Raw genomic sequence first — 140,160 nt, forward strand, 5'->3', positions numbered from 1 at the left:
CAGTTTGTGTTTGCGCTTGGCACATGGTCTTGGTCGAAGCATACTCTTTGCCAGCGGTCGTCCATCTCGCGTCTCCTCCCACCCCCGCTGTAAGAACTTCCCCCGTCTTTGAGTAAAATGCCTTCTGCTTGGCTGGACCAAGCCCACTCTGCAGTCAGCCTGGTCCTGTCTGGAGTGTCCTCCCCGCCTCTGAGTCATTGAACTCAGGGAGGAAGGGCGTCAGAGCTGCTATCTGCCGGCGTCTCCTCTGGGTCCTGGGCATGGGGCTGGGGCTCCAGGCGCCTCGTCTGCCCAGCTCAGGGTCTGGAAGCCCGAGACGTGAGGCTCAACTGTCAGCAGGGCAGATTCACAGCTCTCCCGGAGCAGGCACTGCACGCCACTGAGCCTCGCTCCTGTGAGCCTGCTCACGCTGCGCTGAGACCCAGCGACCGGAAGTGATGGCTGCTGTCGTTGTTGGAATTCAGGGAGGAGTCGGTCTTGCTCAGCAAACATCCACAGTTAACAGGCATTGCGGACACACGTGAGAGGAAGCCTTCATTCGAGCCATGTCTGTAACAGTCTCCATCATAACCTGATGAAATTGTCTTTTTAATTTCAGTATGTTGTTTCATGTTGAAGGAAAGAAGTACAAGCTGAGCTGTTTATGTACCTCCCAGAAGGTTCACCCAAGTGTGAACAGCAGCTCCCAGGCCGTTTGTGCTGGGGATGGGGGAGCTGAACTCGGGGACAGCCCACGGGTGATGGAGCCCCCAGACCCGGCCCAGAGGGGCCCTGTCTGGCTGGCTTCGTCAGCCTGGGCTTCAGCCCCAAGGTGGAGGAGGGAGCAGGCCTGGGGCTGTGGCCAGATGTGTGCTTGTCTGATGGACGGCAGCTGACCAGCCCTGCCAGGAGCATGGCGGCCAAGGTGCCCATAGGGCACCGCCGTCCTGTGTGCTGACTCACAGGCCTGCGCACACACACACACACTCACTCTCTGCAGCCCTTGTCACGGAGCACACACACACACACACACACACACACACACTCTCTGCAGCCCTTGTCACGGAGCACACACACACACACAAACACACACACACACACACACACTCTCTGCAGCCCTTGTCACGGAGTTTTCTTCCCCTTTGCTGCACAGACTTGCATGCGTCCTGACACTGGCTCTCTCCTGCCGCTAGGCTCAGCCCCGGTGGGTGTTTCTTGTAACACCTCTGGTTTCATTGACGTCTAACCTCCCACCCCCTCCCATACCTGCCTCTCCCTTTGGAGGTAACTGCCTTCTGACCCCTGGGGCCGTGCCCTGTACAGAGCTTTGTGGCAGGCGTGTAGGTTTCTCAAAGGTGTGATTGTTATTGCTTTAGAAGTTCTTGTAAGAGGCGTCATGCTTTTGGACACACAGCGCACTTCATTTCACGGTGCCTAGACTCACCTGCCCAGTGACCCGTGTGTCTTTGTGTCCCGCTCCGGGATGCCCTCGTGGGACTCCACCACCCCAGTGATGGACATCTGGGTTTCGCCACTGTGAACATTCGCGTGAAGTTTGTTGATGTGCTGGTGCCGGAGTTTCTTCTGGATGTCCAGCTGTGGTCATTAGGGGTCATCCAAAACGTGAAGCCTTGAAATCAAGGGATACTGACAGACTCCTCCAGTTCCTGTTGGCTTTGGAGCAGCTTTTTCCTCCCTGTTTAGAATTTTGTGTTTACCTGACGGCAAAAGCTGCTCTCTTATGCTGCTGGGACGTCTGCGCGCGGTCTCAGGGAGAAGTGGGAGAGCTGACCGGAGGACGCGGGCTCCCCGCCCCAGCTCTGCGCTCAGCTGCCTGGTCTGTGCTGTCCAGTGGCAGCGTCCGGCCCGCGGCCAGCTGTCTAGCGCTTGTCACGTTGCCGTCTCGGTTTAAGCAGTGTGGGCCCTCTCAGAGCGTGAGCACGAGGCCATTATTGACAGAGGGCGCTGTTAGAGCAGGTGGCGCCCGGGGAGAGCACGACACCCCTTCTCGGGCTGCGAGAGCAGCTCCTGGTCACCAGGACGGAAAACAAAACAGGAACCCAGGGTTGTGTGTGTGCGGGTCTTTGAGTATGGTTGTGTGTGTGTAGGTCTGTGCGTGTGGTTGTGTGTGCAGGTCTGTGTGTGGTTGTGTGTGCATGTCTGTGTGTGGTTGTGTGTGCAGGTCTGTGTGTGGTTGTATATGCAGTTCTGTATATAGTTGTGTGTTTGAGTCTGTGTGTGGTTGTGTGTGTATGGTCTGAGTGTAGTATGTGTGTGGGTCTCTGTGTGAGGTTGTGTGTGTATTGGTCTGTGTGTGGTTGTGTGTGTGCAGGTCTGTGAGTATGGTTGTGTGTACGAGTCTGTGCATGTGGTTGTGTGTGCAGGTCTGTGAGTGTGGTGTGTGTGTGGGTCTGTGTGTGGTTGTGTGTGTGGGGGGGTCTGTGTGTGGTTGTGTGTGGGGGGGGGTCTGTGTGTGGTTGTGTATGGGTCTGTGTGTGGCTGTGTATTTGCAGGTCTGTGCATGTGGTTTTGTGTTCAAGTCTCTGTGTGGTTGTGTGTGTAGTTCTGTGCATGTGGTTGTGTGTGTGCAGGTCTCTGTGTGGTTGTGTGTGCAGGTCTGTGTGTGGTAGTGGGTCTCTGTGTGGTTGTGTGTGCAGTCTGTGGTTGTGTGTGTGCAGGTCTGTGTGGTTGTGTGTGCAGGTCTGTGTGTGGTTGTGTGTGTGCGGGTCTGTGTGTGGTTGTATGTGCAGATCTGTGTGTGGTTGTGGGTCTTTGTGTGGTTGTGTGTGGAGGTCTGTGTGTGGTTGTATGTGCAGGTCTGTGTGTGGTTGTGTGTGTGGGCCTGTGTATGTGGTTGTGTGTGCGGGTCTGGGTGTGGTTGTGTGTGTGCAGGTCTGTGTGTGCAGGTCTGTGTGTGGTTGTGTGTGCGGGTCTGTGCATGTGGTTGTGTGTGCAGGTCTGTGTGTGGTTGTGTGTGTGTGTCTGTGTGTGTGCCAGGCATGTGCATGGGGCAGCCATATGAGATCTGGACAGGCAGCCTGCCCAGTCAGAGCAAGTGCGGGCGGGGGTGGGGTGGGGGTCAGGCCGACAGTCTGGGGGTTAGAGACAGGAGGTCTGTCCCAGTCAAGTTGAAGAGCCAGGCATGGTGTGAGCACAGACCGTCCTGGGCCAGAGCGGACCGGCCCGCCTGCAGTGGGCTCTTGCCTGTGGGGCGCGGGGAGAAGGGCCTGGTCGATGGCCCCGGGGGCGCTGACAGAAGCCCGGACCCCCTCTGTGTGGCTGATGGAAAGGCCCTGCGGACAGCTGATCGGGCGGCAGGGGGACGCTCAACCGGGTCTGGGTGAGGCCATCTGTTTCTTCCTATTTCGCCCAAGTCGGAGCCTCAGGGAAGGAAGCCCTCGGCCCCAAACATGTGCTCTGTTGCTGCTAGAAATGCTAGGCTGTGGTTCCCAGAGAAGTAGCTTTCACGCGGAGGGTTTCTGGCTTTAACCCGTCCTCCGCTGTCCCATAAGCTGATTGTACGTGTATTTGCGCGGCTTACTTCTGAGGGCCTGGGACCTGGAGTAGGGTGATGTTTGGGGCAGAGAGCAAAGATCTAGGCTGCAAGGCCTCGCCCCTGCCACATGGGCTCTGGGCCTCTGCCTGGCCCACCCTGTGTTTGGATCCGGGTTCACTTGCCTTGCGCACATTTCTGGGCAACATGAGGCCCCCCACCTGCAGTGGGTTCCAACCCCAGAAAGGTCGGTCACCTTGCCAACAACTTCACGTTTCCCAACAGTTGAGGGGCCGGTGGCTCGGGCTCTAATTTGACATAAATCCAGGTGCTGTTTCCTAACCCGTGTGTGTGAAGGCACTTGTGTGTGTTGCCGACGGGTGTTACTGGTGAGAGTTCTGCTTCTGCAGCTTTGAGCAGGGTTCTGACATCTCTGTGCCCACTAGGCTGGGTGCCAACATAGAGACAGCCCTGCTGCCAGCTGGGTCGTGTCCAGTCCATGCCCTTTGGTCCCCTTGTCTCTCCTTCACCCATCTTGGTGGCTATAACATAAACCCACTTTAATGATGTTGGTTATCATTCTTCCTGAATGATAACTTGAATGACCACTTGAATCCATATCACCCATCCTACAGTGCAGCCCAGTATAAAAATTACATCACAAGCCCCCCCTCCAGAAAGAAGGGTGAGCCTGCGGTTCTGGGTGCCCACCCTGATCGAGACATCACTGCCCTGCTGGGCTGGGAGTGATACATCCTGTGTCCCCGCTCCCCCATGACGTTCATCCTCGCCTATGCTCACACACTGCCCTGTCCCCTCTCTGTGAAGCGTTTCACGTGGGGATGTACCTGGCTCACTCACGGTGTGGACAGACCTTTGGTGTGGACCTCAAGACACACTCAGACTGCCCTGGCCCCTAACACACAGTCAATTAAATGATGACCCAGCAAGTGGACAGGTGTGCTCACGGAGGCAAAGACCACGCCTCCCTGATCTGCACCTCACAGCCCCTGGGCTTCTGGAAAACAGTGGACGGGAGGGCTCCCAGGTCCCCAAGACCCCCCCGCAGGCCCAGGGACCCACCAGGAGTCTTAGGACGCAGCCCAGAGTGGAGCCCAGCTCAGACCATGCAGCAGTGTCCTGCAGGGATGTGGCTGGCTCTGCAGGGCCGGGAGACCCAGGAGGAGGCTCCCTACACATTCTCTCTTCTGTGCAGGCCACATGGAGTGCGCTCCCCTGGCCGTGGAAGCGCAGCTGTGTGTGTGGTGTCTCTGCTGGGGAGCTGGGGGGGGGGGTTCATCTAAGGCTCAGAGCTCAGGGCTTTTATTGGGGCTACTCATGTGGGCACCCCCTGCCCAAAAAATACCAGCCTCAGAAGGAAGCAGATGCTTGCCATAAATCACACCGTTTGTACAAACAGTCTCAGCCAGCCCATGAGCAGGACCTGTTCACTCTGAGAGAGTTTCAAAAGCTGGGTTCCCAGGGGCCAGTCTAGGGCGAACCTGGTGGGTAGGCCCCTGTGCTGACAGTGGCTCAGTTCCTGCCCACAGAGGTGCTCCTGACCAAGGAGGCCCCAGGTCAGGAGACCCAGGGCAGACCCCGGAGAGGACCCACACTCGCCTGTCCTGGGCCTGGCGCAGCTTCAGTGTCGGTGAGATCTTGGGCTGACGGGGACAGTCTGGAAGTTGGGCCAGTGGCCAGAAAAAGGAAGAGTGGAGGACACCATGTCCCTAAGAGGACTGGAGGTCAGGAGGGAGGGGAGGTCTAGAAGCCTGGAAGCAAACCATGCCTCTCTGTGTGTGTGTGCACGTGTGTGCGTGTATGTGCATGTGTGTGCACACACGTGTGTGTGTGTGTGCATCAGGAGGGAAGGGAGGTCTGGATGCCTGGAAGCCAACCACACCTCTGTGTGTGTGCACGTGTGTGTGTGCACCTGTATGTGTGTGCATGTGTGTGCACCTATGTGTGCACACGTGTGTGTGTGTGCATCGGGCGGGAGGGGAGGTCTGGATGCCTGGAAGCAAACCATGCCTCTGTGTGTGTGCACATGTGTATGTGTGTGCATGTGTGCACATGTGTGTGTGCACGTGTGTGCGCACGTGTGTGCATTAGGAGGGAGGGGAGGTCTGGATGCCTGGAGGGGAGGTCTGGATGCCTGGAAGCAAACCATGCCTCTGTGTGTGTGTGCACATGTGTGTGTGTGTGTGCGTCCACATGTGTGCATCCACGTGTGTGTGTGCACGTGTGTGTGTGTGCGTCCGTGTGTGTGTGTGCACTTGCAGTGCCGCAGTCCTGGTGAGAGCAGAGGGGCGCCCGTCCTGGACACCGTGCTGTGGTCGTAAGGGCAGCAGGGCAGGCGGGCTCAGGAGAGGGAGCCCATGACCTCAGGGAACTGGATGCCGTCACCCTGTCCCTTCAAGCTGGAGGGTGACTTTATTTTCCACAAGATTCCTGTTCAGTATTTATTTGTGTGCGGCTCACACCCCAGACAGTTATCATCCTAACTCGGGGAGGCAGTGACGTGGTGGAGGCCCGTGAGTAGGCGGCTGGGGCCCTTGCTCTGGTCAGCCCGGAGGTGCAACCTCGGGAGATCCCTTGGTATCTCTGGGCTTCGGTCTTTCCATCTGCAAAGTGAGAGGGTCCTTTCTAACAGCTCTAAGTGGATGGACTGATGGAACCTATTTAGGAATGGATCAGACGGGGGCCTAAGAAGCAGTGTCCCTCGAACGCGGCTGAGATGTCAGTGGGGAGGTGTGACTCTCAGTGAGATGAGCTCACTGCAATTCCACTGCGCTTGGTGTTCATTCTCCTTGGTGGGATATCCTCTTACTGAGAAGTTAGTTTAACAATTAAAAGCCAAAAACACTCTGTGGAGTTTCTAATGTCTGTGACCCCAGGTTCCACCTCTGGATGCCCCACCCACCCCTGTCCCCTCCCCTCCCTCCTCCTCCTTCCCCTCTCCCTCCTCCCTCCTTCCTTCCCCTCCCCCCCTCCCTCCCCTCTCCCTCCTCCCTCCTTCCTTCCCCTCCCCCCCTCCCTCCCCTCTCTCTCCTCCCTCCTCCTTCCCCTCTCCCTCCTCCCTCCTTTCTTCCCCTCCTTCCTTCCCCTCCTCCCTCCCTCCTCCTCCTTCCCCTCTCCCTCCTCCCTCCTTCCTTCCCCTCCCCCCCTCCCCTCTCCCTCCTCCCTCCTCCTTCCCCTCTCCCTCCTCCCTCCTCCCTCCCCTTCTCCTCCCCCCTCCCCCCCCCCCCCCCCCGAGTCTGCCGCTCCAGGGCCCACCCTTCTTGTTAGATGTGGATCCTGGGAAGCACCTTCTTAACTTCTTCCAAATATAAAGATGTAAAAGGTGAAAAGAAAGAATAGGCATATAACAGAGGCCCACTTTCTAAGTACTGAGAAAAAGCAAAAACTCAGCATAAATGGCAGTGTAGGAGGGAGCTCTGAGGCCACGTCTGCATGTGATCTCATGAGGCACCTGACCTCTGTGGCCTCCCAGCTCCTGGGAAGAGCCCTTAGCATCTCCAGGCAGAGGCTCAGCACTGGCGCCGTGTTTGGGCCAGACTGTCCACCTGTGGAGCGAGCATCCGTCATTTCTCCAGACCTTTTCCCCACCCGGAGTCCCCGCCAGCGGCTCAGATATCTCACACTAACGGGAAGCATCCGTCTTCAGTCTCTTTCAGAGGAGAAGAGCACGTCGATGGAGCCAGTTCAACGCGTGAGTTCCACTCCTTGTGAGCGTCGTGGTCCACAGGCTGGGAGAGACTTCCTGCACTTGGACACAGCCTGACCTGTGGCTTGGAGGTGGTCCTTCTATTGACCTCGCACCCTTGAGATCTAAGGTTGTGCTGTCAGTAATGCACTGTGTCTGTGTGTGTGCATGAGTCTGCGTGTGCACACACACGTGCTCTGTCAGAAGAGGACACACAGGGTTGAGCTCTTTTGAGGCGCTTATAGATTGACGTACTGGGTAATGAGCCGGGCAGCCAGGTGAGACCGTAACAGACAACACTGTATAGAAGAAACACAGTCTGCATTGCCCAGGAGCAGAGGGAGGTCCGCTTGCGTTGTCTGCAAGTGTTAGGTTCACTTCATGTTTGTGTCAGAAGAAACGTTCAACTCGGGTGTGGGTGACAGAGGCAGCCAGACCAGGCTCGATTCCCTAGGATGAATCGAGAGAACAACTATAGGATCAGACAGACGTGCTTTTCTCTGGTGGGTGCAGGTTTTCCGCGGGGTAATGCACGATTAATCAACACTTGTCCAAGAAGCAGGCATCCTTCCTGTCATTAAAGCCGCAGCTACATATTCACTCGGACAAGAAATGGGGCCAGCTCACTGCCTTTCCATCTGAGCTTGAAGTCAGGGCCTGTGTCTCAAGTCCAAAGTCTGGTTTAGCCCTCCCTGCATTCTTTGTCTTGTACTAATGACTGCATCGTCTGGGCACATTTGTTGTGCTCAGAATCAGATGGCAAACAATAGGCTTGTACAAATAAACGCCGCTGTGGAGCCATGGATGAGCCCCCAGAGTGAAGTCTGATGGAGTGTGTGATGTGGGCATCGAGAAACGCTCCACGGTTCCACTCCCCGAGGGCCTGCCCAGCCCCGTGTGTACCTGCCCAGGAACAGCAGTTATGGAGGCTGGCTGGCTGGGATCCCAAAGTGTGCATTTTGAAACCCCTCGTGTTTATTTGGGGCATCATGATTTTCACCTTGTACACATATCTGGAGCACTTCATATGCCCACACATCCCAGACTCTCAATCACAGCTTTGTAATTTTTAAAAGGAGGCAAACTCCACAGGAAAGAGAAGCATGTAAATACGTACCAATGCTTATGAAGTCATTATTATCTGTATGTAAAAAGGATGTGCATTGGAAAGGGAAAAATGGCTCAATGAATGTTTTAAGTAATCCATGTACCAAACTGCATTTCGAAACTGCATGTTCCCCAAAGCACACACTGAGTTGAAATGCCAAGTCTTCTCTTCAGATACCATTGTTTTTGTTCATGTATCATAGGCACCTTCTGTTCATCTGCTTACAAAATCCAGCATTTCAGGGTTTGGGCTTTTGAAAAAAAAGAGAGAGAGAGAGAAGAGAAAAGAAAGAAAGAGAAGAAAGAGACAAATCTGAGTGTTTGTCACTAATTCCTGCCAATCCACTGAGCATCTGAAGAATTCAAGTATTTTAAAATAATATGCATTTTCTAAATACTAGAATGTACCTTTTATTTAAAACCAGTGGACTGGGTTGAATTGAATATTTGGGCTTACTATTTAGCTCTTCAAATAGAGGAAGTGTCACGAAGAGGTTGAAACACAGAAATGTTTACTGTGTAATTGAGATGTGTGAGGCCTAACAGTTATCACCATACACAGTGTGCACAGTATCCAGAAACACACATGTGCTTTCGTTTGTCCAAACCAGAATTCATGTCCACAATATCCGGAAACGCACACACGTGCTTTCGTTTGTCCAAACCAGAATCCATGTCCACAATATCCACCAGAAACACACGTGCTTTCGTTTGTCCAAACCAGAATCCATGTCCACAATATCCACCAGAAACACACGTGCTTTCGTTTGTCCAAACCAGAATCCATGTCCACAATATCCACCAGAAACACACGTGCTTTCATTTGTCCAAACCAGAATCCATGTAAACTGCAGCTTCCTTGTTGACACAGTGTGTGTACCTCGTTCCCATGGTCTCAAGCTCCAGTTGCTGAAGGACCATGGCTTTTCCTTAAAGTGCTCAGCCCTCGAGGAACCTGTAGCCTTCAGGACACCCTGAGTGCCTTACGCGGCTGTGAACACCAGTGCCGGCAGTCAGGAAGGAAGGCGTGCCGGGAGTGGGTTTGGAGGTGTTGGACATTAATCTACACTGACCATCACTGCGTCACTGACCTTAAGATGGACTGTATGTTTTAACACAGTAATGGATTTATGTTCAGGCTCAGGAAAATCAAGCTGTACATATAGGTATCAAATCGTATATTTGTTTACTATGTATTTTTTAAAAGCTTTATTGTAAATTTATGCAAACACGAATGAGGACTTGTTTTCTCATGGCGATGCGCCAGGCGGTGTTTGTGTTCCCTGAAGCAATTCCTTAATAACCACACTCTAAACACGTGATACTCTGTTCAGTGCTAAACAGTATCCAGAGGCCTAAAATAGGTTTGTATGGTGATCAGCTACAGAATTTTACACATATTTTTGTATTGTGATTCCTATGATATATACCAGAGAATTTTTACTTATTTGTAAATTATTGTACAGTTTTTAATAAAGATTGTTTTAAATCTTAGAATATCGAAGTCCTCCATATCACAAAGTATTAAAGTCTGGACTTAGCGGCTGCAGTAGCCACTTCTGTGTTCAGCGTCCTCTCTCTGAATGCTCGTGCGTCTGCCCACACCAGAAAGGAGAGCTGTGCCTTCTGCGCATTGGGAAGGGAGATCCAGGCGTGTCACGTACAGCCTCGCCCTAAGTCATGGTTGGGGGGGGGCGCTCATCTGGAGGACAGGCTCTGAGGTCACCTGAGGTCAGCCACAGGGGAGGCCTGCTCCTCGGCTGTTTGTCAAATGAGAAGCAAGGGAGAAGTCAAGTCCCTGAGAACGGTGAATTTCTGCGAGTAAATAAGAACATGTTTCAGTAGCAGTGACCCCACACAGGTGAGCACAGGCTGTTGGATCTCTTTGGAAAGTGGGAACCCGAGGTGGGGCTGGGACGAGGGGCAGGAAGTGTTGACTGGACTCTGCAGGGCTCTTATGCCTCCTGCTGTCCCAGCTTATGCTTTGAAATTCCAGCTGCGGCTGTTCTAACAGAAGCAAAGGCTGGGGTGTCTTTTCCTTAGAAACCAGTCCCCCGTGGGGCTTGATGGAGTGAGAGCACTGTCCCGGGAGGCTGGGCGGGCTGGGCGTCCTCCTGCCAGGCCCCACCCAAACTCGGAACTTGCTTTTTAAAACATAAGTGTTTACCTCTTTGGCTGCGTTGTGTTGCGGCACAGGGGCCTGGTTGCTCTGCAGCACATGGGGTCTCAGCTCCCCTACCAGGGACGGAACCGTGTCCCCCGCCTTGCAAGGCAGATTCGCAACCACCGGAGCACCAGAGAAATGCCCGGAGTCTGTTTTTACGGGCAGTCAGGATCAGCTTCCGTCGTGGCATCATCCCCACCTCCCCCGCACCCCACCACCACCCCTGCTCTGCCCTTTCAACTCGCCAAACGTTTGAGTCAGAGCCTCCTTGCCTGACTTGGGATCGTCCACAGGGCCTGGAAATGTAGCTGAAGTTTCGAAAAACTGTTTTTTTTATTTCCCGTGCCTCTTCTCCTTCGGTCCTTCTGCAGGTTGAAAGGGAGGTCAGAACCCCGTTGCGAAGCGGCTTTGCTTGGGCAGAAAGCGCGCCCTCAGCCCAGACCCGGCGCTTTCAGCACCCGCCGCGTGGACAGCACCGGCTCCGCGGGGGCGCCCGGCAAGGCTTGGGGCTGGGGGTCGGGGGTGGAGGGCGAGCAGGGGGGGAAGGCGCGAGGGGAGCGCCGGGCCCGGGTCCGCCCCGTCTATGCGCAGCGCTCAGGCCCCGCCACTAGAGGCTCCGGGACCGGCCCGCCCCTCGCCCGCTCCCGCAATGGCAGTGGTGCGGCCACAGGAGCCCACAGGGGCTCTGCCCGCCTGCATGGGGGCGCCGGACACGGGCAGCCCCCGGGCCCGCCCCAGGCTCGGCGGAGTCTTGCTTTGCGTGGAGGACGCCTTTGAGAACAAGACCCTGTCGCTGGACGCGCTGGGAGGCAGCCACCGGGGTCCGAGAGGCGGAGGGCCCTACAGCGGGCCAAGCGGCTACCCGGGGAGTCCCAGCGAGCCAGGTGGAGACGGCCTGGGGGCCGCGGCGAGTCTCCAAGAGGGGCCCAGCGCGGCCCAGGCCCACGGCCCACAGCAGGTAGTGGCCGCGGTGCGGGGGCTGCAGGCGGCGGGGCCGGTGAGCAGGGGACGCGGGCTCTGCCCTTGAGGCGCAGCGCATTTACCCCAGAGGCCACCCCGGGCGCCATCCAGGGGCCCGTCCTCTTCGGAGAGGCTCCAGCCCCACCCTGGGGACGGGAGCGCTGGCCGCGGGGCCTCTTCCTCCCGACGGCCGAGCTAAGCCTGGACCTCCCCATCCTCCGCCCCCTCCCCAGCCCGCACCCCCGAGGTCGGGGCTCCCCTGCTCTGCTTGTCCTGGGTTCGCACAGCTCTTTCTCTGTGTCTCCTGGTCTCTTTCTGTCCCCTCTGTGTCCCTGCAGCCCCCTTCCTGTCCTCAAGTCTCGCGGGGCTGGCCCTGGACAGTCCGGCCCCAGGGTCTGGCGCTCCCAGCCCCGCCCTGGCAAATCCTCGAAGGAGCCGACCTTTGGCCCGAAACATCTTTCAGGACGGAGTCCAGCTCCCTGAGATCCTCAGCCTGGACTTGGGACTAGACGCGGTCCCCGCGGCCCTGGGCGCCCTGGGTCATCAGGGGGCTGGTGGCGGGCCTCCGGCTGGCCAGGGGCGAGGCGGGGCCTGGCAGCTCATTACCGGACCCCTCTCCCTGTCCACCCCGGGCGGGGGCGTGGCGGGGAACTTGGCCCACACACTGGCCAGGACCGGTGGCAACCGTCTTTCCACCCCCACTCCACTCCGCCTGCAAGAGTTCGCCTGCCGCCTCCGCCGGGGCTGGTCAGCGGCCTCAGCGCGGGCCTAGCGGGAGTCGGCGGCAGCCTCTCGGGGCCGGGGCGGGGCGGGGCTTGAGAACCCGGGAGCAGCTGCGGGCCGGGGGCGGGGCCGGGGGCGGGGCCGAGGGCGGGGCCGGCAACCACGCTGCGCGGCCCGGCGCGCTCGCACTTGGACGCCCGCCGCCCCCGCGTGCACACCCGGGCTCCGCGGGCTCCCCCGCGAGGCCTAGCTGGTGCATCCCCCGCCGGGGACCCCCAGGCCCGTCCCGCCCCGCCCCGCCCGAGCCAGCGGAGACGGCGGCGCCGGCGGGAGAAGCAGAATGTCCTTCCAGGGCAAGAAGAGCACCCCCCGGATCACGGTGAGCCCCTCTGCCCGCTCCCGGCCAGCCCGGCGCCTCCCGCCCCCGCTCCGGGCGGGGCCTGGCCTCCGGGCCCCGGGAGGACCTTCCGGGCCCCGCGCCGGGTCCCCTTCCCTCGGCGTCCGAGCCCCCCCGCCCCCGCCCCCGCCTCACCTTGCGCCCGGTCCCGGCGCTGCCACCTCCTGCGCAGCTGCTTCCCGCGCAGCCGGGGGGCCCGCGAGCACCGCGCTGGACACCCTCAGGGAGCCGGCTCCGCTGAGACCCCCTCTGCGCCCGGGGAGGGCTCGGGCCTGGGGATGGGTGGGGGCGGGGAGACCCGCTTCCTAAAGCGCAGATGCGCCTCCCCCCCGCAACCCCGCGGGGCCTCTCTCGAAGCTCCGCTCGGAGTTGGCGGGCAGCGCGGCCCTTTGTTGACAAGGCTGGTCCAGCCGCCGGCCTCGGGTGCAGAGATGCCGTTCCCGCGCAGCCCGCCCCTCGGCCGCCCCCTGTGCCGCCCCCGCCGCACCGGGAGCTCTTTGTCCCAGACAAAGCAGCTGAGGCCGGCGCTCAGCCCCAGTCCCGGGAGCCCCCGGAGCCCCTGGCCGCCTGGAGCCCTGCTTGGAGCTGGAGTTTGGAGGCCCCCGGCCCCGGGTGGTAGTAGGGAGAGTGCTCCCTCGTCACTGAGCGAGCACCCAGGCAGCTCGGCTCCCTGGAGAAGACCCTCTAACACCACACGCCCCAGGTTGGGGAAGTCCGACTGTCCACCCAGGGCTGCCAGGAAACAAAGCCGCCCCTCCAGGCAGCCGGGAGCCCAGCGCAGGGAGGGAGAGGGGGAGGGCGAGAGGGAGGGAAGTGCCTGGGGGCCCGGGGGCAGCCTGCCCCTGGGAGCCTGTGGATTGAGCCCTAGCTCTGCGCTTGGCTTCAGGGGAGGGTGCGGTGGGGTTGCCAGTTCACATCCTGAGACACTCAGGGAGGAAGGAGGGGGTCCTGCCTCAGGACTGGCCCAGATTCTGACCTGGTGCAGGAAGCCCACCGGGGCTGGACAGGGTGCGGAGGGTGGCGCCGCCTCTGGGAGGGTCAGAGGCCAGATGGCCAGGTCAGGAGACTGTCAGCCCGGTCCTGAGGGCTTGCTGCATTCCCCTCTTGGCTCCAAACCTGGGAAGGTGCCCAAGTCTGAAAACTGGGGGTTGAGTGGGGACTCAGATCACCGTCTTCCTGCCCAAAGCCTTCCCCTTCCTCTGCTTGGGCGTGTTTGAGTGGAGTGGGGACCCTGCAGGAGGAGGTAGCCAGGCTCTGCCGCTGGCTCGGGAGCTGGGTGAGGTGGGTCCTTGCAATATGACCGGTCAGGGCCAGGCCTGGGGCCCAGGGGGCTGGGCAGTGAGCCCCTGAGGACCCAGCAGGGAGAGGCCCTGGCAGCTGGGGCCGGTCCACGGCGTAGACCAGAGCTGGCGGCGGGGCACCCAGTAGGTATTCTCAGCTGTGAGGCCCTCACTGTTTCTGGTGCTGCTCCCCAGTCCAGCAGGAGAGCCATCTAGGTGACTCGGGGAGGAACGGGTGCGGCAGTTCCAGTAAAGTTGAGCTATGGGCGTTGAAATGTGAATTTCATATAATTTTTATGAGTCTCAATATAGTCCTCTTATGATGTCTTTCAGCCAACATGAGATGCATAGGGCTGGGCAGACTGTACAGCTGGGGATCACGTCTGGCCTGTGGCTTGTCAGCCACCCTTCTGTAGACTGTGGGGCGGAGGTTCTACTTTGAGTCAATAGAAATCTGAGAATTCATCCCAAACTGTTAGAGGTTAATAAGAATAGAGTGATGCGCTCTGGCTCATAAGCCGTGAATTATTTATCCCCTCAGCAGCCTGAGAGAGCTGCTAAGTGCCCTGCACACTTCCGTCCTGGCTTCAGGCTGACGCTGGATTTAGAACCAGAGCTCCCAGCTAGAGTCCCAGCCTGGCCTCTGGGTGGGCACCCAGGAGCCCCAGGCCGGGGCCAGACCCCCGTGAAAGAGCTGTGGTTCCGGCTGCCCGAGCTCCAGGGAGTGTGAGGCTCAAGTTCGTGGGGCAGGTGCCGCAGGGCTGGGTCCTCACCCGTCATCCTGCTCTCAGCCACTGCCTTCCTTTCTGTGTTTCTCGCCATTTTGCTCCACTGAGGCCTGGCCGTCACCCCGCACCCTCCACAGCCCGTGACCAGCCCTCCATCTCCCCTCCGTCCCAACCGTCAGAAGTGGACCGATCGCGGCCTAGCTCCGTGCCGTGGGGTGCCCCTAACAGCCGCACTTCCTGACAATGTTCACCTCCTTGGGGCGACCAGAGCCGCGAGCACCCCAGTGTCTTCCTGGCCTGCACCCCCATAGCCACTATGTCATCAGCTCCTGCCCCCTGACTCTCAGCCTCTCTGGAGTCCCTCTCTTATCCACCCCATAATCCCAGCCAGGGGCCCCCCGCATCTCATCCAGACACACGGACACCACTGCAACCATGACCTGTGTCTGTCCTTGAACATGAGGACCACTTTCTACCCAGGCCACTGTGATCTCTCTGTAGGCACTTAGACACAGCTTTAGGCGCCAGTGGTGGCCCGCTGACCCCCCAGGCCCAGCACGTCCCACCCTAGCCTGCCACCCCCCATCCTGTATCAGCCAGGCTCTTCTCTGCCCTGGGCCTTTTCGCAGGCTGCTCGCTGGCCTTGGGCCTGAGTCACGGCCATATCAGCTCCTCAAAGCGGCCCTTCTCGGTTCCTGCAGCAGCCTGACAGGTCCCTCTGTGTGCTTACGAGTGTCACCGCCTGTGACGGCTGCGTGTGTGACATCTGTCTCCACTCACTGGGATGCGGCCCTCCCACGGGAAGGCCCTGCCTGCCGAGGCCTGCTCTAACCCCCGCCTCCCGGCACCGTCACAGGCCGCAGAGATTCTGAAAGGAGCTTGGCCCGGCTCTCAGCTGGAGCCACCTCTGCGGGTGGACAGGGAGGCCCGGCCTTCCAGGCCCACAGGGTCAAGCGAGACGTGGCCCGCCTCCCCCTCGGCATGGGCTTTAGAAATTGGGCAACGCACGTGCCGGCGTGCCCGTGGTCAAATGCGCGGCTACGCGATGGCTTGGCCATGGTGACATGGGAAGCTGGCTGGCCGTTTGCCTCATGTCTTCGGTGAGGCCAGACCGCCTGACTGTGGGTGTGGGTCACGTGCAGGGACTGTGGGCAGCCGCCTCCGAGGGCCACTGCCACGGGGTGGGGTGGCCACCCTGCAGGCTCTGTGCTGGTCTCACACGCACAGACTGTGTCCAAAGGACACATACAGACACGTGTTCCATCGTGACTTCAGAGGGAAGCTGGTGCTCAGCGTTCCGCTGGGTCACTCGCTTTGGAGCAAGCTTGCCCCTGTTTATTTGTTTGTTTCGGACAGAGTGACCGCCTCCTGATCAGAGGGGGGAAGATCGTGAATGATGACCAGTCCTTTCACGCTGACCTGTATGTGGAGGATGGCCTGATAAAGTGAGTTTCTGCCTCTTCGCGGTCACCTGTGTACACCTTGCTCACACGCTGCCCGGAAGCTTGCTTCTGGGTGAGATCTGCGTGTTTCTTTCTCTCCCACAACCTCGTTCCCTGGAAACAACTCCAGCCCCTCTCGTGCCTTCAGGGAGGCCTTGGAGAGCAGGACGAGGCTTCCCATTTGTCTGTTATCACAGCTTCAGTACCTGTGGGCTCACAGTAGGTGCTTAATAAATGCTTATTGACAACACCTTTTCGTTTCTCTGCTCATGTCTGTGAGGCAGCTCCAGCCTCTGGTCAGCAAGGCACCTGGACACCTCAGTGACCAGCTCAGGGTGGGGTCCTCCGTGCTGGCTGTCCGGAGCCCCTGGGGCTGGCTTGTTCCCCAGCAGCGTCAGGGGCGGGTCCAGTTAGGCCTTGGCTGTATCGCCCTTCGCTTCCAGGACGGGAGCCCAAGGGCAGGCATCCCAGCTCCGTAGCCTTGCCAGGGGCCCCATTCACATTCGCTCAGGGGTCTTCCTAACCAACAGATCTCTGTTGCTTTCAGGCAAATTGGAGAAAACCTCATTGTCCCTGGGGGCATCAGAACTATTGATGCCCATGGCCTGCTGGTCCTGCCAGGTGGAGTCGACGTCCACACACGGCTGCTGATGCCCGTCCTGGGCATGACCCCCGCCGACGACTTCTGTCAGGGGACCAAGGCCGCCCTGGCGGGGGGCACAACCATGATATGTGAGTGTCGTCCATGGGGGCGGGGGGTGGTCTGTCCCAACTCTGGGCCTCTGGCGGGTTTGCGTATCACAGCAAGCACTTTCCCTGGTGGAGTTTTCTCAGGCTGTTCCTCTTTCTTTTTTTTTTTAAATGTAATTTATTTATTTATTTTTTGAAGGATAATTGCTTTACAGAATTTTGCTGTTTTCTGTCAAACCTCTACATGAACAGGCCGCAGCTCCTCTCTACTGCACTCACTCTGAGAGGTGCTGAGTGGCTGTGCCCGGCCCCGTTCCTCAGCCTGAGTGTGCCGCTTCGGCCAGCGCTGAGTGCTCCTGGGGTTTCCACGGGAATGTGCCCATAGCTGATTATTTCCTGGGAAGCCAGCAGCTGGCCAAGGTCCTGGTTTGGAAAACCCAAGTGCCTTGGACAAGTTCATTGCCTGAAATGTCAGACACATTTGCTCCTGAACCTCACTATTTCTGAGGCTTGGTTTGCAGAAACTTGTGTCCAGAAGAGCTAAAGATGGTGGAGGCGGTGTTTTACAGAAAGGATGACAAAAATACTGTTATCCGATCAACAACCCCCAGAGGCCCCATACAGGCGCAAGCACCGTTCTGATGTGCCTCAGCTCCGTGCGTGGCAGAGAAGCCCAGTCCACAGCTTGTGAGGGTTTCACTTCCCACCATGAACTTGCTTGTGGTCAGTTCAGGAGCCCAGACAGGAAGCCAGCGTTTAGCCCCTCTCCTTCCCTGACACCCATCAGCTCCACAGCACTGAGGGCAGGGGCCTCCGCTTGGGCTGGACCTGGTCCAACCCCGGCTGCACCGCGGCCTGGCGGTGACCTCAGGCAGCTCATGGTTAAACGTCATGCTTCCCTGCACAGTCGGGCTGGAGGCAGGGGGTGGGAGGGTGGAGTGAGAGGGGCACCTTGGTTGCCAGGCTGCATGTGAGCACACGGCAGCTGCTGCCACTGCCTCCCGGGAAGGGCTGCACCGGGTACTCGGGCCAACTTCACAGGCCCCAGCCCGGTGTGGCTTAGTGAGCTACAAAGTGGCCAAACCCAGCAGTGGGCCGCCCCCGGGTCTGACGAGGGAGCGCTCTTGTTTCAGGCCCTTGGTCCTGCTGGCCACAGGGGGCCCGAGCCGAGTGGGATGCCCTCCTGGCTGCATCTCCTGCTGGTGCTGAGGCGTCCGACAGGCTGTGAGGATGGAGGTGCTGCAGGCATGGGCTGGCCTCCGCGGGGCTGCAGCCTTGAGCGCCTGCAGGACGGCGTCCTGGGCGTGTGACGGAACCCTCGTGAGGGGTGTGCAGGGAGGCATGACGTCTACCTGTAAACCCCGGGTGGGCGTGCCTTCCCACTGGCTGCCCCTCCCAGCTCTTTCCCCGCGCCTGGCAGAGATTGTGCGTGGGGTGTGGGCCGTGGCCGCGGGGCTGCTGGCGGGGCTGCTGGCGGGGCCAGGGGGACAGTGCAGTGTCCCTGTGCTTGCCCTGGTTCTCCAGGGTGGGAGGGGACCCTCCACGGTGTGCGTGGTCGGGGAGGTGCGAGGGAAGCCAGCCCCACTCGCTGCTGTGGGCAGGCTCACAGGTTCAGCACTGTGGACAGCACGCCACCCCACCCCGCCTGCCAGGCGCACCTCACTCGGGCCAGGCTCTTCAGGGGGCGTCTGCTGGGGAACGAGGTCCTCTCTGCTCAGGGAGAGGCTGGGGACAAGGGGCAGGACGGACGGGCAGTTCCCAGCAGCCCCAGCCCCACATAAGGCTCGAGGTCTCTCCTCTGCTTTTCTCAAACACGCCTCCTGGTCTCCTGGGAGCGTGAAGCCACTGTCCCTTGGAGACCCATGCGGTTCCGGCGGCCAGAGTGGGGGACTCAGCTGAGCACGCTGTCCCCGCAGTGGATCACGTGTTCCCCGAGGCGGGGGTGAGCCTGCTGGCGGCCTACGAGCAGTGGCGGGAGCGAGCGGACGGCGGGGCCTGCTGTGACTACTCCCTGCACGTGGACATCCCCCGCTGGCATGAGAGCACCAGGGAGGAGCTGGAGGCCCTGGTCAGGGACAAGGGTGAGCAGCAGGCCGGCCGGGCGGAGGGGCGGCTGCGGGGCCTGCGCTTCTGGGGTCGGGTGGACGCTGCATCTGTCCGACTCCAGGGCAGGTGGCCGGGCGTGGGGTAAGTTGGACAAGAGCCGTTCGAAGGTCTGCTGGGCCGAGAGGTCAAGCTGTGCCCGCACCTGCGGGTCAAATCCCGGGGCTGACTCTTCACAAGCGGACACAGGGTCACAGCTGTCAGCACGGTCCCCTTGTGTCTTGGGCCTGGAGGAAGGAAAAGCATGATAAGCCTTCTTAGCCCTGAAGACCCTCTAGAAGGAGGTGCCTTAAAGCCCACTGTCCTCTATTGTTGCCTCAGCAGAAACAGGACGGCTTATAATCAGGCTTAAATGTTCTTTTAAATCAGAAGTCTTGAAGCTAAGACCACATCAAAGTTTATAGTGGATTTGCAGGAAAGTCAGGTGGACATTGTAACTGACCTCTGGTGATCAGCGGTGAGTGTGGTCTCAGCTCACAGCCGGGAGTGGAAGGGTCGGGTCAGAGGGGCCGGCAGGGATGGGACCTGGGAAGGGGGTGCAGGCGTCAGAGTCCGGGCCAGGCCGGGAGGCTACTGGTCTCCCAGCCTGGGAAGCGGTGCGCCTGCTCCACTGCACATGTGACGGGGGCAGGGAGGTTCCCTCCAGAGTGATGGACATCAGGCCCATGACCTTTGGCACGTAGGAGCCCTCACCCGGGGGCAGGCGGGGGCCTCAACCAGGGAGCAGCTCTGCCTCCTGGGTCCTTCCCGATCTGGCCTGGGGGCCTGCAGCCTGGCGGCTCAGAGCAGAGGTGCAGACCCAGAACCTGCAGCCATCACCCCACCCCTGAGCTGCCGGGCAGGGGGCAGTGATGGGGGGCCGCTAGTGAGGGGGAGTGATGGGGCAGGGGGTTAGGGGCAGTGGGGGTTAGTGATGGGGTGGGGGGGTGTTAGGGGCAGTGAGGGTTAGTGATGGGGTGGAGGGGTGTTAGAGGCAGTGGGGGGTGAGTGGTGGATTGAGGGTGAGGTGTTAGGGGCAGTGGGGGTTAGTGATGGGGTGGAGAGGTGTTAGGGGTCATGGGGGTGAGTGATGGGGTGCAGGTGGGCTGTTAGGGGCCGTGGGGGGTTAGTGATGGGGTGGGTTGTTAGGGGCCGTGGAGGTGAGTGATGGATGGGGTGGGATGTTAGGGGCTGTGGGGGTGAGTGATGGATAGGGCCGGGTGTTATGGGCAGTGAGGATTAGTGATGGCGTGGTGGGGTGTTAGGGGCCGTGGGGGTTAGTGATGGATGAGGGTGGGTGTTAGGGGCCGTGGGGGTGAGTGATGGATGCGGTGGGGTATTAGGGGCTGTTGGAGGGTAGTGATAGTGGGTTTGGGGTGCATTAGTGAAGGGTGTGTGGGTTCTCACCTGCTTTGCTGCTAGGGAACAGTTGGTTCCTGACCTCAGATTCGAGGAGCTGGATGGGCTTGGATGTCTCCGCCCCAGTCTAGGCTGGTCTGGAGTATGTGGGGCTGATGCCAAAGGTCTGCCAGGCCAGCTGGTGAGGCCCTTGGGAGAGGCCACCCTCACCTGGCACCCCAAGTGCCAGGGAGGTTCCTGGCATCTGACCTCTCCTGCTTCCCCCCAGGTGTGAACTCCTTCCTGGTCTTCATGGCGTACAAGGACAAGCACCAGTGCACAGACGGCCAGGTAGAGCCCAGAGCCAGGGTCGGGGTGGGCAGGCAGGCTCCGCGGGCGCTGGGGGCGGGGCTTCTGCCCCACGTGGTGCTGCAGGGGGTGGGGCAGGCTCAGCGGGTGCTGGGGGGCGTGGCCTCAGCCCCACGTGGTCCGCCTGCGTCTCCCCAGATGTATGAGATCTTCAGTGTCATCCGGGACCTGGGGGCCGTGGCCCAAGTGCATGCGGAGAACGGGGACATCGTGGACGAGGTGGGGTTGGTGGGGTGACCCTGACTGGCCTTGCAAGCGCAGAGCCATAGACCCCGGGGGAGGGGGCCTGTAACCTGGCCCGGGTGATAGCTAGCCCAGGGCAAAGGTCAGGCAGGAGGGTGCTGGGAGCCTGCGGGCTCTTGGCCACAGCAGGCTTTCCCTCATCCTCACGTGTCTGACCTTAAATTCTCCAAAACCGAGGTGTTGCTTCCTGGGGTGGGAGGGGGCGCAGAGGCGGGTTCCCGTGCTCTCTGGCCCAAGACTGGGCCCTATAGCGCTGTCCCTTCTGCCCATGGGCGCACCTGTGGAGTCCCTGGCCTGGTCCTCTGTCGAGGCTGCTGCCTGGGGAGGCCCTGGCCCTTCTGCCCACGCCCCACCTTCCCCGCAAGCCCAGGCCTCTGCCCCCACTGTTGCCCACCAGCCTCAGTGCCCACAGGGGCCGGGCAGTGGAAGGGGGCACAGAGGAGCTTCCTGGCCACCTGGGAGTCTGGGGGGGGCGGGTCACACACAGCCCCCGCCCTGATGTTCCAGACCCGCAGAGAAGCTTCCTGGGACCCACTGGCCTCTCCGGCTCCCAAGCTCACCAGAGGCGGGGACACTCAGGAGGGGCGTGTGGGGTTCCGGGCAGTGCGTGCTGTGTGTCTCCAGGTCAGGGGGTGGGCTCTGGGCCAGGAGGAGGCACATCCCTAGTGCAGGAGGGTGGGAGGTGTGTGCTGGGGGAGGGGCTTGTTCCGATCCCCTCCTCCCCGCCCGTTCTCCACCCCGAGTTCCTCCACACCAGCGGTGCTGTGCTCATACCTGGGGGTGAACCAGCCTGAGACGGCCCACCCCTGGCTGTGCAGAGCCCCCAAGCCCGCCCCATGCGTGCACACCCCAGCCGTGAATGCCCCCGTGCCTGCACACCCCTTGCACACACCCACCGGGGAAGCAGCAGTAGGGGGGCCGGGGGGCCTTGTCCTTCTCACTGAGGAGGCCTGAGACCCTGGGCGCATCCAGCCCTCCGCAGCCCTGGGGCTCCCGCATCCGTAATTCGGGGAGCTGGAGTCACCCCCTTCAGAGTGCAACCCCTCTACTCCCCCCTGGAGGTCCCCGCTGCGGAGAGCTGGGGTCACAGGGGCCCAGGGGGCCTGTCCTCCCCGAGCACCCCCACCCCACGCCTGGCCATGGGGCAGAGTGTGCCTCCAGGTTGGGGCCAGGAGGTAGGTGATTCTGGGGTCTCAGGATCAGGCGTTCTGGGCCGTGGACGCACCCCGCAAGGGCCTCAGGGCCCTGCACTGCTCCCAGGCTGAAACAAGCTGTGTGTTCAGGAGCAGAAGCGGCTGCTGGAACTCGGTATCACCGGCCCCGAGGGCCACGTGCTCAGCCACCCCGAGGAGGTAGGTGTGAGCCTGTGGGGTGCCCCGATGGGCCTTCATCAGGGGTAGGCTGGGCCCCCATCTGGGCAGGACTGTGACCCCACTGTCCTCGCCTGGGGGCGAGTCAGGGCTCCCAGCCCCCTGCCTGTGGGCCACGCTGAGGCCTGCACGCGAGCCTCAGAGGGTAGGTGGTCTGCTCCGGCATGGCGCGGGCCAGCACAGATTTGGGGCTGGAGCCCCAGGCTGGGGTCCTGGCCCATGGGTACTCCTCTGGGCTGGGCATCATGGGTGGCCCGGGGCATCGCGGGCTCACTGCGGTCAGGAGCCCCAGCCTCGCGCAGCCTGAGCAGCCTGTCTGCAGGTGGAGGCTGAGGCCGTGTACCGTGCCGTCACCATCGCCAGGCAGGCCAGCTGCCCCCTGTATGTCACCAAGGTCATGAGCAAGGCCGCGGCCGACGTGATCGCCCGGGCCAAGCAGCGAGGTGGGTGCTGGCTGGTGCGGGGAGGGGCTTGGGGGTCCACAGCCCCCTGGAGTGGCACAGGGCGGCCCCATGGGGACTCAGGAAGCCTGCCGGCCTCCTCAGGGGGCTTCTCGTGTGAGGGGTGCGGGTGTGGCCTGTGGGGGCAGCCTGAGCCTCCCTAGTGTCCAGACAGCAGTGGGGCCTGGCAAGGGGCCTTGAATCACATGTGGGGCTAAGGGCCCTGTTTGCATAGAAGTGCGTGTCAGAGCCATACTGTGTGTGTCTCTGAGTGTGTGGGGTGTGTGTGTGTGTGTGGTGTGGTGTGTAACCTTGCACCTTCGGGTCATGTGAAGAGCCTCGCCCAGCTGGCCCCCGGGCCGAGCTGCTGCTCCCTGGACACCTCCCGGGTGGGGGCGGGCGTAGGTCTGGGGCCAGGCCACGGAGGAGGTAGGTCCGTGGCGGGCGGGGTGGCTGGTGTGTCTGTGCCCCGGAGGGGTGAGGCAGGGGCAGAGCGGCAGGAGAAGCGTAGGAGGCCCGGGCGGGCCAGGTGCCCCGGGTAGGGGAGCATTCCTCATAGTCAGAAAATTGAGGGGCAGCGTGGTGGGAGGCCTGGCCCAGCCCTTGGCGTCGGGGAGGCGGGTCCCGCGGCCGCGGTGCGGCTCACACCTCGCCACAGGGGTGGTGGTGTTCGGGGAGCCCATTACCGCCGGCCTGGGCGCGGACGGCTCGCACTGCTGGAGCAAGAACTGGGCCAAGGCTGCCGCCTTCGTCACGTCGCCCCCCATCAGCCCAGACCCCAGCACCGCGGACCACCTCGCCACCCTGCTGTCCAGGTAGAGAGCCCCTGGTCCTGCGGCCCCCCGCTGCGGGGCTCTTCCCCACCCTGCCGTCCAGGCAGGAGTCTCGGGACCCCTGTCCAGGGAGCCCGCGCCCACCTCCTGGCCCTACCCTGGAGGCGTACTCCGCCCCATGGCCAGGCGTGGGGTAGGGGTGCTCGGGGAGGACAGCCCCCTGGGCCCCTGTGACCCCGGCTCTCCGCAGCGGGGACCTCCAGGTGACTGGCAGCGCCCACTGCACCTTCACCACCGCCCAGAAGGCCGTCGGCAGGGACAACTTCACTCTCATCCCCGAGGGCACCAACGGCGTGGAGGAGCGCATGGCCGTGGTCTGGGAGAAGTGTGTGGTGGGTGAGACGAAGGGCCGCGGGGTCCCCCATGGAGGAGCTGGCAGGACCACAAAGGGAGGCCCCTGGATGAGCAAAGTCTCCGCATGGAGCAGAGCTTGGGGCAGGCAGGCTGCAGGCTGTCCCCCCGAGCCCGGTCACCCTGGGGTCCGCAGACATTCTGCCCTGGTCCCCCAGAGGAGACTCCATGTCGTCAGGCCCCGCCCTGGTCCTGATACACTGGCCTCGGGCACAGGGGGTCCCGACACCACAGCGTCTCCCCAGTAGGACTGAGGTTCCCCCAGATGTCTGTCTCACCTAGGGCCTCCGCACCTGCGCCCCCAGCCCTGGCCCTGAGCCCTCCCCCTGGGCCGAGGCCCTGACCCCAGGCTCCTGGCCACCGCCAGGGGCCAATCACGTCCTCTGGGGACAGATGTCATTGTGGAAACATCAGCATTCACTTGCCCACAAAGCGGGCGTGGAGACGGGCTCAGTGCCCGGGGAAGACCAGACCTGCAGGCCTGACTGAGGCACACTGCCAGCCTGGAGGGCAGCCGTGTCCACACGGGAGCCTGGAGACCAGACCCTGCCTGTTGCCGGGGAGGGGTGCCCCTGACCCTGCCTTCTGGCTTCTCAGGCCTCAGGGCAGATGGACGAGAATGAGTTCGTTGCGGTGACCAGTACGAACGCGGCCAAAATCTTCAACTTTTACCCGAGGAAGGGGCGGGTGGCCGTGGGCTCTGACGCCGACCTGGTCATATGGAACCCCCGGGCCACGAGAATCATCTCTGCCAAGAGCCACAGCCTGGTGAGAGAAGCCGGTCCCACATGGGGGCCAGCTCAGGGTCTGGGGGGATCCCTGCGGCCATCCTGGACATCCTGGGATGGGCAGGGCTGGCGGGGGCTGGGGACCCTGTCTGTGGGGAGAGCTCACCCACTCTGTGCCCTTGGGAGACATGCCCAAGAAGCCAGGGGTGCAGACACAGCTGCCCCCCCCCCGAAACCCGAACCCAGGCTGAGTGGACGCTTCCCGCCGGGGCCCTGGCCCTGGAGACTCTGAGCAGTGCTAAGGCCTCCTGAGGGCTCAGAGGGCCGCTGTCCCCCCAGAACGTGGAGTACAACATCTTTGAGGGCTTGGAGTGCCGAGGAGCCCCCAGCATGGTCATCAGTCAGGGCCGGGTTGTGCTGGAGGACGGGGCCCTGTGCGTCACCCCCGGGACCGGCCGCTTCATCCCGCGCAAGACCTTCCCTGACTTCGTCTACAAGAGGATAAAGGCCCGGAACCGGGTGAGCCTGAGCCGGGCGGGTGGGCGGGCGGGGCTCTCAGGCCTCGCAGTCAGCCTGCCCTTGGCCGCCCTGCTGTTGGAAAGGCATGGTGGCCTCACCGGTCCAGGCGGGTCCTCACCCGCGTTCGTGACCAGGCCGCCCACGTCACTGCAGAGTGTGGGCGTGAGGGCAAGGAAACCCCGAGTGGCCGCCCCTGGGGGCATGGCCACCAAGCCTAGCAGAGGTCGCCCAGCATTTCCCTGGAGCAGACCTGCCCTTCAGTGAATTCAGGAAGGAGAGCGGGACGCTCAGACGGCGTCCGTGAGCCCTCATCCCTCACTGGAGCTTGGTCAGCAGCCCGCTGCGTCTGGCAGGCGTGCAGGTGTTTGTCCAGGCCCTGCACACAACTGCAAGTGGTTCACGCGTGCACACGTGTGCACACAGGGCCAGCTGCACACGCATGCGTGGTCACTACACACACGGGTTGGCTTTACCGCAGCCCCGTTCCTACTTGGCTAGGATGACATCGTCTGAACTTGTATTTGGAGGGACAGCCCCCGGGCAGGGCTGGGACTGGCACTGGCTCCTCCCCAGGGCGGGAGTGGAGGCCACCCTGACCTGCCAGCACTCCTGTCTCAGGCTGCCCGCACCCCCGCTCCCCCAGACCTGCCCTGGGCATGCCGCCTGCCTCGGGGGAGGGAGGTGTGTGTCCACACACACGGGTGGACACCGGGGGTGGGGGGCCCTGCCCTCGAGCCTGGGGCCGGCTCAGTGTCCCTCACACCCAGCCCTTCGGCCCCCAGCTGGCGGAGATCCACGGCGTGCCCCGAGGCCTCTATGACGGGCCGGTCCACGAGGTGATGGCGCCCACCAAGCCGGGGGCCGCGGCCCAGGCCCGCGCGTCCTGCCCTGGGAAGATCTCTGTGCCCCCCTTCCGCAACCTGCACCAGTCGGGGTTCAGCCTGTCTGGTGAGTGGGGCCTGGGCTGCTGGGTCTCCTTGGCACCTGGGCCCCGAGGGCCGTGTCCAGCCCCCAGCCCTGGCATCTCACGTGAGGTGCACAAGGAACGGCGCTGGGGGTCTCAGGGGTTCACCTGTAGCTGCCAGCTCAAGCCTCTGCTTTCAGGGTCTGGGGTGTGGATTTGCAGGGAGGCGCTGAGCCAAGCTCTCCCTAGAGACAGAGCCAGGCCTCCCTGCCCCACTGGGGGCCGACCCAGCCCCTGACGTCCAGTCCCTGCCGGCCTCCGGGATCCAGCCTCGTCCTGAAGGCTGGGGCCAGCCCTCTCTCATCCCAGGGCCCGTGCAGGGCGAGACCCAGAGGAGGGACGCTGGGGCTGGCCTGGCCTGTGCCCCTCTACACAGGCTTCCTGGACAGCCAGCCTTGACCTGCAGGCTCCGGCCGCAGACACACCTGGCCTCACCAGCCTGCTCGTCTGAGGCCTCGGTGGGGGCGCACCTGCCCGAGGGAGCCGCCAGGGCGGGGAGCGTGGGGTCTGCAGCCCTGGCCCCTGGGGTGTGGCGTTGAGTCTGCCCGTCCCCCAGCGCGGCCTCCACCCCGCCCTCCCGCAGGCTCGCAGGCCGACGACCACATCGCGCGGCGCACGGCCCAGAAGATCATGGCGCCCCCTGGCGGCCGCTCCCACATCACGTCGCTGTCCTAGGTGCTGCCGCGGGCGGCCGGCCCCCTTCTTGTTCCCTTCCTTCCTTGAACCCACTCTGAAAGGTGCTTGGCCTTCCCTTCCCCTCCCCAGCACCTCTCCCCTTTGATTCCCACGGCCGATTACAGGGAGCCCCCGCGGGAGAGGCTGAATGGGTGAGGTCTCACTGCCAGGGCGGGCAGAGGGGCTGGGCATGCTGGCGGGGGCAGCTCAGGAGCCCCAAACCCGGGGGCCTCGGAAGACGGGGACCTCTGGAGACGCCCAGGACGGAAGGTGGAGGGCATGGTGCCCTCGTGTCCAACTCGGCTGCCGTCCCAGCCCCGCCCTAGCTGCTGTTACTTCAGGGGCCTGCAGGGATGCTGTGCGGGCAGCTGTACTTCTCAGACTTCCCAGGGACCAGACCCCCACGCCGTCCGTAGAGCCCTTCCTCCTCCAGGGGCCCCAGGGGCCCGGAGCTGAGTGCTTCCTTCTCCTACGACGTGTGTTCCCAGTAGTTGATTAGAGAAGCCATCCTATGTGCCGAGGGCACTGTAGTCAGGAACCTGCATGCCACCCGCAGCCCAGCGGCCCCAGTCCCGTGGAACCGCGTTGATTAAAGGCATCTGGACTGGAAGCCCCTGGCGTGTGGAGAGCCCCAACTTTTCTGCCCCTACGCCATCCCCCAGGGGCTCGTGTGTGGCACCCTCGAGAACACCCTGCGGCACCTGGTCCTGCCTCTAGACGGCTGGGAGGCCGGACCGCCAGACCACTGCAGGGCCGGCTGGGTCTGAGCTGTGGGCAGGGTCTCTGCCTCCCACAGGCCTGCAGGTCACAGACAGCCAGACACCCAGAAGGAGAGGGGCACTGGGAGGACCCCTACCCATGATCTAGTTGGTGGGCACAAGCTGCCCAGCAGGGTTTGGGGCAGTATAACGTGTGGGGAGCTCATGCTGCCCACTTAAGGCAGAGCATGCCGGGGTTCTGATCCAGCCCCGCGGATGGCGTTGCCCCCAGAACTTTCCAGAAGATGGAGCTGCTGGGCTGGCTTCCTGGTCTCAGCCTTGCTCCTAAAAACCCTGCCAGCTCCGTCCCCCAGGTGTGGGACGCTCTCCACCCTAAGAGCACCAGGAAGGGCGGGCAGCCCCCCTCACGTGGCCAGCCCCCCTGGGGCGCCCCAGCCTCCATGCTCAGGTGTGGGACGCTCTCCACCCTAAGAGCACCAGGAAGGGCGGGCAGCCCCGCTCATGTGGCCAGCCCCTCTGGGGGGCCCCGGCCTCCATGCCCAGGCTTGGCCCCACTTTGAACCCAGGGCTCTGGGCACTGTGCTGGACTGGGCAGCCCCCGGGAAGGTCTGCCCTGTGGTCCATCTGCTAAGGTTGATTTGGTCCCTGTGGCCTCAGTGCTGGATTCCTGGGCTGCACTGAGACCCACGTCCCCTTCCCCAGGGACAGACAAGGCGATCAGGGGGCCAGGCCACACCCGCAGGCCGGCCACTGACTCAGGACACAGGCACTCTGTCCCTTAGGGCCTCAAAACGCGCCTGAGATGTGCACACACACACACACAAAGCACGGCTTTTTTCCCGCACAACCCCAGGCCTCCCCACCCGGCTCCCGCCTCCAGCACCAGCAGGCCTCCACCCAGAGCCTCTGGAGGTTGGTACCACCACCGGGCATCCCACAGCACTGCCCGCCTCCAGACCCGGGCTCCACAGTGCCTTAGGGCCCCAGGTGGGCTCCCCACTCTGGGCGAGGGGGGCCCGTGAGCTGCTGCAACCTGGGGCATTCCAGTCCCTGCTGTTTTCGAGGTTCTGCCCCTGCCCCCCAGCAGGCCGCACCTCCACCCCAACCCGACAGCGGCCTCAGGGTTTCTGGGGCAGGAGATGGGCATCCTCCTCAGGCCGAGGACCGGAGCTCCAGGAGGCTCCGGCCCGGCAGGAACACCCTGGGTCACGGACGAGCGTTGTCTGCCCGCAGCAGGCACGGGACATGCAAACCAGCTGACACCAGGAGTTTCTCATGTTGTTTTTCTCAGAGGTGGAAACTATACAGAAACACGGCAGAAACGACCAGAACGCGCGTGTATAAAACACTCCCAGGCCCGCGCCCGTCCCCCGCGATGGACAAGAACCGGGCAGGCCCCAGGCCCCAGCGGGGGCGGCCTATATACAGCGGGTGGGGCAGGACCAGAGGCCCCGGGAGAGCCTGGGCGGGAGCTGTGGGCCCCTCCACCGTCATGCGGGGGGCGCCCACCCTCTGTGCTCCCCGCTTTCAGCCACACTGGCAGCCTCTTAACACCACGTGCCCCCGAGGGCCAGAGGGCAGACCCGGCGGTCAGACCATCCGGTGCCGTCCAGCCGGGCGCCTGGAGCCGCCGGCCTGGGCCTGGGCCTGGACACGCTGCGCAGCTCTCTGGGAAAGTTGACGCTGGGCCTCTGGCCACCCCATCCCTCTGGGGCTCCCCGGTCTCCGGTGGGGCCTGAGCTGACTCCACAGGCAGCGGGCAGGGGCGGCCTAGCTGCTCCCGGCTGAGGGGCAGATGGCGCTGCAGGCAGGCAGGGCTGGGCGCACGCCCTCGCTGTCCGCCAAGGCCTCCGCCACGTCCCTGGGCTCGGGCGTGGGGTCCTGGCTCCGCTTCAGCCTGGGGAGACACATGGGGGCCTTATGCAGGCTTGCCGGCAGCCCGGGATGCGGCTCGCTGGCCCAGGGCCTGTCCTGGGACTCCCGGGGAGCACCCCCTCAGGAACACGGCCTGGAGCTCCACAGGGGCCACTCCTGGGCATCTCCGCCTGGGCAGAAGCCTCTCTGGCCACACTGGCTCAGCGGGGCTTGCAGGCACACGGGGCATCCAGCTGGCCCCTCTGTGGGCTCTTCACAGCCCTCGGGCTTGAGGCAGTAGGCTGGTGGCTCTCAGCTGGTTTCCAGCCAGAAGCTAAAAGGAGGCAGGTCAGGAATTCTGAACAAAGTGCTTGGCCGAGTCCTGTTACCACCCAGGCCTTGACCTCCAGGGTGGTGGCCAGTGTCCTAAACCAGGGTCCATATGTCATCCTGGACCCTGAGGCAGGACAGAGCAGCAGTGAGCCCTGTTCAGCTTTTAGACCCAGGGCCACCTCCTCCAGGAAGTCCTCCGCATCTCACCCGGACCCTCCTCCCCCGGGCCCCACGGCACTGGGCCTCCCTGGTCCACCAGAGCAGGTGGCTCAGCGCGTTGAGGCTGTCGTATCTCCCTGCCTGCAAGCCCTGTCCCTCCTGCCCCGGCCCGAGTGGCTGAGTGAGGGTTTCAGGTTGATGTAACAGCTGGGGCCCCTCACCTGGGCGGTGCGCCCAGGGTCTGCCCCGGAGACTCTGCCCTTTAGTGCAAAATGCCCGAGCTTGGCCCTTAAAGCGCTGAGGAGCCCCTCCCCCACAAGTCTGCACAGGGGCCTCCCTCCGCCCACCCCCCAGGGCTGCTGCTAGGACTTCTGAGGAGGGCGGGAGTCAGGCTTCCCAGCCCCACTGAGGCCATGTGCCTGCTGTGGCCAGAAAGCCTTGGCCCCACTCCCCAAAGTCCTCTCTGCCCCGTGACCGGCACCCAACACGCACACTCACTTCTCTCGGTTAAAAACCACGAAGTCCTGCTGGATGGCATCAAGGCAGTCCTGAAGGTAATCATTCTCCTGCCGGTCAGAAAGACACCGGAGTGAGCGCCTGCCAGCGTCCCGCACGTCCCACGGGGAGGCTCCTGGGCGTCCCCGGCCTGCTCCTCCCGCGTGCCTGCCCTCTCCCGCCCCGGCTCTGCGGAGCCCACCTTGCCCCAGGCAACCAGAGCGCGCGGGAGCTGGGGTCTCCTGGTGACCCCCACTTAGCCAGGGACAGAGGGACGCCTGACCCCCGTCTCGGGGCGGCCACAGGGTCTGCAGAGCCAGACTCGTCCAGGAGCCACACTGGGCGACTCCTCACACCCCCACACACACACCGGGTCCTCCTGGTCACAAACCCAGCTGAGGACCTGCTTCCAGGGCCTGCCTGAGAAGGTGGGCAGCAGAGGTGGTCTTGAGAAGCAGAGCCTCAGGCTGGGGACTGGAGTCAGTCCCACAGTGGCCAGATCCAAGACATGTCATAGGTCCCTGGCCTGCGAAACCCTGGTTACTGAGACCCTCAGGAGTGTCAGGAGAGGGTGCAGGTGGTAGGTTTGCCCTGGGACCGTGGGTCTGGGGGGGGTCAAGGTTGGCCCTGGGACCGTGGGTCTGGGGGGTCAAGGTTGGCCCCTGGGACCGTAGGTCTGAGGGGTCGTGGTTGGGCCCCTGGGACCGTGGGTCTGGGGGGTCGTGGTTGGCCCCTGGGTATCCAAGCCTCAGACTCAGGGCCGCCAAGGAGTAGCCCAAGGCGCAGCGTGGAGACGCCCTGCACGGCGGCCCGGACAGCTTGCAGGAGACCAGGCCGAGATGTCCAAGCCGCAGAACTTAAGAGGGCTGGACTCAGCCATGAAGTTTCCTGCATCCAACTGAGGCTCTGACAGAAGAAGTGGGCCTCGGACGTGGGAGGGGCCTGAGAGGATGCTAGTGGGCAGGTTAGCCTGATGCCCCGCACTCCTGAGCCTGCGGGAGGGCCCCACCCGGGCCGGAGAAGAGGGACCCCTCCCATTCCTGCAGATGAAACAGCACCACCCCCACACCCTGCCCCACCGGCTCTGCAGCCACGCGTAGCCCCAGCGGGCAGGCGCTGGACGTGCTGGGGAGGGAGGCACTGCTTGCCCAGAGGGAAGGACAGGCCTGGGAGGGGCTGGACTGGGGGGGCGTCTGCCCTGCACAACTTGGGGCTAACCCCCTGCAGGAGCCCTGGGGTGAGTGCGTCCTAACACACTGCAATTTGGAAACCAGGAAGGGTGGCCCCGGCGGAGCGGGCAGAAGGTTCAGAACAGCCTTAGAGGAATGCTGGGATGGGGTCAAAGGCTCAGAGACGTGGGCGGCTGGAGCGGCCAGCACACTCAAGAGTAAAGACCCACGGACCCCCCACAGATGACCACATTCTTCTGGAGGGCCCGAGGGATGCGCCTTCCAGCCAGGAGACAAGGAATGAGCTGGCTGGGGACACAGCGCCCTGGGGAAGCCCTGTGGTTCGCGTGTAGTTCAGGAGGATCTGCCTCAGGACTGAGTCCCCCAGAGGCCATGATGGGATCCCGGACAGCGGCAGCCTTGACCTCACCTAACTCAGCCACCCTTAGGGGGTATAACCATGGAAACAGGCCTCCAGGCTGGAGAGGCAGGCAGGCCGCCTGACCCTGGGATGCTGAGGGTGTCCGACCGATCACGGTGCCTTCACGGTCAGAGGTGGATGGCCAGTGCTCACACACGTGTGCCTGCATGCACGCACACACTCAGATCGCGCGTGCGTGAGCCCCAGGCTGACGGCCACCTGGATGGAGAGTTGCAATTCTTTTCCTCATTTCCAGATCTCAGACCTGGACCTGTGGGCTGAAGGAGGAGCAAGCTCTTGGCCAGGAAGGCCCAAGCAAGGGTACACGGCAGCGACACCCCAGCCCTTCCTGAAGGCATCCACAGCCACTTCCCTGCATGTCTGCACACGGGAGAGGGCAAACACTCGGCTGTTCAGAGGGCTGCTGAATACAGGTGTGAGCTGACACGTGGCCCACGGCTGTCTTACAGTGGACCCCCAACACAACCCACCAGGGGGGGCTTCTCCCCCTGGCGGCTGTATGCATAACCAAGATGGATATATTATTATTTGGCATCTGGTCGAATTCTCTTAGTTCCTTGACCTGTGGAGTAGCAGTTAATAACATTATCATGGAAAAGCCCAGTGAAAGCTCCTGATACTAGCCTCTCCCCCGAAACTAGCCTAGATAGGAAATAACAAACCCGCATCTAGAGTGGAATGGTGCTGCTAAGCGCCACCGTCAAGGACTTTGGAGTCTGTGTTTATCTGCGGGGATCCGAGGGCTTCAAGCAGTGTTAAAGAAGCTGCCTGCCAACGTAGGAGACGCAAGAGACACGGGTTGGATCCCTGGGTCTGGAAGATTCCCCAGAGGAGGCCATATCGACCCACGCCAGTCTTCCCTCAGAATCCCATGGACACGGGAACCTGGTGGGCTACACCCATGGGGTGGAAGAGTCGGACACGCCTGAGTGACCAAGCACAGCACAAGGCGGGTCCAAGGATGCTATTCCTGTTGTTTCCCATTTAATTTATGAGCCTGGCCTGCGGAGATCAGCTGGCTCGTGGCAGGAGGAGAGAGGGGACAGCTCTTAACCCAGTGGTGGGCCAGGTGCCTCCATGGAGCGTGATGCAGGCTCCCCCACAGCTGATCGACAGGGCCGCCGGCTGCGGCTCGCGGCCCCTTACCCCATAGGGCTTTCCTCCCAACGCCCGTGGCGCAGAGGGCAGGCGCTAGTCTGCACTCACCGAGGAGGACCGAGTATCGAGCCGGCCCCCAGCTACCACGGCTGGAGTCTCTTGACTTGAGAGGGGTGTGAAAGTGACAAAGAGACGGCAGAGAGGGTACTTCCGATTTTGACCTGGACCTTTTCCGGGCCGGCGACACGGGATCTGATCCTCCGATGCGATGCTGCGCGGCAGCCGCAGCTGCTGGTCAGCCCCGCGACCCCGAGGGTGAACAGCTGACGCACTGACACCCAGCCTGGACCCGGACGTGCCCTTTTCCACTTTCAGTATTTGATAAAGTCAACAATGAGTTATAAAAGAGGCTCTGTGTCGGATGACTGCCTACTGGGCGCTGACCTGGGTGCTCACCTGGGTGCTCTGAGCCCGTGTAAGGCAAGCCAGGCTGAGCTGTGATGTTCAGGAGGTTAGGGGTAGTAAATGCAAACTGACTTGGGATTTTTCAACTTAAACGGGGTCGTCCTCCTTGATAGCGCTGATGACGACTGGACAGGGGCACAGACTCTGGCCTGAGTCAGCGCTGGACTGAAGGCAAGGGCTACTCAGAGGCGGGGGCGAGGTCAAGGCAGGAGATAACCCCCGATGCCCAGAGACCAAGGGATGCGCAGGATGCGGGAGAAGGGGAGCGAGGCTGGGGCGGGCGACAGGCGCAGAGGGACTGTCCGCCGGCCGGGGGTCTGCGGGCGGGGAGGAGCTGGGCTCCGTCTCACAGCCTCCCTTGCCCAGGCTCTCCCAGGAGAGAGGAGAACCGGCCGGAGGAGCCGCTAGGAGGGCGGAGCGGCATCAGAGGCGGACGGTGTGGGCGGCGACGCGCCCCAGGGCCGCGCCTTCCCGAGGTGCGTGCGGTGCGCATGTGCGGTCAGCCGGGGCGCTGGGGCGTGGCTCGTCCAGCTCCGGAGCCCCTCTCCTCCTAGCGGCACACGTGCATGGTCCCTTGGCCTGCTCGGGCGTTTGGAGCCTTTGCCATGCAGACTCAGGAGGCTACAGATACGCATGACCCTCTGGGGCTCCTTGCTGATGACTGCTGGGCACAGGGTATAACCCACACTCAGGTCCCTGCAGGTCAGGCGGCTCTCCCTGGACTCCACTGAAACTCTGCTTGGCTTCCCCCCCAAACACCCCACACCCTGACCACTGTGCCAGTGGCTGTTCCCTGCACACAGTCCTCGGGGCAGACACCCACAGGCCCTATCAATGCCAGTGCCCACAGCACCTGACCCCAGATGTCACCCAAGGTGGGCAGCGACAGGGCTCGGGCATGCAGACCAGGCGCCAGTCCTTAACTCTGTCACAAATGACCTGCTGAGCAACTCAGACAGAATTCTTAAGCGCTTCAGAATGCCCTGGGGATGCAAGGGACCCATAGGAGCTGAAACGTCTTGCAAAATTAGAACAGTTTGGAGGACCCGCACTTGCTGACCCAGGAACTCACCCAAGCTCCGGTCGTCACGGCAGGGCGGACCCGGCAGGACAGACACACGGATCCGGGGGCTAGACGTGCAAGTCCACAAACAAGCCCCTCCGTCACGGTCAATTCGTTTTTGAAAATGGTGCCAAGCAATTCAATGGGGGAAAAGATGAGCCCAACCAGCACTTGGACGAGGTGTGTCCACATGCAAAACAGTCAGGCTGGGCCCCACCTTAAACTGTGCATAAAACTAACTCAAAATGGACCCGAGCCTCAAGCATAAGGGAGAAGGCTACAAAACAGAACAAAAATGAGGGCACATCCCTGTGACCTCAAGTGAGGCAACGGCGTCTTAGAAATGACAACAAAAGCACACGAGGAAAGAAAAAGCAGAGACGGAGCTTCATCAGAACCTTAGACTCTGCTGCAGACGGGGCCGCCCCGAAGAGGGTAAACCACAGACCGGAAGAAGACGCTTGCAGACCGGAAGAAGACACTTCCTGAGGCACTTGTGTGCAGAAACGTAAATAAATCACACTTATCAGTCAACAGTAAAAAGTGGAAATAAGGAGTGTTGATTTCAACTCTTTCACATAAAGAGCGCTAAGCCATCGCTCCCAGTCTGACAGCAAGAAAAAAGCTGGCCCAAGGACTTCTGTGATGGTCCAGTGGTTAAGAATCCACCTTCCTGATGAGGGAATGCAGGTCGGAACCCTGGTCGGGAACTAAGATCCCACGTGCCACAGGCTGCAACAAATGAGCGTTGCAGCTAAGACCCCGCAGTGACAAAGTGTTAGTCACGCAGCTGTGTCCGACTCTATGCGGCCCCACGGACTGTAGCCTGCCAGGCTCCTCTGTCCATGGAATTCCCAGGTGAGACTGGAGTGGGTTGCCATGCCTTCCTCCAGGGGATCTTCCCAACCCAGGCATCGAACTCTAGTATCCTGCAATGCAGGCAGATGCTGTACCATTGAGGTGCCAGGTAAGTTTAAGACCCAATAGGAATTCCCTGGTGGCCCAGATGGTAGAGCCTGCCTGCAGTGTGGGAGACCTGGGTTTGATCCCTGGGTTGGGGAGATCCCCTGGAGAAGGAAATGGCAGCCCACTCCAGTATTCTCACCTGGAGAATCCCATGAACAGAGGAGCCTGGCGGGCTACAGTCCATGGGGTTTGAAAAAGAGTTACACGACTGAGCGACTTCACGTCAATTCCTAGGGCCATAATAAAAAAAGCTGGACCAGCCTGCAGTGCCCCCGCCGGACACCAGGGGCCGCCGTCAGCAGCCCAAGGAATGGGGAGGGGATGGGAGCCCACCTACCCGTTCCCTGAGGAGCCAAGGCTTCCAGGGAGGGCCCTGCACAGAGGAGGAGCTGGCGCCCATCTCTGCCCAGGACCCGGGCATGGGGCTGCACAGGGCCCCCCAGGTGTGAGAGCCACTCCCCAGGGTGTCCTCACAGGCTCCGCTGAGCCTAGGGGCAGAGGGACGGTCACGGGTTTAGTGTCGCCGCTGTGACCCCACCGTCCACTCCTGCAGCCCTAGTTGTCTTGTGAACACCAGCCGGATCCTGGGGACAGGCCCACGCTGGACCCCCTGCTCCCTGGGGGAACCCCTACTTCCAAGAGCAGGACTGTGGGGGCTGCGACACCTTACACCGCGTCCCCAGGGTGGGGTCCTGACCCCATTCCTAGGAATGTGAAACGAAGTCTCCAGATGCCACCAGTCAAGTGAATGGGATGGTCATCCTGGACTCGGGGTCCCACCCAGTGTGAGCAGTGTCCTCATGAGAAGAGGCAGACAAATGTACACGTGTACACACACACACACACGTGCACTCACACACGCGTGCACACACGCCTGCACTCACACACATATAGAAGTGCAGACATGCCCACACAGATGTACAAACACACACGCACAAACATGCACACGAGTGTACTTCCACACACGCAAACACATGCGTTCACACACATGAACACACACGAGTACACACATGCACACACAAGTGCACTCACATACAAGCACACACGTGTGCGCACACACCTGCACTCACACACAGTGCACAGACATGCCCACACAGATGTACACACACACGTGCACATACAAACATGCACACGAGTACTCCCACACATACAAACACATGCGTTCACACACACGAACACACACACACGAGTACACTCATACATATGCACACACATGTGCACACACGTGCAGTCACACAAACATACACAGACGTGCACAGACACATGGGCACACATGGACACACACATGCACAGATGCATACAAACACGAGTGTACTCACACGCAAACACACAGGTGCACTGGCATGCACACACCTGCACATGCACACATGCACACACATACACATGGGTGTGTACACATGCAAACACACAGGTGCACTCAAACACAGGCACACAGACATACACACCCGAGTGCACACACACGAGTGCACACACACGCAGGGAAATGACCCGGAGACCATGGAAGCAGAGCCTGGCACCATGTGACCCTCCAGTCGGGCAGGCAGGGGCCTCTGTCCCCCACCACGGAGCAGGGGGTGAGGGGCCAGAGCAGAGGTGGCCGGGTGCCGGGCCGCGCTCACCGACGGGCAGCTGTCCCTGCTGCTGTCCCGGGACCTGCTCTTGGCCAGACGCTTCTTCTTCTTGTGCAGCGGCCGCGACTCCAGGATCATCTCCTCCAGCTCGAAGGTGGGGTCGCAGTGCAGGCGGCCTTTCTGTGGAAGATGGCGCTGAGCTTGTGCCCAGCTGCCCTCGCCCGCCCTGGCCACCCCAGGCCCACGGGCTTACGTTGGGCACAAAGCCAGGCTCCACCTTCTTCTCGCTCAGCTCGGCCCACAGCACGCCGGCCAGAGCAGGGGCCGCCCGCATGTCCTGCAGGCTGGACACTCGGTGCTTGGGGTTCACGGTGAGCAGCTGGAACAAGGCCCTGGTCAGCGGCCCCGGCACAGGTCTTGTCTCCCTGGACCCACCAGCAGGCGGCGGCTGCAGCCCGGCTCACTGCTCTCGGTAACTGGCTCAGCGTCGCAACAGGACGGGACTAACGCTCACGAGCCCAGGGCGGCCCTGCGGGACTGGCTACCATCACAGCCACCCCTTCCAGGGCGAGTACCGGAGACCCTGGCCGAGGCTTCCCCAGCGCGGCGTGTGGATCCTCCCCACCCCAACCCGGGCCTCTGGGGGACACTGTGCCCCTGGAGCCACCTGGGCCAGTGTGGACACAGCGGCATGCGGTGAAGGCTGCTTAAGAGCCCCTCTCGGGGGCGGGAGGCCTCCAGGTCCTTGGCCACACTACCAGGGCCAGGGTCTCTGGGCACCGGCCAGGACCTGCCCCCTGGGCCACACGTGTCCAGCACGCCCCTCCTTGCTTGTCCTGAGGCCTCGGGGCACAGTGCCTGAGGCACACCACTCTGAGGAGGGAGCTGGCTGGCTGGCCGGCTGGGGGCTGACCCTGGCCCAGCCCTGGACCCCGGGAGCCGAACACCAGTGGCAACACCACCGCCTCCAGTCTTTACAGGCTGAATCCCTGGGACTGCTGCAGACGTGTGCTCGTGGCCTGGGACAGGCAGGGGGGTCTGGGGTCTTCTCTGCTTGCTTCTGGTGAGGGGGCTGGCCAGGCCATTGGCAGTGGACAGTGGCTGCCCAACTCCGACAGGACGAGCCGGGCCTGAGCGGGACCAGGCCCCGGCCGCCTCCCCGACACACGCTGGGGTGACCTGCCCCGAGCTGGGGCATCAGTAACGGAAGCAGCGTGAGGCTTCGATTAGGTAGTAAGGACTGACAGCCGCTCCAGCACTCACACAGGCCGAGCCGCTACAAGATGAGGAGCCTGGGGCCAGGCCAGGCGGGGAACCGGGGCAGAGACAGACATGTGGCCCAGGATGTAGGAAGCGGCCCCCCGTGTCCAGCCAGCCTCGCCAGAGGGCCCTCACCCCATGTCCGGCCGGCCGCGCCCTGGGCGGGGCAGGCGCTCACCTTGCGCAGCAGGGCCACCGTCTCCTTGGACCAGGCGGGCACGTACTGGACACTCACGGTGCTGAACAGCTGCACCAGCGACTCCGCAGCGCTGCTCGAGTGGATGTCATAGGGCCTCTGGGCAGGGGAAGCAGGGCTGCAGCAGGCGCCTCCCCCGTAACTCGAGGGCACCCCACCCTACCCCAACCTCATCCCAGGGCGGCCCCAGAGAAGAGCCCGGGAAGCCTGCACCTCAGCCAGGGAGGAAGCACAGGGCCCCTGTACCTCCCCCTAGCAGAGGGCTTGGCCCCAGGGAACCAGCTGCAGCAGGCAGAGGGGCCGGCCGTCTGAGGGTGCCGTGCCTCGGGGGCCCCCACGAGGGGATGGGAAGGGCAGCTGGGGGCCGATGAGGCTCCAGCCTCCCGGGCTCCAGGACTCGCTGAGACGTGGCCACTGCAGGGAGGGCAGGGGGACCCACCACCTAGGACCCTCAAGGGAAGCTCGGGGGCGGGGTGCAGCCCTGCGGGACGGTCCTCTGCCCACCCAGCCCCCTCCAGCGTGCCGCCTCACTAATGGGGAGCATGGACATCCCTGAGCCCCAGGGGTGGGGGCAGCCTCAGCTCTCTGGGCCACCCTGGGGGTTCTGGGGGCCTGGCCCTCGGGTCACAGGAGCTCCGTACCCATCCTCGCAGCAGCTCGTAGGCCATCACCCCCACCGACCACCAGTCCACCTCGAAGGAGTAGCCAGTCCCACCATTGACGAAAGACTGGAAGATCTCTGGAGCTTTCAAGGAAAGCAAAAACAGCTGAGCATCCCCAAACGGCAGTCCCCGTGACCCCGACCCCTGTGACCCCAGCCCCCGAGGACCACAGGCCCCATGACTGCAGGGCCCGTGACCACAGTCCCAGTGACCGCAGGGCCCATGACCCCAGCCCCCGGTGACCCCAGCCCCCGAGGACCACAGTCCCAGTGACCGCAGGGCCCATGACCCCAGCCCCCAGTGACTGGAGGCCTTATGACTCCAGCTCCTGGTGACCCCAGCCCCCATGACCACAGGTCCAGGGCTGGACCAGAGACCAGGCTATGGCCAGAGCTGGACTGGGAAGCAGCCCTCAGCAGTCAACCTGTCCTTTTCCACAGGCCGCTTGTTTCAATTCCAGGTCCGCAGCCTGACGAGGGAGGTGGGTATGTGTGCTGAGTCACTTCAGTCATGTCTGACTCTCTGTGACCCCGTGGAATGTAGCTCACCAGGCTCCTCTGTCTGTGGGATTCTCCAGGCAAGAATAATGGAGTGGGTTGCCATGCCCTCCCCCAGGCGATCTTCCTGACCCAGGAATCGAACCCACGTTTCTTATGTCTCCTGCATTAAGAGGCAGGTTCTTTACCCCTGGCACCACCTGGGAGGCCCCCGGCAGAGTGCTCTCGTGATCAGACCCACAGCGCACGTCCGTCACTTAGAGTCCCCTGCACTGGTCAAGCGGCCTGACCCATCGCCTGCTGCTGCAGCTTTAGGGAAGGGACCCGATCCCCCCAGCCACAGGTTGGGGTGGGAGGCCAGCCGGCAGGTTGGCGGGGGTGTGCGGGCCGGGTGGGGCGAGCTCACCCATGTACGGCTTGGTCCCGGCCAGCGCGGTCGCCCTCTCGCCGTCCTTTATGATGGTGGCGATGTTGAAGTCGGTCAGGTGTGCGTGTCCTGTGAGGAAAGAGGACAGCGGGACTGTCCGGGGGGAACGTGTCCTGCGGGTGGGGCACCCCCAACTCCCCAGCTGAGGCTTTGGCCGCTCACGGCCACGGCTCACCTCGCTCATCCAGGAGAATGTTGTCGGGCTTCACATCTCTGTGGAAGGAGCAGGGAGCGGGGAGGTGAGGCCAGAAATCCCGGCAGGGCATGGGGTTCCCATGAGCAGGACCCAAGGAGCCCAGCCCCTCCTCTGCCTGGGCCACCGTGGGAGAGCACCCAGCACTGGTTGGGGAGGGTGCCGGAGCCCAGAACACAGAAGCAGAGCCCCCTCGCCTGGACCGCCGGCGAGGGCCTCTCAGAGCCCCGAGTCTGCCTGCGGCCAAGCCTGGCCTCCCGACCTCCTGGCACTTGGTCAGGAAGCATCCGTGCCCGAACCACGACCAGATCAGCGTCCCCAGGAAGAGCTGCAACAATCACGTTTGCCGCACTTTATACCATGTGGAATTTTGTGTTCTGTCCTGCGGACGCAGCTTTGCCTTCCTCGTTCGTCAGCCTTCAGATACTAAAACTAATTTGAATGTGCCCAGGACACGGCAGATGGGCATAAGGGCACCGGCGGGGCGGGGGTGGGAATCCTCCACTTATCAGAGCAGGTGAAGGCAGCCTCTCACTAAGGCACCGGCCCCCTGTGCCGGCCTCACCTGCTCAGACGTGACCCGCCCCATGGGGGCCTCATCTGTGCAGCTGAGGGGCTGGCTGGGAGCCGGTGCCTGTGTGCCCAGGCACCACGCCTGGGGCAGGCGTGCGGCAAGGGCGGGGCGGAGCACGAGGCGCCCGGGGTCCCGTGAGGACGGCCGCCCCGCAGCGCCCGCACACCTGTGGATGATGTGCTGGCCGCGCAGGTAGTCGAGGGCCAGCGCCATCTCGCAGATGTACAGCCTCACCGTGTCCTCCGAGAATTGCACGCTCTGCTGCAGGTGGTAGCGCAGATCCCCGCCCAGCAGCAGGTCCACCACCATGAACATGTCCTCCTCGTCCTGGAAGGAGTACCTGAGGGCGCGGGGCACCGGGCACTTGCTCGGCTGGACGACCGGAGTCACGGCCCCTGCCACATCTGGCCAGCCCCCCGCACAAGGGCCCTGGACCCAGGGCCGTGCCCACTGGACACTCCCAGTGATGGTAACGGTGATGACGGTGATGATGGTGATGGTGGTGATGGTGACGGTGGTGACGGTGGTGATGGTGACGGTGACGATGGTGACGGTGATGATGGTGGTGATTATGGTGACGGTGATGACGGTGGTGATGATGGTGGTGATGGTGACGGTGGTGATGGTGACGGTGATGGTGGTGGTGATGGTGAGGGTGATGGTGGTGGTGATTATGGTGACGTGATAACGGTGGTGATGATGGTGGTGATGGTGACGGTGGTGATGGTGACGGTGATGGTGGTGATGACGGTGATTATGGTGACGGTGATGATGGTGGTGATGGTGGTGGTGATGATGGTGGTGATGGTGACAGTGATGGTGACAGTGGTGATGGTGATGGTGGTGATGGTGATGGTGGTGGTGATTATGGTGACGGTGATGACGGTGGTGATAACAGTGGTGATGGTGACGGTGATGACGGTGGTGATGATGGTGGTGATGGTGACGGTGATGATGGTGATGGTGATGACGGTGGTGATGATGGTGGTGATGGTGATGGTGATGATGGTGGTGATGGTGACGGTGGTGATGGTGACGGTGATGGTGGTGGTGATGGTGAGGGTGATGGTGGTGGTGATTATGGTGACGTGATAACGGTGGTGATGATGGTGGTGATGGTGACGGTGGTGATGGTGACGGTGATGATGGTGGTGATTATGGTGACGGTGATGACGGTGGTGATGATGGTGGTGATGGTGACGGTGGTGATGGTGACGGTGATGGTGGTGGTGATGGTGAGGGTGATGGTGGTGGTGATTATGGTGACGTGATAACGGTGGTGATGATGGTGGTGATGGTGACGGTGGTGATGGTGACGGTGATGGTGGTGATGACGGTGATTATGGTGACGGTGATGATGGTGGTGATGGTGGTGGTGATGATGGTGGTGATGGTGACAGTGATGGTGACAGTGGTGATGGTGATGGTGGTGATGGTGATGGTGGTGGTGATTATGGTGACGGTGATGACGGTGGTGATAACAGTGGTGATGGTGACGGTGATGACGGTGGTGATGATGGTGGTGATGGTGACGGTGATGATGGTGATGGTGATGACGGTGGTGATGATGGTGGTGATGGTGATGGTGATGATGGTGGTGATGGTGACGGTGGTGATGGTGACGGTGATGGTGGTGGTGATGGTGAGGGTGATGGTGACGGTGATGACGGTGGTGATGGTGGTGATGGTGATGGTGAGGGTGATGGTGACGGTGATGACGGTGGTGATGATGGTGGTGATGGTGACGGTGATGATGGTGATGGTGACGGTGAGGGTGGTGGTGATTATGGTGACGGTGATGACAGTGGTGATGATGGTGGTGATGGTGACGGTGATGATGGTGATGGTGGTGATGGTGATGATGGTGATTATGGTGATGGTGATGGTGGTGGTCCGTGTGTGCGTGCGTGCGTGCGTGTGCATGGGGACACCTGATGGCTGCTGGCCCCAGGGACGCTGTGAGGGGGCAGGGTGGGGGCGGGCGCCTGGGGCAGGAGAGGCCCCCCAGCCGCTCACCAGAGGTTCACCAGGAAGACGTGCTCTATCTCCTGCAGGATCTCCAGCTCCCGGAACACGTTGCGGACCTCGTCCCGCTCGATGCACTGCTGCTTGCTCATGTACTTCATGGCGTACATCTTCTGCGTGTCCCGTTTCTGCACGATGCACACCTGGGGGTGGAGGGCGCGTCAGCCCTGCTGCTGGCCCGGCAGCTCAGCAGGCGCGACAGGAACCGCCGGACTCTGTCTCTGGAGGGACGCGTCTCCTCAAACCGCAGCTGAGCACCCGGCCCGTCACAATGCCCCTCGCCCTGGGGGCCGGGCTGCAGCACGTGGATCTGGGGACACGGTCCGGTCCACGCAGAAGGGAACATGACGCCTGGAGGGGCTGCAGCTCAGGACACGGGGGCGGGGGCAAGAGGCAGACTCGCCCCTCCAGTCTCCGAGGGAGCGCAGCCCTGCAGAGCCCTTGATTTCAGCCCAGATAAACTGAGACTGGGGCTCTGGCCCTCAGCAACACAAGAATAAATGTGTGCTGTCTTAAGCCACTCAGCATGTGCTCACTTGTTATAGCAGCCGCTGGAAGTCAACGCGGCCACCCAGTGCTCCAGGCACCCTGCGGGACCCAGACTGGGGCGGGTTACCAGACAGCGCCGTCCACTCTGCCATGAAACACTGCCTTCCAAGGGCCAGGGCCGTGACAGACAGCCTGTCACCGAGCCTTCCGGGCCCTGCTGGAACCCAGGCTGGGAGAGAAGCCGGGGCAGGCGGCCACACCCCAAGGCTCCTAAGGGTCCCCCCTACCCAGAAGAACACCCATCTGAGGACAATGAGTCTTTCTGAATCTTTCCTCTCATTTCAGCAAAGTGACTCCTTGGGAGGGCTGGGGTGCTCTCCCCGGAGGCTGCCCTGGTGTGGTGATGCCCACCTGGACCTGCCTGGGGACAGCTCGGGCCTAGCCTCAAGTGCTTTCCTCTCCGGGTCTCCGTGTTCCTGGCCCGGCCTGAGAATGTCACCCAGGAACGCAGACTGACAGGCAGCAGGCAAGGACCCAGCCCTGTGTGGTTCCATGACTGTGTTGGACAGAGTGCAGCCACGCCAACTGGAAGCCAGATCACCAGAGGGGCAGGTGGGCTGCTAACGGGGGCTCCTGGCCGAGGTCATGGGAGAGGGACCACAGAGCTTCAGTGGACAAAGGCCCATTCCATGACCATCAGCCTGGCCGAGCCCCCAGGAGCTCTGAAGACCAGAGCCCCACCCCTGGGGCTGGTGTCCACGCTCCTGGGGATTCTCCTGGGCAGCCGAAAGAGCTGCCCCACCCCAGCTGCGGGGAAGGCCCCCGGGCCCTTTCAAGTGTGAAACACCAGCCTGTCCCACCCTCGGCCTGGAGCTGGGAGCCCCGGGGGACTGGCACTGCCTTCGCAGGCCGCCAACCAGGGCACGAGTCTGGGCCTGCGGTGCAGACGTGAGCCAGAAACACAAGTGAAACCCTGACACTGCTTACAGGCCAGGCCCCGGCTCCTTGTCGGACGGATGCAGAACACCACATCCTAGAATAACATCAGACCCTGCTCCGGCTGCCAGCCAGCTCCTGATCACGCAGGCCAGCCACGCCATGCCACCACTCGGTGGACACCACGCCCGACGGCTGCGGGTGCGGCCAGGTGGCAGCTCCATCATCGGGCGGGGCTCACGCCCCCGGACCCGCCGCTCGGCCTGATCGTCCGGGTGCAGTGAGACTCTGGGACCAGAGATCCCCCAGCTGCCCACTGGGGGCCTGGGGACTGAAGGGGACCTCTGAGGTCCCACGCTGCTGGGCTGCTCTTGGCCTCAGCATCCTCGGCCCTGCCTGGTGAGCGGCCCTGCGCGCCATGGGGCCAGAAGGGCCCGCCTGCTGAGCACCAGGCCTGCCCCAAGAGCAGGAGGCGGTGGAGGGCGCGGGGGGCTGCCACGCGAGAGGGGCAGGAAGAAGCGCAGAAAGGGCGCTGTCTCAGGATGGAGATTTTTTTCCCCGTAACGTGCTGCATTTTCCAGATCGCCTTTAACACTGTTGCTGTGAAAGCCAGCTGGAACGTTCAAAATGAAAATAAGGGTAAACGGCATGAACAGCAGCTGACCCCCGCCCCGGTATCGGCTCCAGAGCCCTTCTCCGGCTGAGGCTCCGTTCGGTTCAGGAAGAGCTACCGTCCGTGGTCCCCGGGCGGTGCAGGCGGGAGTCCCCAGAGCAGCCCGCGCCCTCAGCGAGGGGAGGAGGAGGAACCAGCGCCTGCGGTGAGGACCTCAGCGCTCGGCCAGGAGTCCTCTCCTCCCACCTGGCAGCCCCGCGCACACCTGAGGCCGCCATGGCAGGGCCTGGACGCGCAGCTCTGGGGAGGTCCTTCTTGCCCAGGGCTGCGACGAGCCGCCTTCTCCCCAGGAGGGATGCTGGGGGCTGGGCCGAGCACCCTCCACTCTGAGCACCGCAGCTCAGCGCTCCTCTGAGCCAGAGGGAGGCCGGGACGGACGGAGCGTGAGCGGGACCCAGGCCTCCTGAATCTTTGGGCTCTGTGTTCTGGAATGTTCTCAGCTCATCTTGAATTCTAGCCAAACCCCAAGAGTGCAGAGGTCAGACCTTGCCTCCCCGGGGGTTTCTGGAGCACACAGAAGGACCATGACCGCAGGGAAGCCTGCAGAGGGGCTCTGGGAGCTGCCTGGAGCGGCGGGGTCTCCATGGGGGCCCCTCGGGAGGGGAAGGCAGAGCTGTTCCCGGGTTCTTCCCATCCAGGCACAGCCTAGGCGGAGGAAGACAGGAGTCAGCGCTGGTCTGTGAGCGTGACTCTCCCTGGGGGTGGGTGTCGGGAGCCCGCCGGCCATCTGTCGACGCACGCTAGCCCGGAACGCTCACGCTATCCTGTCTCTGCGTGACACGGGTCACCTGGAGCCACACGGCCTGTGCCGGTTGTCCCCCCACCCCCTTGCTTGAGCTGGGAAGCCTCCAGCGTGGCCCGTCCAGCAGCACAGATTCAGGACAGACCGGGTTGCATTTGACTCCCTGTCACCCGGCGGTCTCTGCTGTCCTGGACTGACCTGGGAGAAGCCCTTGATCTCGGGGAGGCCTGCATCTCTTGTGCTATCTCTGGGGATGGTGAGGTCAGAAAAGGCTGGTGGGTTTTAAGCTCATTGGTTTAGAGTCACATTAGAGGAGATATCCATGTAAAGATTTCGCTTCTATTGGGCTTCCCCGGTTGAGCACCGAAGAATTGATGCTTTTGGGCTGTGGTGTTGGAGAAGACTCTTGAGAGTCCCTTGGACCTCAAGGAGATCCAACCAGTCCATCCTAAAGGAAATCAGTCCTGAATATTCATTGGAAGGACTGATGGTGAAGCTGAAACTCCAATACTTTGGCCACCTGATGCAAAGAGCTGAGTCCTTGGAAAAGACCCTGATGCTGGGAGGTATTGCGGACAGGAGGAGAAGGGGATGACAGAGGATGAGATGGCTGGATGGCATCACTGACTTGATGGACATGAGTTTGAGTAAACTCCGGGAGTTGGTGACGGACAGGGAAGCCTGGCGTGCTGCAGTCCATGGGGTTGCAAAGAGTCGGAAAGAGTCAGACATGACTGAGTGACTGAACTGAACTGACATCACTTACATGTAAGCTTCCAAAGTTATATAAAATGCCTAGAAATTTTTCAACGTCCTCACAACGACTGTATGTCAGTCATAATTCCAATTATCATCTGAAATTGTTATATGCAACAGAAAAAACCAAATTTCCATAACTGCATAATTTTTACAATAAACTCATCAGACCTCTGACCACGGTTATTTTTCAGTCTTTAGCCTTCTACAGATGGTTACTGTTTTACTGATCTTTCCTGAAAGCTTCTATAATCAAATGCAGACAAAAATCTTTCATCTTTAAAAAGTTCATGGAAAGGACTCTGATAAAGCCTCTAGAATACAGGTATCTGGTAACTAAGACCACACCACTGAACTTGGCGAGTCTGTCTAAACTCTAGTGGGAAAACTGATGGGTCCCTTTTTATTTTTTAGATTTATTTTTGGCTGCGCCGGGTCTTCAGCCGCAGCTGGCGGGGTCTCCGCCACAGCGTCCAGGCTGCCCGTCGCAGGGGCTTCTCCTGCTGCGGACCCCGGGCTCCGGGTGAGCAGGCCTCAGCAGATGCCACGCGAGGCTCTCGAGCCACAGGGTGTGGGCTCAGCGGCCCAGCACCTGTGGGGTCTCAGACCCCACCCAGGGAGGGAACCAGCGTCCCGTGCACTGGAAGGAGGGCCACCAGGAAGTCCCCTGATGGGTTCTGAAAACCGCTGATCTGCGATTAAGGAAAATGAGAATTAATTACACAGGACTACACGAATCCTGAAGACGCTTATCATCTTTATGACTTTCTGTTTGAAGCATTGCTGGTCCTTTAATGCGTGCTTTCCAGGCTTATTATTTTTCTCTTTCTCTTAAGCTATTAGCTTTCAGCAATCTGGAAAATTACACCTTTGTAAACAGAACCGAGACATTTATCTTCTCTCCCAATCTGTTCCCTCTACAATTGAGAAACTCGTATTAAACATCCTGTTTTCGTGAAAATACAGTTATTTTATGAGGTCAGTAGAATATGTTCTCCTATTTAATTGAAAACGCTGGTCATGTTGCCAGGCTTTGGCTGGCGTGTCGTATTGTAAAATGATGTAGCGGTTCTCTGGGTTTTTTCACCATGAGAATTTTTGCTGCAAGCAGAGACAGTTGGCCATAATATAACTTTGCCATAAAAGATAAAATAATAACAAGAGGGACATTTGAAGGGACTTAATGAAACATGAAAATTAACAGCAAAAATTTTTAAGAATTTTAATGTGAAAATAAAAATACAAAAAAATAGGGGCTTTCCTGGTAGTCCAGTGGTTGGGACGCCTCGCTTCCAGGGCAGGGGAAACAGGTTTGATCTCTAGTTGGGGAACTAAGATCCTATATGCCTGTGGGGCTAAAAAAAAAAAACTGAACTCATTTAACGTGTGTCAATTCATGATCACAGTGTATTTGGGTGTCTTAGAGAAAGTGATGATACTTCTTTTGTTAAAGTCGACTGACCATTAAGGATTCAGGATTTAATGTTGGATGTAAACTTATGGTCTTAAAAATTGAGATTTCCCTGGAATTCAAATGATCAGACAAAGGACGCTGCTGTTATCAATATAAGGAGCGTACATGCCTCGTGGCACACGTCTGGGTTACGTGGAAATGATCCATCACAAGCTCAGCCCCGGTATTACTTGGCTGGATTCTGTGCCAAGCACCAAAATTCTGTCTATGCCATGTTCTCCACCATCGAACAGCAAAAGGGTTTCAAAAAATATATGCTCATCAAGAATCAGATAACCACTTCCTTGTGGGGACTAGGAGGAGCCCGTCTTATTTCTCTGCCAACTTCTAGCATTGCACAATACATTACGGAAAGCACGCATGAGATGTATCTAAGCTAGAGAGGCGATCATCAGGGTCTCCAAGACTGTGCTGAACGACTCGCCACCTCTTTGATATTAGCCGCAGTTTGGAAACTTTGGGCTTTGACAGGTGGGAAGGATGGCTGTGCCCACAAAGGATTTGCTGACTGACATGTTATCATTTTCCAGTGTAGTTTGCAATCTGGCGTTTACGGCATTGAAACCCGACTGTCGAACCAAACCGTCAATCAGTTATTTTATCTTTGATGGCCAAGTAGATGTGCAGGGAAACTGCTCAGGACAACGATGTTTACAGTTTGTAACACCGTGTGAAGTTCCAGCCTGGGCCTGCCTTAGCGGGTGCAACGTTACAGAGGACTACAGTCACTTCTTGGCAGGTCCCGGGAATCTCAGGATACCTTGGGGACACTGGGAAGCAAGGAACTCACCCGAATGTGTGAGTATTAGAGGCTCAGCTGATGAGATGCTCTAAGTTAGCTTCTAGCCCCAAGAGGCTGTTCAAAGTCTGATCAGGAATTCCTCACAGAAGTTCCAGCAAAGCAGGAACTTAAAAGGACCTACGTGTTCAACCTGCTCTTGTTGTACTGACCTCAATAATCAGGTCATGTTTAATGAGACCAGACTGGTTTTGCAAACAAATTAATCTTTGATTATCTTCAATACAAAAGGGCGTGTCTGTAGGGAGAGAACCACGCACCCTGTGGGGTGTCGAATGGGCGCACCCCTCTCAGTAATTCACGTTTCCAGTACGTCTCCCAGCCTTCTGACGTGGAATCACGAGAAGTGAAAACTTCCCCACTGGCTGAAGTGGAACAGCTCTGTGTGACCCTCAGCGAACCCTGTCAGGCTGTGTGTGGACATCTGTGCCGGTGTGGGGGCAGCACCCTCAGAGCTCACCTGACGCCGTCACCAGAGCCGTTCCGACCGCGGCCCAGGAAACGCACTGCGCCCACCGGGGCTTGCCCGCAGCCCCCCAGCCAGCGTGGCCCAGAGGGCTCCCTCCTGGGCGCCGCCCCAGCCGGCCGCCCTCTGGTCTGACCCGGTCGACAGCGGCTTACCCTGCAATCCTCACTCTTCACTTGTTTCCACCGGGGCCCAGCCTCCCAACGCCACCTCCTAAAACGAGACGCGACTGTTTAACTACCCTGACCTATTCTCAGGACTGAGGCACCAGCTCACGGAGACAGGGTTCACAGCGGCGACTCCTCCTGGGCGTGTGTGTGTGTGAACGGAGCTGGGGTGCAGCCTGAAATCCGCTCTCTGGCCACGATCATCCCCAGCCAACCGCACTCACAGCACAGCAGGGTCAGGAAGGCGCCTGCCCTCCCCTTCCTTCCCGAAACCGGGGAATCACCCCAGGCGGACAACCTCACCCCCAGGACGGGAGTTAGAACACCTCTCCTCCCCTTCAGCCTCCCACGGACTCCAGCCACCTTTGCACGTGGCCACCTTGTCTAAGCTGGCACAAGACGTTCAGGTTTTGCCTGTTCTGTGGGTCCTCTTTTCCCTACGAGGGCTCCCGTGTCCCCAAACTCACATTAAACAAATGTGTATGCACGCCTCTGTTCTTCGACTTCAGTTCAGTCGCTCAGTCGTATCCAACTCTTTGCGACCCCATGGACTGCAGCATGCCAGGCTTCCCTGTCCATCACCAACTCTCAGAGCTTGCTCAAACTCATGTCCATTGAGTCGGTGATGCCATCCAACCATCTCATCCTCTGTCATCCCCTTCTCCTCCTGCCTTCAATCTTTCCCAGCATCAGAGTCTTTTCCAATGAGTCAGTTCTTCACATCAGGTAGCCAAAGTATTGGAGTTACAGCTTCAGCATCAGTCCTTCCAATGAATATTCAGGACTGATCTCCTTTAGGATGGACTGGTTGGATCTCCTTGTAGTCCAAGGAACTGTCAAGAGTCTTCTCCAACACCACAGTTCAAAAGCATCAGTTCTTTGGTGCTCAGCTTTCTTTATGGTCCAACTCTCACATCCATACATGACCACTGGAAAAACCATAGCCTTGACTAGACAGACCTTTGTTGGCAAAGTAATGCCCTTCGACTTAAGTCACTTTAATTCCCAGGTGCAGCAGGAGGAGGGTGAGAGCCTGCCCCGCTCCGGCCTCCAGCCCTGCGCTCCCCTCCCCTGCAGACTCGGCCTCCAGACTGCGGGAGGGCACACCTCAGCTGTCCGAGGCCACACAGGTGTGCGCTTTGTCACAGCCACCACGGGACACGTCTTCCAGGCCGGCCGGGCTGTGAGAACACCCTGCTTCCTTGCAGTGCTCCTGACCAGGCCTGCGGGCACGGACGGTGCCCACCTCTCACTGCCCTCCCCCGCTCATTGCTCCCTCCCCTCTTCCAAGTGGGCAGAGTCCAGCCAGCACCCTGACCTCCTGCACATCGGCCAGCCCAGGTCAGGGGGCAGGCAGCACGGCCCCCGCCGGCCCAAGACCGGCCCTCGGAGGCCCGCGGTCGTCGGGCACACGCGTGGCTTCTGAGCCCTGTGCTGGGTCTTCCCCGCAGAGTCAGGCGCCCCCCAAAGCGCTCCGGTGGGGCTCCTGACAAGGGTTTTAGGGGTCAGCGACCCAGCGGAAGAGGCTGAATGGGCCTGGCCCCTGTGGCTCCGCAGAGCCCCGAACGGGAGAGCAGCCCCCAGTGGTGGCAGGTCAGAGCCTGGGGTCTGGTGCCTCCCTGGGCAGAGGTAGCCCAGCCCCACGTCGCACGGAGCAGCACAGATGGAAGGGCCGGAAGCCTCAGCCTTCGTGAGTAGCCCCCGAGGCTGTGAGCGTGGGTCCTGTGAACCCACTTCCCCAGACGGGACTGGTCTCGCTTCTGAGCTGCTTCCTCCCGTAATGGGCTTAAGGCAGACAAAGAGGAAATGGAATTAGATCTAAGGTGTGAAAAGGAATAAAGTCTGGGATCCTGGGGCCCCCGGGCAGCCCCGGGCTTTCCCTCCAGGTCGGTGACCGATGGCAGGGCTATTGCCATTTTAACTGAACACTGTTCTCATTTTGCAGATTTTTTTTGTTGTTCCTGGAGCTGACAAATTGGTCACAGCATTCATAGGGAAAGACAGTCAAAAATAGCCAGGAAAAAAACTTTAAAAGCAGAACGAGGCAGGGACGTGAGCCCTGTCAGGTATCAGCGCGTTATATAAGCCTTCTGTGATAATGTGTGGTCCGACCGTGGAACAGACGGGCGGGCCACGGGACGGAGTGCAAGCCCAGAAATAGACCCACCTGCGTAAGGACGTTCAGTATGTGATACAGGCGGCCTCTCAAATTTACGGGGAGACCAGACTTTTGATTAAAATACAGTGCTGGAATAACTGAGCAGCTCCATGAAAGAGAGGTAAAATATGGACCATTCACGACACTTTAAGTCAGAGTCAATTCCAGATGTACAACAGGTTTGACGTGAATAAGGAAACAGACGTGAGGGAAGAAAAGGAAACGCTCAACCCGGCTTGCCACACAGAAATGCAGCATAAAGCTCCGCGATGCTCCCCCCTCGCCTGTCGGGCTGGCAGAGGCCCAGCCTTGGCAGCCCTGGGCCGGGGCCCCGGGGAGCACGGGCCCCACGGAGGGCTGGCGCATCTGGCAGCATCACACGCGCATCCAGCCGCCACCTGTGCCGCCCGCCTCTAGGAGCCCAACTGAAGACGCGCCGGCTCCCCCGCGCGCGGCATGTTGCCCACGGCCCTGCCAGCGGCCTCAAAGCTGGCGCGCAGCCTAATGCTCACCGGGAACACGTGTGGCTACAGGTCAATGGGCCCTGCATCCCAACAGGCCCCTGAGAACATGCCGCCCCACGTGGCAAAAGGCACCCTGCTGCTGGGGTGACGTGAAGGACGCTGAGAGCAGGGGTTGTGCTGGGGAATCCAGGGGGCCCCAGTGTCCTCATCGGGGAGCAGAGGCCTCTGGAAGCTGGAGGAGGCAGACGCAGGCTCTCCCCGGAGCTGCAGAAGGCCCAGCCCTGCCCCACAGCGACTGCAGCCCAGGGCCAACCCAGCTTGGATGTCCGGCACCGCGACTGTCGGGGGACGCGTTTGTGCCGCTGCAGCCTCAGAAGCCTGTCTGCTCGCCCGCCTCGGGGTCGGCTGTGCAGGGATGGGGGTGGCCTAGCGGATGAGCGGGACGGCCAGAAACACCGTCAAGTCAAAAGGAGAGCATGGAGAGAGTGTGAACACCAGGCTGCCCGGCGTCTAAGAAGCAGGTCCCGTGGACACGGGAGAGAGGAGCCAGTGGGGATATAAACCCAGCTTCCTCAGAGGAGGACTTGCGGGAGGAAGGCGGAAAGAGGACCGACGGGGCCGCCGCCAAGGCCGGACTCGCCTGAGCACAGACCTAACCTGGAGCCTCGCGAGGCTCACACAGAAGCGCTGCACGTGGCAGAGGGGGCTCTCTGCACACCGAGAGCAAAGCAAGGCGTGACGCTAGCTGCACCCCAGGCCTCCAGCCCCCGGGCTCCCGGGCGGATCTGGCCTCGGGTTCCTAGAGGATGCGCCGTCGGCTCAGCTCGGGAAACACCTTCCAGGCCTGGCGTCCGCCTGCGAGCTTGGCGGTAAAGGGCCTGGCCCAACCCAGGGCACCCTCGTCTCACAACCAACACACACGACCGCAGCTGGAAAAACCAATAAAAAGCAGAACGAAACGGAGCAGTGAGGAAACCCGTTCAAAGTGAGCGTGAAAGAGCGAGAATCCTGAACAGGCCGACGCTCAGTCGTGTCCTGCTCTTTGAGACTCCAGGGGCTGCAGCCCACCAGGCCCCTCTGTCCGTGGAACTTCCCAGGCAAGAATACTGGAGTGGGTTGCCATTTCCTCCTCCAGGGGATCTTCCCGACCAGGGATTGAACCCAGGTCTCCCGCACAGCAAGCAGATTCTTTACCATCTGAGCCACCAATAAACGAGCCCTGAACAGAAATCAAAGCTCTACCGTTAAAATATCACAGGGCACCGTGTGACCCAGCAGTCCCATCACTGGGTGTGTGCCCAGGAGAACTGACAACAGGGACCCAAACAGAGGTTCACACTCCGCATTCACGGAAGCCTGACTCACACCCAGGGAAAGGCGGAAAGAATCCCAGCGTCCATCAGGGGACGAGCGGAGAAGGGAGTGCGGTCCATCCAGGACCTGGACCATCGACGTCCTGGACAGGACGCCGTTCAGCCTCCAGAGGTTCTGACATGAATTGCGGCCCGGGTGAACCCCGAGGGCCTCAGGCTACATGTGTTCCTCCAGGATCCCTGTGTGATCCCACCTCACAAGCTGCACGGATGAGCCTAACTCTAGAGACAGAGAGGAGAGAAGACGTTACCAGTGCTGAGTCGGTCCCAAAGGAAATCAACCCTGAACACTGACTGGAAGGACTGATGCTGAAGCTGAAGCTCCAATACTTTGGCCACCTGATGTGAAGAACGGACTCACTGGAAAAGACCTCGATGTTGGGAAAGATTGAAGGTGGGAGGAGAAGGGGTCGACAGAGGATGAGGTGGCTGGATGGCATCACCGACTCGATGGACATGAGTTTGGGTAAACTCTAGGAGATGGTGATGGACAGGGAGGCCTGGCGGGCTGCAGTCCATAAGTTTGCAAAGAGTTGGACAGGACTGAGCGACTGGACAAGCGCTAGGGAAGGGTGCTGTGAGTTAGTGTTAATGGGGAACAGAGTTTCAGTTTGGGAAAATGAGGAAGCTCTGGAGATGAAGTGGTGATGGCTATACAACAATGTGCGTAGACCCAATGCCACTGAACTATATGCTTAAAAGAAATAAGGATGGCAAATGGTAGTTTATGTGTATTTTACTCTAATTTTTTTTTAAGTTAACACCAAGCCAACTTATATCCCAACTAAACCAGTCACGAACCTGCTCAAAGGCCAGGGGCACGGGTCTGTGGCTATGGGGCAGCTCCATGACATCTCTCGGGCTGCAGCCGTGGGTCAGCCCTGCCCGGTGCGGGCAGCAAACTGGGGCGGGCAGAGCGGTGGGAGCAGGTGGCCGAGGAGCCAGGGCTGGGACCCATGAGGGCAGCCCCTGATGGGAAAACCTGGTCTGGGTGCGTGCGGTGACCACCCAGGCCCAGGATGGGGGCTGCAGGGCCCTGAGGATCCTGTTGATGCCCACCACTGCCTTTCCTTCAGTGATGCTGCCCACAGCTCCCCAAGACCACCCGAGCGGCAGCAGTTGAGGTGCGGTGGGAAGGTGGAGCCTGGGCTGAAGATCCATGGCGTGGCGCGTAGGCACCAACTCTAAGAGCCAGTGTCCGGATCTGGCACCTGGACATCTCAGGAGAAGGAGTGAAGAGCCTGCTCAGGAAGCTGGAAGCTGATGGCAAGGGCCAGAGCCGAGCACAGGCTGCAAGCAAAGCTATCTCCAGCAGCACCCCCGCCCTGGGCGGCTGCAGACGGCCAGGCTCGCGTACCATTCCAGAACCCGGCTCGTCTGAGCCTCAGCCCCAGCCGCCCTCTCCCCCAGAGCAGCTCGGCCATGGGGGAGGCACTGAACCCAGAACAGCTCCTGCTGTGTTAACTCAGCGAGATGTCACAGCAGCGCTCCGGAGGGCTGAGCATTCGCCACCCTCCAAGGCGTTGCCACAGCAACCGTGAGCGCAGGCTTCTCACTCAGATGGCAGCAGCGGGGAGGTTGGGCGAGGTGGCCTCCCCAGGGGGCCTTGAAAACAGGGAGAGAGGCGCGGCCGGGAGGCTGCCCCTCCTGTAACCAGTCTCCCGCCCTCCTGCCTGCACCTGCCAGGTCCGCCTGAGGATCGGGGTCAGGGGAGTCCTCAGGTGGCCGGGACCGTCTTAGTCCTCTCCCTGTAAACCGGAGAGATGTGAAGGCATGGCCCGGGTGCCGGCCACTCTGTCCCCTGAGGCCGGTGCTTCCCTTTCGGCCCCAGATAATTTCCCACCAGCCCTGCAGGAGCCAGAGGCCAGGGGGCCCATCTCACGTGGGCGGGGCCCAGGCGGCCAGAGGAGGGTCCCCGGACCTCCCACCGGAAGTGCCCCCATCCCTGCCCTGTTTCACAGTGAGTGTCCTGCCTCGGACCCCACGCCCTCCCGATGGGCCCGGGCTGCAGGAGGGCAGAGGGTGGCCAGGCCCACCCACCCAAACACCGACGGTCAGGCACCGCAGAGGCCCCGTGGCAGCCCAGCCCAGCCTTCGTGCAGATGCAAAGGGAAAGGGTGCCGTGAAGTGCAGGGTGTGCAGGGCAGCAGGTGAGAGGAGGCCTGGGCAGTGGGGGCAGGAACCACCCACAGTCAGGACCAGGCTGGGGGGTACAGTGGCCGGGGTGTAGGCGGGAGCTGGGGTGCTCCTGGTCAAACAGCACGTCCTGCCCACCGTGCAAAGCGCCGTGTCCAGGGCTGGGCCCTCTGGGACTTGCAGAGGGACGCCCCGGGCCGGCCCCCAGGAGGTGGTCTCCTCCCACAGGGCTGTGCCCACCAGGAGCTTCGACATCCGCTTCCTGATACTGCCCAGCTGGCCGGCTGCCCACTGCTGGGGGCTCTGCAGACCCACCCCTGCCCCCCGGACGGCATCAGCAGGAACATAACACTTCAGGGCGGAGAATATCTAGCCCCAGACGCCCCTGGCTAAGCCAGGACCGGGCCTTGCTGTTCCCAGGACGGGTCATCCACACGTGGCAAAGCCAGGGCCCACCTGCCCACACCTGGGGAGGGTGCGTGAGCCATGACTTGGGCCACCCCCGCCCCCCTCCCGGCACGCCCTGCCCTCAGCAGCTGCAAGGAGGCAGAGGGCAGTGGGGACAGAGGGCAGGACGGTGGGCAGGGACACAGAAGCCACCGTCTCCAATAAACCGGAAGGAAGGCTGGAAAAGAGAGCCATCCGCAGCGACAAAGAAGAGGATACGTAGCAGCTCAACGCGAAACAACCACAAGAGCAACCTGTAACTAATACGACAAAACGTGAGGCGTCCCCGGCTGCGCACGATACCAGCTTCCCTCCCACGCAATCCCAAAATGCAAGTCCTGCCTGGACTCCAGTGAGGTCATTTCTGAGCTTGACAAAGCGTATTTGAAGGTTCAATGAGAGATACGAACACGTGAGAGCAGCTGATGCTGTGGAGGGCACGAGCCGGGCTGTAAACGTGCGGAAGGCCCCGGCTTAGAATAAACGGAGTCCCCGCGTCAGGGTGGAGCCCCGAGGACTCGGCGGACGACAGAGCAGCAGAGCTGGCCGGTTAAAAACACTCCGATCCGGTGAGGTGCTTCTCCAAAACGGACGCTTCCTTTGTTCTGAGCATCGTGGTAGTGACACTCGTTGTAAACAAAGGCCAGAGTGAGACACAGCCACAGGTGCGCCCAGCGGCAGGACAACCTCCACAGAAGGCAGGGAGGCTGCCTGGAGGCCCGAGGAGAGGGCCGGGCGGGCGGGAGAGGAAGGCGGGGCGAGGGGGCGGCAGTGATGGGAGCGGGGAGGCAGCGGCTCCCGGGCAGGTTGCATCTGGGAAGGCGGGCGGGTATTTGATTCTTGCCTCCACCGCCCACCACCCACCGCCAGGAAGAAGGTGGGGAAGCGACAGACGTTTGATCTAAAAGTAAACACACAGCTTCCGTGTCCTCAGGTAACCAGAGCCCCAGGGAGAGAGTCCAGGCTTTTGGGAGGAGCAGCAAAAAGGGCCAAGGACGCCCCCACCTGCACAGCAGCCCGTGGCCCCAGCACAAGGGTCAGCGTGGTCTTGGAAGGTGCATGGGGTGGGGGGTGCCCCTCAACCAAGCCTGACCTGGGGGGAGGCTGCAAACACCACCGATCCACGTGGCTCAGGGGTCCGAGCGCCCATCAGCAGGTCCTGTGATAATCCTGCCAAGTGTGGCCTGGAGCTGGAAATCAGTTTCCTGGATGCAGAATAGACCTTGCCTGCAGTGCTGGTGAGGCCTCGCTGCACAGACACAGACACACACAGACACACACACACGTACACACACGCAGGCACAGACACACAGGTACACATACATACATGTACAGAGATGCATACATGTACACACATGCGCACACATATACACACAGGCACACATGCACACATACACAGGCACACAGAGATACACTCAGACACGTACACACATGTACACATAGGCACACACCCATATACACACACAGGCACACATACACACATACACACATGCACACACAGAGGCGCACACACGTACACACAGAGACCACACACACACATAAACAAATAGACACACAAAGACACAGAGACACACACAGACACACAGACACACACACGTACACACACGCAGGCACACGCAGGTACAGACACACAGGTACACACATACATACATGTACAGAGATACACACATGCACACACATGTACACACAGGCACACATGCACACATACACAGGCACACAGAGATACACTCAGACATGTACACACATGTACACATAGGCACACACCCATATACACACACAGGCACACATACACACAGAGACACACATGCACACACAGAGGCACACACCCGTACACACACACAGACACATAAACACAGACAAATAGACACACACAGACACAGAGACACACACAGACACGTACACACATGTACACAGGCACACACATGTACACACACAGGCACACACAGAGAGACACACACAGACACACATGCACACAGACACACACAGAGGCACACACACAGCAGGGGCAGGGGCACATTTGAAGGCTGGGCCATCGCCAACACCCACAGAAAAATAGACCGATTTTTTCCAATTCTTAATTATTCCACTTTAAATGATCCGCCTTGGAGTACACTGCAGCCGGGTCGTTCAACTGGACAGAACCGGGGAGGCCCAGGCTTGTGGGGGTAGCTTATGCCTGTCACAGTTGCAAAGAACCCTACTTCCTGGCAGCCGCTGAGTATGGGCCCTGCTCTGGGCAGCTGGAGCCTGGATGCAGCCTGAAGGCTGGACTGGGCCCTTCCAGGTTCCCCGACGGCCCCAGAAGGAGGCAGGGCCTGGCCTCGGGCAGGCAGACCCTTCCTCCCAGGCCCCTCCCTATGGGAGGCCTGTAAGTCCTGGGTCGGGGGCCCGTGGCCACACCAGTGGAAATCAGGGCAGCCGGGAGCAGAGGGGCCTGCAGTGCGGCCACATGTCAGGCTCGCCTGGGCCAAGACAGGGAGATGGGTGTCCAGGCGGGGGGCGGACAGAGCGGCGGGGGGCGCACAGAGCGGCGGGGGCTCCCGGAGACCAGAGCACGGAGGCCACAGCTTCCGAGTCGGGCCCCAGGGAAGCTGAGGGGGTCAAGGAGGGGAAGTAGTCCATCTTCCAGGGAAGCGGAGCTACCACGGGGCCCCGGGGGTCAGCAGGCACCCTGGAAAGCCCAGGGCTCTCCTTCAGGCCCTGCTGGGCACCGTCCACATGCTGGGGTGGGCAGAGACGCTGAGCTTCCTGAGAGCTGTGCCCACGCCAGTTTAGGGCCCCGGGGTGGGGTGGGGGGTTCTCGATCCGGTAACAGGTAGGGGCTGGGGGCTTCTCAGAGCCAAGGACTGAACCCCAGTGGACCCCCCAGCTGGAAGGGGGAGGAGGGGCATGTTTGGAAGAAAGAAATCTGAGGGTGGCCTTGCTTTAGCCTGAGGGTGGGGTCCTTACAAGGACGTATCCAGGGTACTGAGGAGAGCTCACCTTGGTGGGGGGCAGGGGGCTCCCCAGCACAGGATGAGGGGGCCCTTCCTCCCTCACCCGTGGGACCCCCCAGTCCGGAGTCTGGAGCTACCCTGGTGTCCGAGAACTCCGGAGACGAGGCCACAGCCAGTCCCACAGAGACAGGCCTCTGGGAGTCTGGTGCTTAATGAGCCAGACCCGGAAGCTGGGGCAGAGGCGGAGAAGACCCCACACGCCAGCCCCAGCGGGCGGGCGGGCAGAGGCGGCAGACTGGAGTCTGCAGCCTGGTCCATGGGGCTGGTGTTCCCACCCCTGAGCCAGCGGCGGTCTGAAGTTCCCCAGGGCAGCCGCAGGCGAGGCCAGGCTGGGAAGGGAGGAGGGGCGGGGAGCAGGAGGGGAGGTAGGGCTGGGGCATCCACATGCAGGCCAGCCCTACGGACATCTCTGCTTTCGGGGGGACCAATCTTTGTAGACAAAAAATTAATATGCTGATGGTTTACCATTTGTAACAACCACTTCTTTACAATGGTGTTTCCCAAACACCTGCTCAAGATGGCAGCTGGTTAAGCCCGTCCAGCTCGGACTCCCTGGGGCCCCCAGAGGCAGAGGTTTGACCCCCAGGGCCCCCCACACCTGCCCAGAGGTCACCTTGAGCTAAGCTGGGGAGAGCAGGCCTAGGAGGGCAGAGACCATGAGGGGGCCCAGAGGGCAGAGACCATGAGCAGGCCCAGCCACCCTGGGGGCCCGCCAGCCCACCCTTCCACACCAGGACACTCACTCATGTCTGTCACCCCCTCTCAGCTCTCTGGACTGATGTGTCCCTTGCAGTCTGAGATTTCAGGTATGGACACCAAGGCGGCCCATGCAGGCCCACAGCCCAGCTGCACTGTGGTGCCCACCCGACCCCCTGGGGCCCACTGCTGGCACGGCCAGGGGAGCCCCCAGCGCCCAGCACCGCATGGGGGCCTGGAGCTGAAAGTGAAGTGTCCGCTGGGCAGCCCCGGTCCCGCCCGGCCTCTCTGCTCTGAGGAGGGCCAGCTTCCTCGTGCAGCCAGGTGGCCAAGATGACCCGGACGATCAGGCAACGGAGCCCCGTCCACCCCCATGCCAGCGCGGGCTGGACTCTCACCACTCACAGCTTCCGTTCTGCCTCGGAGAACAAGGCCCTCTATCGTGGGAGACGATTTCTGCGAGAACTTGGAGCTTGGGGGAGGACGGGGTTTGTTCACAGGGTGTGGAGGTTCAGTTCTACCGGATGCAGAGAGCCCGGGGGGGACGGGCTGACGGCCACGTGACAGAAGGGAGGCGCCTAACACCACTGAGCTGCGCGCTTAAATGCAGCTCGACGGCACCTTCTGTGACGGGTGACTTACCGTCGCAAAAGACTGGAAACAAAACCAGACACAACGTCCAGTCTTGCCCCCAGGACCGGGTACAGCGAGTTTGGATAATCCATCTCCAGGCCCTTTCCCCCAAAGGTGGAGCTGCCATGAGGTGAACAGCCACCTTGCCAGGGACAGACAGGTCACACGACATGCTGACCCTCGTCCCGTGCCTGCCTCCAGCAGGGCTGCGGGGGCGCGTCCGGGGCAGCTGCTCTTCACAGTGGCTGCCCGCAGGGTGGAAGGTGGCTCCAGCAGTCCCTACGGCCAGTCTTCACCGGGCGTCCAGGCATGCCTGAGCCCTGGCACACCCTCTGAAACAAGGCCACGTGCAGACAGCTGCGCATGGAAGCAGACTCCAAGTCCTCACCCCCTCTCCTGGTGGGGTCACCGCCCCAGCCACGGGAAGAAGCGGAGGGGCCAGCGCCCTCCTTCCAGACACGTCCTGGCACCCAGCCCCGTGGCCCAAGGACCCCTGGAGGCCTGACTGGGGGCCCAATTAGGAAGCAGGAAGCTGCCCTACAATTACATGGTAACTTGCATCTGAGATAAAAGCCTGGCAGGACCCCATGCTTCCTCTAGTTACCCCAAGCCAGCACCATCTCTGGGCCCTCCTGTCTCTCCACTCCACCAGCCCCGTTTCTGGGACCCTGCTTTTCAAAGCCAAGACCTGGCTGGAGGAGCCAGAATCCTGGGGTCGGTGGAGACTGTGAGCAGAAGGGCGGCCTGCTGTGCTTGTGAGGCAAGAGGACCGTCCCCGGGCAGAGGTGCAGAGGGCTCAGCCTGGGGGTGGGGGTGAGGAGGGCACAGCGCCAGGCCCACCAGCCTCACCAGCCTCACCTCCCCCAGTCAGTCTTTGCCCTGAGGGTTCCCAATCTCCTTCCCAGGCCCACTTTGGGAACATCTGGTTGACCCCAAAGCCATCCCTCTCAAACCCGGTCTTGGCTGACGTCCAGCCTTCCCCCTGGTGGGGGAGGCAGCTCCCTCTAGACCCCACCTGCCCACCCACCTCCCACACCCCCATTCTCCGTTGGGAGAGGCCAGGTGGCAGAGACTGTCCCAGGTGCCGTCAGTCTGACACACTCACCAACCAGCAACCTCATCTTTTGGATCAACTGTCTCTGCACAACCGACAAAAGGCCGGGGCCCATCAGTTGGGTCCTGGCTGCAGAGACAGTAGCAGTCCTCGCCCCCTAACGCATGGAACACTTCAGGGCCTCTGTGCCAAGGGGCTCATTTCTCTGGCCTACAATCCCCCCGGCCCGTGACCCGAGGCAGCACCAGGTGTGACACGGGGACGGGGGGGTGGGCAAGGGCGTCCCAGTGCCCGCACGAGCCTCCTGGGCTGAAACACGGAGCACAAAGGCCCCCTCCGCCCCAGCCTCGGAGCCGAAAAGCAACTGTCCTTTCAGAAGTGACTCATTTACAACAGGCCCATCAGGCAGAGTCCCGGGAGCTAATTCTAACCTTTGCAGAGGCTTATTCAGCCTTTGGAGTTATAATTACCCCCAATCTCTGGGCAGGATAAGGCTGCAATCAGGAGCTTGGATCCGGCCAAGAGAAAGTGGAGAACGGGCTCGGGGGGCCAGTGTGGGGCAGGGCCCCGTGGCTGCCACCTGGGTCCTGCCCCTGCCCACCTGGACAAGCACAGGCCTGGCCTCTGGGCTCCAGACGTGGGGGGCTGGCCCCCCATGGAGCGGCTTCTCAAGCACATCCCTCCCAAGCCTCGAGCCGGTGTCTGCTGTAGAATGGGGCTTGTGTGAAGGGCGAATGGCCTCAGGGTCTCGGCCCCAGAAGAGCCCAGGGACGCGCCATCTGCACCCCCAGCTCCCGGCCGAGCTACAAGAACCCAGAGACCTGGGCTGGGAGAGCTTAGTGGCGGTGGGCTCAGGGGCAGCCCACCTGAGGCCCCTAGCATCGCTGGCCTGCCCTGCGGGCAACATACCCACACGCTCCACCAGACCCAGGCGGCCGGCCTTGCCCACACACGTCCAGCCCGGCCCCATCCGCAGCCTTACCTTGCCGAAGCTGCCCTTCCCGATGGCACGCAGGATCTGGAAGTGGTCCAGGTTCACTACAGAGAGAGCAGAGGGGTGCCAGGTGAGGGGGCTGCAAGACCAGTGCCCACCAGGGCCCCACGCTGCAGGGAGCCCCCAACACTGCAGGGAGGCCCCGATACTGCAGGGAGGCCCTGACACTCTGGGGATTCCCCTCACAATTCAGGGAGCTCCTCAACACTGCAGGGAACCCCCCGACACTGCAGGGAGCCCCCAACACTGCAGGGAACCCCCCAACACTGCAGGGAGCCCCCCGACACTGCAGGGAACCCCCAACACTGCAGGGAACCCCCCAACACTGCAGGGAACCCCCAACACTGCAGGGAACCCCCCAACACTGCAGGGAACCCCCAACACTGCAGGGCGCCCCCAACACTGCAGAGAGACCCCAACACTGCAGGGAGGCCCCGATACTGCAGGGAGGCCCTGACACTCTGGGGATTCCCCTCACAATTCAGGGAGCCCCCCAACACTGCAGGGAACCCCCCAACACTTCAGGGAGTCCCCCAACACTGCAGAGAGCCCCCCAGTCCTGCAGGGCGCCCTTGCAGGTACCCAACGGTCCACCTCGCCCTGAGAGGGGTCAGGACAGCCACGGTGCTGCAGGGGGCCCTGACCCAAGGCAGAGAGGGGGCCCCGGGGCCGGGCAGCACCCCCTCCTGGGTGCACTGTAGGGGGAGGCCAGGCCATACCACCCACAGACGGGACACGATCAGAGCGCACGGCGTCCAGAGCAGCCCCCAGCGAGAGCTGCCGCAAATCCCCAAAGACCCTCGGGCACCCCTCCCGCAGCCTGGGGGGCTGTGCCCCGCGGGTGTCTCCGGACCAGCTCGAGGGGGGCCTGTACGGGCCCCCGGATGGTAACAGAGCCGCCCACTGTCTAAGAGAAACCCCTCAAGGCTTCACTTCCGTGGACTTTCTCCACGGAGTCTGACAGAGAGCCCCCGAGCCCCGGGGAGAGTCCAGTGTTTGTAACCATCACGGCCTCCTGAGACACGCTCCCCGGCGCACAGACCCGTCCGCGAGAAACCCTTCCAAGCCTGTCCACCTGCAGGCCGGCGCCGGCCAGACCCGGGAACACCGCACAGCTCTCACGCCCCAAGAGGCGGGCGCAGGCGACCTGGTCCTCGCAGGGACAGTGTCCCTCAGCCAGCTCGGGACTGCCCTCTGCCCCGGGTGCCCGCAGGACCTCGGGATCTAGGGAGGTCCCCATGGGCAGCAGGGGAGAGGGTGGGGCATCGCGGCACGGGGCAGAGCAGCTGGGGGATGGGTCTGCGGGGCTCAGGGCCCAGCTCCCCACCCGCCTGCCCAGTCCGCTTCTGGATCCGGCCAGCTGCCGCCTGAAGACCCCCAGCTCCTTCCTCATTCGCCTGTGTGCCCACAGTCAGTGTAGCTTGGCTGCTTCTGCGCAGAGCGGAGGATGGGGCCATGTCCGTGTCCACCGCGGGAACCACCACCGAGCCTGTGGAGGGTGTCCACTGTGCACAGGCCAGGCCGCCCAGACAGGGGCCTGGGACAGACGGCGGTCCCTCCCTCCCTGGGCGCTGCGTGCCCTTCTGCCCCTACCACAGCCCCAGCAGAGCCCTGAGCACGGGCGCCTGCGAGCCATGAGCTGGCAAAGTGCTCAGCAAACAAATGGTCGCTTTTAGAGAAAGCCACAAATTCCGGACTTCTGTGTTTCCAGCGGAGAAAAATGGGAACGGAGCAGCATTAAGTAAGAGGCCAGAAGCACAAGGCAGCCCCGTGCCTGCCTGTAAGGGGGCTCCTCGCGGGGCTGAGTGGACGGGTCGGCAGAGACATCAGAGGCCCCGGGCACCAAGCCAGGCTGTGGGGCAGGCCGAGCACTCTGGGAGCTGGCCGGCGCCCCCCACCCCCCAGCCTGTGGTCTGCACCGGGCAGCCTGCAGTGCCAGCCTGTGGTTTTGACACAACTCTCCCTGCTTCCTGAGACACCACCAGGATGGCTGCAGATCCCAGACCGCAGGCTGCGCGGTGGACGATGAGGGGAGCTGCCCATTAGAAGCCGGGGGGGAGGGGAGCCCGGATGTGGCTGTCAGGCGTCTCAGGAGCGCTGGGGCCGAGCTCCGGGGCAGGCCCAGCGCCACGTAGGCGCACACGGCGTCAGACCAGAAGCCACGAGCAGGGATCGTCCCTGAGGGTGGCCCCCACCCCGGGGACCCAGCTTCAAGGTGGAGCTGGCCCAGACCCCTCCAGGCGAGCCTCAAGCCCACCCACTGACCAGGGTCACTCTGAGCTCCAGTGACCACGGCTCCACCCTGACGCCCACACCTCGTCTACCCCTGCCCGCCCACAGGGCCACCGCGCAGGATGGTTGCCACCCATCCTTAGACCCTGCCTCACGGTCCCCCGAGAACCGAGACCCAGAGGCTGCTTTGGGCCCCTCCCACACCCAGGCTGGCTTTGGCAACACACCAGCCTCTGAACCCAGTCTGGGCAGGACGGCAAGCCCCGTGAGCACCCACCCTGCCCGGTGCCAAGGTGAGGCTTTCAGCCCCCCTCTGGCTCTCCTTCGGGCCTTCGATGACAACGGAACAAAAGGAACCACTGCCGGGACCTGTCACAAGAGTGGGGGCGGGTCTGCGACAGCGAGGCGGCAACCCGGAGGATGCAGTGAGAGCCGCTCACACCAGCTCACCAAGGACGCCCTGAAAACGCGGTCAAGTCCCCCAGCGCTGAACCAACCAGAGGAGGGGGCTGGGGCTGCCGGACCTCCGAAACCAACTGAGGCACGTGTGTGTGCACAGAGGCGGGGGTCCCAGGGCAGAGAGGAGGCAGGGCACACTGTGTCCACTTTCCTCCCAACTTTCCGGCCACAGCTGGGCAGGGCTCTGCAGCCCAAGGAGGCGCTGGGGGCCCCAGTGCTGAGGAACAGAGAAACAAGGCTCCAGTGGGAGGGGGTCGCCGGGACGCTCAGCACACTTGCCCCTGCATCCAACACCTCCCGGGTCACAGTGCCCGTAAGAGGCCCCAGCTGTCCTGTCTGACCTTGACCCGTCTCTTCCAGGAGCCTGAGTCCTGCGCGTGTCTGCTCGGGCCCGCAAGGACACCAGGGGCCCCGTGGCCACACGGCACAGACTCCTCTTGAGGTGGATGAATATTTTAAAACAAGGGTTTTGAGAACACTTATTCTTCAAGGCGGGCTTTCATGTGCAGAGCTGGCCATCGGAAGCACAGCGGTTGCTATGAAAATAGGTCATTTTGACCCAGCCAAGTAAGCATGAGTGGAGAGAGGTTTTAATTCTATTTCACAAGGGTCAAGGTGCCAACACCAGCTCCCAGCAGCACCCATGGCCTCGCAGGAGCCCACAGCATCCTCTCCGCGGGCCCTGGCTTGGCCCACCATCACCGGCCTGAGCCCCGGGGTCCCAGGCCTCTTTCCTTATAACCGTCTCAGCACTAAAGCCCAGGGGCCCAGACAGAGCTCTGTTCCCCACGGGGTCCTCGGCCACGTTCCCAGATGGGGTGTTTCTCGTCTGATCTACGAGCTTCCCCAGGAGACCACCACCCCCAGGAAAACGCAAGGAGCTCCTTTCTGGAAGCGGGGCCGACGTTCCGACCACCCTGTGTCCAGGGAGACTGACTTACTGTCCCCGTGCCTCCTGGACACAGGGGGCCTGGCCCTGTCGCCCTCAGCCTGCACCGTCGGTCCCGCTGGTGGCCAGGAGGGGAAGGCCACGGGCAAAGAAGGGCAGGGATGAGAGGGGCAGCGGCCCCCCGAGTACCCAGCGAAGCAGCAGAGAAAGGCGAACACTGCCTCTTGGGCAGGAACCACCAGACCCGAAGCAAGAAGGCCAGTAATGTCTGAACACTTTTCCCCACAATAAAACCATCAGCGCTTTGTGCATGCCTGGCGCAGCTTTCTTTTCCACACGAGAGGGGGACGCCCTGGCACCGACCGCTGTCAGGGTTCAGCAGCCAGGTCAGCGCCCACCCCCCGTGGGGACGAGGCCCCTCCCAACAAGCCATGGACGGAGCACGCAGGGTCCCCTGAGACTCCAGGTGCAGACGGCACTGCTCCCACAGGCAGGGGCTTTTCTTAAAACCGACAAAGCTGCCTCCAGCGAGGAAAGCAAGGCAGAGTAAAAATAGACGGCTGAGTCTGAGTCACCACCATGGCTACCAGCAAGGATCCCGGAGCCCGGGGGTGGTCGCTCCCCAGAGGCCTGGAGGGGCAGCCTGGCTCACGACCGCCGCCCTCACGTCCTGCCTCCCGCAGTCCGAGACAGCGCGGCAGCTGCATCCGGGGGGCAGGCCCGGCCCAGACTGGAGCCGGAATCCAGGCCAGCCCACCTCCCCTGGGCACCTAGGCCCTCAGAGCATTCTTGGCCTCGAGAGAATCCACCCCAAAGCGGGGATCACGTGGAAAGGGTGGTCACAAACCACATGTCACGTGTTGTGGACACTCACGCCCAAGGTGACTGAACCGACCCAGAAAACCCATCAGAGAAAATCACCCAACACTTCTGAGGCCCGCAGAGCTGTGTGGACACAGAGCAGTTCCCGCCTGGCCACGCACCCAGGCCCAGGCCCACCCCGCCTCCCGGGGCGCCTCCCTGCCTCCCAGGACATCCACCCCACCTCCCTGCCTCCCAGGGCGCCTCCCTGCCTCCCAGGACATCCACTCCGCCTCCCTGCCTCCCGGGGTGCCTCCCTGCCTCCTGGGGCGCCCACCCTGCCTCCCAGGGTGCCCAGCCAGCCCTCCTGTGTGATGGACACAGGCACACACAGGGGCCTGGTCAGCAGACGGGCACCCCACGGATATGCCGAGGCCCTGACCTGCTCATCACCGCTCGTCCCCCAAGGCTGGAGGTCTGCGGGGACCGAGACCCAGGGCAGGAGCAGGCCGTCCGCGGGGGCCCCACGCTCAGCATCGCATTTACCTCTCAGAGCAACAGGGTGCGGGGCAGGCATCCCTGAGCGTCTCTGAGGGACCCAGGGTGAGAAGGATTCGGTTCTCTGCTGCCCGCCCCACCTCGCGGGAGGCCCTGTGACCAGGGGCTTCCTTGGGCCGGGAGGACGTCCAGAAACCCCTGGACGAGAAGGTGCAAGGCAGAAAACAGGGAATCGTGTGCGCTCTGGCCGGCGCGCCAGGTTGCCGAGCAGTGGGGAGGGCACCCTCAGGCTGCTCCTGGGCACCGGGCGACCGCCAAGCACCACATGCACCGCCCCCGGAGGGGGAGGACCCGTCAGCACCCCCACCCCCTCCACTGTCCTGCCCCGGGCGGCACGGGCGGCAGGCCCTGGTCGGGGGACAGGCCTCCTCTGTGCTCAAGCACCCCTCCCGCAGCCCCCGGGCCCTGGCTCTGCCCCTCGTCAGGGTGGGGGCCATCTTCCCGGCAACCCCCGCTCAGGGCCGGTGCGCCCCTCCATCTGAGACACTCCTGCACCCTCAGGCCGTTCTCCCAGAAGCCCCTGCAGGCCCCTCGGACCACTCATTGCCCGCTCTGGGGGTCAGTGTCCACCCGTGCCCCCCAGCCCATCCGGGGGGGGGCACCCAGAGCCCCGTGCCTTCCCCCACTGCACCTCTCCCGCCAGCCCGGCGCCCAGCCGGAGGCCAGGGGCATGCCCTCACCCCGTCCCTCCGAGAGGCAGACACGCCAGGACGTGGCAGCTGCCAGGAGGCAGAGTGCAGGCCTCTGGGGGCCAGGCTCCGGAACAGTCTGCGCCTGGGGTCCGGAGGCGGGGGCCGCGTGGATGGGGGACCAGCAGGCGGCCAAGGCCACACTGCCCACCCGGGGGCCTCGGGGACCCTTGCAGAGCCCCCCTCTTTATCCTGGCTCCAGTTCCATTCCTGACAGCAGCATCTCCAGAGCCCGGGAACTGTCATGAATTAGTGATTAAGCCGACAGTCAGATCGATACAGTGTCTCCACCGCTGGGCCCAGCTTCTCGGGCCGCAGGGAGGTCACCCGGGGCGGGTAGGCTCTCCACTTGCTGAGGCTGGGCAGCGGTGCTGCCCCCGAGCCGCCCAGGGGGTCCTGCAGCCCAAGGCCCACCTCTGGCTGCCTCCATCAGCCGGATTCACCCGGTACCAGTACCACCAGCAGGACAGGCCTCCGGGCCCCCTCACCAGCTGTGAAAGCTGCCCGGGGCCCGCAGACCAGACGTGCAGACAGACGGGAGGGCACCAAGGCCCCAGGTGCTGGGAGGGGTGCCCTGGCTTAGCTAGTGGGTGGGGGCAGGGGAGGAGAGGAGGAGCCCACACCGAACCCCAAGCCCCAAGGCGGGTCTGCCCAGCAAAGCACCCCAACCCCTGTCCTGACACGACCCCGCCCACCTTCTGGGCACCCCACCCACCTTCTGGGCACCCCGCCCTCCTCAGCACAGTGGGAGACCCCAGCAAACCTGAGTCTGGATTCTGGGGAGTGTGCCTCCTGTGTGCTGGGGGCCAATTCTGGGAGTACAGCATTGGGTCCTCCAGGAAGAGAATCTGGGCCAGGGCGCAGACCGCTGGGAGAGGAACAGAGCCAGGCACCATGGGAGCGGGCAGCCCCGCAGGCCTGCATCCACAGCAGCCCAGCCCCGACCCCCAAGAGCGGGCCTGGCGGCACACGTGATCAGAGCAGGATAGGAATCCCGGGCGGCAGCAGCGGGCCCTGGGCTGTGTGCAGGGAGCCGGCCCCTGGAGGGAACAGGAGACGGTCCTGACAGCTGGGGACACAGGGAGGGCCTGGCTAGAGGTCGAGGCCCGCATGCGGCGAGATGCCTGTCTCAGCTCAGGGGCTGGAAAACGCTCGTCTGCCTACATCTTTCCATCTGCAGCCTCAGGTTCCCAGCTGAGGCCCTGCCGCCTTCCCCATGGAGGACGGGTGGACCGAGGGCTGGAGCTGAAGCGAGGGGCAGCAAGGCCCCGGGTGCCTCCGAGCAGCAGTGCCAGGAACATGGACGCAGGCCTATGGCTCTGCTGCGGGGCCCACCGCCCAGCCTCTGTCCTCCCGGGTCTGAGTACTGCATCCTCCAGGTCCGTGTGCCAGAACGGGCTTCCTTCTCGGGGCCGAGGGATACTCCAGGGTATGGAGAGCCCACGGCTTATCTCTGCACCCACGGGGGACACCAGGCTGCCTCCATGTCTTCTCGGCTGTGGACGAACACTTGGAGGTGGAACTGCTGGATCCAACGGCAATTCAGTGTTTTTTCAGGAACCGTTACACTGTCCCCTGGGCTTCCCGGGTGGTCAGTGGTGAAGAATCTGCCCGCGATGCAGAAGACACAGGAGACACCTGGACCCCTGGGTCAGGAAGAGCCCCCGGAGGAGGGCACGGCCACCCACTGCAGTGTTCTTGCCTAGAGAATGTCAGGGACAGGAGAGCCTGGCGGGCTACAGTCCACGGGGTCGCCAAGAGCTGGACACGTCAGCGACTCAGCATGCACACACACACACACACACACACAGACACACACCCCCACCCACACACTCACACACACACACAGACACACACCCCCACCCACACACTCTCACACACACACACAGACTCATACACACACACACACAGACACACACACCCCCACCCACACACTCACACACACTCACACACACACAAACACACTCATACACACACTCTCACACACAGACACACACCCCCACCCACACACTCACACTCACACACACACACTCATACACACACACACAGAGACACACACACCCCCACCCACACACTCACACACACACACACAGACACACTCATACACACACACTCACACACACACACACCCCACACACACACACACTCATACACACACACTCACACACTCACACAGACACACACATAGACACACCCCCCACCCACACACTCACACACATACACACAGACACACACATAGACACACCCCCCACCCACACACTCACACACATACACACAGACACACACACACTCTCTCATACACACACACACACCCCACCCACACACACACTCACACACACAGACACACACACAGACATACACACACCCACCCCCACACACACATACATACACACACACACTCATACACACACACACCCTCACACACATTCACACACACACACACATGCACACACACACACACACGCCCACACACCCTCCCCCACACACACACTCTCATACACACACACTCTCATACACACACACACCCTCACACACACATTCACACACAGACACACACCCCCACCCACACACTCACACACACACAGACACACACATACTCTCATACACACACACACTCAGACACACACCCCACCCACACACACTCACACACACACAGACACACAGACATACACACACACCCACACACACACACTCATACATACACACATACACACACACACTCACACTCATACACACACACACCCTCACACACATTCACACACACACTCATACATGCACACACTAACACACACACTCTCACACACCCACACACACACACATACCCACACACACCCACCCCCCAACACACACTCTCATACACACACTCTCATACACACACACCCTCACACACACATTCATACACACAAACACACACACACTCACACCCACACACACCCATACACCCACATACACACTCATACACACACACACCCCCCACACACACTCATACACACTCACACACACACACACACACACGCCACACACACCCACACACACATACACACCCACCCACATACCCACACACACTCTCATACACACACACACACTCACACACACACACACCACACACATTCACACACACACACTCTCATACACACACACACACACACTGTCTCCCACACCCACACACACACTCACACACACACACACACACACACACCCCATCCCCCACACCCGCACCAGCACTTGCTCTTTTCTGGGTTTTCAGAGTGGGGGCACTCCAGGGGATCCATGAGCAATCAAGTGCCCAGGGTGCCAGGGTGGGGCTGCCACAGGCTGCCTGCCCGGGAAGGTGTGTGTGCACATGTGTGTGTCTACAGTGTGCCTGCATGCTTACACACACATGCATGTGTGGTTGTGTGTGCAGAAGCCCACCCAGGCCTGCGGCCCCTCAGCCGGCCAACTCCAGGTCCCCAAAGGCCCCCATCCCAGGACCTCGGGCTGTGCTGCGCACATCACACTAAACTTCATCTCTGCAGGTGGGAGCCCACCCTTACCCCACCTGGGCACCTCCCCTGCAGCTCCCCAGACGCCCAGGCCAGCTGGGAGTGCACGTGCTCCCCATCGGGGCTGGGATATAACAGACCTCCAGGGGGATGCACACGGGCCGCCCCTCAGTGGGGGGGTCAGGCCAACTGGGAGTGTAGTCCTGCACGCGCTCCCCATCGGGCCTGGGATGTAACCGGCCTCCCAAGGGACACACCCAGACCGCCCCTCAGTGGGGGGGTCAGGCCATCTGGGAGTGCACGTGCTCCCCATCGGGGCTGGGATGTAACCGGCCTCCCAGGGGGATGCACACAGGCCTCCCCTCAGTGCGGGGGTCAGGCCAACTGGGAGTGTAGCCCTGCACGCGCTCCCCGGCAGGGCTGGGATGTAACTGGCCTCCCAGGGGACACACCCAGACCGCCCCTCAGTGGGGGAGTCGGGCTCACACCTGCCTGGCCAGATCCCTCAGCACGGGCGGCAGGCTCCCCATCATCCCCACCCCACAGAGGCCGTGGCAGTTGCCACGGTTCTGTCCCTGGACGAGGTCGGGGCACACGGGTTGCGAGGCTCAGAGCCACGCGCACCACAACACTCTCGAGTCTGATTCAGGGAGGAAATGTGGCCAGGGCCCTGGTGCCGGGAGAAGAAGGCCCCTGATGAAGAGGCCCCCCGGCCCACACACCAGCGGGCCCCCAGGTGCTGAGCTGGAGAGAGACACCCCGAATGCCCCCCTGAGAGGGAGCGGCCAGCCGGGGTCAAGGCAGGGGACAGGGAGCGGCCAGCCGGGGTCAAGGCAGGGGACGGGGCAGCTTCCGGGCGGCGGAAACACACCAAAAGCTGCGAGTCTCAGTCTAACACGGTGGGGCTTACGTGGAGTTCACCTCGGTCAGCACATCGGTGTCGTCGCACATGAGGCTCGCGACGGCACAGCATCTGCACGGGACAGGCCTGCGATTCCTATTCAGGGCGATCGCCTCGGGGGGGTCAGGGCAGGACGACCTCAGCCCCACTCTTCCTCGACGGGAGGGCGAGAACCTCAGCCCCACTCTTCCTCGACGGGAGGGCGAGAACCTCAGCCCCACTCTTCCTCGACGGGAGGGCGAGAACCTCAGCCCCACTCTTCCTCGACGGGAGGGCGAGAACCTCAGCCCCACTCTTCCTCGACGGGAGGGCAGGACGACCTCAGCCCCACTCTTCCTCGACGGGAGGGCGAGAACCTCAGCCCCACTCTTCCTCGACGGGAGGGCGAGAACCTCAGCCCCACTCTTCCTCGACGGGAGGGCAGGACGACCTCAGCCCCACTCTTCCTCGACGGGAGGGCGAGAACCTCAGCCCCACTCTTCCTCGACGGGAGGGCAGGACGACCTCAGCCCCACTCTTCCTCGACGGGAGGGCAGGACGACCTCAGCCCCACTCTTCCTCGACGGGAGGGCAGGACGACCTCAGCCCCACTCTTCCTCGACGGGAGGGCGAGAACCTCAGCCCCACTCTTCCTCGACGGGAGGGCGAGAACCTCAGCCCCACTCTTCCTCGACGGGAGGGCGAGAACCTCAGCCCCACTCTTCCTCGACGGGAGGGCAGGACGACCTCAGCCCCACTCTTCCTCGACGGGAGGGCGAGAACCTCAGCCCCACTCTTCCTCGACGGGAGGGCAGGACGACCTCAGCCCCACTCTTCCTCGACGGGAGGGCGAGAACCTCAGCCCCACTCTTCCTCGACGGGAGGGCAAGAACCTCAGCCCCACTCTTCCTCGACGGGAGGGCGAGAACCTCAGCCCCACTCTTCCTCGACGGGAGGGCGAGCAAGTCACGCGAAGAGCTAGAGCAGCCTGCCCCGACGATGGACGACACAAAACCATAAAAGCCCAGCCTCGCCCATCGAGCCTGCGTTTCACTTGCGCTCAGCCTCGTTTCAGAAAAGGATGGGAGGCAGTGGCCCATTTCCTTGGCCTGGCGCTGCCGCCGGGCAGATGTGGGAGCTGACCCTCCAGCGGCCCAGGCCGGCCCCTCCTCGGTCCAGCTGGCTGGGGCCTCAGCTCCCATCACAGGTGCCGGGCCTGGCCCACTGGACAGAAGTGGGGCTTCCGGGCACAGAGCAGGGGTGGGGCAGAAGGCTGGGGAGTGGACGGTCCCCACACGCTGGAGCCCAAGGCTGCAGCCAGGATGTTGGAACCGAGATGGGGCGAGCTGGTCAAGTCAATGTGCCCCGCGCCCAGCCGGCCCATCTCTTAGGCCATCCGCTCCTCACCACAGGCCTTTGAGGTCAGAGCCCCCTGTCCAGCCTGCACCCAACTGAGCCAGGGCCACGTGGGCCTGGGGTCCCGGCTGGCTCTGCGTCCTCCCCAGGCCTGCTGGCCGTCCTGCGCTGACAGCTCACACCCTCATGTCCACTCGGTGATGGCCGCTAGCGTCCAGCTCGCTGAGGCCCCTCTTCTCCAGGACCATGTTCTTCCTCGAACATTTCCAATCAGTCTGTCGAATTCTTTGGAATTCAATGAGTCTGTACGTCAGTTTGGAGAAAGCTGGCATCCTTCCCATACTCATACCCTTCACTTATTAAGGGCCACATTTCTCCACACAGACGTTGCACAGCTGTCGTACAACGTATTCACGAGCTTTTCTGAGGCATAACTGACACACAGCAAATGAAACCCCAAGGTGCAAGACTGATCGGTATGAACGCACACGTGCACACAGCCAGGAACTGCACCACAGGCAGGGGCGGCTGGCCACAGGCCCCGTCAGGGAGCAAGGCCCACCTCCGAGGGGGGGTGTGCTCGCCATGCATTTACCCACAGCATTCAGAACATGTGAAGAGCTCCCACAAATCAAGAAAAAGACTACAACAAGAGAAATCTCACAGAAGTCTTGAATAGGCGCCTCATGAAAGAGGACGTCCTGACGGCCAGCCAGCAGGAGACGGAGCTCCATGCTTTACCAGCAGGGCTGCAGAAAGAAACCGCGGAGGGGCTCCACCCCGCCACCAGAGCCTGGAACTACAAGAGGCTGGCAAAAAGGAGGCTGGCCAGGGCGTGACCACCATCGCTGGCGGCGGTGCAGCTGCTCCATACTTCCAGAACCGTCGGTCGGTAGCTGGTAAAGTTGAATGGGTAAGATCCTACAGCCCCCAAACAGCCTCCACACCAAGACTAACTGAATTTTTAAAAGAGAACCAACACAACACCGTAAAGCGATTACCCTCCATTAAAAATTTAAAAAACTAAATAAACAGATCCTACGGCCCCGCCAATCACCACCCGGAAACGCACACCTCTGTTCACCAAAAGGCACACACAATCTGGAAGAGGCATACACTGGAGTGTACCCAGATGCCCAGCATCAGCAGAACGGGTCAACAATGCTGATCTTTTCGCACAGAGAGTTCCAGACAGAAGGGCAGGAACCGACTGCGGCAGCAGCCAGCACTTCGGCCGGGCCTCGCAGGGGCGCGTGTCGAGAGAAAGCAGCCAGACACGCGCGCTCCTCGTTTGTCTTTCATCTACTTTCAATCGTAGGGTGATTGTTTTCCAATATTGTGTTGGGTCCTGCCATACATGAGCACGAATCAGCCATAGGTATACGTATGTCCCCTCCCTCGTGAACCTCCCTCCCACCTTTTCTGTTTTAGAAAAATACATATGTTCCTGTTACTAGATGCAGAATCTACAAATGTCCATTGTGTTCACCGTTAACTGTGATCTTTTATTCCCTTGCCAACTTGTGTCTCCTTGACCTAAAAATGATGGAAATATCCTGAGACCTCCCACTACAATGTCGGGCTTATTGATTCTTCTCAGCAGGTCCTTCCTATATTCTGGGGCTACTCTATCAGGGACACACAAGTTTAAAAGCAAAATATATCAGGTGTTTAGGAGGCAGCTGAGGGGTGCAAAGAGGGAAACTCATAGCTCTAAGTGTGTGTGTGATGAGTTAGACACTTAGTCGTGTCCAGCTCTTTGCAATCCCATGGACTGCAGCCCACCAGGATCCTCTGCCCATGGGATTCTCCAGACAAGAGTACTGGAGTGGGTTGTCATCTGCTCCTCCAGGAGAAGCTCTAAGTTCTCAAATCAGAAAAGAAGGCATCTGTGACTGACTCGCGTTGATGTATGGCAGAAACCAAAGCAATGCTGAAGAGCAATCATCCTTCAATTAGAAATAAACAAATTCAAAACAAAAGAGAACACGAAGAAGAAGGATATAAAATAAAAGGAAAAACTAGTAAAGAATGGAGACGAGTTAAATAGAGACAAACAGTTCAGGGACTTCAACAAAGCCCAAAGCGGCTTTTATGAGGTTCATAAATCCATGAAGCCGCTGGAAGAGTAAATCTTTTAAAAAGAGAGAAAACACAAATATTAAAGATGTTCGAAAGAGGATGTCATTACAGCCCCTACAAGCATTTAAAAGCTAGTAAACAAAGATCACGGACAGCTTTATGTCATCAGATCACGCTACGTGGATGGAACAAGAAAATTTCCTGAAACACATAATTTACCAAACTAACACACAAATAAATACAGTCTGAACAACCTTATATCTGTTTTTTAAAAGAACGCATTCATACTCGACAATCATCATATGAAAAGAAGAACCCCAGCCCAGTGACTTTAGCAGTGGAGTCCACCAAAGTTCTAGGAAAGAAATGACATGCCGCCGTCTTACAGCCTGATTCAGAAACAGAGACAGTGAGCGCTTCTTAACTCTTCCCGTGAGACCAGCATTTTTCTGACATCAAAACCTGATAAAGACATTACAAGAAAAGAAAGTTATAGACCCATATTCTTCATGAGCATAGATGCAAAATTCCTCAATGAAACAAGGGCAAGTTAGCAGCAATATATGTATCACGACTGAGGTTTACGCCAGGGATGCACGGTTGGTTTGCCTTTGAAAATCCATTGCTTTGAGTCACACTGCACTGAGCGAACAGACTAGGAAACATACGATCACCTCCACAGGCGCAGAAAATGCAGTTTACTGTGAGTCAGCCACGGCTGTTAACATACCTCACACAACAGCATTTGACAAAAGCTACAGCCAGTCATGATGAAAACACTCAGCAAACCAGAGCAGAGCAGAACTTCCCCGCTGAGAGGACGCCTGCAAAAGGTCAGCAGCTGAACTGCACAAGACGGGGACAAAGTGAACACCGTCCCCGCGCTGGGGAGCAAGGCAAGGCTGGCCGCTCTCACCCCTTCCCACAACACGGCCCCGCCCCAGCCAGCAACGTGAGGAGTTAACGGAAATTGGAAAGGAAGAGGTCAAGGTGTGTTGATTCACAGGTGACGTAGCTGTTTACCGAACAAGTCTTAGGGAATCGACAAACCCCCTCTAGGATTATAATAGTAAGTGAATTAAGAGAGGCCACAGGATGCAAGGTCTACGCAAAATGGATTAGATCCCTAATACACAGTAACTGAGACTTTTAAAAATTCCACTAACAGTAGCACCAAAAGCATCAAATACACAGAAATATATCTGAAGAAAAATGCGCAGCGCTCACACGCACAACACAAAGAATCACTGTCAAGAGGAATTACAGGAGCTACATCCGCGGACGGAGGCCCTTTGCCCCAGGGTGGGAGCGGCGAAGAGTGTGAAGGGATCGCTGCCCCCCAGGTTTACCGTAGAGTCAGTGCAATTTCAGTCCAGACCCTAGCAGGCTTTTAAAATAGAAACTAGTAGGCAAGGACTGAAATTTATCTGGAAATATAAATAATCTAGCAAAGCCAATATAGTTCTTGAAAAAACAGCACGTTTAGAGGACTCACTGGATCTGGTTTGAAGACTGTGGAGCTGGTGTGAGGATAGACACACGGGCAAAGGACAGACAGGCTGCTCAGAAACAGCTGGCACCGCCCATGCCAGCCGGCCTTTGACAAAAGCGCGGATGCAGGCCCACGCTCAACATCTGCCTTTCAACAGAGGGACCCAGAGCCGCCAACCGCCATCAGGAAAAACACGGACCTTCACTGCGCCTTGTAAAACGCCCCCACGCAATTCTAGATGGACGGCAGACATAGATAAAAACGGTGCAGGTACGAAACTTCCAGGAAAAAATATAGGATAATATTTTTGCAACCTAAAGACAGGCCAAGATTTCTTAGATGTAATGCCCAAAACACCAACCAGAAAAGAAAAAAATGGATAACTTTGGCTTCGTTGAGATTTAAAATATGTGCTCTTTAAAAGTCACGAGGCAAATGAAAAGTCAAACCTAGGAGATGTATTTGCAACACATTTCCAACCAAGGATGTGTGACCAGATTATATAAAGAACACTAGGAGATCAGTGATAAAATGGCAAAACGCAACTTAAAAGGAGGCAAAGACGTGGACAGATGTCTGCGTCCACGTCCTCCTCACAGAGGCGGACGTACGAAAGTTCAACGAACCAGGAAAGGACGCGCAGCGTTGTTAGACACCAGGCAGTGTCAACTACCCTCAACAGGGCACCACCGCCTCCCGCCGGAACAGCCAGGATGGACCGACACACCAGGGGCCACCCAGACGTGGACAGCCAACCCCACACGCTCTGCTGGGGCCGGAGCCCCGCAGGTCGCCGTGGGAAACACCTCACACGTCCTCACAAAGTAAAACGTGCGCCGACTGTGCCACCAGGCGATCCCATTCCTAGACATCTTCCCAAAAGAAACCAAGCAGATGTCTACACGGGAAAGTTCTCTGCAACCTCATTCCTAACAGCCACATCCTGGAAACGACCCAAGAGCCGTGTACAGAAGACTGGATAAGGAAATCGAGCTATATCGGTACAATATAGAACAGCACTCAGCAAGTTTCTTTTAAAAAAAGAACAAACCACCGATATGGAACACGATGGACGAATCCCTCAAATCCCGCACTGAATGGAAGCAGCCAGATTCAGAAGCGCACGTCGGGTATGACTCTGATTATGTAAGTTCAAGGGCAGGCAAAACTAATCCATCGTGACAGAAAGAGCACCCGCGTGTGCCTCGGGGGTGGCGGGGGCCGCCTGGAGCAGAGTGGGAGCGGGGGGTGAAAGGCCCCGAGCAGCGCAAAGGCTGAATCCGGGCGGGGGCGGGGTGGTCTCGGTGACTCAGACACAAGGCTTGGACACACTTGTCAGAACCCATCAGCCGTGCCCTTCCTGTGCATTTTCCTGTAATTAGAGCTCGGTGAAAACATACGAATACGTATTATGAACATTTTGTAGAGGGGAGTTTTAGGTACCCAACCTACTGTATTGTAGGAATGAGTCTTTCACGGTCAGAGAGCAGGAGCCGGGATCAGAGAGGCCGAGTGACCCGCCCACGGCCACAGGGCGCCAAGCAGGCCGGGTCAGAGCCCAAGCCTCAGGACGGGGGGCTAGTCCACCGTGGGGCTGGGGGGTGGCCTCAGGACGGGGGGCTACTCCACCGTGGGGCTGGGGGGTGGCCTCAGGACGGGGGGCTACTCCACCGTGGGGCTGGGGGGTTGGCCTTGGGGAACAGGGATACTGCGGGGGCTCAGCCAGCAGGAAGAGGCTCCGGGAGCACGGACACCACAGGAGCATCTCGCCACGTGAGCAGCGGGCCTGGGTCCCTGGGGGTGGGGAGGGGAGCCGGGGGCACAGGCCAAGACCGGCTGCAGCTGCTGTGTGCCACTCACCAATGCGCCCTGGCAAAGGGCAGCCAGGGCAGGGGGTGGCGAATGCCCCCGACGCCTGCTGCCTTGGGATCATCTCAGCTGGACGTCCGGCCCATGTGGGAGCACGTTGGTTTTGAGACCGTTCTGTCAAGGCGTCCAGGGCGACCCCACAGCGCAGTGCTCAGCCTCTGCACCTGCCCCACCCCCCAGGGCAGACCCTCCACCCTCCCCACCCACCCCGTTCGGGAGCCTGCGCCCCAGAAGGTCACACAGTTGGGACCTTCCAGACCAGCCCCAGGCCTCCTGACACCCTTCCCCCACTGCGGCTTCTCTGGGTAGCGACACACGTGCCTGGGCTCCGTTTGGGCAGAGTGAGCCAGCTGGGCCAGGGCTCAACCCCCCTTTAGGAGCAGCGTGCTGGGGGCAGGGCACTGGTGTCCTTTGGGGGGTCCCTTGAAACCTGAACAAAATGGGAGAACTTGGCACACACAGAATTCACTTTTATTCTGGAGCCCCATGATGTACTTAGATCACACCTGCGTGTGCGTGCCCGTGGCTGCAGCTCTCCACGTGTGTCCCTGTGTGAAGACGCGCACTCAGGTGTGTGCCTGTATGTGTCAGTGGGTGCATGAGCCCGAGTGTGGGTGGTGAGGGTGCGTGGGTAGTGTGTGCCCGTGTGTGTGAGTGTGCGTGGGTAGTGTGTGCCCGTGTGCCCGTGTGTGTGTGGTGAGTGTGCATGAGCTCGCGTGTGCCTGCGTGTGTCTGGTGAGTGTACATGCACAATGGCTGGACGGAGGGCCAGCCCCAGGGCTGACAGCCATGTCTTGCCTGGAACCGCTTCACTGGGATCCCGCAGGGGCTGAGCTGTGGGAAGACCCCGCTGAGCCCCGGGGTGGGGGTGTGGGGAGAAGCCTGTGGAGGCCAGCATGGGGCCTCGCAGCCATTTATCACCCTGCCCCGCTGAGAGCCGCGCCCGCCCCCGCCTCCTGCCCGCCTGCCGGGCCCCTGGCTGGCTGACGGGCTGGCTCATTCCCAGAGGCTCAGAGGCCGCTCGCAGAGCTGACAGCGGCATGTCTGGCTCTGGCTCCCGAGTGTCAGCTCACAGATCAGAGCTGCCGGCCTCGGGGCTGCCCATCCACCTGGGAGCGCCTGGCCTCGCCAAACGGGGCGGGGGGGGGCACTCAGCATCAGGTAATAGTACCCTACGGGGCACCTGAGCCTCACCGAGAATCAGTTCGAACAGCTCTCAAACACACCGGTGTGGCCTGGTGGTGCTCTTCTGGGTTCGATCCCTGGGTCGGGAAGGTCCCCTGGAGAAGGGAACGGCTGCCCACTCCAGTATTCTGGCCTGGAGAATTCCAGGGACTGTACAGCCCACGGGGTCGCAAAGAGTCGGACACGGCTGAGTGACTTCCACTTCCACTTTCTCCGTTCATCGAAGGGCCTCACCCAGAGGGCAGCCTGCTGTCAGCAGACGAAGCGGTTTGTCCCCGAGCTTCTGGTGGATCCAGGTTGGGGTGACGGTGGTGCCCCTGCAGGGGCTCAGGGAGGCGCCTCCTCTGCAGCACCAGGCCGGGTCCTCTGCCCCAAAGGGAGGCTTGTGAGTGAGTGAGCGAGTGAGTATGCAAGGGAGTGAACAAGTGAGGCAGGGAGAGAGACAGCGAGGGAGTGAAGCACGAGCCACACGCCGCCCCCCGGCCAGCAGGGCTCCTCCCTCCCGGGTGGATTCCCTGACCAGCCACTGGGCTCCGGGGACTTATTCTTTAAGATTCGTGGGATTCTGGGGCCATAAAGGGGGTCCCACCATTTGTAAGATGAAGCATTTAGGCTGGAGTCCAGGAGCGGGCTGCACGGGTCTGCAACCCCGAGGGGCCTTCGCACAGGAACGGGGCAGGAGGGGACGGGGCACTCGGGCAGAGCAGAGCTCCCCAGGCCACCGGAGCAGGGCAGACGCAGGCGGCGGCTTATTCCTGTGGGCTAAGACCCCGCAGGCCCAGAGCTGGGTCCCCCAGGACAGCGGGTCCATGGCTGGGTGTGGTCACCTGGGGATGTGATGCTGACCAGGCTGGGACTCGATGGCGGGACGCCCCTAGGGGCAGGGGGCCTGGTGCGCGAGGCGGGGGGCCTGCATGCCTGGGACCGGCTGATAGCCCGGGTCAGGCTCACCTCACAGGGCAGCTGGCGTCTCAATCAAGCGCCGGGCCCATGCTGCGTTTGGATAAATGGAAGCCATGCAGCATTGTTCGGGAAAGTTTCTATTTTAAATTCCACCTCACAGTAAGTGCAAGGTTTTATTTCAGTCCTTTTCTTGGAAAAAGAGATTTGCATACGCTCTGGGTGGAAGCGGATATTTAAGATGAATAATCCGCGCGGCTGCTTATTTTACAGACGAGAGGTGACAGAGCATTTCCCAGCCTGTGGGGCCGCCCGAGGGACACTCCCCAAGGCAGGGGCCTCGTGGGGCCTGGCTACAGAGTGCCCCCTGCCCCTCGCCCAAATGAGCCCCCAGGCCTCAGGCCCCCTCCGGCCCGCCAGCACGGGCCTGTCTGCAAAATAAACCTGGGCAAATGCAGCCCAAGTGCTGGGCCAGGCAGGAAGGCTGGCAGACACCCCGGGGCAGAGCCTGGTGGGCACAGGGGGCCTCCAGCTCCAGGGCCGCTGCTGGCCAGGCCCGGGGCTGAGTCGCCTGCCCTGCCCTCCTCCGAGGGCATCCCCGCTGAGGAGTGGCAGCTGCAGCGGGGGGAGGCAAACCGGAGGGGACCCTGGAGGTCAGCCAGGCCCGGGCCCCAGCCCTGGGGACACACGCAGGGTCCTGATGGGCGTGTCGTGGCTCCTGGGACCAAGGACGGCACGACCGGTCAAGCCTTGAGGCACCGAGGGGGGCCCGGCCCAGCGGACGCTGTCCTGGGTGCTGCCTGGTGCTGCCCAGCAGCCTTCGGGAGGCAGGGAGGTTCAAGCCTGCGCACCCACCACACGGGGCCAGAGCCCAGGGGGAAGGGGCCGAGTGTCGGGCCATGAGCGGTCCACACCCTGGGGCCGGTCCCTGCCTGCCCTGGTCTTGGAGCATCTAGACTGGGCACCAGAAGAAAGCGATGCAAAGCTGCCGCTTAGTCGGGACCTGAGCGCGGGGGCACCGACGGCCCGGGCACCCCCGAAGCAGCCGAGCCTGGACTCCTTGCACTCCTGGCTCCTGGGCCCACGTCCCCCACAACGTTACATCCCGGCCACTGCACACCCGGTGCCCACGTGGCCACACGCGCCTCACCACATCCAGGACTCCAGGTCGGATGGACCTCCTGTGCCTTCTCTGGGGTCAGAACACCCTCCGACCATCCCTCCCCGCACAGACACGGCAGCCCCCAACCAGAATCTCCTGGGTCCTGTTTGGTCCCTGCCTTCCTGCCCCGCAGCTCTGCGAGGAGCAAAGATGCTCTAACTCTGGTGGGGAGAGGGGAGCCGACCGGGAACTCCAGGCCCCGACCCCTCCGGGGCTGCAGCCTCTGCGGATGGGAGTCCGTGACGACAGAGCCCAGGGCGCGGCAGGGGCTCGTGAGGAGCCGACAGGAGCAGACGCAGCCGCCTGCCCCAGGCCTTGTCCTGTCCCACCCAGACCTTCACCCCAGGTTCTGCAAACCAGGTTTTCGGTCACCAACTTCTCTAGGCCACAGAAAGTTGGAAGGTGGATGAGCAGTTAGAGAGCAGCATAAATTCAGCAGCAAAACGTGCTCAGGAAAGATGCAGGAAGGTGGTTTTTAAGTAGAGTCATAAGACACCCGGAGCTAAGGGGGCTGGGATCAGCTTCGGTGCCAACAGTCCTGCAGAAGGGCACCTCCCCTGTCCGCCCAGCCCGGGGTGGGGTCAGCGCCTCCCCTGAGCTGCTCCCCAGGCGTTGAAACGGGATCCGGCGCGCCGTCTAAGAATCGTAGGAAGACACCCACCGAACACACAGGACACACGGGTCTGCTCCGGGGCTGGCTTCCCAGGTGACCAGCGTGGTTCAGGAGCCCCCACGGCACAGAGCAGCTGCCCCCAGGTCCCCGGGCCACAGCCATGCCCCGAACGCCCACGATGTCAGCCCCCTCCCACCCTCCCAGCTCAAGAGGCTGGATTATCATCCTGGAAAAGGGGTGGGTCTATTTTTGGCCAAACTGGATAGAATTAAGGAAAGATATTATTTCGAGATGGAACATGAGACTTCTGTTCTCTTTTATGCTCCAAAAATAAGAGTCAAAAAAGGGAGCTGAGCTGGGAGTCCACATCCTCGGGGGCGCTCAGGTCTGTGGTTTCCAGGATGAGAACCCACCCGGCTCCCAGAGGCAGGCACGGCAACCGCCACAGAGCTGGAGGCCAGCTCCACGCCATCCCCAGGCAGGGAGGCGGCAGGCGGGGGGTGCTGGGCAGCTCCTGGGCCTCTAAGCTGCAGAAAGGCGGGCAGCCTGCCTCTCCTGCGACCTTGCGGGTGTCATCGTGTGAGAAGACAGCGGACCTGCAGAGCGGCCTCCACTGGATGGAGGGCTGAGAGCCTGAGTTACCTGCTGGCCTGCAACCCTCAGGACTCTGACACGTGCACACACACATACACACATGATGCTCACACACACACGGTACACACACACGGTGCTCACACACACATGGTGCTCACACACGGTGCACACACACGATGCTCACACACACATGGTGCACACACACACACGATGCTCACACACGGTGCACACACACGGTGCTCACACACACACGGTGCACACACACACACGGTGCTCACACACGGTGCACACACACACGATGCTCACACACGGTGCTCACACACACACGGTGCTCACACACACACGGTGCTCACACACGGTGCACACACACGATGCTCACACACACGGTGCACACACACACACGATGCTCACACACAGTGCTCACACACACGGTGCTCACACACACACGGTGCACACACACGGTGCACACACACACATGGTGCTCACACACACGGTGCTCACACACGGTGCACACACATGATGCTCACACACACACGGTGCACACACACACACGGTGCTCCCACACGGTGCACACACACGGTGCTCTCACACACATGGTGCACACACACACACGGTGCTCACACACGGTGCACACACACACACGATGCTCACACACAGTGCTCACACACACACGGTGCTCACACACACGGTGCACACACACGATGCTCACACACACACGGTGCACACACATGATGCTCACACACACATAGTGCTCACACATACACGGTGCACACACACGGTGCTCACACACACACGATGCTCACACACACACAGTGCTCACACACACACGGTGCTCACACACACACGATGCTCACACACAGTGCTCACACACACACGGTGCTCACACACACATGGTGCACACACACGGTGCTCACAGCAAACCCATGGAAGGGTTCTAGGGCAAAGTGGGTGAATTTGTTCATAATTCTGGAGCAAGAGAGGTCTTTCCGAAAAGGAAGCAAACCCCAGAAGCCACAGAGCAGACTTGTTGTCAGATGGACAAATTTAATCATATAGAAATCAGTCTAGGTTCGATACAGGATACAGGATGCTTGGGGCTGGTGCACTGGGATGACCCAGAGAGATGATATGGGGAGGGGTGGGGGTGTGGTTCAGGATTGGGAACTCATGTACACCCGTGGCGGATTCATGTCAATATATGGGAAAACCAATACAGTATTGTAAAGTAAAATAAAAAATAAACAAATAAAAATGAAAAAAAGAAATCAGGAAACTTGTGTATAGAGAAAAAACACAAGTTTTTAAAAAATCAAAATACTACAAAATCGGGAAAGGTATTTGTAATCAATATGACCAAACCAGGAGTTAATTTCCTTAAATAAACTGGTACAAATGATTGAGAGAGTCAACCAGAGAATGCAGAGGCCCTGATGGGAAGGCACCACACGGACGGGGAATCAGACACGGGACGGACCCCCAGTTCCCATCATCACAACGCCCCCTACGTTCCATGGAGACACGTTGGGCTGGGACCGTGGGGAGGCTGGTTCACCCCAAGCCCTACGGGGGGCTCACCAGCCCTTCCAGAAACTGTCAGCAACACCCACCAGGGTCAGGAGCACCAGCTGCTGCTGTGACGTCCACACGGAGGAACTCGCGGAAATGCGTCTCCACCTATAAAACCAGGTCAACCCCAGACCACCCAGCAGTCCAGGAGGGGCACTGGGGACCCCCTCGGACACCGCGGGAAGGCGCGGTGTTGTGGAGACGGTAAAACCAGACCGACTCCATGAAGCTTCAGGAGAAGCAAGGACGAGTGCCGTGCACGTGCTGATCGGCTGACGTGAACCAGAACCTCCACGCCGGCAGCCCACGTGCAGACCCACACGCGAGTCTGACGCAGGCCCTCACGCTCCCCTTTCTGTCCTCGGGCAGGTTTAACATCTGACCCTCCCACATGAATTATTTTTTTATGTCAATAGGGATAACCTGGACAAGAAAGTCTGGGCTATTTTCTGCTTACGCTTCTCTGTTTATTTTTTAAGTGCCATTTAAATGAGATATAAAAGCTGCCCCGCTGTCCCTACTCATCTCACCAGACACCCTACCATCTGCCAGCTCACGTCTTCAGGGGCCTGGACCCGTGATCCTGATGCTCAAGGTGAATGGCGTTTTTTTGTTTTGTTTTGTTTTAAGAATAAAATGGTCTCACGCAGCCCAGGAATATGCTCCTGGGTCCCAGTCTGGAAAGCACTGGAAACACCATCTTAGGAAATTAAAATCTTCCTCTGAGAAGATGACTCCCAGGACAGCACGACCTCTCCAATGGATGAGCCTCCACCGTACACCTGGTCACACGGTTCCCGCGGGCCACTGGCGAGGAAAGCAAAGCTCACAGGTGGGGCCCACAGGCTGGGTTTGGAAGCCACGGGATCCCCAGGCCCCAGTGGGAGGAGCAGAGTGTCAGCTGGGGATCCCCCCGACGTGGCCGTCCCGGCCCAGCCAGGGAGGGGGTGAGGAAGGGAGGGCACCAGTCCCCCGAGCCGCAGAGGTGCCATGCCTTGAGGCCGCGCCGCCCGCCGGGCACTCACGGCACCCCGCAGCCCGGCCTCGGGGGCACCTGCGGCTGCTGCACCGCGAGGGCCCCGCAGAGCCACCCACCCCGCTGCCGAGAAAGCAGACTCACGCCACCCCCGCTCGGCCACACAGGCCCCGCCCGGCGGAGCCCCGCACCAGCTGGGACCGCAAAGGCCCCCGCGTCACCTTCTGCAGGCGTCAGGATCCGCCGCCCCCAAGCGGAGTCCACGCCGTGTGAGCCAGCTCCGCGCAAAGGCGCCTGAGAACCCTAGCAGCTTATTTCTCGGAGGGCCACGGGCTCACGGTGGGGAGAACAGCTCCTGTCCTGGGGGCGCACTGAGGCCCCCCCTCGAGAGAAACTAAACAAAGTCAGAGGCCATCAGGCAGAGGCAGCCAAGGGCACCATGATCACTCGCGACCCGTGATGCGACCAGGGGCCGCCAGTGAGACACCTTGACCACCGGCTGCCAGTCTGGACGAAGCTGAGCCGGCGGAAGGGGCTCGGCTGCCCCCGCCCATCTCTGGGGAAGGCGCAGCATGCCCGCAGAGGGCAGGGGACCAGTAAGGGACCACACGGCAGGTCCCCTTTCGGGCCCAGAGCCACCCCGAGGCTGAAGCTGAGGCGCTGGCCAGGTCCCCCAGGCCCAGGTGCCCACATCCTCTGCCCCCACAGGGGCCACTGCCCATGCAGACACCTCATCGAGCAGCAAACCAGGTGCCAGCACCCAGAGGAGAGGAGTTCGAGGCCACGCAGGGGGAGGGCTGGGCCGGACCAGGAGCCTGCGGGGGCCACCGGACCTGGGGCCCAGGCCAGCGACCCCTGGGCTCAGCGTCTGCCAGCCGCCCGCAGGGTTCGCCCTTCTCCGCTGACCACACGGGCCCAGGCCCCAGCGGCACAGGCCGTGGGTGATGGGGTCACCGGAGCAGGCCACGTCACTGGTGCCCAGCTTCTGGGATCCTGGCGGGCCTTCCTGGCCAGTGACCCGGCAGCCCAGACACCCTTCCCCACGGCCTGAAACAGGCAGCGACGTCCACTGAAGGGCAGGGGCCATCGTGTGGGGGCAGGGGGGCGGGAAGGCCCGGCACGTGCTGGACAGGGTCCAGCTGCCAGAAGGGGCTGCCCATACCGCTCGGGTCCAGAGGGAGCAGCCTGCTACCTGGCCGGGGGCACAGCTCTACGCACTCATCCTGAGAAGCCTGGACAGGGATTCTCCAGCAGGCCCCACCCTGCTCCACCCACCACAGGAGCCAAGGGTGCAGCCCCCTCCCCATGTGGAGCCAACAGCATCGACCAGCGGCCGGCCGGCTTCAGGCAGGCCCTTCCCTGTCTCAGAGTCTCCAAATTCGGAGACGTGCTGTTGAGGACTTTTGGGCACCTGCAGCCTCCAGGCCCCGCTGCCCATGGAGGGGAGGCACCTCACAAACCCAGCAATGCAGAGTTGAAGAGGCGACCCAGACCAGACGAGGCCCGAGACCACCCAGCCCAGCCGCGGGGGCCCCTCACTCGCTGCACCAGGAGGGGGCAGGCAGGCCAGGGGCGGGGCTGGAGGGGCAGGTGCTGGGCCCTGCTGCCCGTGCTGACCCTGCGACCTCCCAGGCCTCTCCCATCCAGGCAAACAGCCCAAGCAAGGGCTGCAGCCCTGGGCCGTCCCTCCCCAAGGCCAGGGGAACGTTCTCAGGGAACAGTGCCCCTGCCCTCACAGCAGCTTCTGTTCTAACAGGAGATGGTGAGCTGTGCGACGTCGCTCAGACGCGTCCAGCTCTGTGCGACGCTACGGACTGGTTCCTGCCAGGCTCCTCTGTCCGTGGGATTCTCCAGGTGAGAAGACTGGAGTGGGTTGTCATGCCCTCCTCCAGGGCATCTTTCTGACCCAGGAATCAAACCCACATCTCCTTCATCGGCAGGAGCACCACCAGAGGAGCCCATGACCCAGGAGATCAATGGTAGAAACAATTAATTGATGAGGACAGCAAGTGGAAAAGTAGTGAAAATAGCAAGATTTTAGACTTAAATATATCGACAATTACATTCAAGTAAATGGATGAACATTCCTTCTAAAAAGCAGGCATCTCCAGACTGGATTTAAAAACCCAGAGTCAACCAAGTGCTATTTATAAAGAAACCGCTTCCTCCTTAAAGGTACAGAGGCAAGAGGTTAAGGGAGGAAACGGCTGCTCACAAACGAACCAACCAAAGAAGCCAGGCGGCCACATTAACATCAAAGTGGACTTGGAGCCAAGGAGCATCATCAGAGGTGCCCTAAGGATAAAGGCTCAAGTCGCCCAAAAAGACACAGCAGCCCCAGACGCTTATGCAGCCAAGACCAGAAACACGGGGCAGACCAACCAGCAGACCGGAGGCTGCATCGTTCCTCGGCGTGGCCGGTAGACAGGAAGGGCGCGAAAGCATCAAACGCCGACGTGAGGGGTGAAGGAGAGGTGTCACTACAGACCCTGAAGGAAAACAAGCAGTTTACCAAGGGACGGATTCCACCCCTTGAAAGACAGGTCACCAAAGCGAGCCACGGGGAGGAGCGGAAAGTCCGAATACCCTCTAGCTATCAAAGAAATCGAATTTGTCCTTAAACCTTCCCTACAAAGAAAGCTCCAGGCTCAGTGGCTTCCCTGGTGACCTTTAGCAAAGGTTTAATGGAGGAATGACATCAATGTCACACAGACTTTACAGGAAACGGAGGAGGAGGGAATACCTCCAACCCATCTTATGAGGCTGGCCTGAACCTGACAAGGACACCACAAGGAAGGAGACTCTAGGCCAACATCCCCAGAGAGCACAATAAAAATCGTACGCCGCACGTGTGCTCGGCCGGTCAGTCGTGTCCGACTCTGCAGCCCCACGGACTGCAGCCCGCAGGCTCCTCTGTCCACAGGATTCTCCAGGCAGGAACACTGGAAGGAGCTGACATCTCCAGCTCCGGGGGACCGTCTCACGGACTGCAGCCCGCAGGCTCCTCTGTCCACAGGATTCTCCAGGCAGGAACACTGGAAGGAGCTGACATCTCCAGCTCCGGGGGACCGTCTCACGGACTGCAGCCCCCAGGCTCCTCTGTCCACAGGATTCTCCAGGCAGGGACACTGGAAGGAGCTGACATCTCCAGCTCCGGGGGACCGTCTCAACCCACAAACTGAACCTGAGTCTCCTGCAGCTCCTTCATCGGCAGGCGGATTTATGTTTTAACCACTGAGCCGCTGGGCTCGCCTCAAAATATCAGCAAATTGAATTCAGCAGTATCTAAACATGAACTTAATAATCTGAGACTGATATTTTGTTCAAAAGTCAATCAGTGCAATTTACCAGGTTGGCAGAATAAAGAAGTTACCTCCACAGATACAAAGAAGCATTTGGCAAAATCCAACAACCATTAATGACTTTAAAACAAAAGCTCATCAGACTATGAAGAGAAAGAAACTCCCTCGGTCTGATAAGGGAATCTTTGAAAAAGCTCAGCTGGCATTGTACTTAACGGTGAAATCCTGGACACTTTCCCTCTAAGATCACAAAAAAGACAAGGACGCCAGCTCCCCGCTCCTCTAACCAACATTGTGCTGGATGTCTAGACAGGGTGAAACAGCACAGAGTTGGTAAATCTGTCCTCATTCGCAAGCGACATAGAAAACCCTGTGAAATCAACACACAAGATATTAGAGTAGGTATGTTCCACAGGGCTATGGGATACAGTCAAGATGCAACGATTTATTTTTAAAAAACACAAACTATGCCTGCAACCCTGCCCAGTGAGGACTGCGACGCCATGCTGACAGAAATTAAAGCCCAGGATCAATGCGCCCAGTGCCACGTTCCTGGACTGGGAAACTCAAAACGTTAAGAAGCCTGTTCTGTCTTAAGTGATCAAGTTTCGTGGACTCCCAGTCACAATCTTAGCTTACTTTAGGAATTGATAAACTGATTCTAAAATTTACAGAAGAAGGCAAAGAATCTAGAACAGTCAAAACAATCTGAAAAAAGAACAAAGTTGGAGGGCAAACACATCTGCTTTCAGCCCCATTGTAAAGCTACAATAATCAGCAGAGTGTGGCGTCGGTGTAAAGACAGACAAAGAGATCAACGGAGCCGAACAGAGCCAGGAAGAGGCCCATGAGTTCAAGTTCCAGAAAGACGCCAGGCAACCTTCCTGGGGAAAAGATGATCTCCTCAGCAAGCAGTGCTGGGTCGCACAGGCATCAGACTGCAGAGGAGGGGGAGGGGAGAGAAGCAACAGTAGTCACTGCAGTGGAGTGAAAGTGTCTCTACGCCGATGCTTCACCTCCTAAAGTGATCACATTAAAGAACGGGGGCTGTGAGACACCACGGTACGAACCGGAACTCCGCTTCCCTCCTAAGACCCCAGCGGAAAAGGTGAGAGTCTGGAATAAGTTTCCTTTGGGAAAGACTGGTGGGAAAACACGGAAAACCCTGGCCATTGTCGAAAAGCACTGGGGTCTTTGGAGTCAAAAGCAATGGAATTAAACTCTAGTCGAGACGAGCTCATCTCCACTCCAGGAGTCTGGTAGGTTTCAGCGTGAGTGGTGAGCTTCTCTGTTTATGTCTTTGATCTGGCTTCGTTCTTGTAATGCAGCGACCCGATTCTGTGATGGGGGAATGATATGTGCTTTTCGTACAAAAGAAAAAAATAACAGTAAAACCATAAAAGCTCTAGAAGAAAGGGAAAACAGTCTTTATGACCGCGAGTTAGGTGGCCATGTTCCAGGCAGGACACAGAGGGAGCAAACCCCAAAGGGAGGAACGGGCCCCCAGATCAAAAGCGCCTCCTTTCCCAGAACGACCACTGAGGACCGACGGGAACGCCACGAAGCACAGACTGGCTCCCCCTCCCAGCACAGGAGCAGACTGGCCGCCAAGGACGCGGGGAGACCAGCTGGGACGCTGGCACACCGCACCTGAGGCCCAGGGCAGAGGCCCCCACCCACCCCCACCCCCTCTGAAGTCGGTGCCCCGGGCAGGGGCACGGCGGTTGTGCACTGACAGGACGGGACGTGAGTGCCCTTGGGAGAGAAGATCTGCTGATAAAAAAGTAATTAACAACCTCCTGAACCTTTCAATTAACAGGATCTGCACACAAGCGAACCTGCGCTCTCCAGAGCATTGCTTCTTTTTTTTTTTAATTAAAAATAACTTAAGTTTGTTCTGTAAAGGTTTCTTGAGATTCCACTGGACACACCCGCATGGGTCCAAGACCAGGCCCACCTCTGGCCCCAGGTGACCACCATCGCCTTGCCGTCTCAGCCCATGATGCTCAGTTCAAGGTTGCACCCCCAGGGCCTGAAGACGAGGGTCAGCCCACGGAGAGGGCAGGCAGGACACGCCCCTGCCCTGTAAAGTGATCGACCCCCAGGTAAGCTGTGCTGAGCAAACCCAGCCTGCGGCACAGCACCCCATGGCTCTGACCTCACCTGCCGCTCCACACGGAGCCCCCAGCCTCAGAGCCGGAGGGCGCGGCCCACGAGGGCTCCACGTCCACCTGTGTGCCCAAGACGGCCATTCCTCGGCTGCAGCACCCGTGAGCCGGACACTGGCAGTGGGGGAGTCACGGGTGGCCCGTCCCTGCCATCCCAGCAGAGAAGAGAGGCAGAGCCCACACACGGGTCAGGCGTGGGCCTTGCCTCCCCTCCAAACCCCGGGCCTTGCTGCACACCCCAGGCTCCCCTGCAGCAGACCGTGGGGTCCTTCTGAGAGAGAACCTCGGGGGCCTCAACCATGTCGCTGCGTCTTCAACGAGAAGGGAGACAGCTGCCAGGAGAGCTGCCCACCCCAGAGAGCCAGCACAGCGGCACCTGCCCCTCCACAGGGACAGGGGTCCACAACGGGGGGCCGGGGTCCACAAGGGGGGACGGGGGTCCACAAGGGGGGACGGGGGTCCACAAGGGGGGCAGGGGTCCACAAGGGGGAACAGGGGTCCACAAGGGGGGCAGGGGTCCACAAGGGGGAACAGGGGTCCACAAGTGGGGACAGGGGTCCACGGGGGGCCAGGGAGTCCACAAGAGGGGGACGGAGTCCAGAGGGTGGACAGGGGTCCACGAGGGGCCAGGGTCCACAAGGGGGGCCGGGGTCCACAAGAGGGACGGGGGTCCACAAAGGGGGATGGGGGTCCACAGTGGGGGCAGGGGGTCCAAAAATGGGGGGTGGGGGTCCACAAGGGGGGACAGGGGTCCACAAGGGGGAACAGGGGTCCACAAGGGGGGACAGGGGTCCACAAGGGGGGACAGGGGTCCACAAGGGGGAACAGGGGTCCACAAGGGGGGACAGGGGTCCACAAGGGGGGCAGGGGTCCACAAGGGGGGACAGGGGTCCACAAGGGGGAACAGGGGTCCACAAGGGGGGACAGGGGTCCACAAGGGGGGCAGGGGTCCACAAGGGGGAACAGGGGTCCACAAGTGGGGACAGGGGTCCACGGGGGGCCAGGGAGTCCACAAGAGGGGGACGGAGTCCAGAGGGTGGACAGGGGTCCACGAGGGGCCAGGGTCCACAAGGGGGGCCGGGGTCCACAAGAGGGACGGGGGTCCACAAAGGGGGATGGGGGTCCACAGTGGGGGCAGGGGGTCCAAAAATGGGGGGTGGGGGTTCACAAGGGGGGTCCAGGGTCCACAAGGGGGAACAGGGGTCCACGGGGGGCCAGGGGTCCACACGCTTATGCTCACATGCACACACAGGTTAACCCCAGAACCCCAGGCTGAGCCCGGGTACCCTGCAAGTTCTCAGCCCTGGGGCCCCTGAAGCAGGCACTGGGGTTGGTGAGCCTGGCTGCTACCTCGGGATGGAGGGGTGGGGAGGGGGAGCTCAGGGCGCGTGGAGGGGCAGGGAGGGGAGCTCGGGGCACATGGGGCGGCGGGGATGCCAGCAGCCAATTCTCTGGAAGGCAGAACCAAGGTGCCATGTGAGGTCCAGGCTGGGGAGGTGGCGAGGTCACAGGGCACTTGGAAGGAGGAAGCCAGTGAGGAAGGAGACTGCAGGGGTGCGGGTGTGAATGTGTTAAAGGACACACGTATGACACATGAGCCAGAGACTGGGCAGAAAAGCCTGGAATGTGGGAGGCAAGGTCCTGGCTGGAGGGAAACTTGGGAGGCGTGGCATATGGATGGTATTTGAAACTGTGAGACCATCCGCGTGAGCAAAGCAGGAAAGGAAAGGAGGGGGCAGGAGCCCAGCGCCCGGAGTCACCGGGGCGGCAGGAAGAGAGGCCGAGGCAGGCAGGGGCGTCCCGGGAGAGAGGGAAGCTGGGGGGGTCCAGACGGAGATGCGAGAATGGGGCGTCAGCCCTCCACTGTGCAGGGGGGCTTCACGAGGGCTTGGGGGCTGAGGGACAAATCCTGGCCTGCAGGTCCAGGGGACAGGCCCCCACGCAGACCAGTGCCCTCAGGAGTTCTGCTGGAAACGGGGAACAAGCGAGTGGGGACAGGGCACCAAGGGAAGCTCTCGACACGGGAGCAGGAAGCAGGCCATTTACTCTCCCCTAGACTCACGGAGAGTGTCTTCTGGATGCCTGGCATCAATCTCCACCCTGGGGACACAAAAACGCCTGGTTCATGCCCACTCACTCCCGAGAACCTGTGCCGTCGTGTGTCAACAGTTATGAAACGTGAACTGGGCACAGGGTGCAGCTCAGGCACGGCTCTGGATTCCCCAGAACCAGACCTGCAGGCCGCTGTCCCCTGCCCAGAGCTGGGACCATGGACAGCCCTGCCTGCAGGCCTGGAGACACACTGTGCATGCCCCAGAGCGGGTGGAGGGGCCCTGGGTTAGGAGGGGATGGGCAGGGACCTGCTCTGGGCCTGTGCAGACTTCCTGAAAGTCAAGAGTCTGGGCCTGAGGCTGAGCAGTGCGCTGGGTACAGCTCTGTGCTTTAAAAGGTCATTATCTCCCAGGAAGGGTGAGCACCCCCAGCGCCCAGATCTTGGTTTCTAACACCCTACCCAGAAGAAAGACCTGGGCTCCTGGGAGAACTGGCTGATTCTAGGGTTGGGGTGGGGAATACACAATGAGTCTGGAGCACGTTCTGGTCACAAAAAGGAAGTGCTCAGAAAGAAGTAAAGACAGAAAGCAGCGAGGGCAGCAGGCCCAAGGGGCCAGGAGCCAACTGGGAAGCTTCTGATGGCCAGAGCTGGCCAACCCGAGCAGAAAATAAGTCAAACACAGGAGCTCGGGTCACAACGCAAAGCACAGAACAGAGATCCTTGAGTCTGCAAGGGCTCGAGTGAATGACTGATCAACAAAGCAGCTGGAGAACACACAGCTCTCTGTGCCAAAGAATCCAAGTGACGTCATGGAGACACCTGCTCCAGGACTCCAGCCTCCGGCCCACGGCGATGGCACGGTGTGGACGGGGGACGGAGACCCTGACGGTGAAGACACCTGGCAGACACGACCTCGGCTGGGTAGTCACGGCCAACATCAGCAGCAGCAGGCCAAGCTGAGCGTATGCACCCTCAACAGGGCGTGACGAGAACAGCATCTTTCCCACAGTCTTCCTCCCAAAGACCCAAAACTGTCAAGGTCATCAAAACAAGCGGAGTCTGAGAAACTGACTCGGCCCACAGGGGCCTAAAGACGGACAGTGAAATGTCATGTGGATCCTGGATGGGACCCGGGAACAGAAAAAGAATGTTCAGTAAAAACAGCAAGTCTGAATACACCCTGACTTCAGTATTTCTGAGAGTCACGGTGGTTCATTTCACATGTCACGCTGACTAGCCCGGAGCACCCAGGTTAAAATGTTCTGCGCCTGTTCTGGAGGGAGCTTCTGGGCAAGAGTGGCAGTTGACCAGGGACTCGGCAGGGGAGGCGGCCCTCCCCGATGTGGGCGGGCACGTGAAGACGCTCTTTGGAAGAAGAGCTATGACAAACCTAGGAAGGGTATTTAAAAGTAGACACATCACTTTGCCAACAAAGGTCTGTATAATCAAAGCTATGGTTTTTCCAGTAGTCATGTATGGATGTGAGAACTGGACCATAAAGAAGCCTGAGCACCAAAGAATTGATGCTTTTGAGCTGTGGTCTTGGAGAAGACTCTTGAGAGTCCATTCTAAAGAAAATCAGCCCTGAATACTCATTGGAAGGACTGATGCTGAAGCTGCAACTCCAATACTTTGGCCACCTGACGTGAACAGCTGACTCATTGGAAAAGACCCTGATACTAGGAAAGACTGAAGGCGGGAGGAGAAGGGGATGACAGAGGATGAGATGGTTGGATGGCATCACCGACTTGATGGACATGAGTTTGAGCAAATTGCGGCAGATAGTGAAGGACAGGGAAGCCTGGCGTGGTGCAGTCCACAGGGTCACAAAGAATCCGACACGACTGAGGGACAGAAAAAAATGTTTGTTTACACACACACACGCACACACACACATGCACACACACACATGCACGCACACACACACACGCACACACACACGTCATTACTTTCTGGTGTTTGTCGAGAGAACCCTGACCAGCACAATCCCGTCTCCCCACGGGCTCCCTGGCCGTGACAAGCACACTGTGTTAACGTCAGGGGAAATGAGGTGCGGGAGATGCAAGCACCCTCTGTGCCACCTTCACGTCTTCTCTGTAAATTTTCTGAGAAGCTAAAAATGTTCTAAATAAAGTTTACTTTAAAAGTCATATATATCCTGTGAGTGTTCAAGTATGGACTGGAAGGGGGTGTGAAAAGGCACAAATGGTTATCTTAGCGCTGAGATTACATAAGACACTGAATTTCTTAATACTTTTCTTGTCACCTTTCATTATATAATAAAAAGCTAAAAGGAATAAAAGATCACCCAGCAGCAGCGTATGCGGCTGGACGGCAGCCACATCATCTATCACCCAAACTGGGGCGCGTCTCCGGGCGGGAGCGGGTCCATGGCGCTCCGTGGCTGAGCGGATGCGGTGAAGTCAGTGATGCTGGACAGGGGACAGCAGGCGTTGTCCCCAAAACCTCGCTCCCTTCCCCCTCACCCCGCTCACCCCCAGGGTCTGCACCAGGCCCAGCTCTGGGGCTCTGTGGGGACCAAGCCCCTTCCTGTCTGTAGCTCTGAGTGCTGCGGGCCCCACACGGCCCGGGACCCCCGCCCACCTCGAGTTCCACCAGAAAGAGTGCCCAGGCCCCCTGCTCAGCATCCTGTCCCAGAGGGCAGCCACCACCCCCACGGCTGCCCACATGCCCTCTGGGTCAACGCCAGGCAGGGCCATGCCGTGGGCACAAGCTGGGCACCAACGTGGGCGCTGGGTCCACCCTTCCTTCAGCTCGTGACTCTTCACCCGTCCCGTCTGGCTCCTCTGTGCCCCGTCTCCCTCTTCCTTCCTCTCAGCCCCGTGCTGTCTGCCTAAGGAGCTAAAAGACAACTTCACAGACACAAGATGACCTTGACACAAAGAATAAAAAGGAGACAGGGGACTCGGGGACGATGCAAACACGCGTGGCCCCCGCAGCCCAGTGCAGCCCCGGTCCGGGCCACCCCGCGCGGCCAGCTCCTGAAACGAGGCGCTGATGTTGCTGCGTCCAGCCGCTCCATTTTCGTTTGGGGGCAACGCGGTACGTGGTCACAGATAACTGACCGGGCAGCCACCCCACAGGAGCTGAGACCCCAGGGACCACCCCCCACCAGGGACACGAATCCTGCTGAGCCTGCCACCAGCCCTGGGTGGCTGAGCTGACCAGGGGGCCGTGATGGGGAGGCCAGTAGGTTTTCCCAGCTCCACAGACGTTATGTGGAGCAGGTGACCCGCCCAGATTCCCAGCTGCAGAATCAGGAGACACAGTATAAACGGTTATTGCTAAGTCACTGAGTCTGGGGGTTGTTCACTACCAGACACAAAGAGCAAACAGGCTGCCCGGGGGCGCTCGTGGTAAAGAACCCTCTGCCAGCGCAGGAGACCTAAGAGACACGGGTTCGATCTCTCGGCTGGGAAGATCCCTGGAGGAGGGCGTGGCAACTCACTCCAGCGTCCTTGCCTGGAGAATCCCATGGATGGAGGAGCCCGGTAGGCTTCAGTGCATGGGGTCGCACGGAGTGGGACACGACTGAAGCGACCCAGCACGCTCACACACAGATGGCAGAGTGTCCTGGGGTGAGCGGCCGGGGCCAAGAGCCCACTCCTGGCTCCCAGGGCCCCAGGCTGAGGCGGGAGGCTGGGAGGCGGCGCACAGCACCGCCGGGGCCAAGACCCCACTCCTGGCTCCCAGGGCCCGAGTCTGAGGCGGGAAGGTGGGAGGCAGTGCCCAGCACCGCGGGCCCCGCAGGGCAGGAGCGGGAAGGGGGCACTCGTGCCTGAGAAGCCCAACAGACTCCAGACCCAAGCGCACCGCACTGCACGTCCCCGTCAGTGACAGGTCCCACTTGGCGAGTGGACACAGAGCTGCAGAGCGCGTCTACACCCCAGAAACCGGAAGCGCTCGGCTCCTATTTTCAATAAATTGGGGGCGACACTGACGCCCACCACACCATCCCCTTGGCTTCAGGATATAAATAATGCCAAGCCGGGTTTGCACGGCATTGACTCTGCGGGGCCTGTGCAGACCAAGTGCTGGAGGCCACCACACACTCAGTCACAACTGGGGGTGTGGAGGGTGGGCGGGGGGGAGTGATCTGGGGGCTGGGTGGGGCACGCTGATCTTGCCCAGCGCCCTGGTTTCTAAATAAGAGATTTCAGGTCAACGAGAAAATAGCTTTTGATGAAGCAGGCATCCTTAAAAATAACAATGATTTTATTAATTGTAGCTTCTCCCCAGTTGTCTCAAATTCTGAGCATTAAAGCAATTCTGCATGCTGACCACAGCCAGCGTTTAAGGAAGAGAGAGGAGCCCACTGTGGCCTCCAGGGTGCCGGTCAGCATGCGTCCACCCCCTGGGGTGGGACAGAGGTCTAGAGAGGGTGACAGGTGACCACCTGCCCACCCCTTGGGGAAGCAGGGACAGGGCTGGAGGAAGCGTGCCAACAGCTGTCGGGAGCAGCAAGGTCCAGCGCCCACTGGACTCTCGCCCACTAGTAGAGATGCTGGTCGCCACAGTCTTCCCTCGCCATAGATTTATCCAGAGACAGCAGAGCGAGCCAGGGGCTGAGGAGCACACAAGCAGGAAAACTGATTGGACAGGAAACGTGGCGTCAGAAGAACAAACACCAAATCTGGTTCTGAGCATCCCACCCAAAGGGGAATCTGGCCCAAGGCCGCGGGGCACAAACCCTGAGCAGGGAACCACTGGGCTGGGGGTGGGAGGCGGGCAGGGCTGGGCCGTCAGAGCAGCCAGGACGAGAGGACACAGTGGCCAGGAGGGGCGGGGCGCAGCCCTGAGCCACCTGCCTCTGGCAACACACCTTCCCCAGGCTGGGTGGGAGTCGGCGGAGGCTGAGTGCTCATCACGGGCAGGAAGAAGCTCAGGCTGTGGCATCGGCTGCAAATGCAGGATCCAAAGCGCTACTGCCGTCCCAGGTGCGCGTGTCCACGTGGTCGACGCCAGAGAAAAAGCGCAACACAGAAATAAGAGCAAAGCTGAAGAGAGCCCTCAGCAGGGAGAGCCAGCCTGCGTGCAGACGAGGCGCCACCCGCCGCCAATGGCATCGCTCAGCGGAGCGCGGGGTGGGCAGCACCTCGCTGCCCCTGTGCCCGCCCCCCGCACTATCCTCACCAAGCCCCCCACCCAGAGTGGGTCCCCTCTGCGTCTAGCGCCGCTGCCCTCCCCAGGGCGGGTGGGATGCTGGATGGAAATACAGAACCCGAGGCCCCACCCGAGGCCCCACCCGGGGCCCCACCTGATGCCCAACAAGCCAGCATCTGCACTTTCACAAGGCCCCAGGGACTCGGGGCCCTGGCAGTTTGGGAAGCTCCTCCAAGCTGCCCCGACCCTGCTCTGAATAAACGCCTTGCCTCCCTCCGACCGACCTGGGGCCTTGGGAGGGCTCATCCTCAGAGAGCAGCCCCGGACAAGGTTCACCTCCCGTGCATCCTTGCATCCCTCCTCAACTAGAAAGATGGGTGGTTAAATGTTTAAAAGAAAATCAACTTATTTTTAGCATTTTAAAACACACAGCCAGATGGATAGACACTCAGAGCTGACATTTGTTACATAAAAAGCACCACAGCGAGTCCCCGGTCCATCCCGGACCAGCTTCGTCAGCCTCGCGAACGCACTGAGCTCAGGGCTGCCCCGCGGCACCCCGGGACACTCGACCCTGCACTGGGGAGCCCAGGGACCCCCGCTGGCTGGTAGAGGACCCCAGGGCCTGCAGCCACTGTGTTTCTGTCACCAAGGCCCCCACGTTGTGGGGGAGGGGGGTGAACTGCCATCAGCCTGGGCCTCACAGAGAGCTGCCCCCGCCCTGGCCAGCCCCGCTCCCCAGGGTCGGGAGGGAAGGGAGAGGCACCTATTGTAAGTCAGGTCCACACATCGCTGGACGAGGACTCAGTGATGGGGCCAGACTGATGCTTTGGAACCGCCGGGCCAGCCTCCATGCACTCAGCATGGCGCACTCTGCTGCCCCCAGCTCTGGGCACACGGCAAGGAAGGGTCGGCACACACATCTTCAAGTCACCGAGTCGTTCTTGGCAGGTGACTTGACCAACCACCCAGGAAGTCTGGGAAAATCAACTCAAGAGCCATGAGGAGCCTCTGCAGAAAACCACACTCGGGACAGACATCTTTGAAAGTTAAGTTTTCCTTCATACCAGCACCAACCAGTGTGGAACGTGACGGGTGCAAAGATCTTGTTCACAATTCAACAAAAACAGGCAATGAATGTGCCCAGTCTAAGCAAGAACAGGGCTCGAGGGAGGAAAAGCCCGTCTCACTGTGTCCAGTGTGAGTCCAAAATGACCAAAAGTCGCAACGTAAAAGGTGAAGCCACAGAAGACTAGAAGAAAGAGCAGGTTTTTAAAACGAGCATCACGTACTGTGTAACTGGACACAAAGGCAGAAAACCGCCAGGAAGGAGGGTCTTGATGAATCTGACCGCACAAAAATTAAGTGTGCATGTGGGAAAAACAAAAACCAAAAACTAGCAGCACAGAAAGGTGAACGACTGCCCCGGGGCCCTTCCATCCTGGGAACCGTGAAAAGCACAGGGCAGCAAACAGCCCACGGGAGGCTCGGCGCAGGGGTGCGTGCGGCGAGCAAAGTCACTTCAGTCGTGTCCATGGCGACCCCATGGACTGCTGCCCGCCAGGCTCCTCTGTGCGTGGGATTCTCCAGGCAAGAATACTGGAGTGGGCTGCTTCCCAACCCAGGAATTGAACACACGTCTCTTATCAGGGCAGGGCTAGGAGCTGGCGATTCAGGAAAGAAGAACACAAACATGGAAAGAAAGAGATGGCCAACCTCAGCAGCAAGCAAAGCAGTGATACAGGCTTTCAGGTGGTCAAATAGTAAGCCGGCACCGACACGCAGGGGCAGGGAGGGTGGGACAGGAGGGCCCCCGCAGGCTCCGAGGGCAGGGCCCCCCTCCCCCCTTCCCCCTTCCCCCTTCCCCCTTCCCCTCCTGCCCCCGTGGTCACCATATTCATGCTCCCTTCCCCAACACCAGTCTCCCCACCTCCTCATTTCTCTGGGCACCCCGCACCTGCCGCAGCCACACCCACTGGGCCACCACCGTGTAACAAGCACCCGGGACAGCGGCGTGTCCCAGGACGGCTCGTCCCCAGGGAGCTGGCGGATGCAGCAAGCTGCCTTCGGTGTGCACTCCTGACTCAGCAATGTCATCCCAGGAGTGTCCCCTAAGGAAACAATGTCCAGCGCACCGCGACGACCAAGAAACAACGCTCGCTGCTCAGTCCTTCACGTATTGCTGCCTGAGCTCCAGCATCCCCCAGCGACCCACCAACAAATCCGCCCTGGACTTTGGGGCAGGGAGGTGCCCACAGTTTCTAAGAGCATCCTTTGAGTCTAGCTCACAGGACTAAGAACAGCCCTTGGAAATTCAGCTAACAAGGGGTCCTTTAGATCGACAAGACGTCACAACACCTCGCTGTGTAAAAACAGCAGGTTTAGACAAAACCATGAATGGGGTATGATCGCATTTCTGCACCGACCCACGTGTGAGTGCATTCTAGAGAGGGGCTGGGGCAGGCGTACACTCGGAGGCCTTTCTGGGCTAAAGTTACCGAAGCCTCGGTTTTCCTATTTAGGACAATTTTAGGAAAGTCTAAACTTTTCACAAATTTATACACTTTAATCCCTCTATAATTTAAAAAAGGTTTTATAAGTTTCATAAAAGGTTATGAGACTCCGGGAGCCCCAAGTCCCACCTTACCGCCCACCCCACCCCGCATGCCCAGGACTGGCACTCTGCCGCCCCAGGGAAGCTTTAGTTCCAGGTCTCTGGGTGAAGGCAAACCTCCCGGATGGCCGATTGTTCCCCACTTGCAACCTAATCTCAGGTTAGGCTTTAGAACAGCCAGACTGCCGAGAAGGGCAGGTGCCCTCCCCGACCCCGGGCTACTGGTCACCCAGCTGCTAGGGGAAGGTGCTGGAAGACTCCAGAAAAGAGGGATGAGGGCGTCTGACCAGCACATGGCAGGTCACCATGAATCAAGGTCCACCCCTGAATCAAGCGCTCCCGAAGCCACAAGGGCGGGGTGAGTGGAGGCACGGGGCAGTGGGCAGAGGGAAAGGGCCGGGTGCGAGGAGGAGGCCCCGAGGACTCTGAACACGGCCCAGCACAGGCCGACCCCGGGCTCAGACACCTCGGGGACACGGGGCCTTCAGGGCCCGACGCATCACGACTCAGCGTCCCGGTTGGCGTCTACCTGGCGCGCCGTTACACCGCTCCCTTATTTTCTTTTCTCTTTTTCTCTGCATACCAAATTTGATATACTAATTGGGTGTTTCAATCTAAAAAATTCATCAGAAGGTCTCATATCACCATGGCAACTGGGCAGTCCCAGTAAACGCAAGCCCTCAGCACGGCACCATTGCCTCTTTCGGCTCACCCGGCACGGGGCCGAGAAGTGTGGGACCTTGTCCGGGGAGGACAGCTGCCCGCCCTCAGAGAAAGGTGGGGTGCATGCAGCCTCGCCCTCCTGGAAGACCAGCCCTCCTCCTTTCCATAGCCTGCTCTTTCCACATAAGTAAACCCACAGCCTCCAGGCCCAGAGCTGCACACATTTTCTCTGCAAACACGTACTATGGTCCCCGAGCCGTGTGCACCCTGACGGTGATACAGAAACAATGAAACCGGAACAGATTGGCCGTCCACCAGGGTCGCATCCACGGCGACCAGACCCGGGGTCAGGCTTGGCCCTCTAATCTCACCAAACAAAGCCCAGCTAACTCTCCTCCTGAGGTGCTCAGTCTGGAGACCTGGACACCGAGCCCAGGGATGGCAAGTGACTGACAGGCACGTGTGCTGAAGAGTGAGCACCTGTTGCTGAAGCCAGCTCCCAGCTGCACGAGCCCGGAATAGCCGGCACCTCTGCTGTCCTGCTTCAGGCGGACGGGGACAGCAGAGGGGGGAGAATGTGTGAAATAGTTCTCAAATCAGATTCGAGAATCATAGATGGATTCTGAGCTCTTTTTGCCTCTTTAATGTTCCTTGGATTCTGAAACCTAATACTCTGAACAGGTAGTAAAATTTTACCATTCAAAGCTGAAGGCAGCCACTGGGCTACATCGATGCCTCTCTGCCTACATTTTCCACCTTGGAGAGCAAAATGCAGAGACATGCGAGAGGGCCAGCTCTGGGCTGACACTGGCGAGTCCTGAAATCAGATGTATTTCTCAGACGTTTTCTGATCCTGCCCCTACAGCCAGAGCTAGATGCAATCTGCTTCCTGATTCCATCCTAATTCACTCTGGGCTTTCTACACTTAGAATATGTACACTCAGAAACACGCAACGTATGAAACATCCCCAGCAGTAAGTTGTGCCCCAAAGTTCAGAACACAAAGTCAGGTCTCCCCAGAACATACTGTGCGGGTGTGGTCGGTCCTGAAGGCCTCACCCCTTGACTGTGTCCAGACACCCAGGCCCCCTCCCTGCTGACCGTGACCAGGCCCACTGGAACTCAGCTTCCTCCAGACCTCCCCCACCCCACCGGGTAGCAGGCTCCCCTTCCCTCTGTGAGGACTGCCGCCAGGCTGCACATCCTCCAACACTGGCCTTAGGTCATAGTATTGAAATTTCCTATAATGCTTAAATTATTTATCAGAAATAAATAGCTTGGTCTCCTTGGCTAAGCTGTGCTCTAAAATTATAAAAGATCCATCCTACCCGCTGCAGGCTGCCTACAAATGAAAAATGCATATTTCGACTATTTTAAGAAAATGTCAAAAAAAATCAAATGTGTCATCTTATAGCACTGAACTTACTGCATGACATCTGAGAGAAGAGCTGCATGCTTGCCTGTGGAACTGTCATGGTGCTCAGGGGCAGGCACTGCCACCTCCCCCGGGGGTGCTAAGGGAAAGGCCCTGTGCCCAGTAGGGCTCAGGGAGGCGTGCCCACAGGCCTGCCTCGGTCTCTTGCTTCCCACCGGCGCCCACCTCCGGGTCACTAGCCTTACCTGCAGGGGGAACTCAAGGCAAAGTAGTTCCCAAAAGGGAAGCTTTCTGCACAGAGGCAAGCCTCCGCTGCACATCTGAGTGCAAAGGTGGGCACGCCCGGAGCCACGCGGCGCGGTCGCCGGCCCTGAGAACTCCGAGGGCCGGGCCCCCGCGCCACCTGTGGCCGGGCGTCTCCCCTGGCGAACTGGGCACCCCTCAGGTGCAGAGGGGCAGCCGAGCGCGCGCACCGCACAGTAAAGCAAAACGCAGACACAGCGCCCTGGATGCAGTGGGGGCCACCGACCCTCACTCCCCGCGGCTGGAGGGCCTGCTTCGCCCGCCGCGCCGCGGCTGGACACGGGGGACGCGCGTGGGCACCGCAGGCACCGTCCGCGAGTTTCCTCGGAAACCGAGACGCCCCGGGACGCCTTCCCGCCCCGGGAACCTTGGTGCCCCGATGCACGGAAACCCTCCCGCAGCAGCCCCCCTGCGAGAGCGCGCGGGCTCCCCGGCGGGGCAGGCCCCAGTGCGCTCCCCAGGTCCCCGCCGCCCGGCCCTTCTCACCGTCCTCCTTGTCGTCAAACACCGGCCTCCGCGCGGCGGCCGCCGACATGGAGGACCCCATCCTCTTCTTCCACTTGCTCCACTGAAACAGGGGGCGCGGCTGCGCGCGGGCATCGCTGGAGTCCCGGGCTCGGGGCTGGCCGGCGGCGGGCGGCGGCGGGGCCGGGGGCGCGTCGGGGCCGGCGAGGCGCCCGCGGCCGAGGGGCGGCGAGCCGGGGGGCGCCGCGGCGCTGCTGCCCCTGCGCTCGGCGCCGCTCCTCATGGCCGGGCCGGAGTGCGCACCGCGGCCGGAGTCCGGGGCATGGCCCGCCCAGCGGGCGGGGAGCGGGAGCGGGAACGACAGGCAGCGCCCGCCTTGCGCCCCGAGCTCGGCGCTCCCAGGGCCCGGCAGCCCGGTCAGCTCCACCGACTGCGAGGGCCGGGGGCGGGGCCGGGGCGGGGCCGGCAGGCAGGGGCCGGGGCGGAGCTACCGCGGGGCGGAGCTACCGCGGGGACGGAGCCGGAAGGCAGGATCTGGGGCGGAGCGAGGGCCGGGGGCGGGGCCGGGGCGGGGCCGGCAGGCAGGGGCCGGGGCGGAGCTACCGCGGGGCGGAGCTACCGCGGGGCGGAGCTACCGCGGGGACGGAGCCGGAAGGCAGGATCTGGGGCGGAGCGAGGGCCGGGGGCGGGGCCGGGGCGGGGCCGGCAGGCAGGGGCCGGGGCGGAGCTACCGCGGGGCGGAGCTACCGCGGGGACGGAGCCGGAAGGCAGGATCTGGGGCGGAGCGAGGGCCGGGGGCGGGGCCGGTAGGCAGGAGCCGGGGCGGAGCTAGCGCAGGGCGGGGACGGGCGGGGCGTGGGGCGGGGTGGGGCGGGCGTGGGGCGGGGTGGGGCGGGCGTGGGGCGGGCGTGGGGCGGGCGTGGGGCGGGGTGGGGCGGGGCGTGGGGCGGGCGTGGGGCGGGCGTGGGGCGGGGTGGGGCGGGCGTGGGGCGGGGTGGGGCGGGCGTGGGGCGGGGTGGGGCGGGCGTGGGGCGGGGTGGGTGGGGCCTGAGCGAGAGCCCTCCAGCTGCCCTGGGTACCCGCCGCCCACCACGCAGGGGTCGGTGCCGCGCACAGCGCCGCGGCGGCACAGACAGGAGACAAGAAAGGGGTCCCTCTGGACTTGGTGGATAAAGGCGGCCCGCGAGCCGCTGCCGCCCTACCCGGGGCGCCTTCAATCTCATTCTACGGTTCTGAGTTGGGCGAGGCCACGCACGGGACCCGCGAAGGGGCAACGGGAAACGGCTGTGCGGAGGCCAAGGCCAGATCACCGCCTTGCGGCCCCGCGTCCAGGGCCGATTCTGCGCTGCCGCTGCACCAGGGCCGCAGGGAAAGAGGGGCGCGGCGGGAGCGGGCCCTGGGCGAGAGCCCCTCCCCGCGCGGCCGGCCTGGACCCCGCGGAGAGCTCGCGCGCACACGCACGCACCGGCGCGCTCCGGGTCCTGGCGACGCTGAGCACCTGCGCACGCGCCCTCGGGTGACCTGGTTGGGTCGCTGTGGTTGGGTCTCCGGTCGGGCTCTCAGCGCGGCCGGCCGGCCACGGGTCGGGTCGAGGAGCTCCCAGAGCATGTCTGCGCCTCGGGCCGGCCCGGGAGCCGTGTGTGGCGTATTGCGCGAGGAGCAGGGGTGTCGAGGCTCGGTTTGACCTCCCCGCCCCCATCGCAGGGCCAGGAGAGACTTCGCCGGTAAAGCACAGCGGACGGCCTACGAGACGGCTCCTGGTGCGGCCCAGCCCTGCATGCCTGACACTTGGTCACTGAGGGCTTGCTTTTGTTGAGTTCTCTGACTTTGACTTTTGGAAGCCTTCGCCTCCTTAGGTTCCTTCCTCAGGAAGTCCCGAAAGGGCCTCTGCTGCCCCTGGATGAGGGCAGACCACCCACCCGATCTGCAAGCCCGGACACGGGGACTTGCGAATCTCCTTCCCCACTCCCACCCCCCACCCCCGGCCCCGGCCCCGACAGGTTGTGTCTCAGCCTTGGCTGTTCTTCCCTCTGCGGTAGGACTAGGCCTGTCCCCGACTCCACCTTTGACATTCGGTGAAGCCCCTTGACCAGTGTGGGCTGCTTGACCAACACAAGGTGAGCAGAGGTGATCTGGGTCATTTCTGAGCCACACTTTAGGACCAGTGTCCAGGCTGGCCACACACGCCCCCTTGGCTCAGGAGTCCAGATCACTGGGGGACCACTTTCCAACCAGCAGTGGATGAGCAGAACAAGGGAGAACTTGGCCCCTGTGGGAAGTCACTCAGGTTTGGGGGTGCACTTGCCACCGAACAGTGTGGCAGGGTCTCCTACCTCGAGTTCAACCCCAGGGAGGCGAGTTCCCTGGGCTCCGGCCTCGGCCTCCTTCCATGGAGCTGCCCCAGCTCCTTGAACACAACCCCTCTGACAAGCCCTGTCTCCCAGTGGGTGTGTTGAAGGCTCTCAGCTCAGCACCCAGACAGACGATGGGCTCTGCAGACATCCTCCCCAGGCAGCAGCAAGTGCAAGAATGTTTCTGAAAGGTGGGGGGCACCAAGGCAGGTGCCACCGCAGGCAGGCTGAGAGCACAGGGTGGAGTGGGCAGGAGGCAGAGGAAAGTGGGTGCGAGCTGCTCACCGGAGAGCAGGTCAGGCTGCTTCTTGGGGCCTGGGAGGGACTTGCCTGTGAACGTAGGTGGGGGGGCAGTAGAGCATTCCTGTGCCCAGGGGTGCCCACGCTGAACAGGAAGGTGGGCGGGGTGAGGACAGGGCCCTCTCCATGCTGTGCCAGTGACAGGAGATTATGGGTGGCGCAGCCACCAGAGAAACGTGTCCCTGTCAGCCCGCCCGTGGAGCACCCGCACGGGACCCTGGGCAGCGTGTGGTCACGGGACCACCGCAGCTGGGATGGCCCCCAGGGGTCCCAGCTGGTGACCTAGTGAAGGCCTGGGGCCCAGGAGCTGTGAGGACACTGCCCCTGAGATTGAAAGTGGCCAGTGTCTCTGGGGGACGGCTGGGGCCCGCTTAGACCGGCCTCTGCAGAGCAGCGGAAGTCTGATTTATACTCAACGGCTCAGCTCCTGAAACCTTAGCATAAATGTGCATCAGCCTATAATTCATCCAGAAAGCTGTGCTTCCTGAGAGGATGTGGCTGTTAGCAGTCTCCAGTTCTCATGTGTACCTTGTCTTATGGCCTCATTCTGAAATTAACACACTGCCTGAACCTTTGTAAATAGTCCCTGTTATTAAACTCCCCTCAGATTGCTCAATTTGAATGCACTGTTTCCTGCTGGGAAACATACCAGAACAGACCCTAGGAAACAGGAAACAAGCTCAAACAGGATTCCAATCGGAGTTGCTCACATATGTGGGGAATCCATGAGTCCCCTTCGCAGCAGGAAGTAGAAAACCAGGTCATCCTGACCACAGGGCCATCAGACTGAGCCCTGGTGGGACACGGGACAAAGGCCATGTGGAAGCAAGGGTGTAGGGACCGAGTGCTGGGTGACTGGGTTGCCTGGTGACAGTACTGACTCTCGAGGTCATAGGGCTGCCCGGCTTCTGTGACTCAGAGAGCGAGAACCAGCAGAGGAAAATGCACCGCGGAGAACAGGAGCCCCACAGCTGCTGGGAGGAGGCCTTCCCCGCTGTTGTCATGGTACCAGGCATCAGCACAGTCAGCGCTTAACCTCGTCAGACACCCAGTGTACCAGCTGCCGGGACAAAAGACTACAGACTCGTGGGCGAAGACAGCACAAAGGTGTTTTCTCCGGTGCTGGAGCCCAGAAGCCAGAAATCAAGGCGGTCCCCTCTGGAGGTCCTGAGGCATCTCTCCCAGCTCCTGGCAGCTCCTGACGGCTCTTGGCGTCTCACAGTCGGCAGAAGCATCACTGCAAGCCCTGCCTCCATCATCACGCCACCTTTCCATCTGTCTTCTCCCCTTTTCTTCCCTTACAAGGACATCTGTGGGACTTCCCTAGTGGTCCAGGGGCTAAGTCTCAATGCAGAGGGCCCAGGTTCAATCCCTGGTCGGGAGACTGGACCCCACATGTCACAACTGGAGACCCAGCTGCTGCTGCTGCTGCTGCCAAGTCGCTTCGGTCGACTCCTTATGTCACAGAGCACAGGCTCTGGGTGCACGGCTCAGTGCTCACAGCACACACGCTCACTGCTTGCGGCTTGCCGGCTCTAGGGCGTTGCAGTGCATGGGCTCAGCTGCTCGGAGGCATGTGGAATCGTCCCCCACCAGGGACAGAACCTGCGCCCCCCACATTGGCAGGTGGATTATCCACAAGGGCTTCCCTGTGGCTCAGCTGGTGAAGAATCCGCCTGCAACGTGGGAGACCTGGGTTCGATCCCCGAGTTGGGAAGATCCCGTGGAGAAGGGAAAGGCTACCCACTCCAGCATTCTGGCCTGGAGAATTCCATGGGGAATAATATAGTCCATGGGGTCCCAAAGAGTCGGACACAAATGAGCAACTTGCGCTTTGCACACTTATCCACCAGGCCATCAAGGAAGTCCTCTTTTTGTCTTTATTGGCCATTTTTCCCCTCTACTGGGAGTTGTTGGTTCATATATTTTGCCTGTTAATCTAAATGTACCTATCTTAATCTTTTAAAATTTTCATTATAATTCTTTATGTATTCTGCATATATATTAATTATATATTGTGGAACTAATTTTTATTTGATATAAGAATTGGCAATATCTTCTCCTGTTTGAAGCTCAATTTTGAATTTTCCTCATGGTGTCTTTTAGACAAACGAGTACTTTTAATGTAGTGAATTTATCAATATTTGTTTTCATGGTTACTGCATTTATATACTATTTCAGAAATCCTTTCTGAGCCTAAGGAGCAAAGTTCACCCATATTTTAAGAATGCACAGAATAAACTCTAGTACTGACACACAGCATGCACCTGGAAAATTTCCCTCACTCTGGTGTTTGTGGAAGGGTTGGTCTGAATGACGTCGCCTGCTATGATCACAGAGAAACCCAAAGCCATCTTTTGTTAAAGCCCATGTGAGACTCTTCACAGCTCTAGTACTGACGCTTTCGGTAGCCTGCTCAGCGTCCCGTCAGCCCCTTCCTCACGTCTGACAGGTGCTGAGCTGGCTCTGTGATGGGTCGGCAGGCTGGGCTGAACTACTTCTCCAGAATTCCTTTTCCGGCAGGTTTCCTAACTTGGCTCTTGGCATGAGATTCGGGAGGTAGCAAGGGGGCATGCGTCGGACATGACTCAGCGACTGAACAGCAACAACCCGGAGCACGAGGTAGCAGCCTGACTGTTCCGACACTTGGAGCGTCAGGGCAGGGGCCCAGGTGTGGCTGCGGCCGCGCACGATGCCCTTTCTCTGCCGGCTCACCTCCCTGGCGGGAGGCAGGTGTGCGGCTGATTCACCTCTCAAGTCATCCTTTTGCTTCTCCAGCTCCCGGGCCAGAAGTGTGTGCAGTTTCCTGACATGGGTGCCAACTTCTGCAGGACACCCAGGTGTCACGTCCCTCCTCGTGAGTTCCAGCTTGGGCTCGCTGGTCCCCGCTCCGGCTCCACCTTCCCTTCCTGACTACCTGCTCCGCACACTTGAGGCTGCAGCGTCAGGCAGGGGCGCGGCAGCTTCCTGAGACCCCTCCCAGCAGCCCCGCGACTGCAGAGGTCAGCTCCCTTAATGGCGTCACCCCTGGTGGCCCTGTGCCGAACGGGCACAGGTACCAGGCGCGCAGACCTTAGGGACGGAGGCCCAGCCCCGAGACGAACCCTCATGGGCTTCATTTCCCTCCTGGTGACGGGTCTAGGTGTCCGAAGCCATTCCAGTCGGATCTTAGGGACAGTTCCTGAGGGGGGGGGGTGGCGCGGGGGGCTCCTTTGTCCCCCTGGGAGCTGGGTGTCGGGCTGATGTCTGCGGCCGGGGCCGCCATCGTGTGACCCCAGGAGGAAGGACGTCTGCCTGCTGCAGGCGGGGAGGTAAAGAGCAGGGAGGGCCGGGGGCTCCACCTGGAAAGCGAGCCTTCTCGTGCGTGCGATCGGCGGCTCCCCGCGGCCCCTTCCCTCCCGCAGCAAGACGCTCTGGGCCTCGGCGCCCTTGTCCCCACTGTCGGGAACGCTCCATCTCCGTCCGTGTCACCGACCGCCGAGCAGAGCAGGGTGCGGGCGGCGGGCTCGGCGAGCCCTTCCTTCCAGACCCGCGCCCGCGCGCAGGCGCAGCATCGTCCCCAAGCGCCCTCCGCGCGGTTTGGCGCCCGCGGGCCGCCGTACGGCAGGGCGTCTCCATGGCGACCGCGTGCGCCCGCTGCCTCCGTACAGCCGCATCTCCATGGCGACCGCGTGCGCCAGCCGCCTCCATTGTTCCGCTGCGCCCTCCGCGCCCCCGGAGGGCGGGTGAGCACGGGCTGTGGGCCGGCACGGGGACCCATTGGGAGAGGCTGGAGGCCCCGGGTGATGCGAGGTGGGGCGCACTGGAGACTCTGAGGCACCGCGCGCTTGCGGGGCCCGGAGCGCCGCCTCCATGCCCCCGCGCGGCCCGCCCTGCGCGGGCGGGGACCTATCGGGAGAGGCCAGGGGCGCCGGGTAATGGGAAGTGGAGCCCGGAGCGCGGCCCGCGCGGTGGGGACGCGGCCTTCCAGCCCCTGCGCGGCCCGCCCCCGCCCCCCGGCTCGCAGTCCTGAGACTTTCTCCTGGTTCAGAGGTGTGCAGAGGCTGCAGCCTGCACTCCCCCGAGTCACAGAAAAGGACCCACTGGGAGTCCCAGGGGGCGCGGGCCTCGCAATCCCCGTCCCTGAAATGGAGGGACAGACACACAGCAGACACGTGAGCTGGCAACACCCCCGCTGAGCGAAACGCTGATGGGAAGGACCCAGACCTGCAAATAAGCAAGGGCGAGCTCAGGGCTCCCTCCGCACTCAGGGGAGGGAGATGCCAGCTTGTGGATTTAGAACCGTTCTGATTCGGCCATTCCTCCTTTGCATTTTCCAGGAATTAAAAGTTAAGTCTGGAACTCCGAGGTGCAGAGGGAGGAGCGAAGCAGTTTAATCTGAACGTCTTGCAACCCACTTTGTCGTACCAAAGTCCAGTTTATGGTCTGTTTATGACGCGCAGGTTTTCGTAAGCTGGCACAGTCATTGCAGGCCTGCCGAGCCGCCGGAAGGTGTGACTGTGCCGTGTACCCATTGTTGATGTGTCTCCCCGCCCCGCCCCCTATCTCCAGGTGACTCCACACCAAGGATGCGCGGTGGTCCCCAGAGGAGTGCTTCCTCCCGGCCGACTGATGGAGGGGAGCGGTTCCCTCTCCGTTCCCTGCGGGGCTGGTGACCCGGAGAGTCCCGCTGGCCAGGCTGGGAGCAAGCCTGCTTCCGCCTCCAGAGACGTTCACCAGGGGGTCATCTTCTCCTCCTCAGCGATTTTAGACTTGAGTCAAAGTGGCCTTCACCATTTGGGGGAGATCTTTAAAGTCCCCAACCTGAGAGTAAGTGGGTCAGCTTCCGGGCTTGGTACACGCATGCCACGTAGATGTGAATGAAGGCTTTGCTCACTTGTAGATTTCTTTTTAGGGAGAAATTATAGAATGAGGTGGATTGGAAGAGGGTTAGCTTGGGGTTTCATGTGCTGCTCACTGCAAAATGAGAAATTCCAGCAGGGGACCAGGCAGATGCTAATGTCCCCTCCTCGGAAATATCTTAAGTGAAAAGCCCATGGTGGGTGGAAACTGTTGCTGAAAACACGCTTGGTCTCTTAATCAAAACTCGGCACCCCTGAGAGACTTCCCTTTGGTCCAGTGGTTAAGCCTCTGCCTTCCTGTGCAGGGGGTGTGCGTCTGATCCCTGGTCGGGAGCTGAGATTCCACATGCCTCTCAGACAAAAAACCAAAACAAAAAACAGAAGCAGTGTTGTAACAAAAACAATAAAGAGTAAAAAATCGTCCATAAAAAAAAAACTAAAAAAACAAAACCCACAATACCCCTTAAAAACTTCAGCAAAACTTCCTCACCCCACAGCGCTGCCCAGGCCACGTGCTTGACTCCTGCAGGCCCGGTGCCTTCATGGGATCTGGCCCTCGCCTGCTTGAGATCCAGCAGGTCTGTCTCCTCCGCTGAGTTCTACAACAAAGTTCCCTCTGCACAGCTTGACCGAGACTGTCCAGGGTCAGCCGTTCTCTCACTGCCCAGTAGTCGGGCAGCTTCCTTGAACCTCACCTTGTCTTCACGGTTTATCAGGAGGATTAAATGATCAGCATATAAAGCAGTGTCCACGCAGGTCACACACCCACGTGTTGCACTGTTAGCCTGCTGATTGAGAGTTTTCAGAGCTTTTATTAGGTTGGCTGAAAAGCTTCTTCGATGTTTAAGTAAAAGTAAAAGACAGTTTCCATTTTCACCAAGAACTTGATTGAACTACGTATTCGTTGTTTTGTTCCATTACCTTCTGCCATTTCCCAGGCAACTTCATAATTCCATCTTCCCAAAGCTTGTTGGCTTTTTGAGCAAAGAACTGCTCCAAGTGCCTTTTACAGTCTTCCAGGGAATTGAAATTTTTCCATTAAGAAAATTTTGTAAAGACTGAAATGAATGAACATCCGGAAGTGCAGAGTCTGCTGGATACAGAAGATGAGTCAGAATGTCCCTGCCGAGCTGTAACAGTGTTTGCCTGGTCACCAAAGAGGCATTCAGTCTTGCATTATCCTGATGGGAGAGTTTTTTTAATCTGTTGATTAGTTCCGGACATTTTTTGTGGCCTGCTGCTTTCAGTTGGTCTCACTGGGAGCAGTACTTGTTGGACCTAATCGTGTGGTTTTCCAGAAGGAGCTCAGAGGACTCCCTCCCAACCCCACCCCATACATCACCTCAGCTTTGCATGAAGACCAGCCTTTGGTGTGGTTGGTGGTGGCTCATTTCGCTTGCCCTATGATCTCTTCTGTTCCACACTTCTGTACAGTATCCATTTTTCCTTGCCTGGTGTTTTAAAAATGGAACATTTTTGTTTTGTTTAAGTAGAGAATCACATGTGGAAATAAGGTACAGAAGGTTTTTTCTGCTAAACTGACGTGGAGCCCAGCCATCACAGCAACGAACATGATCAGGCTGGTGTGCATGATTTTCAGTCCTCGCTCGGAGCGTTTTGAGCATGGCCACTGTCTCCCGTGTGGAGTAAGGGTGACTGTTCTCAATGTCTCGGTTTCATGGCTGTCAACTCCCAGTAGTCTGCTGAGCTGCGGAGCATCATCCAGTGAGAAATCTCCAGCATAAAACTTCACAAACCACTTTCGACGCTTTTGATCGGTCACAGCACCTTCTCCATACATGGCGCAAGTCTTTTTTTTGGTATTTCGGTCTCATTCTTACCTTTCTCGAAATAATAAAACTTCTGTGTGTGCATGCTCAGTCAATAAGATGCTGAAAATGTTGCTTTTTTTCTTCCATCTTCAGCGTTTAAATGGCTGCACAGAAATTCACCGATTTTAATACTTTTTTTTTAATGTATACCGATATGACAGCTGTCACAGTATAACAAAATTGTTTCCAATGAAGTTAAAGATGAGAGCTACTAGAACCATCATATGCAAAGAGATGAACGGACTTCTTGGCCACCCCATACCCGTGGCTGTGTGCTCAGACTGAGCGGCTGCCTGCTTCCCTAACCCTGGTTGTGCTCTGCACCCTGTCTTCGCGGTCAGGCCAGCGCTGGTCTTGCTGTTGCCTTAGCACTGCCCTCCACGAGTGAAGTCCTGTGTCTTCCTATAATACACCACTTTTAATGAAGCAAACGCTCTCAGTTCTGAACGAGGAGCCCAGCGGTGTAGAAACTCATGGTGCCTTCACTCATAAAAGAAGGAGGAAGCCTTCTTTAGTCTGAATGAAGGGACTTTATTTGTGCCTCTCAGAATACAGAGGTGTCAACCTTATCTCCGTGGCAGCAAATCCCCGAGTGAGGTGACCACTCCGCGCTGTGGCCCTTCAGTGGTTACAGTTGATTTTTGCAGCCATAGCAACACCCTCCAGAGACTCCAGTCACACCCACAGAGACCCTCACAGTCAGGGGACACGGACACCCTCCCCAGCCTCCCAGTCCTCACGAGGCCTCATGGCAGGCAGGGTGGGCTCGTGTGATGCACTCAGCCCAGCCCTGGGGGGCGAGGCAGGGGCCGGCGTGGCATGTCTCTGCAGTCTCCTCTCCTGGCGTTGACAAGGACCCGCGGCTTCAGTGCTGAGCCTGGGAGACAGCGCGCCTAAAGCTGCCCGGGGCCTGGGCCGGGAGGGCCTGGAGTGACGGCGGCCACAAGCCGAGTCCGGTCACCACGCATTCCCCTAGCTGCGGGGAGCGATGTGGCCGCGTGTGAGCTGACTCGGGATTGTGTTTTCAGCAAGTCTGTGGTTTCTCGCCGGCGTGTCTCAAGCATCTGCCGTGCGCTTGATGGGACTTGGAAGGTGGCATTGACGGACAGCAGAGCTGGGAGCTGAGACCCTGGTGGTGGAGGAGCGCCTGCCGTGTGCCCTGGGCTGTAACGGCGAGGCAGTGCCTTGTTCTCCCCGGGCGTGCACCCCATCACAGGCCAGGCCCGGAGCACAGAGGGGCTCAGGAACCTGCTCCAGGGCACACGGCTTGCGGGTTTTTCGAAATCGAGATTTGAACCCAGGGAGCCTGGTTTTCCGGCCAGTGTCCTTAAGTTCTCCACTCTGCTGCCCTGGTAAATAGAAATATATAGATGCATATATGTGTGACTCAGGAAGATCCCCTGGAGACAGGAGTGACAACCCACTTGAGTATCCTTGCCTGGAGAATCCTGTGGAGAGAGGAGCCTGGTGGGCTGCAGTGCATGGGGATGCAGAGAGTCAGACCCGTGCAGCTGAGCAACAGGCTTTCACGTGTGTCAGAAGGCAGATCCACGCGGCGCGCAGCAGCAGCTGGGGAGGGTGTTTCTGTGTTGCCCTCAGCCTGGCGGCTCTGACGGCAGCGTCGCACTGGCACACGCCGCTCGGCGCATGACGGTCAACTGTGCTGCCCTGCCTGGCGTATGGTGGTGGCTAAGGGTCCACTGGGTGGAGGCCAGACTTCCTGACGTGACCGTTACTGGCTCACCGGGTGTGGCCCTTTTCACCACCAGGGACTGAACCTGAGTGCCCTGCGTTCAGAGCAGATGCTTAGCCCCTGGACCACCAGGGAAGCCCCCAGGCCTCGACTTTGCTGCTGGTGTTTCCCGTTTCAACGATTTCTGGAGAAACATTCGGGTTTTCTTTTAACTTGCTATGTGTGATTGCAGTCACCAGTGGAAATGTTTTGAGGATATATCATGTTTTAGAATTTAGTCGGCTGACAAAACATTCTTCTTCCCCCGCCCTCCCCCCGGAAGCAATTGCACCTTCAGCGAAATGCCCTGAGCACAATTCCTAAAGACTTCTTCCAGCTGCTGCCCAACCTCTCATGGCTGGACCTGCGATTCAACAGGATCACCGCGCTACCCTCTGGGATTGGCTGTCACAAGTGAGTAGCTTGTCTGTCTGGCCAGGTGAGGAGGTCGTCGTCTCTTTAAAGTGCCTGTCTTTGGCTGCCTCACTCTCCCGGACTCCTCCCATGAATTTCGACTTTAGAACAGAAGAGTGTAGTGGGGTCTTCAAAGCCGTTGAGAGGTGTGGTGGCTGCAGGTACCAAAAGCACATGTGTGGTTGGTTTAGTCACTAAGCTGTGCCCGAGTCTTTGCAATCCCATGGACTATAGCCCGCCAGGCTCCTCTGTCCGTGGGATTCTCCAGGCAAGAATGCTGGAGTGGGTGGCCGTTCCCTTCTGCAGGGGATCTTCCTGACCCAGGTCTCCTGCATCGCAGGCAGATTGTTTACCGACTGGGCTACGTGAGGGAAGCCCAAAAGCACATACGTGATCATTGCTTATGGCACTTGGTGCCTCGGAACACACCGGCGCCGTAGCACCTCTGCTGATGGTGCACACAGCTTTCCCGACAAGCAGGTTCCGTCTCTGCCTCCCGTCAGAAATACTAATACTTCTGACGCGTGCAGACCAGCAGCTTCGTTCCCGAGGGCCCATGCGTGACTAAGCTGGCTCCCGGTAAAAGAGACGCTCTTCCCATCTGGGGAAACCGGAGACCCTGGAGCACGTTCTGCAGTGTCCTGCTGAGTTCCTGCCACGCAGATGCCAGGCGTCTCCTAGCATCCCCCTTCTAGAACCGAGGCCAAACTGCCTACCCCCGTGAGCCCCCCAGCAGCCGCAGGTCAGCAGGGCTTCACCCCCCAGAGCCGGTGCTTCCCTCAGGCGCCTTGGCCCCAGGCCCAGTCCTTCTATGGCAGGCTCTCAACCTTTAGGAAACCTCATGATTTGAATTTCAGACCCTCCTGCTGTGTCAATGTGTCCGTGGCAGAGGGGACATCAACTGCAAGGGCGCTGAGGTGGGCCTGTCCCTGGGGACAGAGCAGAGGAGGGGAGGTGGCAGGCAGGGCCTGGAAAGGGAGTTGCTGAGCTCGTAGGACGATTGCTAGTTTGAATTTCATCACGGAAGAGACAGGAAGTCACAGAGGTTTGCAGGGAGGGGGTAGTCCCGAGGCCCTGCAGCTGTCCATGCGGGAGAGCCAATGGCATTCAGGTCGGATGGAGGGCGTGGGAGGGAGAGAGGGGCCCGAGGGTGACCCGCTTCCCCCAGGAGTCATCGCAGCCCCCATGAAACGCAGAGAAGGGGCTGTAGAAGGCCCTTCAGTCGCCTGGGCAGCTGCACACAGGTTTTAAAAGTATTTCACAGAAGTGAGTGTTGTGTTGCGTGTAACAGGGAGAGACAGGCCCCCACAAATCTCCCGGGCCTGCTGCAGCTCCACAGGAAAGCAGCTCCTTTCTGTTGTCAGCGGGCATCTCGGGCACCAGGGCGGGGCACCCAGGCCGTCTCCCCGAACTCCTGGGTCTGCAGGGGGTCGTGCTCCTGGGCCTGGAGCAGTGTGACAAGTGGCTCTGTCCACTCCTCTTTCTCACGGTCCAGTGGCCTCAGCGTCCCCGAGTGGTTTTTGGAAGCTCCGCTCATCACAGGGCCCTTAGCCGCTGTCCTGAGACCAGTTTGGTGCTCTTGGCCCACCGCTGACTTAGCAGTGGCACCCGGGTCTGGAGAGCAAGCGCTTCTCAGAGGGTAAAAATGAACCAGCGCTGCCTCTCCTCAGCCCTGTTCTTCCTTCTGAAGCAAATACACGGCCTCAAACTTGAGAATTCTTTGATTTTGCTGCTGAAAGCCAGCTGCTGAATGTTGTCTAAGATATAATTTTGCCTGTGGTTTATAACCCGTTATGTCATTAAAATTAGATCAGCATGCTGAAGAGCCGAAAACATGTTCATTAGAAATTTTAAGTAATTACGGGCTTATTAAAAGCCTTAAGCTTTCCAAAAAGCCTAATCAAAACAGCACCAGGGTCCATGTTCTCCCTGCCTCGTCGTGGCTGTGTGAGCCACTAGCAGGGCGAGACTTAAAGTGTCCAGCAGCGTGTGTGATGGGGCGAGCAGGTGTTTGGCAGCATCTGGAGATCCTGAGGTTGTCACACTTGGGGAGGGGCCATCTAGTGGGGTCCAGGCAGGGGACGGGCCCTCACAAAGAGCTGCCTGGTCCTGGCGGCCGCAGCGCTGAGGCTGAGCCCGACCAGCTGCCAGGCAGCAAGGGTGCTGGCGGAGCAGAGCGTGGGGGCAGCGTGTGCACGTCTGTGTGACGCCACCCCCGCAGAGAGAAGGCAGGCAAGGCAATGTGATGCTCGTCCGCCTTCCTGCTTGCTAAATTATATATTTTTTGTCTTGTTTTGAAGGCATTTGAAAACTTTGCTTTTAGAAAGAAATCCCATCAGAATGTTACCCGTGGAGCTGGGTAAGTGTTAACAAACAGCGAAATGAAAGATGGGTTAGAGTGCAGCCTTCTGCAGCCACCAGAACGCGCAGTGGACACACAAGCCTGCCCCCACGCGGGGGACGCAGCTGACGCCCTCTGCTCTATCCCTCTGGGCGCCGGGACGATGTGGTCACGGGGCTGCCACTGTCACGCTGACGCCCTGCCTGTGCACACACATGTGAGCGCTGCGGACGTGGGGCCCTGTGGTGCTCAGGGCGGGCGGCATCGGGGCCCTGTGGGCCCAGGCACCCTCCCAGTCCAGCTGCCCCTCCCCTCGGCCAGCAGGGTCTCTGTTTGCCCTTCTTTGCTTGCTGTGAGACCTTTCCCACTCACCACCCCTGCCCAGTACGTGTTCAAAGGGGCTTCCTTTCAGACTCCTGCTAAGCTTCTGCATTTGCCTCGTTCCGTGTGTATTCTCAGTGACCTGGCGTCTGGGGCTCAGCACGGCGTCCCGGAGGTTTATCCACGTGGGCGTGGATGCCTGGAGTGTGTTCATCTCTGTTCGCTTCCCATGCAAAGGGTTCTTCCTCCTGCCTGGGCTCCGTGCCTCCTGCCTGGGCTCCCGGGCGCCTCCTGCCTGGGCTCCCGGGCGCCTCCTGCCGGCCTGTGTGCTGCTGTCTTGCTGCGTTTTGCTCCCAGGCGTGGGCTGCCTCCAGTGGACACCCTTGACTTATTTGCGTTTCTCACACGGTCACCCTCTGCTGCTCTGCACTTCTTGAAGTTTCGTCTTCCAAATGGGACACCTTTGTTGGTGGGAAGAGCTTCTTTTTGTTATACCGAGTCTTGTGGTAAAGGATTACTGTTACTGTTCAGCCACTGAGTCGGTCCAGCTCTCTGTGACCCCGTGGACTGCAGCACGCCAGGCTCCTCTGTCCTCCGCTGTCTCCTGGCGTTTGCTCAGATTCATGTCCTTTGAGGCAGTGATGCCATGCAACCATCTCAGCCTCTGCCACCCCAGGTTTTCTAAAAGGTCATCTTTATCTCTGCTTCGCTGTTGAAGGGTGTTTTAGCTGCGTGTGTGGGAAGCCAGACTGTGGGGGCTGAGTACTTGGAGATGCCCGTGCTGCTGTGTGGATTCCATCGTCTGTTCAAAAGTCAACGGTTTTGAGAGAGGGAACGTCTTTTTTTCTCGGGCTGCTGTAAGAGTTTTCTTTTTCCGTTTGGCTTTCAGCAGTTTGCCTGTGCTGTGTCTGGCTGGGGTTTTCTTTGTGTGTCCGCTGCTCAGGGTTCGCTGCGCTGCCTACCTGCTTGGTGATGCCTTTCATCAGATTTGGGGAATCCTGGGGCCGCCGTTCTTTCTCTGGGTGTCGTGTCCCCCCGCGTGCCTTTTCCTCACATCCGGCGCGCCTGACGGTTACGTGTGGATCCGCCTCAGATGCCTTGAGCGCCCTTTCCCAGCTCCTGTCCCCGCTCTGCGCTCCACCGCGATGGGCTCTCTGTTGGCCCGCCTTTGAGTCCATCGGTCCCGCCTTCTGCTGTGTTCAGTTTACTGTTAAGCTCATCCGTTCTGTTCGTGGTTTTCACCTGAACTTGAGATTGTGGGTGGGGTGGGGCTGGGGCGGGGGGATAATGACCAATTCAGGTTTTAAATCGTTGCAGGCCAGTTTGTATGCTCTGTTTCTATGTGAGTCCGTTCTGGAAGGCCCCCCTTTCATCTGGGGCCGTGAAGGACAGTCAGGTGGACTCAGAGGCCGGATCAGCAGGTTTCCTCCAGCACCTGGAGCCTGATGCTCACTGTCTTCCGCCACCGTTGCTCTTGGCAAGAATCAGCCAGCGACCTTGTGTTGTGCAGTCGCTCAGTCATGTCCGACTCTTTGCAGCCCCGTGCACTGCAGCACGCCAGGCCTCCCTGTCCTTCACCATCTCCTGGAGCTTGCTCAAACTCAAGTCCATTGAGTCGGTGATGCCATCCAACCATCTCATCCTCCGTCACCCTCTTCTCCTCCTTCCCTCAATCGTTCTCAGCATCAGAGTCTTTTCCAGTGAGTCAGTTCTTCGAATCCAGTGGCCAAAGTATTGGTGCCTCAGCTTCAGCATCAGTCCTTCCAATGAACACCCAGGACTGGTCTCCTTTAGGATGGACTGGTTGGATCTCCTTGCAGTCCAAGGCACTCTCAAGAGTCTTCTTCAGCACCACCGTTTGAAAGCATCAGTTCTTTGGTGCTCAGCCTTCTTTATGGTCCAGCTCTCTCATCCAGACACGACCACTGGGAAAGCCAGACCTTGTGGCTGGTTCCTTTACATAATGACTTGTTTCCAAGGTTATTTTCCTGGTCTTTCAGGAATTGCACCGAGTCCTCAGTGTGAATCCCTTTGAGGGTCTTGAGAGTGTAGGTCAACAAATGTGGTTGCCTCTGGGGGCTTTTTGGGCGTGGTCTCCTTGGGCGACTCATCCGCTCCTTTCTGCGTCTTTGCTCTGCTTACACACGTTTGCACACCTGCTGCTGTTCCACAGTCTCTGGAGGTTCTGCTCTGGTTCTAACCCTTTCCCCTCTGTGACCTTCGGATGGAGACTTTCTGCTCTTCCACCTTTGAGTTCACTCACTGTCTCTCCTCCATCTCATGCCTGCTGCTGAGTCCCCCCAGTAGATGTTCATCTCAGTCTTTGTAATTTTCAACTCCAGAACTTCCACTTGCTTCGTTTGTGTAGTTTCTACATTTTATTGACATTTGTTGAGTCATTTCACTACATTTTCCTTTAATCATTTAAACGTGGGTTATTGTTTTTTCATTTCTTTCAACACACGTAAAATGACTGTTTTGAAGTTTCTGTGTGCTAAATCCGGCACCTGGACCAACGGAAGACATTCTCTGCCGACTGTGTGTTTCCTGAGTCTCCGTCCCATTCGCCTCCTGCTCCTCCTTTTCTGTATGACCTGTAGTTTTTGTTGTTGTTGTTGAAAATAGGTCTTTGAGATAGCATATGGCAGATCTTTGTATTTTGGTTTTCACCAGAGGGCTGCGGTTGCCGCTTCCATTTCCATATTTAATTTTATCACCACCATGGTCTTCATTCGCAGAACCCCTCTCCCCTGCTGAGATTTTTTTTTCTGTTAGCAGATCTCAGACATCTGTCCTGACCTCTCGCCCCAGATCCTTAGCCGCCTTTCTTTCCCTCGTGTTGGGGGCCGGGCTGCCCTGACCTGCGGTTTCCGCCGGGCGGCGGTGCTGATGGCTCTGCTCTCCCGCAGGGAGCGTGACCACCCTGAAGGCCCTTAGTCTGCGGCACTGCCCCCTGGAGTTCCCGCCGCTGCTTGTGGTGCAGAGGGGGCTGGTGGCCATCCTGACCTTCCTGCAGATCTGCGCAGCCGAGCACGGGGCCCCCCGTGATGGCTCCCCTCAAGGTGGGTGGCGCGATTGTTACACGGCCCCCTGTGGCGGCTCCCCTCAAGGTGGGTGGCGCGATTGTTAGGATGTGCTGACGCCAGCGCTCTGTGACACCAGGCCCCAGGGAGTCACGTGGGGTAAAGGCGCCTGGCATGTCCCCGGCCAGACTCGCACAGACCTCCGTGCTCACTCAGAGCCACGTGTCTTCCTGGTTCCACGTGAATGGGTTTGCATCCTCAGTGCCCGTCACTGAGCTTGTCGAGGGTAGTTTTGGGTAAAAGCCCACTGGGGTGGTTCGGACGAAGCCGTCCTCACCTGCAAGCCCCCAGGAGGTGACCACCCCAGGAGTCACTTAAAAATACACCAAATGACCACTCGAAACAGTGGTTTGCATTTTCCTGCATTCGTTGTTTCTGAGCCCCATGGGGTGATAGTCAGCGTCTGTTCACAGTGTTTCCATCTGGCCCTTTTGCTTGACTTTAAGAACCATCTCTGCTGGCCCCTCTGCTCCTCTGTTTGGTGTTGTGCCGGGTCCAGTTTGTCTCCGACGCTGAGTCAATTGTCCACAAGCGAATTGGACACACATTTCTCATCACTTCTTGAGACTTTTTAAAGCATGTCTTTGCCTGTTTTGAAAACTGTTTTTCTTTAAAAACCACACCAACCCCCAGCACACTGTGGTCGGGACCAGGTCGTCCCGGGCTCACACAAGCCGCGCGGTGCAGCCACAGCGTGCCCTGCTCGCGCACCCTAGGGTTCCCACGGGAGGAGACCGCGGCCAGGGCTCCGAAGGGCCGGTGCCGTCGTGCTAACCTGTGAGCCCAGGTGTTCACCCGCCCGCATTCCAGTCTCCCCAAACACAGAGAGCGGCCTCTGAGAAACAAAGTTGTGACCACTGATGCTGAACGTACTGTTTAGAATTTGACATTTTATTGTGTAGTTAAAACTCATTGTCTTTCAGTCCCATTGTATTTTTTATTTGTACTTTTACAAAGAGGGCTGTGTTGGTTCTTACCTAATAGATACATGATCAACTGGGGAAAAGGGTAGAAAATGGTAAATCAATTAGGCCGAAAAGCTGAAGATGAATTTGCTTTGTACCAGAAGGTAACTTGAACGGACTAAGCTCTCTCAGTGTGTTGAAGAACGCCAGGGGCCGCTGATTCTGGGGAGTGTGCTGCGGGCTGAGCCTGGGCTTGGTGGGCGAGCCCCCCCTGCCTAGTCCAAAGCAGGCCCAGGCCCCCTGTCTGTCAGTCAGTCGGCACATCGGGTCCTGCCCCACCAGAGGCCACGTGAGGCCAGATGACCCCTGTCTGTGGGGTGCCGTGGCCCTAACGCCCGATTAGGGCTCTGGTGCCCCTCGGGATGAATATGTTTGGGGCCAGTTTTCTCACTTGACTTTGCTAGAGATCAAAGTGTCTAAAGTCAGCAAAAGGGCTTCAATTAAAAATGACAGGTTTGTGGGTTGAGCAGCAATTAGAAGCAGATACTAGAAGGTCTAGATGGGGAAAATATCTTCATTTATCTGGACTTATGTGCAGTGTGAGGGCCTGGGGCACAGGAACCACCCCAGGCAACTCTACACAGGGAGCCCCCCAGCCCTCTCTGTGCAGGGAGAGGGCTCCAGGAAGCGTGTGTCTCGGGCGTGGAGGTGCAATCTACTAAAACGGCCTTTTGTTTGCTGTCCATTTCCCCAGTTAAAAAGATGACCGTAAGGGACCTGCCACAGCCTCTGTTGGACTTACCCGAAGAACGCGTGCCTAACCAAGAAACCGTTCGTTCTCAGGCGCCAAAGGGAAGCGCAATAACAGAAAAGGCAGGCTTTTCCCCACCTGTCGGAACACTAGAACCGCACGAGCCCGGGAAGCCCACCGAGCCCCCGGAGGACTGGCCGAGCGAGGACGAGATCCGGCGGTTCTGGAAGCTGCGGCAGGAGATCGTGGAGACTGAGCAGGCCGGGGCGCTGGGGAGCCAGCTCCTGCCAGCAGAGCTGCCCCCCAGCCTCAGGGCCGCGCTGAGCTCCAGCAGGAAGCCGCTCCCCCACCCGAGGCCCGTCTGCAGGTGAAGGCAGGAGGCGAGGCTGGACGCGGTCCCCGCAGGTCATCACGGTATTCTGCGAGGCCCTGTGACGATGTCAGGGGGACGTGTGTCCACACCACCCTCCCGAGACATGGTGGGTGCCTGCCCCAGTTTAGGGTTCAAGTTACCAAGACGGGAGCGGCCAGGGAAACAGGCTCAGAGCAAGAGGTCACGGGAGAGAAAACTCATGCCATGTGTGTGTGCATGGTGTGCGTGTGCACGTGGTGTGTGTGTGGTGTGCATGGTGTGTGTGTGCACATGGTGTGTGTGTGCGTGGTGTGCGTGTGCACGTGGGGTGTGTGTGGTGTGCGTGTGCATGGTGTGCATGTGTACATGGTGTGCGTGTGCACGTGGTGTGTGTGGTGTGCATGGTGTGTGTGTGCACGTGGTGTGTGTGTGCGTGGTGTGCGTGTGCACGTGGTGTGTGTGGTGTGCGTGGTGTGCATGTGCGTGGTGTGCGTGTGTACGTGGTGTGCGTGTGCACGTGGTGTGTGTGCGCGGTGTGTGTGTGGTGTGTGTGCACATGTGTGGTGTGCATGTGCACATGGTGTGTGCATGCGTGGTGTACGTGTGTGTGTGGTGTGTGCGTGCGTGGTGTGTGTGCATGTGTGTGTGTGGTGTGCGTGTGTACGTGGTACGTGTGTGCGTGGTGTGCATGTGTGTGTGGTGTGTGTGTGCGTGGTGTGTGTACGTGGTGTGCGTGTGCATGGTGTGTGTGCACGTGGTGTGTGTGTGCACGGTGTGTGTGTGCATGTGGTATGTGTGTGCGTGGTGTGTGTGTGCATGGTGTGTGTGCACGTGGTGTGTGTGTGCACGGTGTGTGTGTGCATGTGGTATGTGTGTGCGTGGTGTGTGTGTACATGGTGTGTGTGTGTGGTGTGTGTGTGCGTGATGTGCATATGCGTGTGGTGTGTGTGCGCGTGGTGTGTGTGCGTGGTGTGTGTTTGCACATGGTGTGTGTGTGCGTGGTATGTGTGTGTGTGGTGTGTGTGCGCGTGGTGTGTGTGCGTGGTGTGTGTGTGCGTGGTGTGTGTGTGCGTGGTGTGTGTGTGTGTGGTGTGTGTGCACGTGGTGTGTTCATGTGGTGTGTGTGTGCACGTGGTGTGTGTGTGCGTGGTGTGTGTGTGCGTGGTGTGTGTGTGGTATGTGTGCGTGTGGTGTGTGTGCATGGTGTGTGTGTGCCCGTGTGTGTGGTGTGCTTGTGCACGTGGTGTGCGTGTGTACGTGGTGTGCGTGGTGTGCATGTGCGTGTGGTGTGTGTGTGCGTGGTGTGCCTGTGCGTGTAGTGTGTGTGCGCGTGATGTGTGTATGCATGGTGTGCACACGTGTGTGGATGTGTGTGTGTACAGAGAGAACATAACCCAGTAACAATGGCGAACACAGCTCATACGTGGGCATAGGTGGTGATGTCACGTCCAAGGCACAGGACGTGGTCCGAGGTCAGTCGCCTGTGGCCACGTGGATTGTGTGGACACTTGCCCCACGAGTCTGTGGTGAAGGTCTGCGGTGAGGCTGTGAGCACGGGCCCATCTGAGCTGACGAGGCTGGTCGCTGTTGGAAAGTAGAAGAGCTTAGATCTGCAAGCAAAGGGCGCACGTGTTCACTGCATCGTCACTTCGCCTGTTCTATGGGTTTAAGACTTTCTCAAAGGAAAACATCGTTGGAGGGTCATTGCCGTGGGGAGGGTCACTGCCTGGCCGTGGCCCTGGGCTCACAGCACAAGGCTCCCAGCAGAGGCCCCAGTGACCTAGTTCATCTAGGTCCATGCCCACCTTTTCCCACAGCAGCACAGCCACGACCTGGCCTGGGGAGGGGGTGGAGGTCACCAACCGTGACAATCGGGGCTTCCGCAGGCAGCCACCCGCGGCCCCGCGCTCACCCCCAGGGGCTGTCTCGGGCTGCGTGACGCACTTGGCTGACGACCCCATGTCGTCATAGGATGAAGGTGCCTTCTTTCCAGGGCGTGCTGCCCGAGTTGGACTCCACCCGGCAGGCCCTGGTCCGTGCCAGCCAGCTCGGGGAGAGCAGGGGCCTGGCCCTCCGGGAGCTGCGGGAGAGGCAGGCTCAGGAGCAGAGCAGGAGGTGAGGTTGTGGGGGGCGTGCTCAGGGTCAGAATGAAGTGGGGGCGCCGCGGTCAGGGGGTGCCTGGGGTGAGGGGGGCCCCCGGGGTCAGGGGTGGGGGCACCCTCAGTCGGGGGAGTGCCAGGGGTCTGGGCTTCGCCGAAAGCCATCATGCTGTCCCCCGTGGCTGGGCGCAGCCCCTCGTCTACTGCCAGCCCGTGTCCCCCTCTGCTTCCTTACCCTCCCCCAGTCTGTCTTCTCCTGTTCGTCACTGGCTTCAGGTCTTATAGTAGTGCGCTGTCCGTGGGCTCGTCCTGCCCCTACCCCGGGGTCTGGGCTGACTCGGTCGGCCTCGTGTGGGGTCACCTTGGTCCCGTCCTCACTGTCCGCCCTCTGCCCCCCAGCCCCGCCAACTGCCTGTCCCCACTGCACTCTGGCCCCCAGAGACCGCCTGGCACCACCGGACTGCCTCCAGCGCACCGGGTGCCCCACTCTGGTTGGGTTTGGCCGGTGGGGGGTCTGGCAGGAGGTCAGTGGGGAGAGGGAGAGAGGGAGGGCAGGGTCTCTCCACTCCCCCTGCCCGGGGCTGCGGCGGGCACAGCCTCTCCTCCTAGCAGGGCCTGCTCTGGCCCCGCAGTCTTGCCCTGCCTTGTAAATTGTCAGCCCACCTGAGTGTCTTTTCTCAGGACCCTCAGGCGGAGAGGGTTCGCGGAGCAAACGTTTGGATGGGCCCGCGCGCTGGTCCTGGTCCAGATGTGCTTTTCTCGTCGGGGTCTGTCGCCTTCGGGGAAAGGCGGGTGCTGCCAGGCACTCAGACCTGGGCAGGGAACACAGCAACCCTGCCCCGGGGCCCCGCACCCCGTGACTGACAGCGCGGCTGAGTGAGGCGGTGTGGCCTGGGCTCCCCCGGGCTGCCCTCTCGTCTCCTGGGTGTCCGTCCACCTGCGTGCCGCATGGAGCCTGCTGTGCCCGCACTGTGCCCCCCACGGTGCCCCCCGCCCCCTCCTCATCCAGGCAGGTCTGCAGGAGTGGCTGCCCACAGCCCCTCCTGAGCACCTCTGCCTCCGTAGCTCAAGGCCCCACCCTCTGGCTCAGCTGGGCGCCGGGCGGGGGGCCCAAGAGGCAGGGCAGACGAAGGTCAGGCTCCACGGGACCCAGGGCGCTGCCCGCCCTCTCCGAGGAGCTCTGGAGTGGGAGGGTGGGTGGCAGCTCCCTCCTGGTTCTCTGCGTGGGCCCCAGGCCAGTCGGTGCCCCCTGGGCCCGCGTGGGGCCTCTCCAGCGGCCCAGCCTCCACATGGCCGCCGGCTGTCTGCGCTCCTGCAGCTCCCCAGGACCTCGGTCTGTGCCTCTTAAGGAGTAGGTCCCTTGCAGCCCATTTCCTGAGAGGCGACCGAGACCCCCGAGAGGTGTCCCTGAGAGGTGATAGGCAGAGGCGTCTGCAGTCGCAGTCACAGCTTCCTGTGGGCAGCGGCTCGGGGCTGGGGGTGGGCAGCCCCGCAGGTGAGGAGGGCTCTGTGCAGGTGCAAAGGGGGTACCTGGCCCTCCCGGGAGGCATGGAGGCGGGCTGCGAGGACAGCCAGCCTCTCACTGGGCCTGGGAAGGAGCAGGCCGGTGAGGGATCCCGGGACGGCACAGCCCCCAGAGGAGGGTGCAGGGCAGTGACGCCTGCTCTGCAGGGACCCAGGCCTGAGCTGCAGGAGTGAGGGGTGACTGAGCCACAGGGAAGGGGCCTGAGCGCCCACAGGGAGCTCCCGGGAGGCAGGGCGGTAGGGGAGCCGGGGCGGGGAGCTGCAGGGGACGAAGTGCTCTGCTTGGAGCACAAAGCCCATGCCTCCCTCAGGCTGGAGCCCAGGACAGAGGCCTTGAAGGGCAGAGGCCAGGAGCCCAGGAGGGCCCAGCGCCGTGACCCTGAGGACGGAGGGGGTCTGGCGCCTCTGGGCCAGGGCCCAGGCCGCGGGAGGGCTCTGCCCGGAGAGGAAACGGAGAGCCAGGTCTGGGGGCCGAAAGGGTTCGCCGGAAGAGTCAGGACTTGGTTCAAACAGGCGAGTGGCTGCCTGGGCTGGAGAACTGGCATCCAGGGCCGGAGCCCGGTGTGTGAAGCCCCCGGCCCGGCCATCCCAGTGCCACAGCCGCAGCCTGGGCAGAGCTGGGCTCTGTTCAGCCGGGAACCTCCCGGGCGCAGTGCCCAGCACCACGGAGGCAACAAGCCCCGGGCATCGTCCGGGGTTTGTGGTGCATTGGGTTATACGCTGCCAACAGCCCAGCCGCGGGCGCCGGGTGGCAGAGACCGGGCTCAGGCTCCTGGCGAGGCTCAGGCATCCCCCTCCGGCCGCGTGCAGACCCGTGAATGCCTGAGGCCTTGGCTTTGGAGGTCACGGCCCCAGTTGAGCCCTCCTGGAAAGGGCCCTGATGCCTCAGCGGGCAGGGGCTGGCCAGGGCCAGACTGATCCCTGCCAGGAGGTCCAGACAGACTCAGAGGCGCCAAGCGCTGCCCAGGAGGCCTGGGTGTCCAGCCGGCGTCTGTCCTCTGGAGGGGGCCTGGAGTGACGGGCTTTTGTGTGAAGCTCTAGAAATGACCATAGAAACGCTGGTGAGCTGAGGGCCGCTTTACCCACAGCGCTCACGTTCTCCTGCCCCCCTCTGCCCCCCTCCCCGGCCCCCCACCTCAGAGACAAGCGAGCTTTGCAGGAGTGGAGGGAGCGCACCCAGGTGATGAAGAGAAGGCCAGAGGAGCCCCTGCGGAGGAACCCAGTATGTGGATGGCGGGGAGGGGGTGCCCACAGAGGAGCCCGGTAGGTGGGGGCGGGGAGGGGGCGGGCGGAGGGGAGGGGGCGCCCACAGAGGAGCCCGGTATGTCGTGGGGAGGGGAGGAGAGGAGGGGGCGCCCGCAGAGGAATCTGGTAGGTGAGGGGCGGGGAGGGGTCCGCGTGGAGGGGAGGGGGGCGACACCGCAGAGGGAAGGGGTGCCCCTGCAGAGAGAAGGGAGGCGGTGGGGAGGGGGGCTGGCTGCGTCCAGGTGAAGGCGTGAAGGCGGCCTGCTTTGCAAAGCCCGTCAGCTCGCCGTCCTGTCCCTCTGCCACGGTGACCTCATGCAGAAAACAGAGACCACCAGCTCATCCACCCTGTCCCCGCCTCCACCGGCCATCCCCCTGCAGCCCCGCTGCCCAGCCTCCCAGGAGCTCCCTGTGGGCACTCAGATCGCTTCCCCGAAGCTCAACCCTCACCTGCCTGTATTTCAGGCCTGGGTCCTCCGGGAGTGGGCGTCACTGCCCCGCAGCGTCCTCTCGGGGGCTCTGCCATCCTGGGAACCCCCCACCAGCCTCCTCATTCCCAGGCCCAGTGAGGGCTGTCCTCACCCCCTACCCCACACCATCCCTCCCACGGGCCATCCCAAGGCCTGGCCAGTCCTCTCTTGCCCTCCCCAAGCGGCTCTGTCCTGGCGTCCAGGCCTTATCACTTGCTCTGCTTAGGGCAGCCTTGTGTCTACAGCCCCCTGCCTCTGTGCATGAGACCCCAGTAATGAAGTCACTCTGCCCCTGCCCAGGGCCCCAGGGCCCCCCTGCAGCCCATCGGCTCTGCTCAGGGCCCAGCCCCCCAGGTGTGTCTTCAGAGCGGGGGTGGAGCTGGTGACCATCCCCCTCGACCTGCACAGGCTCCCGGCTCCAGGCAGCTGCTGGCCGAACTGTGTGGGCGCCCTGCCCCCGGAGACCACCTGGCCTGTTGTCCCCCTGGAGTCCCTTGGCCTCCCCTGCTCCCTTCCGCAGGCACTCGGCCCGCCTGGGTGCTGATCCGGCAGCGGAAGGGCTTGTGATCCTGGGCTCAGGGGCCCCAGGCTGAACTCCAGTCTGCAGTCCAGGCCACGGGCCACGAGACGGGCAGCAGGCCTCCTCCCCTCCCCCGGGGCCCAGGAGGCCCATTTCTCCTCCCCCTGCACCCCCCGCCCCCCGCAGCCTCTTCCTGGTGATGAGGGCACCTCCTCCTAACCAGGGGCACAGAAGGGATCATCAAGGTGACCCCCAGAGGCCAGGGCCCCACCGTGGGGCTGGATTTAAGCATCGTTGTGGCCTTGGTGGTCATCGGATGGGGAGCCGCCACGAGTCACTTGTGCCTGAGTGCCCGTAACAGACCACGTGCCGTCTGGACTGTGGTTAAGCGCGTGGTTCAGGGGCACTTAGTACAATCCCGGCGCTCTACAAGCACCACCTCGTCCATCTGCAGGGCCTTCCCGTCTTCCCAGACGGCAGCTCTGTCCCCAGCCCCTGCCACTCGCCACCCTCCGTCTGTGTCTGACCCCTGGGACCCCCGTGAGTGAGGGCTCCCTGTGTGTGCGCCATGACGGTCACTTCACTGAGCACCGTGTCCTCAAGGCTTGTGGGCATCGTGGCCTGTGTTGCAATCCCTTCCTCTTAAGGGCCGAGTGACGCTCCGTGTGTGGACGGGCACTTTGCTTCTCTGTCCATCCAGCCACGGCCGCTGGGTCGCTGCCGCCATGGGGCAGTCATACCCAGGGTGCGGTATTTGCGCGCTCCGGGTGTGTGTTGCTGGCGATCGCTGCCTTTTCGCATGCTTCCCCCAGCTGGAAATGACTTCCGTGGTGCTGTGCAAGGAGAAGCTCGTCCCATTCTGTATATTTTGTGTTTTATGGAGAAATACGGCGTCTCGTCACTCCACTCCTAGGGTTCATAGCATAGGGATTGAAGTGTCTGTAAACCTGGAGTAGCACTTTGCCTCCTAAGTTAAATGTAACAACACTGACGCTAAAAATAAGAAGCTAAAAGTGGAAGCATTTTTCATGGCCTGAAATGCTATACAGTGAGGTCACTCAGTCGTGTCCGACTTTTTGCGACCCTGTGGACTGTAGCCCACCAGGCTCCTCTGTCCATGGGATACTCCAGGCAAGAATACTGGAGTGGGTTGCCATTTCCTTCTCCAGGGGATCTTCCCAACCGAGGGATCGAACCCAGGTCTCCTGCACTGCAGGCAAGACGCTTCAACCTCTGAGCCAAGTCAAACGATGGGGAGATTATTCGTGATGTATATTTGTAACAAAAGGTTAATATCTAACATGTAAAGAAAAACCACAAAAAGATTTTTTAGAGTGCAGTAGACAAACAGGCAAAGGGTAGGACAGGCAGGTCGCAGACGACAGCCCGGAGGCAGAAAACCCACAGGAGCCGCTCGCGTCTCGGCGCTCCAGCTGGAGACAGTGGCCAGCACGCTCAGGGGCAGCCTAGAGAGAGGGGGCCGTGGCCGGCCGGCTGCAGGCCGTCCACTTCCAGGAGCATGTCTGGGAGAGTTAAAGACACTAAATTCTTGGGAGACTTCCGGGGGCCTGTCTCAGAGAAGTAGAAGCAATCGTGTGGTGGGCCTGTAGGTGGGAAGCGCGTTAGTGGCCTTCAGTGTCATCTGCAGGGGGGAACGTAGGCAGAGCTGGGAGCTCCGTCCACCGCATGCCCCGTCCCTGCGAGCTTGGCGGAGGGGCCGGGCCGGGCTGGCCCGCAGGGACACGGGAGCGCCCGGCCTCCCAGGGCTTGGCTGTGGGCTCTGCGGGGGTCGCCGAGGTCCTGTCCACCCCCCACACTGGTCAGGAAGCTTCCTCTGGCCCAGGCAGGGGCCCAAGCCTCGTGACTCACCACCCACTTTTTTGAAAGCGTGGTGTCCTCGTTTTTCGTGGTGCTCTGAACCCAGCGGCTTTGTCAGTGACCTTGGAGTCCACGCACTGTACTCGTAACAGCAACGCGGGGCTGGGGGTGCAGCCAGAATCACACCCTTTGCGTCTTAAAGGTAAAAGCAGGTGTCTGCGTGTAAGAAATGCCCACTGGACCTGGCGCTTGCTCGGGGGCCACGGCAGGAGGGCCTGACCCGTGGCCCCATGTGTGCAGCACCCCACCCCCCCAGGCAGGAGGTTCTGATTCCGCTGTGTCCGCGGCAGCTGTCCCAGCGAGGGTTGGCAGATGGGGGAATCGGGGGGTGGGGGGGAGAGGAGAAGCTGGCCGGCTCCTGCTCCCCCCACCCCCAGCCTCCCCCAGCCTTAGGTTCCTTCTGAGGTCAAGCAGGTGCTGCTGGGCTGGAGATGGTGACGCAGGCGGCTGGCCTGGTGACCCACTTAGAGGTGACCTGGCAGATTAGCCCTGCGTGACCCCCTCGCCGCCCCGGCACCCCCCCAGCCTTCTCCATCAGACTCACCCAGTCCCTGCAGCAGCTGTGTGCCCCAACACACACATGGACACACTCGCACACTTCACACGCAGACGCATTTGCACACTTCACACACCCACACAGTCCCTGCAGTAGCTGGGCACCCTGACGCACAGACACACTTGCACACTTTACACACACAGATGCACTCGCACACTTCACACACACACACACACTTCACGCACACAGACACACCCACACAGTCTCTGCAGCAGCTGGGCACCCTGACTCACACACATGTACTCATACACTTCACACAGACACACTTGCACACTGCACACACACAGACACACACAATCTCTGCAGCAGCTCTGCCCCCTGACACACACACACACTTGCACATTTCACACACACAGACACACTCGCACACTGCACACACACTTGCACACTTTACAGACACACACAGTCCCTGCATCAGCAGTGCGTCCTGATGCACACACACACTCACACACTTCACACACACAGACACACTCGCACACTTCACACACACACACACTTCACACACAGATGCACTTGCACATTTCACACACACAGACACACTCGCACACTGCACACACACTTGCACACTTTACAGACACACACAGTCCCTGCATCAGCAGTGCGTCCTGATGCACACACTTCACACACACAGACACACTCGCACACTTCACACACACACACTTCACACACAGATGCACTCGCACACTTCACACACACACACACACTTCACACACACAGATGCACTTGCACAGTTCACACACACACACACACTTCACACACACAGACGCACTCGCATACTTCAGATAATCAAGGCTAGGCACCCTGTGCTGGCGGGTCAGTCTGGTTCTCAGGGGTCCAGTGGCGGGGGAGGGCAGCTGCAGGCAGCGCCGGGTGACGGCTCTGCCACGTTGCCACTCACGTCCTGGTTACAGGGCTGCAGAGCCCCCAGCTTGTAGCCCTGACGGCAGAAATCTTTCAGGTCCCTGCTGGGAGGAAACTGCTGCAGGATGGCTGGGTTGGGAGGCGCGAGGTACAGTTCTGTGGGAGCCCAGGGCACCCCAGCAGAGCAGCGAGAACGCACCCCAGCAGCAGGGGGCTGGGCACCTTCAGGAGCGCAGGGTCTGCATAGAGCCGAGAGCACTGGGCGTTCGCGTGGGAGCCCAGGAGCTCAGGGCACACACTGGAGAGTTCCACCCAGGCGTCCAGGTGTGGCCAGCGTGAGGAGAAGGGAAAGGAACGTTCTGGAACGGAAAACCCAGGAGACAGGAATCAGGCAGGACAGAGGACGGCCACTGTGGGCAGGCGGACAAGCAGACTCAGACGAAACACCCCAGGCCCCGGCGGCCAGGGGTCCAGGGGAGGTGCCCCCAGGCCCCAGAGCTGACTCTCTAGCGGTCAGAGTGCTGTTCAAGCACACTTTGGGTAATGCCCTAACCCAGACGTTTGAAGGGACCTGCTGTTTTCGAGATGAATGCCAGTGGTCTGTGAAGTCTCTTCTTGTCTTGTCTTGTTTTCGGCTGCACTGGGTCTTGGTTGCCGGGTGCAGGCTTCCTCTAGTTGCCATGAGCGGGGGCCACTCTTCACTGGCGCACAAGCTTCTCACTGCAGCGGTTTCCCCTGTCACAGAGCCCGGGCTCTGGGTGTCAGGTTCAGGAGCGGTGGCTCTCCGGCCTTTCAGCACGCTGTGGCACACGGGCTCAGCTGCCCCGCGGCATGTGGACTCAAGCCCGTGTCCCCACACTGGCCGGGGGATGCCTACCCGCTGTCCCACCAGGGAAGGCCTAAGCTGTCCGCGAGTCCTTACAGAACCACGTGGCCTTTATCCTGCTCTCGCTGGCCCGTGCACAGGGCCCCTCCGCCCAGAAGAACCTGTCGCGGCTGCTTCCGGGGAGGGCAGAGAAGATGTCCTGCTGGAGACACTGGATGGTCACTGTCCGGAGCTTGTGGGGTCCCTGAGAGCAGCCGGGGCTTACCGGCCTTGGATCGGGCAGCAGGGGGCTAGTTGGGGGGCACCCCTAAGCCCCAGCTGTACCTGCACATGCGTGGGGGCCCGTGAGCTCGCGTGGAGCCACAGAGGCCCGTCTTTTCCGACTGCAGGGCTGCTTCCACTTTCCCCCGCAGAGTCGGGCGTGAGCCGCACGCCAGCTTGACTCAGTGATGGAGCACGGCCAGGAGTGTTGTGCCCACCCCCGGGCCGGGCCGTGCCCTGTGCTGTAGCCTCGCCCCCCACCCCGTGCCCGCCGAGGTTGGGGCCCCAGCGTGAGGGGCGCGAGCATGCTGTGCCTGGGGCTGCCTTGGCATCAGTGGCTGTTTTCCTGAAAGGCTCTTGCTGCGTCTTCCAGGGGGCGGCAAAGATAGCCTTTGCCACGGACCCAAGAGGGAACGAGAAAATACCGAAGAATCCGCCTGGAAGAGTGAAACAGAGCAAAGAGAAGCTGCTGTAAGCACGCCAGGAAACGAGGGTGGCAACCTCGTCGGTGGCCGGGCGTGAGTCCATCCTCCTGGACACGCCCCTCCACCCACCCCGATCCCCAACCCCTGACCCCTCCACGGGCACCAGCTCTGGGCCGAGGGCCCTGGAGAAGGTGGCTTTGCTGTGACCTGTGGGTGGCAGCGGGCTCGTTCCTCCGTCATCCTGGAAACTGGGAAAGTGTCCCGGGTCCGTCAGTGGGTTGAAGTAGCCATATGGGGGTCTGATCTGCAGCTGAGGAGTTGGTGGGGGGTGCTCGCACATCTGGGATCCCTCGTCGCCCCCGTGGCCCCTTAGCAAGCCCACAGCGGGCCACGTCTGTGCTCAGACACCACGCCCGGTAGGCAGGACTTCCCAGGGCCTGGGGTCTGAGATGAGGGCAGTCAGGCCCCTCGCCGTGGGGTCTGTCCTGAGGACTCAGGCGGCCACTGTACTTGGGGCGGGAGTCTCAGGGCCCTGGCAGGGGTGTACCCCAGGGTCTAACACCCTCCCCATCGCGCTCCCGACGTCCTGTGGGGGACACGGCCCTGGGCCCCGCTGAGCAGACCCGTCCAGCGTCACCCTGAGGCCGTGCTCTATTCCTCTCTGAGGAATTGTTAAAACCGCGCGTTCCCGCCAGAGACAGACACCTCCTGCTTCACAAGGCGCTGAGTGCAGTGTCCTCGGTGTGTAATGTCTCACGTGAACCTGAGGGTTTGAAGCACAGCAGGTCTGGCAGGAGGGGGCACGGGAGGCAGCCTGTCCCCTGTGGGTGGGCGCCCGAGGCGGGGGGGGCGGCCCCTCCCGGCCGGGGGACAGAAGGTGCTCCGGGGTGGACGGGCGGACGAACAGCTCTGTCTCCCCGCACCCTGTCCCCGCAGTGGCCTCCAAGGGCAGATTCTGGAGGAGACACTGAAGCCCCAGGCCCAGCAGCTGCAGGCGCGGAGGAGCAGGTTCCGGGGGCTGGCCCCCCTCGAGGACGTCGGGAGGGCCGCCCGGGACGTGCAGATGGTGAGCGTCCGTTGAAACCCGGAGGGAGCCACACGGGCTCTGACCTTGGGTTTCCCAGGGTCACAGGGTTGGAGGGCAGGAACGAAGCAGAAGCAGCAGGTCCTGAATGGACAAGCCCAGGGGTCTCCCTGAGCCTGAAGACACAGGCCCTGGGGGGGCAGATATAACCCGTGTCTCTGGTGGCGCTGTCCTGGGGGAGGGGTCTGGGAGGGTAAGGGGGTATGGGAGGTGGGACGGAAAGGAGACCCCTGCACGATGCGCGCCAGCCCTCTGACAGGAGGGGGCTGCTCTGACACTGGCCCCCTGGCTCCCTCATTCTCCATCTCACCATTTCCTGGTCCAGCCTATGTGGGGCGGGGGACAGGGGGGAAGGGAGACCCCCAGCATAGGGGGCAGGTTTGCGGGGTGGGGGTGGTGGGGGTGTGGAAGGGAGACCCCCAGCAGAGGGGGCAGGCTTGTGGGGTGGGGGTGAGGGGGAAGAGAGACCCCCAGCACAGGGGGCTGAAGCTTGCGAGGAGTGGGGCCATCCCCTCGGGGGGCAGCTCCAGGCCCAGGGCACAGGCTCTGCCCCCACCGTGCCTCTGCGTCCGGGCTGACCTGAGTACCCATCTGTCCCGAGGCCCGGAGGCTGCACGATGAAGTACTGAAGCTGAAACTGAGGTCGGCCTTGAACAGAAACCACCAGTGTGCTGCCCTGCCCGGGAGCCTGTCGCTCAGGCCGGCTGTGTCCCGGCCTCAGAATATATTTTTTAACCCAAAGTACTAAGAATCTGAACGCGTTTACAGACACTACTGACAGCGCCTTCTCACCTGGAAGACGGCCCGTGGCTCGCGCCCTCCCAGGGCGCCTCCTGGTGCAGAGCTTGAGGGTCTGTGCGTCTCCATCCCTCCATCCACACGTTCTGAGACCAAGGGGGTCTGAGCTGCATTAAAGGAGAAGGTGGTGACAGGCACGCGGCTCCGTGTCCATCGGTCGATGGCGGGCACCTTCCTCCCCTCGGGGTCCCCCACCCCTGCCCTCGGGATCCCCCACCCCTCCAGGGCCCCCCACTCTGCGGGCCCCCCCCCCCACTCACAGCAGGGAGAGCCCATGACTGACTGTGGGTGCCCTCCTCCTGCCTGGCTGTGTTGCTCCTCTCCCCAGGGGCTGCCCCTGCCCCCCCAGACCCATCCCAGACCCCCGCGGGGCCATCCTCTTGCGCTGAACATGTGATGACGTGAGGTGAGGGCTTGATCTAGAAAACACCTTTGGTTCTAACTGACAGACACAGGGTGACTCTCGGTTTCTTCTTGTGTCAGTTTTGGTAGATATGTTTCTCGGTGACTCTTTCCATCGCACCCGGGTTGTCTGGTTTATCAGCATAAAATCCTTGGTAGTCTTCTCACTCGGCGTTTTCTCAGTCGCTGAGGACCTGTAACGTGTCCCCTCTCGCTGTTGATGAGATGCGTCCTCCCTAGTCTTGCCAGGGATCATCGCTCCTGTTAGTCCTTTGAACAGTCGCCGTTGGCTCTGCCGAGGTGCTATTGTGTTTTCGGTATCACTGGCTCCTGTTCTCCTTGCCTCTGCGTTTTGGGTTTGGTTGGCGCCTGGAGGGAACTTTCCCACCTTGACTGCGTCCGAAAGGAAGGAACATGTGAAACCCGTCCCCGGGGCTCCCAGCTCGACAGGCCGGCTGTGCCAGTGACTTGCTGCCACGTAACAAGTTGCTGTGAAACAAAGCAGCTGGGAAAGTAGGTAAATAATAGTGAATAAGTGTAGTGCGCGTCATTATATAGTGTGTAACATCTGAGAAGACTCTTGAGGTCCCTCGGCCTGCAAGGAGATCAAACCAATCAATCCTAAAGAAAATCAACCCTGAATGAAATTCACTGGAAGGACTGATGCTGAAGCTCCAGTACTTTGGTCACCTGATGTAAAGAGCCAACTCACTGGAAAAGACCCTGATGCTGGGGAAGATTGGAGGTGGGAGGAGAAGGGGGCGACAGAGGACGAGATGGTTGGATGGCATCACTGACTCGATGGACGTGAGTTTCAGCAAACTCTGGGAGATGGTGAAGGACAGGGAGGCCTGGTGTGCTGCAGGGTCCCAAAGAGTCGAACGCAACTTAGCAACTGAAGAGCAACAAATGGAACACATTGTTATATCCAGTCCAGTTCAGTTCAGTCACTCAGTCGTGTCCGACTCTTCGCCACCCCATGAATCGCAGCACGCCAGGCCTCCCTGTCCATCACCAACTCAATGTTATGTAACGATAATCAATATCTATTCTCTCTCCAGGTTCTGAGGGTCAGGGTTGGAGCAGCTGGGCTGGTGTTCCTGGTACACTCGGGCCGTGGGCGGGCCTGTGGGGTCTGAAGGCTGGGCTGGAGGGTCTAGCTTGCTGTGAACCCCAGTCCTGTGACATGTATGGAGACGGGCTTTACAGTTGTGACACGCCTTCTGTCGGGAAATGTTCTGTGTGACCCAACAGGCATCTGCTTGGCGGCGGTGGGATGTGGTGTGTGCGTGTGACAAGCCGTCCCCTGCATCTTCAGGGTCTGTTCATCTTGCCCTGTCTGCTGGGTACCACTTAAGCCACGGCGGTGGCCGTGCATCTCCCTTCAGCTGTGTCGGCTGCTGCTGTGTGGCGTCTGGAGCTATGCTGTTAGATGCCCGCACATTTAGGATTGTTTTGTCTTCCTGTTGAATTAAGCTTTTCACCAATATGAAATATGTCTTGATTTCTTGTTCCATACTTCCTGCCGTAAGGTCCCTTGTGCCTGTCACTGGCCCAGGTGCCACCGCGGCGCCAGAGGCGTTCACACCCTTCACCCTGTCTTCCTGTGTCTTTCTATGGAGAGAGCGTCTCAGGGGAACATGCTGTGTCGGGCCTTTCCCCCTTTCTCCAGCCTGACGGTCTCTGCCCTCTGATCGCGGTGTCGGCCACTTATGGTCGTATGGGTGATTCTAAGTCTGCCACGTTGACGCTCACTGGAGGGACCGAGGCTGAAGCTGCAGCTCTAGTGCTTCGGCCCCCTGATGCGAAGAGCTGACTCACTGCAAAAGACCCTGATGCTGGGAAAGACTGAAGGCAGGAGGAGAGGGGGACGACGGGATGAGATGGTTGGGCGGCATCACCGACTCAATGGACATGAGTCTGAGTGAACTCTGGGAGTTGGTGAGGGACAGGGAGGCCTGGCCTGCTGCGGTCCATGGGACCGAGTGAACAGCAGCATGTGACTATTTGTTTTAATGAGTCTCACGTTTTTGTTCCTGTATTCTTCCCTTGCTGTTCTCTGGTGTTAAATTTTTTTAATATAGAATTATCTGGGGCTCCCCTGGTGGCTCGGGGGTAGAGAATCTGCCTGCCAGGGCAGGAGGCACGGGTGCAGTCCCTGGCCTGGGAAGACTCTGCATCGGAGCTGCTGGGCCCACGTGCCGCACCTGTGGGGCCCGTGCTCTCGAGCCCAGGAGCCTAGACTGCCGAGCCCGTGTACCCCAGAGCTGAGTTCCGTGACGTGAAGCCCCCGCTCACCACAGCCAAACATGCAGCAACGGAAACCCAGCACAGCCGAATAACTGAGTAAATAAAAATTATAAAACGTGCAGGTCATAAAAAAAAGAACACAAAACTTCGTGAACTAGAAAAAAAGCATCAATAAAACAAGTTTTGAAAACAAGTTTTTAAAACAATATTTTTTGATGTGGACCATTTTTTTAGTCTTCATTGAATGTTTGTTACAATCTTGCTTCTGATTTATGTTTTGACTATTTTGGCCCCAGAAGCATGTGAGATCTTAGCTCCCTGACCAGGGATGGAACCCGCAGCCCCTCCATTGCAAGGCGAATTCTCAGCCACTGGACTACCAGGCAGGTCCCTAAAACCATTTTTTTTTGTTGGAAAGCTATTTTAAAATTTTTATCTGAGGAAGCAGAGAGGGAAGGGAAGGGAAGCTGTGGGGTCAGGGGACACGGAAGAAAACACACATCTAATTTTCCAAAATGAAGAGAGAAGGTAAAGGGTCGTTAACTCTTAACGGGACGCAGAGCGCAGGGAACTTCGGCTGAGCAGCAAGAAGAGCAGAGGGGGTCGCCGGCCAGCAGGACCGCCAGATGCAAGGACGGAAGCATATCAGCCATCACGCGGAGCTTTTTTGGGGGTGTCGGTATCACAGTTTATCTCTTAAGTTAATTTTATTGGAGTACAGTTGTTTTGCAGAGCGTTAATCTCTGAGGTGCAGCAACCTGCTGTATGTGCGCCTGCGTCCACTCTGCTTTGGATTCCCTCCCTCGTGGGGCCCTGTCACCACCGGACGCCAAGCAGAGCTGCCTGAGCTGCACTGCAGGTTCTCATCGTCGTTCACGTGCTAAGTTGTGTCCAGCTCTTTGCAACCCCATGGACTGCTGCACGCCAGGCCTCCCTGTCCTTCACCATCTCCCGGAGCTTGCTCAAACTCATGTCCGTTGAGTCCGTGATGCCATCCAACCATCTCATCCTCTGTCGTCCCTGTCTCCTCCCGCCTTCAATCTTTCCCAGCATCAGGGTCTTTTCCGATGAGTCAGTTCTTCACATCAGGTGGCCAACGTATTGGAGTTGCAGCTTCAGCATCAGTCCTTCCAATGAATATTCAGGACTGATTTCCTTTAGGATGGACTGGTTGGATCTCCTTGCAGTCCAAGGGACTCTCAAGAGTCTTTTTCAACACCACAATTCAAAAGCATCAATTCTTCAGTGCTCAGCTTTCTTTATAGTTCAACTCTCACATCCATACATGACTACTGGAAAAACCATAGCTTTGACTAGACGGACCTTTGTCAGCAAGTAATGTCTCCTTTTTAATATGTTGTCTAGGTTGGTCATAGCTTTTCTTCCAAGGAGCAAGCGTCTTTTAATTTCATGGCTGCAGTCACCATCTGCAGTGATTTTGGAGCCCAGAAAATAAAGTCTCTCACTGTTTCCATTGTTTTCCCATCTATTTGCCGTGAAGTCAAGTGGGCCTTAGAAAGCGTCACTATGAACAAAGCTAGTGGAGGTGATGGAATTCCAGTGGAGCTATTTCAAATCCTGAAAGATGATGCTGTGAAAGTGCTGCACTCAATATGCCAGCAAATTTGGAAGATTCAGCAGTGGCCACAGGACTGGAAGAGGTCAGTTTTCATTCTAATCC

At 60.2% G+C, this 140,160-nt stretch overlaps 3 protein-coding genes across 3 annotated transcripts; 2 read left to right on the plus strand and 1 right to left on the minus strand.

The window, feature by feature from the left end:
- Positions 1–12,472: 12,472 nt before the first annotated feature.
- Positions 12,473–26,629, plus strand: DPYSL4 (dihydropyrimidinase like 4). Its single transcript, XM_052661085.1, has 14 exons — positions 12,473–12,511; positions 15,894–15,982; positions 16,527–16,711; positions 18,586–18,750; positions 20,379–20,440; positions 20,597–20,677; positions 21,985–22,053; positions 22,394–22,514; positions 23,170–23,326; positions 23,535–23,676; positions 24,293–24,463; positions 24,763–24,942; positions 25,725–25,890; positions 26,490–26,629. Exons 1-14 carry the CDS (start codon positions 12,473–12,475, stop codon positions 26,579–26,581), a joined length of 1,719 nt encoding a protein of 572 aa, XP_052517045.1. The 3' UTR covers positions 26,582–26,629.
- A 2,441-nt stretch (positions 26,630–29,070) lies between these two features.
- Positions 29,071–104,340, minus strand: STK32C (serine/threonine kinase 32C). Its single transcript, XM_052660954.1, has 12 exons — positions 104,079–104,340; positions 62,191–62,246; positions 42,741–42,892; positions 40,891–41,064; positions 40,133–40,170; positions 39,937–40,026; positions 39,013–39,116; positions 38,354–38,470; positions 37,169–37,294; positions 36,964–37,095; positions 30,145–30,212; positions 29,071–29,197 (listed from the first exon to the last, which is right to left on the minus strand). Exons 1-12 carry the CDS (start codon positions 104,338–104,340, stop codon positions 29,071–29,073), a joined length of 1,446 nt encoding a protein of 481 aa, XP_052516914.1.
- Positions 104,341–110,324: 5,984 nt separating this feature from the next.
- LRRC27 (leucine rich repeat containing 27) lies at positions 110,325–135,777 on the plus strand. Its single transcript, XM_052661114.1, is given in 12 exon segments — positions 110,325–110,396; positions 110,398–110,433; positions 111,260–111,517; positions 115,397–115,527; positions 117,828–117,886; positions 121,099–121,251; positions 122,932–123,295; positions 125,252–125,395; positions 128,044–128,125; positions 133,894–133,991; positions 134,882–135,011; positions 135,631–135,777. Coding segments are annotated over 12 exon segments (1,674 nt in total).
- The last annotated feature ends 4,383 nt before the right edge of the window (positions 135,778–140,160 follow it).

The sequence above is a fragment of the Budorcas taxicolor genome, chromosome 23 (genome assembly GCF_023091745.1).
Source record: "Budorcas taxicolor isolate Tak-1 chromosome 23, Takin1.1, whole genome shotgun sequence".
NCBI classification, from domain to species: Eukaryota; Metazoa; Chordata; class Mammalia; order Artiodactyla; family Bovidae; genus Budorcas; species Budorcas taxicolor.

Coding starts and splice junctions, on each gene's coding strand:
- STK32C (XM_052660954.1), bottom strand. CDS start 104,340: ATGAGGAGCGGCGCCGAGCGCAGGGGCAGCAGCGCCGCGGCGCCCCCC. Junction 62,247..104,078: donor GTTTGACGACAAGGAGGACG/GTGAGAAGGGCC, acceptor CTCTCTCTGTAG/TGAACCTGGACCACTTCCAG. Junction 30,213..36,963: donor GCAGGGACAGCTGCCCGTCG/GTGAGCGCGGCC, acceptor TCTGACCGGCAG/GAGAATGATTACCTTCAGGA.
- DPYSL4 (XM_052661085.1), top strand. CDS start 12,473: ATGTCCTTCCAGGGCAAGAAGAGCACCCCCCGGATCACG. Junction 16,712..18,585: donor GGGGGGCACAACCATGATAT/GTGAGTGTCGTC, acceptor CTGTCCCCGCAG/TGGATCACGTGTTCCCCGAG. Junction 22,054..22,393: donor TGCTCAGCCACCCCGAGGAG/GTAGGTGTGAGC, acceptor GCCTGTCTGCAG/GTGGAGGCTGAGGCCGTGTA.